Consider the following 144,179-nt stretch of genomic DNA (forward strand, 5'->3'; position numbering starts at 1 on the left):
GTATTATGTTTTATCGACACCTTCGTCCCCAAACATGTGGACATATTTGTGGAACTTGGTTTTCGCTTGAGGACAAGCAAGGTCTAAGCTTGGGGGAGTTGATACGTCCATTTTGCATCATCCTTTCATGTTGATATTTATTGCTTTTTGGGTTGTTATATTACTTGTGGTACCATATTTATGCCTTTTCTCTCTTATTTTGCATGGTTTATTTGAAGAGGGAGAATTCAGGCAGCTGGATTCTAGACGGGAAAAGGAGCAAATCCTAGTCCACTATTCTGCACATCTCCAAATGCCGTGAAAAGTTACGTGGATTTTTTTGGGATTATATAAAAAATACTCGGTGAAAGAACTACCAGAGGGGGCTGCTAGGGCGCCACAAGCCCTGACACCGCCACCCCCCTGGTGGCGGAGTGTGGGCTTGTGGGCTCCCTGACGGCCCACTAGCCCCCCTCTTTTGCTATATGAAGCGTCTTGGTCCAGAAAAATTCAGACGGGAGCTTTTTCGTTGTTTCGCCGCCGCCACGAGGCGGAACTTGAGCAGATCCAATCTAGAGCTCCGGCAGGACGATCCTGCCGGGGAAACTTCCCTCCCGGAGGGGGAAATCGTCGCCGTCGTCATCACCAACACTCCTCTCGTCGGAGGGGAGGCATCTTCATCAACATCTTCATCAGCACCATCTCCTCTCCAATCCCTAGTTCATCTCTTGTAATCAATCTCCGTTTCCAGCTCGAAAGTGGGTCCCTCCTGTGAGCGTCTCCTTCGATCCCCTCTGTTCCACCGAAGCGAGAGCACGCGCACATGGCCTCCCGCGCGTCCCTCGCTTCTCCCCTCACCCTATAAAGGACCCCTTGGCGTCCGTGCCTCGTTAGGGTTCCTCCCCGCCGCCGCTCCATCCAGATTTTCTCCCCCCTCTCTCTCTGTCGTCGTTGCAAGGTAAGAAATCGATCAGCTCCGCCATGGCCGACCGATGAAGCTCGACGTCGCCGTCGTCGTGGGGCATCTTCTTCCTCGCCGAAGGTTCCCGCAGCTCGAGGGCATCTCGAGGAGTCCATTCCCGCCGCTGGATCTTCTTCCTCGACCCTGCTTCGTCTTCTTCCCGGAGGCGCTTCTTCTCCGACGAGTTCCGCCGCTCCGCGCGTCTGCTTCCACTACTTACTCTACAGGTGCTCCTTCCTCGACCCGTACCTGAGGTAGTGATCCTCCTCCCTCCTCCGTGTCCCAGATCAAGCGCAGTAGGAGAAGAATCGACGCGTGCTTCGCCTCTGTCGCCGGAGCCGCCGCTCGCGTGGATCCGTCGTCGTAGGGCCCCTCGTGCCATAGTAACGCTAGAAATGGAACCCTGGTTGCCCCAGCAACCTTCCATCTAGGACCCACAGTTTGATTTGTAGCACAACGCCGGCGAGCACCTCCCCTATTTCGGCTGTTCGACGGGCAGCAGAGATGTAGAAGGGGATACTCTTCAGAGTTACTCCCTCTTACCTGTCAAGTGTCGATCCGTAGCGTAGTGGTAGTAGAGCATTGTTGCCTGTCAAGAGGGCATGGGTTCGATCCCCCCTCGGCACATCTTTTGTTTTTCGTTTATTGTACACAGTAGTCAACAGGAACATGTTCTCCTATATGTGCCCTCTTCCCTGTCGATAAGATGCCAGTGGCAGAGTGGCATGACTCTGTTGGTGCTATATAGTGGGTTCTGGGTTCGAATCCCAGGTGCCCCTGTTGTATTTTTGTCATTTATTTTTATTTCTATTTCTTTTGCTTGTCCTACCATATTTGTGCCTAAGCCATAGGCATTAAAGTGGACCATTTTGATTTCTTCTCCTGCTATGCATAGATAGAGGTAGGATCTTTGGTTGTGTGTGTGTGTGTGTGTGCACACACTTGTGATAGTGCAAGTGATGTGTGTATGTGTGTATGTGGCTTAAGTGATAAGTGGCTCATGTGATCTTGCTAGTGTGTGTGGGTGTGTATTTCTTGCAAAGTATGTGCATTGTGGAGTAGGTGAGATGTGTGTGTGTGTTGAGGTGATGTGTGTGTAAGTAGTGCACACATATGTGGTACCTAGTAGGAGTGTATGTAGGTGATGCTCAATGTTTACTTGCATAGTAGTTTTCCCTTCATGTTGTTCTTGGGATTAAGTGCTTGTGATGAGGTTTTTGTAATGATATGTGTGTGGTGAAAACAGCCCCATTTGCAACACTTGTGCACCTCCTCATGTTCATACGAGAGAGGGCATGATGTGTGTGTGTGGGGGTGATCTAGTGAAAGTAGTGCTTGTGATGTTGTTGTGCATGACACAAACATGGGGTTCAAACCCTCATGTCACTATTGTCTTTGTGCACATGAGCATAACTATGTAGTAGTTGTTCTAGTGATAGTCACATGAAATGTTGTACTTTTTCACTATACATGATTTGGAGTAGCTTCTTCCTTCTTAATTTGTGGTCACTTGTTCCAAGTAAGTGCCCACATATTATATATGTTTTTGGGGTATAATCTCCCAAAGAATCCATTGGTGAACTCAGTTTTGCCATTGGAACATTTTCTGGAGATGACATATTTCATTTTTCTTCTATGTTTAGAGCTTGGTTCCATGTGATTTGTTGAGCACAAAGGTTTGCTTCTTGGTTGTGCTAGTACAGGGTTACCCCCTCTACCTCATGTTGGTTTCATCTCATGATTAGGATTCCATATGTGCAGGTTATGACCACTCAAAGTAGGCATGTGGCTGAAATTCCAGATTAGTGAAAATCTGAGAGATTTTCACTAAGTCTGAGAATCTGTTTATATTTTCTTCTCCTGTTGATGAGGTTGTGCAGGTCAATGTGTTGTGATCTAGCCTTTTCTTTCAACTAGAAAGTTGGACCTGATATGTTTGTATAGCTCCCTGTAAAAGTTCATGACATTTGGAGTCCTGTAGGTATTGTTTTGGCTGCTGTCAAAATGCTTCAGAGCATAGACAGAAAGTGAGAATCTGGAATTTTCACTAAGTCCCTGAAAACTGGTATTTTTGGGCAAGTTTAGAGCCTTGTATCTTTCTGTGTTTAAATACTTTTTGTGTGATTCTTGCTTGTGCTTGTAGTATTCTTGGATAGATACAGCCACACATATTATTTGTCATATTTGGGTGGCTGTAGGTGCTTTGCATGTACCTCACAAAGTGCTATGATGCAGTTTATGACAGATTGTGTAGTTTTATCTTTTTGATGTTTGTGAGTGCTTAGTTGATGATGTGGTGTTCTTCCTTGCTCCACCCCATCCATGATGGTTTGTTTTATGTCTTGGCAACCTGGAAATACCAGAGTTGTGCCATTTGAGTGTGTGGTGATGATTTTGACACGTAGGGCTTCATATCTTGTTTCGTTGGTTCCGTTGATCCATAGCTCCGATTGTAATGTTCTTTATATGGTTTTGCATCGTTTTCACGAGACGCATCTGATCATGTCATCCTCATGCATGTAAAAATAGCTTAGGATGCAGTTCTGTCCAGGAACATGTACTTACTCCTTATGCTTGTGTTAGTGATAGAAATAGTGAGGCATGCTCATATTCATCTCATGCATCATGTGCTTGTTGTTCATTGGATGTTATTCTTATGTTGGGTAGCACCGGGATCGGAGAACGAATACGTGGATTCAGGAGAGTATGTGCAGGACGAACAAGAACCATTCCAAGCTGAGGATATCACAAGCAAGATGATATGACCTTGATTCCATCTCTAGACTTGTTATGCTAGATTACGTTTCCTTGTCATATGCTCGCTGCCTACCACTGAAATATTTGCCTCTTGATATGCCATGAACCCAAACACTGATCCCTTCCTAGCAAACTTGAATGGCTAAGTAGGCTTTGCTCAGCTACTAATGTTAGCGTTGCTAGATGCAGGTGCTTTGCCTCATGTGATAACATGAGCTTGATATCATTATCTTAAATTATGTTATTTAATTAATGCACCTATCTACTTGGTAAATAACGGAAGGCCTAGCCTTTTTGCCGGGTGCTTTGTTCCGTTATTGCCGTCATAGTTACCGGCTACCGGTGTTTGATTCCATATTGATCGCTCCTAACACGTTCGGGGTTGTTATGGGGACCACCTCGATAAATCGCGTAGTGTTAAGGCTTGTCAGGCAGGACCCAACTTTGGTGTTAATTTGATAATCACTTAATAATAAACTGCATAGGGAATGGGCTGCCCGAGGAATTTAATCAACAACCCGGGCCAGTGCACCTCATGAGTGTTGGCCCCAGCTGAGCGATGTCCGGGGCCCCACTAGTCACCCAGAGGTTTAACCATCCCGACGTCTAGCTCATCCGTCGTGTCCTGAGACTGAGATACGCGACTCTTATCAGGGTCGTTGACACGACGAGAGGTCCTGCTAGTCTTGTCTTACCTTAGCGATATATCTTGCGTATAGGAATCCCGGTGAAGCTTTGGTTCCCCCAGAGTTGAGGTTTTTCTCTAAGGAATTCGACTAGATCACGAGATTCGTGATAGAGGATTACTTTGCGGCATGTGTACGTTTGTGATGGACTAGTTGGAGCACCCCTGCAGGGTTTAATCTTTCGGAAAGCCGTGCCCGCGGTTATGTGGCAACTTGGAATATTTTGTTAACATCCGGTAATAGATAACTTAAACATAAGCTAATAAAATTGCCAATGGTGTGCATAACCGTGACTGTCCCCTCGAAGATCTCTCTTCGATCGGGAACACGGTGGGGTTATGATTGACGTAGGTAGGTGTTCAGGATCACTTAGTGATCAAGTATTCTCGAGCGCTAGTATAGGCCACCTTCATAAATGTTCTACGTAAGTTAGCCACCATATCAAGCTTAGGATGCTGCAACCTTAAACACTCTACCCTATCCAACCTAATAACTTGACTAGTTCTGGCACCGAGGTCATAGATTGCTGAGTCCCCGTGGCTCACAGATTCCTTCACAACACCAACAGGTTCAGGTACCCCAGAGACAGGTGATCCCGACGGCACGCAGCTGGCGTGGCAGTATGATGAGGAGACCGACCGCCTGCACGTGAACTATCCACAAGATTGAGGCGTGGTCATGATCGTGGGCCAGCAGGCAGGGTAGCATAGCCATTTCCCTTGTTTTGTAGTTCATAGTGGAACTACTTTGATTGTATGCGTGATGTACTCTGATATATTAATGAGAAGGCAATTGAACCCCTGATTGTCTATCTGTTTTCATTATGTATGTGCTATGATACCTTGTTTGCGAGACGCTTAGATGTGCTCCTTTCCAATTCGGGGCCTCGATCCCCAGATCGGAAAGGACCGCATCTTAGTCGTTACAAGTTGGTAATTAGAGCCTTACGACCATAGGAGCCTTTGTGTGATCGTATTTGGTCGAGTCGAGTCTAGTAAAATGTTTTGAGTGTTAGTTATACCGGAGAGTAGGATTCTTTTTTCTCCTCCTCCATGTTCTGGTGAGGTTCCCGACCTAGGAAATCTTTAATTCTACTCCTCTTCTCGCTCAATTTTTTTAGTATCACGCGGGTATTTGTGAAATCTATATGATTTTGATGTGACGGAGTCCTGTCTTGGTGCCTCCTGTCTGCTTTGATTTCTTTCGGGGAGTTGAGCTCCAGGGGATTCTTGCGCACATCGCCATCATTCAGATTTCTGAGTATCTAAGAACGAAGGATGTTTGTAATTGCTTCAATACTGGTAGTGGCGAGATAACTCCGATGTCCCCAGTACTGGTGCAGATTGTTCGGGAGTACTGCCATACTTAGTATCGTTGTGATCCCGAGGGTCTGTTGTAGATGAAGGTCCGAGATGCTGGTGGTGTGTTGACGGATGTGATACACGTGACGGGTTAGTATAGGAGTTGTGTGATATTACTCCTTGTATCCGTGTACCAGATTGCATGACCAGTTATTTCGGGAATTCATAGGTGGGATATCAAGTAGTATCTTATAGGACTATCTTCCATAGATGCATGATTGAGGTTGGGGAAATCTCGATCATATGTTTGTCCCGAGCAGTTCTAGCTCATACTTGTTTGAAGTGGTCTTAATCAGAATTTTGTCGTCCGTCACTTTGAGGAAGCATTCTTACTATTTTGTTTGAGTGCAATTGCTTTATTCCTGTTCAGATATTCCTGTCTTTTGATTCAGCAATATCTTCAATCTATTATGTGGGCTAATATGATGTCCGTCTTCAGGATGGATCCACCAACTCATCAGAACCCAGGGCGTGAGGATATGCCGCCTCCACCTCCTCCTCCGGAGAATCCTCCTCCTCCTCCGCCTCTTCCTGCAGAGGCCTGGCAAGCGGTGATGGCTGCTACTAATGCAAACACTCAGATGGTGCTACAGTTGTTGCAAGAGAGAGCTAATCAGTAGCAAGGCAATTTCCAGCATGGTGGCAATCAATTTGCGAGTCTGAGTCAGTTCCTGTCGAACCAGCCAAAGACTTTCACTTCTTGCGACCAGCCATTTGATGCAGAGGACTGGATCTGTGATATGAACAAGCATTTCGAGTGTAGCAATGTGCGTCCTGGGGATTTCGTCAAATTTGCAACGTTCCAGTTGAAGGGGCAGGCTTCTATCTGGCGGCAGCAGCTGAAGGAGTCCAGAGGCGCTAGGGTGATTTCTTGGGATGAGTTCTGTCGTGACTTCAGGTCCCACTACATTCCTTCCAGCTTTGTGGAGGAGATGCGTGAGAAGTTCAGGCATTTGAAGCAGGGTGGCGATTCCGTGTACAAGTACAACGTTGAGTTCCACGAGCTGGCCCGTTACGCGCTGCAGGATATCCCAGATCAGAAGAGCAAGATTTATCAGTTCAGAGGTGGCTTGAAAAAAGATTTGCAGTTAGCTCTTGCCTTGCACGATCCTGAGGAGTTCGACAAGTTCTACAACCTAGCTCTCAGAGCAGAGGCAGCATTGCTCAGGGTGGAGAATTCTAAGAAGCGCTTCAGAGATTCCAGCTCTTCCTCGACTCAGGTGGTTCAGAAGCAACATATGTTCTGGGTGTCTCCTCCTCCTCGGCACTTGCAGCAGCTCAAGGACTTTGGTCGTCGTGGTTCTTCCCACCCACCCAACCCTGTCTTCCAGCAGAGATACCAGCATCATAAGCAAGGGCCTCCTCAGACTCAGTACCGGCAGCCAGCAGATGTCACTTGTCACAAGTGTGGGTAGAAGGGTCACTATGCCAACAAGTGTACTTCTCAGCTCTGACTGCCGCCTCCTCCTCCAGGCAAACCTCCAAGCAACGCTCTTGTCAAGTTCAACCCCAGATCAGCTCGAGTCAACATGGTGAATGCAGCTGAGGCAGAAAACTCGTCAGATGTGATCATGGGTAACCTCCTCGTCAATGATATTCCTGCTAAAGTGTTATTCGATTCTGGTGCTTCGCATTCGTTCCTCTCCATTCCATTTGCATCCAAGCATAATGTTCCTGTTGAAGAGCTTCCTAGTCCGTTGTCAGTAGTTTCTCCATGCAAGTTCATGCATGCTAGTACTCGTGCTCCCAATGTTTGTGTCAAGTTGGGCAGTTATTCCTTTCTGACGTCTCCGTATGTCTTGGGCAAGACCGACATAGACTTGATACTTGGTATGGACTGGCTGGCCATGAACAAGGCGTCAATTGATTGTGAAGCCAAAGAAGTGAAGCTTACCCACTCTTCGGAGGATGTGATTATATTCGCGGCGTGCGATGATACAATCTGACTGTTCTCTTTGAATGAAAAGGGTGAGATCAATCCTATTTCGCAAGTCCCAGTGGTCTGCGAATATGAAGATGTGTTTCCTGAAGAGCTGCCAGGCATGCCTCCACACAGAGAAGTTGAGTTTGTGATTGAGCTAGAGCCAGGCACAAAGCCCGTGTGCAAGCGGCCGTACAAGCTGGGTCCTGAAGAATTGAAGGAACTTAAGAGGCAACTCGATGAGCAGGAGCTTTTGGGTTTGATCAGACCGAGCTCGTCTCCGTGGGGCTGTGGTGTTCTGTTTGTCAAGAAGGATGGCACGGACCGGCTGTGTGTCGATTACCGTCCATTGAACAAGAAGACAATTAGGAACAAATATCCACTTCCGAACATAACTGAGTTGTTCGAACAGTTGAAAGGTGCTATGGTCTTCTCGAAGCTTGATCTCAGAATGTGCTATCATCAAATTTGCATTCGCGAGGAAGATATTCCGAAGACTGCCTTCATGACTAGTTTTGGCTCGTATGAGTATACGGTCATGTATTTTGGTCTGGCAAATGCTCCTCCGACATTCTGTCGATTGATGAACTACATATTCTCTCCGTTCAAGAATGACTTTGTCTTGCTCTATCTCGACGACATTCTGGTCTTTTCTAAAACTGAGGAAGAACATGAAGAACATCTCAGATTGGTGCTTGATAAGCTGAGAGAGTACAAGGTGTATGCCAAGTTTTCCAAGTGCGAGTTCTCGCTGAAAGAAGTGGTTTATCTTGGGCACAATATCTCTGCCGAGGGCATTAAAGTTGATCCGTCCAAGGTTCAGGCCATTGTTGAATGGGAGCCTCCGCAGAATGTGAAGCAGCTTCGAAGCTTTCTCGGGCTTGGTGGCTATTGCAGAAGGTTCGTTGAGAACTTCTCCAAGATCGCCAAGCCGCTCTCAAGTCTTCTTCAGAAGGGTGTTAAGTATGCTTGGTCTCCAGAGTGTCAGTTGGCCTTCGACACACTCAAAGAGAAGCTTACCTCCACTCGAGTCTTGGTTCCTCCGGATGATTCCAAGTCTTACCAGGTCTTCTGCGACGCTTCTCTCCAGGGTCTTGGTGCAGTCCTGATGCAAGATAAGAAGGTGGTTGCTTATACCTCCAAGCAGTTGAAGCCAGCGGAGAAGAACTACCCTGTGCATGATCTTGAGCTAGCAGTTGTGGTACACGCTCTGATGACTTGGAGACACCTCTTGTTGGAACGTAAAGTTGAAGTCTTCACCAATCACAAGAGTCTCAAGTACATCTTCACTCAGCCTAACTTGAATCTTCGGCAAACACGTTGGGTGGAAATGCTTCAGGATTTTAATCCGAGTGTTGAGTACACGCCAGGCAAAGCTAATGTCGTGGCGGATGCTTTGATCAGGAAGGCATATTGCAACAGTCTGATTCTGCAACCTCTCCAGCCTGGTCTTTGTGAGTGTTTCAGGAAGCTCAACCTTCAGCTAGTACCTCAGGGATTTCTTGCAAACCTTCAGATCTCTCCTAACTTGGAAGATCAGGTCCGAGCAGCACAGCTTCTTGACGCTATGGTGAAGAAGGTCAAGATTGGCGTGGGAAAGAGTCTTCCCAAGTATAAGTGCTTCACTGTTGATGCCAGAGACACGTTGTTCTTCGAGGATCGCCTTGTCGTCCCGAAAGGTGATCTCAGGAAGGTAATCATGGAGGAAGCTCATAACTCTCTGCTCTCTATTCATCCTAGAAGCTCCAAAATGTACCACGACTTGAAGCAGACCTTCTGGTGGACTCGTATGAAGCGTGAGATTGCTCAGTTTGTAAATGAATGTGATGTATGTCGAAGGGTGAAAGCAGAACATCAATGTCCAGCAGGTCTTTTGCATCCATTGCCGATTCCCGAGTGGAAGTTCGATCACATTGAGATGGATTTCGTCATCGGGTTTCCGAAGTCCAAGAAGGGTAATGATGCCATCTTCGTCGTCATCGACATGTTGAGTAAAGTGGCTCATTTTCTTCCAGTCAAGGAGTCCATTTCAGCAGCTCAGCTGGCAGAGTTGTACACCTCCAGGATTGTCTCTTTGCACGGCGTGCCTATGATGATCTCTTCGGATCGCGGAAGTATCTTCACTTCCAAGTTCTGGGACTCCTTTCAGTCTGCTATGGGCACGAAGATATGCTTCAGAACAGCGTTCCATCCTCAGACTAGTGGTCAAGTGGAGAGAGTGAATCAAGTTCTTGAGGATATGCTGAGAGCCTGTGTTATCTCTTTTGGCATGAAGTGGGAAGATTGTGTGACTTTTGCGGAGTTCTCGTATAACAACAGTTATCAAGCTAGTTCTGGCAAGGCTCCGTTTGAAATTCTCTATGGCAGGAAGTGTCGTACCCCGCTCAACTGGTCCGAGACCGGCAAGCGTCAGATCCTTGGGAATGATTTGTTAGAAGAAGCTGAGGAGATGTGTCGGATCATTCGCGACAACCTCAGAGCAGCTCAGTCCCGTCAGAAGAGCTATTATGATAGCAAGCACCGTGACATGTCTTATGAGCTTGATGACTTCGTCTATCTCAAGGTGTCGCCTATGAAGGGTATGCAGCGCTTTGGCATCAAAGGAAAGCTTGCGCCTCGTTTCGTTGGTCCGTTCACGGTGGTTGACAGGAGAGGCGACCTTGCGTACCAGCTCGAGCTTCCGTCAACCTTTGCAAATGTCCATGATGTGTTCCATGTTTCTCAGCTTAGGAGGTGCTTCAAGACCCCCGAGCGCACTGTTCATCTTCAAGACATCGACCTCCAGCCTGACCTTTCTTATCGTGAGCATCCAGTTGCGGTTCTCGAGGTGACTGAGCGCAAGACCCGCAACAAGACCATCAAATTTCTCAAAGTGCAGTGGTCACACCATTCCGATAAAAAGGCTACTTGGGAACGCGAGGATCACCTCCGTTCCGAATTTCCCGATTTCTTTCAGTCTTAGATCTCGAGGACGAGATCTTCTTTGTAGTGTGGGAGAGTTTGTAATGCCCCAAGTGTGTAATTGCCATATTTGGAACCTATCTCATGTGGGTCCACCTTGACATTGTTATGAGAGAGTCCTATTGCTTCTATGATCTCATGTGTTGGCTCATCATTATTTCTTCCCTTGCTTGCATGCATATCATATCATGTCATGTGTTAGGTGTTGTTGCAATATGGTCATATCATCTCATGTGGTGGTTGTGGCCTTGTGATCACTTGTCATGATGGTGTGTGGAGTGTAGGAGTGGTTGCTATGTATTTTCAAAGCTCCTTGCAATTCAACCCTTTTCCTTTCCTTTTAATCTCATGTTCAAAATTCCATCTTCCCCAAAGCTGATTTAAAAATGTCTAGTGTTTAGAGTATATTGTGGAGATGATGATGTAATAGTTTAGAGTCTTGGTTTTGGATTTGAGGGTGCATATAAATCACAAAACAGGTTATTTAAATGTTGTTTTGGATTTATTAAAGTAGCCCCATAAATGCTGTTGTATTTTATTTAAATAGATAGTTCATTTTCAGGTCCAGGGCAAATTTTGTGTTGTTTTTATCTTCTTTAGTTTGCCTTGTACCTATTTTCTTTTCCCTGGTTCATTTTTAATAGGAAAAGAGCCAGAGGGCCTCTCTCTTCTATCCGACGCACTAAGTGGGCTCGCTCCCACTTAGCGACCCATCTATCTCTTTCCTCGCGAGCCCATCGCGCGTCCGTCGTCGTCGTCCTCCTTTCCAGCTCGATAGTGGGTCCCTCCTGTCAGCGTCTCCTTCAATCCCCTCTGTTCCACCGGAGAGAGAGCATGCACACATGGCCTCCCGCGCGTCCCTCGCTTCTCCCCTCGCCCTATAAAGGACCCCTTGGCGTCCGTGCCTCGTTAGGGTTCCTCCCCGCCGCCACTCCATCCAGATCTCGTCCCCCCTCTCTCTGTCGTCGTTGCAAGGTAAGAAATCGATCGGCTCCGCCATGGCCGACCGATGAAGCTCGACGTCGTCGTCGTCGTGGGGCATCTTCTTCCTCGCCGAAGGTTCCCGCAGCTCGAGGGCGTCTCCAGGAGTCCATTCCCGTCGTTGGATCTTCTTCCTCGACCCTGCTGATACGTCTCAAACGTATCTATAACTTTTGATGGTTTCATGATGTTATCTTGTCTTCTTTGGATGTTTTATGTATCTTTTATATCTTTTTTGGGACTAACTTATTAATTCAGTCCCAAGTGCCAGTTCCTGTTTTTTCTGTGTTTTTGACTCTTTTCAGATCTGATTTTGGAACGAAGTCCAAACGGAATAAAAACCCCGAAATAATTTTTTTCCCAAATGGAATAAGATCAGGGGGCCTCTGGGCCAAGCCAGGTGGGCTCCAGCGAGCCCACAAGACCCCACTCCGCCACCAGGGGGAGGCAGTGGTGGCAGGGCTTGTGGCCTCCCTGGCCGCCCGCTGACCTAGATCCTTGGCCTATATATTCCCAAAAATTCAGCAAAAAATCAGGGGAGCCTCGAAAATTCTTTTCCGCCGCCGCAAGCTTCCGTTTCCGCGAGATCTCATCTGGAGACCCTTCCCGACGCCGTGCCGGGGGGGATTTTGTAGTTGGAGGGCTTCTTCATCATCATCATCGCCCCTCCAATGAGTCATAAGTAGTTGACTTCAGACCTACGGGTCCCTAGTTAGTAGCTAGATGGCGTCTTCTCTCTCTTGGATCTTCAATACAAAGTTCTCCATGATCTTCATGGAGATCTATCCGATGTAATCTTATTTGGCGGTGTGTTTGTCGAGATCCGATGAATTGTGGATTTGTGATCAGATTATCTATGATATATATTTGAGTCTTTGCTGAATTCTTATATGCATGATTTGATATCCTTGTAAGTCTCTCCGAGTCTTGGGTTTTGTTTGGCCAACTAGATCTATGATTCTTGCAATGGGAGAAGTGCTTGGTTTTGGGTTCTACCATGTGGTGACCTTTCCCAATGATAGTAGGGGCAGCAAGGCACACATCAAGTAGTTGCCATCAAGGGTAAAAAGATGGGGTTTTATCATTGGTTTGAGAATATCCCTCTACATCATGTCATCTTGCTTAAGGCGTTACTCTGTTCTCATGGACTTAATACACTAGATGCATGCTGGATAGCGGTCGACGTGTGGAGTAATAGTAGTAGATGCAGAAAGTATCGGTCTACTTGTTTTGGACGTGATGCCTATAGATATAATCATTGCATAGATATCGTCACGACTTTGTGCGGTTCTATCAATTGCTCGACAGTAATTTGTTCACCCACCGTCTACTTGCTTTCATGAGAGAAGCCACTAGTAAACACTACGGCCCCCGGGTCTATTCACATCCATCGTTTACACCTCCGCTTTTACTTTGCTTTGTTACTTTGTTGCTTTTAGTTCTCGCTTGGCAAACAATCTATAAGGGATTGACAACCCCTTCATAGCGTTGGGAGCAAGCTTTTGTGTTTGTGCAGGATCTTGAGATACTCCTCCATTGGATTGATACCTTGGTTCTCAAACTGAGGGAAATACTTACCACCGCTATGCTACATCACCCTTTCCACTTCGAGGGAACACCAACGCAAGGCTCCAAGGCCACGGGGGAAATCCTTTCCATACTTGCCTAGGAAGTCCCTTAAGGCGTAGCCGCAGCAGAAGGATCAAGGCAAGTATTCTCCTGTCGACGTGCCTATTCCTGGCGCCATTGGAAGGTGTTTTATTGCAGTAGCAGAAGTATTTCTGGTGCAGTTGCCGGGGAGGAGAGATCAAGATCTATCCAAGTAGGTCTCACAAACTCATATCCTGCATTTACCTTTTTTGCCAGTTGCCTCTCGTTTTCCTCTCCCCCACTTTACTTTTGCCGTTTTCATTTGCCTTTTTTCGTTCGCCCTTTTCTCTCGCTTGCTTTCTGTTCTCTTGTGTGCCATGTGCCTTCAATATGCTTGCATCTTCGTTTGTTAATCTCTTTAAGAGACCCACTTGTGTGGAACGAATTGGTAGTGAGTTGAGGACACTTGACTATCTTTATGGAGTTTTGGTTGAGATGCGTGAATCTGAAAATTGTGTAGAAGAAACTTATGAAGTGATTCACGAGGGCTCCTTGGATGAAAAGCATGATTGCAATGGTTTCACTATAAATTCTATTAGTGACAATCATGCTAAAAATATGCAAAACCCTAAGCTTGGGGATGCTAGTTTTGCTTTGTCCCCTACTTGTTGCAATAATCATGATTGGGGTGATGATCTTTCCTATGATCTTGAAAATTTGTTCAAGCCTCGTGATGATTATGATATTTGCAATAATATTGAAAGTGGGATTGGAGAAGTCATGACTTTAGTTGATGACAATCCCACTATTTTTGAAGAGCATCAACTTTGCATGCATGTGGATCATGAAAAGAATATCCTATGGGATAGCTATATTATTGAATTTGAATATGATCCCATATGTAATTGCTATGAGAGAGGAAAATATTTTGGTAGAAACTTTAATGTTACCAAATCACCTCTCGTGATGTTGAGATTGCTCTTGTCTTTTTCTTCTTCCTTGCATATGGCAGCTATTGGTTGTCTTGACAATTTGTTTTCCTATAAAATGCCTATGCATAGGAAGTATGTTAGACTTAGATGTGATTTTCACATGCGTTATGATGCTCTCGTTGTTCTTCAACTCTTGTCTTTTGTGTGAGCATCATTGATGCCTAGCTAAGGGAGTTAAACAAAAGCGCTTGTTGGGAGGCAACCCAACGAATCTATCCTTTTTCTTTATGTTTTGTGTTTTCCACACTTTCATAATTCTGTTATGATTGTGTTTTTTGTGTTTATTTTTGTTGGGGAACGTCGCATGGGAAACAAAAAATTTCCTACGCGCACGAAGACCTATCATGGTGATGTCCATCTACGAGAGGGGATGAGTGATCTACGTACCCTTGTAGATCGTACAGCAGAAGCGTTAGAGAACGCGGTTGATGTAGTGGAACGTCCTCACGTCCCTCGATCCGCCCCGCGAACAATCCCGCGATCAGTCCCACGATCTAGTACCGAACGGACGGCACCTCCGCGTTCAGCACACGTACAGCTCGACGATGATCTCGGCCTTCTTGATCCAGCAAGAGAGACGGAGAGGTAGAAGAGTTCTCCGGCAGCGTGACGGCGCTCCGGAGGTTGGTGATGATCTCGTCTCAGCAGGGCTCCGCCCGAGCTCCGCAGAAACACGATCTAGAGGAAAAACTATGGAGGTATGTGGTCGGGCAGCCGTGAGAAAAGTCGTCTCAAATCAGCCCTAATACCTCCGTATATATAGGTGGGAGGGGGAGGGAAGAGGCAGCCTCAAACCCTCAAGGTTTGGCCGAAATTGGAGGTGGAGGAGTCCTACTCCAATCCTAGTTGGAGTAGGATTCCACCTTCCCACTTGGAAACTCTTTCCACCTTGTGTTTTTTTCCTTCTCAAACCTTATGGGCCTTAGTGGGAACTTATTCCAGCCCACTAGGGGCTGGTTTATCTCTTCCCATAGCCCATGAGACCCCTTGGGGCGTGACACCCCTCCCGATGGTCCCCGGCACCCCTCCCGGCACTCCCGGTACACTACCGATGAGCCCGAAACTTTTCCGGTGACCAAAACAGGACTTCCTATATATCAATCTTTATCTCCGGACCATTCCGGAGCTCCTCGTGACGTCCTGGATCTCATCCGGGACTCCGAACAACATTCGGTAACCAACCATATAACTCAAATACACATAAAACAACGTCGAACCTTAAGTGTGCAGACCCTGCGGGTTCGAGAACTATGTAGACATGACCCGAGAGACTCCTCGGTCAATATCCAATAGCGGGACCTGGATGCCCATATTGGATCCTACATATTCTACGAAGATCTTATCGTTTGAACCTCAGTGCCAAGGATTCATATAATCCCGTATGTCATTCCCTTTGTCCTTCGGTATGTTACTTGCCCGAGATTCGATCGTTAGTATCCGCATACCTATTTCAATCTCGTTTACCGGCAAGTCTCTTTACTCGTTCCGTAATACAAGATCCCGCAACTTACACTAAGTCACATTGCTTGCAAGGCTTGTGTGTGATGTTGTATTACCGAGTGGGCCCCGAGATACCTCTCCGTCACACGGAGTGACAAATCCCAGTCTTGATCCATACTAACTCAACTAACACCTTCGGAGATACCTGTAGAGCATCTTTATAGTCACCCAGTTACGTTGCGACGTTTGATACACACAAAGCATTCCTCCGGTGTCAGTGATTTATATGATCTCATGGTCATAGGAATAAATACTTGACACGCAGAAAACAGTAGCAACAAAATGACACGATCAACATGCTACGTCTATTAGTTTGGGTCTAGTCCATCACATGATTCTCCTAATGATGTGATCCCGTTATCAAGTGACAACACTTGCCTATGGCCAGGAAACCTTGACCATCTTTGATCAACGAGCTAGTCAACTAGAGGCTTACTAGGGACAGTGTTTTGTCTATGTATCCACACAAGTATTGTGTTTCCAATCAATACAATTATAGCATGGATAATAAACGATTATCATGAACTAAGAAATATAATAATAACTAATTTATTATTGCCTCTAGGGCATATTTCCAACAGTCTCCCACTTGCACTAGAGTCAATAATCTAGTTCACATCACCATGTGATTCCAACGAATCCAACACCCATATAGTTATGGGGTCTGATCACGTCTTGCTCGTGAGAGAGGTTTTAGTCAACGGTTCTGAAACTTTCAGATCCGTGCGTTCTTTACAAATCTTTATGTCATCTTATAGATGCTGCTACTACGTGCTATTCGGAAATGCTCCAAATATCTACTCTACTATACGAATCCGTTTCACTACTCATAGTTATTCGGATTAGTGTCAAAGTTTGCATTGACGTAACCCTTTACGGCAAACTCTTTAACCACCTCTAATCGAGAAAAATTCCTTAGTCCATTAGTTACTAAGGATAAATTTTGACCGCTGCTAGTGATTCAATCATGGATCACTCTCTGTACCTCTCAACATACTTTGAGTCAAGGCACACATCAGGTGCGGTACACAGCATGGCATACTTTAGATTCTACGGCTAAGGCATAGAAGACGACCTTCGTCTATTCTCTTTATTCTGCCGTGGTCGGGTTTTGAGTCTTACTCAAATTCACACCTCACAACGCAACCAAGAACTCCTTCTTTGCTGATCTATTTTGAACTCTTTCAAAAACTTGTCAAGGCATGCATCTTGTTGAAACTTCTATTAAGCGCTTTCGATCTATCTCCATAGATCATTGATGCTCAACGTTCAAGTAGCGTAATCCAGGTACTCCTTTGAAAAACCTTTCAAACAACCTTGTATGCTTTACAGAAATTCTACATTACTTCTGATCCACAATATGTCAACCACATATACTTATCAGAAATTCTATAGTGCTCCCACTCACTTCTTTGGAAATACAAGTTTCTCATAAACCTTGTAAACACCCAAAATCTTTGATCATCTCATCAAAGTGCTTATTCCAACTCTGAGATGCTCGCACCAGTCCATTGAAGGATTGCTGGAGTTTGCATACTTGTTAGTATCCTTAGGATCGACAAAACCTCCTGGTTGTATCACATACAATGTTTGCTCAAGGAAACCGTCGAGGAAACAATGTTTTGACATCCTACGTGCAATATTTCATAAATAATGCAGCAACTACTAACATAATTCTAACAGACTTTTAGCATCGCTACGAGTGAGAAAGTCTCATCATAGTCAACTGTTTGATCTTGTCGGAAACATCTTTGCGACAAATCGAGCTTTTCTTAATAGTGACTAATCACCATCATCGTCTGTCTTCCTTTTAAAGATCCATCTCTACTCAATAGTCTTATGACTGTCAAGTAGTTCTTCCAAAGTCTACACTCTGTTTTCATACATGGATCCTCTCTCGGATTTCATGGCTTCTAGCCATTTGTCGGAATCTGGGCCCACCATCGCTTTCTCCATAACTCGTAGGTTCACTGTTGCTCAACAACATGACCTCCAAGACAGGGTTACCGTACTACTCTGCAGCAGTACGCGACCTTGTCGACCTACGAGGTTTGTAGTAACTTGATTCGAAGCTCAATGATCACCATCATCAGCTTCCACTTCAATTGGTGTAGGCGCCACAGGAACAACTTCCTACGCCCTGCTACACACTGGTTGAAGTGATGGTTCAATAACCTCATCAAGTTCTACTACCCTCCCACTCAATTCTTTCGAGAGAAACCTTTCCTCGAGAAAGGATCCGTTTCTAGAAACAAACACTTTGCTTTCGGATCTGAGATAGGAGATGTACCCAACTGTTTTGGATATCCTATGAAGATGCATTTATCCGCTTTGGGTTCGAGCTTATCAGACAGAAACTTTTTCACATAAGTGTCGAAGCCCCAAACTTTCAAGAAACGACAGTTTAGATTTCTCTAAACCTCAGTCTATACTGTGTCATCTCAACGGAAATACGCGGTGCCCTATTTAAAGTGAATGCGGTTTGTCTTTAATGCATAACCCATAAACGATAGTGGTAATTCGATAAGAGACATCACAGCATGCACCATACTAAATAGTGCGTGGCTATGACGTTCAGACACATCATCACACTATGATGTTCCAGGTGGCATGAACTGTGAAACAATTTCCACATTGTCTTAACTGTGTACCAAAAACTCGTAACTCAGATATTCATTTCTATGATCATATCGTAGACAGTTTATCCTCTTGTTACGACGAACTTCACTCTGAAACAGAATTGAACTTTTCAATATTCCAGACTTGTGATTCATTAAGTAAATACTCTAGTATCTACTCAAATCGTCAGTGAAGTAAGAACATAATGATATCCACTGCGTGCCTCAGCACCCATTGGACTGCATACATCAAAATGTATCACTTCCAACAAGTTACTATCTTATTTCATCTCAATGAAAAACAAGGCCTTGCTCATGTGGTATGATTTGCATGTCACTAGTGATTCGAAATCAGGTGAGCACAAAGATCCATCAGCATGGAGCCTCTTCATGCAATTTATACTAACATGACTCAAGCGGCAGTGCCACAAGTAAGTGGTACTATCATTATTAACTTGTATCTTTTGGCACCAATGTGTAACACTACAATCGAGATTCAATAAACCATTGAAGGTGATTATTCAAACAAATAGAGTAACCATTATTCTCTTTGAATGAATAATCGTATTGCAATAAACACGATCCAATCATGTTCACGCTTAACGCAAACACCAAATAACAATTATTTAGGTTCAACACCAATCCCGATGGTAGAGGGAGCGTGCGACGTTTGATTATATCAACCTTGGAAACACTTCCAACACGTATCGTCACCTCGCCTTTAGCTAGTCTCCGTTTATGCCGTAGCTTTCATTTCGCGTTACTAATCACTTAGCAACCGAACCGGTATCCAATACCCTCGTGCTACTAGGAGTACTAGTAAAGTACACATCAACATTATGTATATCACATATATACTTCTCTCGACTTTTGCCAGCCTTCTCATCCACCAAGTGTCTAGAGTTGCTCCGCCTCAGTGACTGTTCCCCTTTGTACAGAAGCACTTAGTCTCGGGTTTGGGTTTAATCTTGGGTCTCTTCATTAGTGCAGCAACTGTTTTGCCGTTTCACGAAGTATCCCTTCTAGCCCTTGCCTTTCTTGAAACTTAGTGGTTTTACTAACCATCAACTATTGATGCTCCTTCTTGATTTCTACTTTCGCAGTGTCAAACATCGTGAATCACTCAAAAGATCATAGTATCTATCCTTGATATGTTATAGTTCATCACGAAGCTCTCATAGCTTGGTGGCAGTGACTTTGGAGAACCATCACTATCTCATCTGGAAGATTAACTCCCACTTGATTCAAGCGATTGTCGTACTCAGACAATCTGAGCACACGCTCAACGATTGAGCTTTTCTCCTTTACTTTGTGGACAAAGAATCTTGTTTGGAGGTCTCGTACCTCTTAACAAGGGCACAAGCATGAAATCACAATTTCATCTCTTCGGGACATCACTTATGTTCCGTGACGTTTTACAACGTTTTCGGCGCCTTGCTTCTAAGCCATCAAGTATCTTGCACTGAACTATCGTGTAGTCATCAGTAACGTGTATGTCGGATGTTCATAGCATCCACAGACGACGCTCGAGGTGCAGCACATCGAGTGGTGCATTAAGGACATGAGCCTTCTGCATAGCAACGAAGACAATCCTCGGTTTTACAGACTCAGTCTGCAAAGGTTGCTACTATCAATTTTCAACTAAATTTTCTCTAGGAACATATAAAAACAGTAGAGCTATAGCGCAAGCTACATCGTAATTCGCAAAGACCATTAGACTATGTTCATGACAATTAGTTCAATTAATCATATTACTTAAGAACTCCCACTCAAAAAGTACATCTCTCTAGTCATTTGAGTGGTACATGATCCAAATCCGCTATCTCAAGTCCGATCATCACGTGAGTCGAGAATAGTTTCAGTGGTAAGCATCCCTATGCTAATCATATCAACTATACGATTCATGCTCGACCTTTCGGTCTCATGTGTTCTGAGGCCATGTCTGCACATGCTAGGCTCGTCAAGCTTAACCCGAGTGTTCCGCGTGTGCAACTGTTTTGCACCCGTTGTATGTGAACGTTGAGTCTATCACACCCGATCATCACGTGGTGTCTCGAAACGAAGAACTGTCGCAACGGTGCACAGTCGGGGAGAACACAATTTCGTCTTGAAATTTTAGTGAGAGATCACCTCATAATGCTACCGTCGTTCTAAGCAAAATAAGGTGCATAAAAGGATTAACATCACATGCAATTCATAAGTGACATGATATGGCCATCATCACGTGCTTCTTGATCTCCATCACCAAAGCACCGGCACGATCTTCTTGTCACCGGCGCCACACCATGATCATCCATCAACGTGTTGCCATCGTGGTTGTCGTGCTACTTATGCTATCACTACTAAAGCTACAGCCTAGCAAAATAGTAAACGCATCTGCAAGCACATATGTTAGTATAAAGACAACCCTATGGCTCCTGCCGGTTGCCGTACCATCGACGTGCAAGTCGATATTTCTATTACAACATGATCATCTCATACATCCAATATATCACATCACATCGTTGGCCACATCATATCACAATCATACCCTGCAAAAACAAGTTAGACGTCCTCTAATTTTGTTGTTGCATGTTTTACGTGGTGACCAAGGGTATCTAGTAGGATCGCATCTTACTTACGCAAACACCACAACGGAGATATATGAGTTGCTATTTAACCTCATCCAAGGACCTCCTCGGTCAAATCCGATTCAACTAAAGTTGGAGAAACCGACACTTGCCAGTCATCTTTGAGCAAAGGGGGTTACTCGTAACGATGAAACCAGTCTCTCGTAAGCGTACGAGTAATGTCGGTCCAAGCCGCTTCAATCCAACAATACCGTGGAATCAAGAAAAGACTAAGGAGGGCAGCAAAACGCACATCACCGCCCACAAAACCTTTTGTGTTCTACTCGAGAAGACATCTACGCATGAACCTAGCTCATGATGCCACTGTTGGGGAACGTCGCATGGGAAACAAAAATTTTCCTACGCGCACGAAGACCTATCATGGTGATGTCCATCTACGAGAGGGGATGAGTGATCTACGTACCCTTGTAGATCGTACAGCAGAAGCGTTAGAGAACGCGGTTGATGTAGTGGAACGTCCTCACGTCCCTCGATCCGCCCCGCGAACAATCCCGCGATCAGTCCCACGATCTAGTACCGAACGGACGGCACCTCCGCGTTCAGCACACGTACAGCTCGACGATGATCTCGGCCTTCTTGATCCAGCAAGAGAGACGGAGAGGTAGAAGAGTTCTCCGGCAGCGTGACGGCGCTCCGGAGGTTGGTGATGATCTCGTCTCAGCAGGGCTCCGCCCGAGCTCCGCAGAAACACGATCTAGAGGAAAAACTATGGAGGTATGTGGTCGGGCAGCCGTGAGAAAAGTCGTCTCAAATCAGCCCTAATACCTCCGTATATATAGGTGGGAGGGGGAGGGAAGAGGCAGCCTCAAACCCTCAAGGTTTGGCCGAAATTGGAGGTGGAGGAGTCCTACTCCAATCCTAGTTGGAGTAGGATTCCACCTTCCCACTTGGAAACTCTTTCCACCTTGTGTTTTTTTCCTTCTCAAACCTTATGGGCCTTAGTGGGAACTTATTCCAGCCCACTAGGGGCTGGTTTATCTCTTCCCATAGCCCATGAGACCCCTTGGGGCGTGACACCCCTCCCGATGGTCCCCGGCACCCCTCCCGGCACTCCCGGTACACTACCGATGAGCCCGAAACTTTTCCGGTGACCAAAACAGGACTTCCTATATATCAATCTTTATCTCCGGACCATTCCGGAGCTCCTCGTGACGTCCTGGATCTCATCCGGGACTCCGAACAACATTCGGTAACCAACCATATAACTCAAATACACATAAAACAACGTCGAACCTTAAGTGTGCAGACCCTGCGGGTTCGAGAACTATGTAGACATGACCCGAGAGACTCCTCGGTCAATATCCAATAGCGGGACCTGGATGCCCATATTGGATCCTACATATTCTACGAAGATCTTATCGTTTGAACCTCAGTGCCAAGGATTCATATAATCCCGTATGTCATTCCCTTTGTCCTTCGGTATGTTACTTGCCCGAGATTCGATCGTTAGTATCCGCATACCTATTTCAATCTCGTTTACCGGCAAGTCTCTTTACTCGTTCCGTAATACAAGATCCCGCAACTTACACTAAGTCACATTGCTTGCAAGGCTTGTGTGTGATGTTGTATTACCGAGTGGGCCCCGAGATACCTCTCCGTCACACGGAGTGACAAATCCCAGTCTTGATCCATACTAACTCAACTAACACCTTCGGAGATACCTGTAGAGCATCTTTATAGTCACCCAGTTACGTTGCGACGTTTGATACACACAAAGCATTCCTCCGGTGTCAGTGATTTATATGATCTCATGGTCATAGGAATAAATACTTGACACGCAGAAAACAGTAGCAACAAAATGACACGATCAACATGCTACGTCTATTAGTTTGGGTCTAGTCCATCACATGATTCTCCTAATGATGTGATCCCGTTATCAAGTGACAACACTTGCCTATGGCCAGGAAACCTTGACCATCTTTGATCAACGAGCTAGTCAACTAGAGGCTTACTAGGGACAGTGTTTTGTCTATGTATCCACACAAGTATTGTGTTTCCAATCAATACAATTATAGCATGGATAATAAACGATTATCATGAACTAAGAAATATAATAATAACTAATTTATTATTGCCTCTAGGGCATATTTCCAACAATTTTTGCGTTTGTGCCAAGCAAAACCGTTATGATTAGTCTTGGGGATGATCGTTTGGTCATGCTGGAAAAGACAGAAACTTTCTGCTCACGAATAGAATTTTCTTTTTTTTCTGTAAGAGCTTTTGAGTTTATTCTTTTTGCTGCTGATTGCTATGCAAATTCTTCAGAATGTCGTAAGTTTTCAGAATTTTTGAAGTACCAGAGGTATACGAAATATACAGATTGCTACAGACTGGTCTGCTGTTAACATATTCTGTTTTTGTTGTGTTGGTTGCTTATTTTGATGAAACTATGGATAGTATCGGGGGGTATTAGACATGGAAGATTGAAAATACAGTAACTCAACATCAGCATAAGTAGAATTTAAGTTTTCTACAGTACCTAAGGAAGTGGTGGTTTGCTTTCTCATACTAATGTTATCACGAGTTTCTGTTTAAGTTTCGTGTTGTGAAGTTTTCAAGTTTTGGGTGAAGTTCTTATGGATAAAGAGATAAAGAGTGGCAAGAGCTCAAGCTTGGGGATGCCCAAGGCAACCCAAGAGATTCAATGATGCCGTAAAAGCCTAAGCTTGGGGATGCCCCGGGAAGGCATCCCCTCTCTCGTCTTCAATCCATCGGTAACGTTACTTGGGGCTATATTTTTATTCACCACATGTTATGTGTTTTTTCTTGGAGCGTCTTGTATCGTAGGAGTCTTTTATTTTTGTTGTGTCACAATCATCCTTGCTGCACACCTAGAGAGAGAGACATGCACGCACCGTGATTTTGTCGAGCTTCACTTATATCTTTTGGTAGACAATTCAGCTCACATGTGCTTCACTTATATCTTTTGAGCTAGATACTTTTGCTCTGTGTGCTTCACTTATATCTTTTAGAGCACAGTGGTGCGTGGCTTGGTAGTTGATCTATGCTTTGAAAGTAGTCTCAAAAGGGGTAGTTATCCAAAGGGATACGAAAACTTCCACCTTCATGTGCATTGAATAGTTAGAGAAGTTTGATTCATCTCAATTAGTTTTGAGTTGTGGTTATGGTAATATTGAAGTCATGCTAGTAAGGTGTTGTGGATCTAGAAATACTTGTGTTGAAGTTAGTGATTCCCGTAGCATGCACGTATGGTGAACCGCTATGTGATGAAATCTAAGCATGATTAGTATATTGATTGCCATCCTTTGCGTGGCGGTCGGGATCACGCGATGGTTTATACCTACCAACCCTTCCCCTAGGAGTATGCGTTGAATGCTTTGTTTCGATTACTAATAAAACTTTTGCAACAAGTATGAGTTCTTCATGACTAATCTTGAGTCCATGGTTTAGATGCACTTTCACCTTCCACCATCACTATCTTCTTAGTGCCGCGCAACTTTCGTCGGTGCACAAAACCCACCATTAGCCTCCCTCAAAACAGCCATCATACCTACCTACTATGGCTTTTTCAATGTCATTTCGAGATATATTGCCATGCAACTACCACCATGACATGTGCCATCACGTCTACATTGCCATTGCATGATCGTAAGATAGCTAGCATGATGTTTCCATTGATGTCTATGCCATGCTAGATCATTGCCACGGTACACTACCGAAGGCATTCCATATAGAGTCATCGTTGCTCTAAGTTTGGGATGAAAGTGTGATGATCATCATTATTAGAGCACTTTCCCATGTGAGGAAATAAAAGAGGCCAAAGAATCCCACCAATATAAAAAAGAGGCCAAAGAGCCCACCAAATAAAAAAATGAGAGAAAAAGAGAGAAGGGACAATGCTACCATTTTTTTTCCACACTTGTGCATATTAAGCACCATGATCTTCATGATTGAGAGTCTCTCGTTTTGTCACCACCATATAGTTAGTGGGAAATTTTCATTATATAACTTGGCTTGTATATTCCAATGATAGGCTTCCTCAAAATTGCCTTAGGTCTTCGTGAGCAAGCAAGTTAGATGCACACCCACTAGTTTTCTTTAAGAGCTTTCACATACTCGTAGCTCTAGTGCATCATTTGTATGTAAATCCTTACTCATTCACATTGATATCTATTGATGAGCATCTCCACAGCTCACTGATATGCCTTGTTAATGTGACTATCTTCTCCTTTTTGTCTTGCAACCTCCACCACACTCCACACCATATATAGTGCTATAACCATGGCTCACGCTCATGTATTGCGTGAGAGTTGAAAAGGTTTGAGAAAGTAAAGGTGTGAAACAATTACTTGGCCAATATCGGGGTTGTGCATGATTTAAATTCGTTGTGCAATGATGATAGAGCATAGCCAGACTATATGCTTTTGTAGGGATAACTTTCTTTTCGCCTTGTTATTTTGAAATTTCATGATTACCTTGCTAGTTTGCTTGAATTATTATTGTTTCCACGTCAATAGCAACCTATTGTTTTGAATCTAATGGATCTGAACATTCACGTCACATAAGAGGAACTACAAAGGACACCTATCCTAGGTAGCATGAAAGCATCAAAAATTCATTCTTTATCACTTCCCTACTCGAGGACGAGCAGGAGTTAAGCTTGGGGATGCTTGATACGTCTCAAACGTATCTATAATTTTTGATGGTTTCATGATGTTATCTTGTCTTCTTTGGATGTTTTATGTATCTTTTATATCTTTTTTGGGACTAACTTATTAATTCAGTGCCAAGTGCCAGTTCCTGTTTTTTCTGTGTTTTTGACTCTTTTCACATCTGATTTTGGAACGGAGTCCAAGCGGAATAAAAACCCCGAAATTATTTTTTCCCGAACGGAAGAAGATCAGGGGGCCTCTGGGCCAAGCTAGGTGGGCTCCAGGGAGCCCACAAGCCCCCACTTCGCCACCAGGGGGAGGCGGCCGTGGCAGGGCTTGTGGCCTCCCTGGCCGCCCCTGACCTAAATCCTTGGCCTATATATTCCCAAAAATTCAGCAAAAAATCAGGGGAGCCTCGAAAATACTTTTCCGCCGCCGCAAGTTTCCGTTTCCGCGAGATCTCATATGGAGACCCTTCTCGGCGCCCTGCCGGAGGGGACTTTGGAGTTGGAGGGCTTCTTCATCATCATCATCGCCCCTTCAATGACTCGTGAGTAGTTCACTTCAGACCTACGAGTCCGTAGTTAGTAGCTAGATGAGTTCTTCTCTCTCTTGGATCTTCAATAGAAAGTTCTCCATGATCTTCATGGAGATCTATCCGATGTAATCTTCTTTGGCGGTGTGTTTGTCGAGATCCGATGAATTGTGGATTTGTGATCAGATTATCTATGATATATATTTGAGTCTTTGCTGATTTCTTATATGCATGATTTGATATCCTTGTAAGTCTCTCCGAGTCTTGGGTTTTGTTTGGCCAACTAGATCTATGATTCTTGCAATGGGAGAACTGCTTGGTTTTGGGTTCTACCATGTGGTGACCTTTCCCAGTGACAGTAGGGGCAGCAAGGCACACATCATGTAGTTGCCATCAAGGGTAAAAGATGGGGTTTTTATCATTGGTTTGAGATTATCCCTCTACATCATGTCATCTTGCTTAAGGCGTTACTATGTTCTTATGGACTTAATACACTAGATGCATGCTGGATAGCGGTCGACGTGTGGAGTAATAGTAGTAGATGCAGAAAGTATCGGTCTACTTGTTTTGGATGTGATGCCTATAGATATAATCATTGCATAGATATCGTCACGATTTTGCGCGGTTCTATCAATTGCTCGACAATAATTTGTTCACCCACCGTCTACTTGCTTTCATGAGAGAAGCCACTAGTAAACACTACGACCCCCGGGTCTATTCACATCCATCGTTTACACCTCCGCTTTTACTTTGCTTTGTTACTTTGTTGCTTTCAGTTTTCACTTGGCAAACAATCTATAAGGGATTGACAACCCCTTCATAGCGTTGGGAGCAAGCTTTTGTGTTTGTGCAGGATCTTGAGATACTCCTCCACTGGATTGATACCTTGGTTCTCAAACTGAGGGAAATACTTACCACCGCTATGCTACATCAGCCTTTCCGCTTCGAGGGAACACCAACGCAAGGCTCCAAGGCCACGGGGGAAATCCTTTTCATACTTGCCTAGGAAGTCCCTTAAGGCGTAGCCGCAGAAGAAGGATCAAGCAAAGTATTCTCCCGTCGACGTGCCTATTGCTGGCGCCATTGGAAGGTCTTTTGTTGCAGTAGCACCTGCTTCGTCTTCTTCCCGGAGGCGCTTCTTCTCCGATGAGTTCCGCCGCTCCACGCGTCTCTTTCCACTACTCCCTCTATGTGTTCTCCTTCCTCGACCCGTACCTGCGGTAGTGATCCGCCTCTGTCGTCGGAGCCATCTCTCGCGTGGATCCGTAGTCGTAGGGCCCCTCGTGCCGTAGTAACGCTAGAAATGGAACCCTGGTTGCCCCAGCAACCTTTCATCTAGGACCCGTAGTTTGATTTGTAGCACGACGCCGGCGAGCACCTCCCCTGTTCCGGCTGTTCGACGGGCAGCAGAGATGCAGAAGGGGATACTCTTCAGAGTTACTCCCTCTTACCTGTCAAGTGTCGATCCGTAGCGTAGTGGTAGTAGAGCATTGTTGCCTGTCAGGAGGGCGTGGGTTCGATCTCCCCTCGGCACATCTTTTGTTTTTCGTTTATTCTGCACAGTAGTCAACAGGAACATGTTCTCCTGTATGTGCCCTCTTCCCTATCGATAAGATGCCACTGGCAGAGTGGCATGACTCTGTTGGTGCTATACAGTGGGTTATGGGTTCGAATCCCACGTGCCCCTGTTGTATTTTTGTCATTTATTTTTATTTTTATTTCTTTTGCTTGTCCTACCATATTTGTGCCTAAGCCATAGGCATTAAAGTGGACCATTTTGATTTCTTCTCCTGCTATGCATAGATAGAGGCAGGATCTTTGGTTGTGCGTGTGTGTGTGTGTGCACACACTTGTGATAGTGCAAGTGATGTGTGTATGTGTGTATGTGGCTTAAGTGATAAGTGGCTCATGTGATCTTGCTAGTGTGTGTGGGTGTGTAGTTCTTGCAAAGTATGTGCATTGTGGAGTAGGTGAGATGTGTGTGTTGAGGTGATGTGTGTGTAAGTAGTGCACACATATGTGGGACCTAGTAGGAGTGTATGTAGGTGATGCTCCATGTTTACTTGCATAGTAGTTTTCCCTTCATGTTGTTCTTGGGATTAAGTGCTTGTGATGAGGTTGTTGTGTTGATATGTGTGTGGTGAAAACAGCCCCATTTGCAACACTTGTGCACCTCCTCATGTTCATATGAGAGAGGGCATGATGTGTGTGTGGGTGGGTGATCTAGTGAAAGTAGTGCTTTTGATGTTGTTGTGCATGACACAAACATGGGGTCCAAACCCTCATGTCACTATTGTCTTTGTGCACATGAGCATAACTATGTAGTAGTTGTTCTAGTGATAGTCACATGAAATGTTGCACTATTCACTGTACATGATTTGGAGTAGCTTCTTCCTTCTTAATTTGTGGCCACTTGTTCCAAGTAAGTGCCCACATATTATATATGTTTTTGGGGTAGAATCTCCCAAGGAATCCATTGGTGAACTCAGTATTTCCATTGGAACAGTTTCTGGAGATGATATATTTCATTTTTCTTCTATGGTTAGAGCTTGGTTCCATGTGATTTGTTGAGCACAAAGGTTTTCTTCTTGGTTGTACTAGTAGAGGGTGACCCCCTCTACCTCATGTTGGTTTCAGCTCATGATTAGGATTCCATATGTGCAGGTTATGCCCACTCAAAGTAGGCATGTGGCTGAAATTCCAGATTAGTGAAAATCTGAGATTTTCACTAAGTGTGAGAATCTGTTTATATTTTCTTCTCCTGTTGATGAGGTTCTGCAGGTCAATGTGTTGTGATCTAGCCTTTGCTTTCAACTAGAAAGTTGGACCTGATATGTTTTTCTAGCTCCCTGTAAAATTTCAGGACATTTGGAGTCATGTAGGTATTGTTTCGGCTGCTGTCAAAATACTTCAGAGCATAGACAGAAAGTGAGAATCTGGAATTTTCACAAAGTCCCCGAAAACTGGTATTTTTGGGCAAGTTTACAGCCTTGTATCTTTCTGTGTTTAAATCCTTTTTGTGTGATTCTTGATTGTGCTTGTAGTATTCTTGGATAGATACAGCCACACATATTATTTGTCATATTTGGGTGGCTGTAGGTGCTTTGCATGTAGCTCACAAAGTGCTATGATGGAGTTTATGACATATTGTGTAGTTTTGTCTTTTTGATGTTTGTGAGTGCTTAGTTAATGATGTGGTGTTCTTCCTTGCTCCACCCCATCCATGATGGTTTGTTTTATGTCTTGGCAACCTGGAAATACCAGAGTTGTGCCATTTGAGTGTTTGGTGATGATTTTGACACGTAGGGCTTCATATCTTGTTTCGTTGGTTCCCGTTGATCCGTAGCTCCGATTGTAATGTTCTTTATATGGTTTTGCATCGTTTTCACGAGACGCATCTGATCATGTCATCCTCATGCATTTAAAATAGCTTAGGATGCAGTTCTGTCCAGGAACATGTATTTACTCCTTATGCTTGTGTTAGTGATAGAAATAGTGATGCATGCCCATATTCATCTCATGCATCATGTGCTTGTTGCATCTTGAAGTGTTGTTGTTCATTGGATGTTATTCTTATGTTGGGTAGCACCAGGATCGGAGAACGAATACGTGGATTCAGGAGAGTACGTGCAGGACGAACAAGAACCATTCCAAGCTGAGGATATGACACGCAAGATGATATGACCTTGATTCCATCTCTAGACTTGTTATGCTAGATTAAGTTTCCTTGTCATATGCTCGTTGCCTACCACTGAAATATTTGCCTCTTGATATGCCATGAACCCAAACACTGATCCCTTCCTAGCAAACTTGAATGGCTAAGTAGGCTTTGCTCAGCTACTAATGTTAGCGTTGCTAGATGCAGGTGCTTTGCCTCATGTGATAACATGAGATTGATATCATTATCTTAAATTTTGTTATTTAATTAATGCACCTATATATATATACTTGGTAAATAACGGAAGGCCTAGCCTTTTTTGCCGGGTGCTTTGTTCCGTTATTGCCGCCATAGTTACCGGCTACCGGTGTTTGATTCCATATTGATCGCTCCTAACACGTTCAGGGTTGTTATGGGGACCCCCTCGATAAATCACGTAGTGTTAAGGCTTGTCCGGCAGGACCCAACTTTGGTGTTAATTTGCTAATCACTTAATAATAAATTGCATAGGGAATGGGCTACCCGAGGAATTTAATCAACAACCCGGGTCAGTGCTCCTCATGAGTGTTGGCCCCACCTGAGCGATGTCCGGGGCCCCACTGGTCACCCAGAGGTTTAGCCATCCCGACGTCTAGCTCATCCGTCGTGTCCTGAGACTGAGATACGCGGCTCTTATCAGGGTCATCGACACGACGGGAGGTCCTGCTAGTCTTGCCTTACCTTAGCGATATATCTTGCGTATAGGAATCCCGGTGAAGCTTTGGTTCCCCCAGAGTTGAGGTTTTCCTCTAAGGAATCCGACGAGATCACGAGATTCGTGATAGAGGATTACTTTGCGGCCTGTGTACGTTTGTGATGGACTAGTTGGAGCACCCCTACAGGGTTTAATCTTTTGGAAAGCCGTGCCCGTGGTTATGTGGCAACTTGGAATATTTTGTTAACATCCGGTAATAGATAACTTAAATATAAGCTAATAAAATTGCCAACTTTGTGCGTAACCGTGACTGTCCCCTCGAAGATCTCCCTTCGATCGGGAACATGGTGGGGTTATGATTGACGTAGGTAGGTGTTCAGGATCACTTAGTGATCAAGTATTCTCGAGCGCTAGTATAGGCCACCTTCATAAATGTTCTACGTATGTTAGCCACCATATGAAGCTTAGGATGCTGCAACCTTAAACACTCTACCATATCCAACCTAATAACTTGACTAGTTCTGGCACCGAGGTCATAGATTGCTGAGTCCCGTGGCTCACAGATTCCTTCACAACACTAACAGGTTCAGGTACCCCAGAGATAGGTGATCCCGACGGCACGCAGCTGGCGTGGTAGTACGATGAGGAGACCAACCGCCTGTACGTGAACTATCCAGAAGATTGAGGCGTGGTCGTGATCGTGGTCCAGCAGGCAGGGAAGCATAGCCATTTCCCTTGTTTTGTAGTCCGTAGCGGAACTACTTTGATTGTATGCGTGATGTACTCTGATATTATTAATGAGAAGGCAATTGAACCCCTGATTGTCTATCTGTTATTATTATGTATGTGCTATGATACCTTGTTTGTGAGACGCTTAGATGCGCTCCTTTCCAATTCGGGGCCTCGATCCCCTGATCGGAAAGGACCGCATCTTAGTCGTTACAAAAACAAAGGGCAATGAAAGAATTATATGGTGACTGGGCAAATATATTTAGGATGCTTTATAATTTCAAAGCAGAGGTGGAGAAGAGGTCACCTGGCAGTGTTGTGGAGATAGATACTGAGGTAACAGAGGAAGGAAGAGTCCTGTTCTCAAAGTTTTTTATGGCTTTAAAGCCTTGCATCGATGGCTTCAAGGCAGGTTGTCGTCCATATTTGAGCATAGACTCATCGTTTTTGACCGGCAAGTGGAATGGTCAATTGGCAGCTTGCAATGCTTTAGATGGACACAACTGGATGTTCCCTGTTGCTATTGGCTTGTTTCAGTCAGAAACAGAGGTCTCATGGACATGGTTCATGATGCAGTTGAAGAGATGCATAGGTCCAGTGTCACCTTTGGCAGTCCACACAGATGCATGCAAAGTGCTAGAAAATGCAGTCAAGAATGTGTTCCCCCATTGTGAGCAGAGAAAGTGCTTCGGCCATATGTGGATGAATTTGATCAAAAAGTTCAGAGGGGAAGAATTTGGTCGCATGTGGCTAGTAGTAAGATCTTACACTAAACAGACATATTCATATCATCTTGGTAAGATAATGACAGCATGCCCTGAATTTGGTCCATGGGTGAACACCTACCATTCTCTATTATGGTATAGGTCAGGATTTAACACTACCATCAAGTGTGATCATATCAACAACAAGTTGGCAGAAAGTTTTAACAACAAGGTGAAGCAGTTGAAAAACCTGCCTATGCATGACATGGTTGACCAAATCAGGATCATGATCATGCGCTTGTGGGAATTGAGAAGAAGGATTGGTGATTGTCTGCAAGGGGACAAGCTTCCTGCAGTGGTACAACAGGTGGTCAACAGGAGCAGAAATTTTACACATTTATCTGTTGAAAAATCTTCTGTGTGGGGTGCTGAAGTTAGAGATACCAAAAGTGGTAGAAGGCATGTTGTTAACACTGAAATGCATGAGTGCACTTGTTTGGAGTGGCAACACACTGGGAAACCATGTGATCATGCCATACTTTTCTTGGCCTCCCGACCAAAGATAAACATGCACCCTTATTTGCACGAATATTACTCAGTAGCAAAATTCAAGGCTGCATATGCAACTCCAATTCCAGCACTTACAGATCAGTCTCAGTGGCCTGAAGTGGACATAGAATTTTCCATGTGTCCTCCCCTAACAAAAAGAAAGGCTGGTAGGCCTAAAGAGAGCAGATTCAAGGCATGGTTTGAGACAGGTGGGAGTAGTAAAAAAGGGAAGGGAAAGAAGGATGGAAAACCAAAAAGGTCCCAAAAAGGTAACAAAAATAGATGCAAGTTGTGCCAGGAACTTGGGCACCGAGCTGGATCTTCCAAGTGTTGTTACACTCCTAAAAGGCCAAAGTAGGTGTGCTAATGTTTTTTATGTTTACTATTTGGCTGCATTTTTCAATTACAAACCAATTGACATGCTTAAATTTTTTAGGAGGAAGTGTGCAGCCGAGCCCCTTGTTGTTGAAGATTGCTGGCCAAAGAAAAAGAAAAGAGGCAATGGTTGTAGAAAAAAGAGAAGTTATGGTGAAACAATGCAAACTGAGAAAAATGAGCAAGACTTGGATGTGCTGCAAAATGAGCAACAAGACTTGGATGTGTTCCAAAATGAAGATGTGGTCCAAAATGAGCAAGACTTGGATGTGCTGCAAAATCAAGATGTGGTGCAAAATGAGCAAGATATGGATCTGATGCCAAATAATTATCTTCCAACTGATGTTGTGCAAGCTCAGCCTATATTAGAAGTTGTGTTGCCTAACCCTGTTTTTCCAAAAGATGTGGTGCAAAATGAGCAAGATACGGATCTGGTGCCAAATGATTATCTTCCAGCTGATGTTGTGCAAGTTGAGCCTATATTAGAAGTCGTGTTGCCTAACCCTGTTTTTTCAGAAGATGTGGTGCCAACTAAGCCTATATTGGAAGTTCTGTTGCCAAGTGAGCTTGATGATATTCCAGCTGATGCAGTGATGAAAACCAAGAGCTTGAGTGAACTGGGTATAGTGGCAAAGAGAAGCACTGATAAGAAGAAGAAGAAGAAGAAGAAGCTGAAGTGAAGTGAACTGGGTGTTGTACTATGCTATAGAATAAAACTTTGCGTGAAATTGTATTTTTCGTATGAAATTGTATTTGTGTGATACTATTCAAGGTTGAGACAAATTTCCAGTTTGAGACAAAATTCAAATTTGAGCCAAAATTCAAATTTGAAGTTATTTGGTATGTGGTATGGTGTTGTATTTTTCATATGAAATGTATTTATGTAATACTATTCAAGTTTGAGACAAATTTCAAGTTTGAGACAAAATTCAAATTTGAACCGAAATTTAAATTTGAGCCAAAATTTAAATTTGAAGTTATTTGTTATGTCATATGGTGTTACAATGATTTATGTACTATTACACATGTTAGGTGATTAATGGGAGAACTTTTATTATGTGAAACTTTGGATATGAAAAATGTGCTCCAAATGAGCTCCAAAACCCCCTCCAAGCCCCCGTGCAAAGCCCCATTTGTAAGCAAGTTTTTTTTTGACCTTCTCCAAATCAGCCAAAAAATGAAACTTGACATATTAGTCATATAGAAAGATGATTGGCACAAGTTTTATATTATTTTTATTTTTTATAAATTAGTTATAGCCAACCCTAACTTTTGAAAACCGTACAAAACCTCGTACGTGATAGCCACTTTTGTGAAGGGTTTTTCATGAAAAACTTCATAGTCCAAGTTTATTATTTTTCCTAGCAACCTAGTCATATAGAAAGATGATTGGCACAAGTTTTATATTTGTTTTGATTTTTTTGAATTAGTTATAGCCAACCCTAACTTTTAAAACCCGTACAACCACGTACATGATAGCCACTTTTGTGAAGGGTTTTTCATGAAAAATTTCATAGTCCAAGTTTGTTATTTTTCCTAGCAACCTAGTCATATAGAAAGATTATTGGCACAAGTTTTATATTTTTTTGATTTTTTTGAATTAGTTATAATCAACCCTAACTTTTGAAAATCATACAAGCTCGTACGTGATAGCCACTTTTGTGAAGGGTTTTTCATAAAAAACTTGATAGTTCAAGTTTATTATTTTTCCTAGCAACCTAGTCATATAGAAAGATGATTGGCACAAGTTTTATATTTTTTTGATTTTTTTGAATTAGTTATAGCCAACCCTAACTTTTGAAAACCGTACAACCTCGTACGTACGTGATAGCCACTTTTGTGAAGGTTTTTTCATGAAAAACTTCATAGTCCAAGTTTATTATTTTTCCTAGCAACCTATTCACATATAATGATGACCGGCACAAGTTTTATATTTTTTTGAATTAGTTATGCTCTACCCTAGCCCTTGAAAACCTCTCAAAAGCCCATCAAAACCCCGTCCAAACCTCTCAAAACCCAGCACCCCATCGGACCATTGGATCGCCGTGAATGGACGGTCTGGATCGCGCATTAGGGCTACGTCAGCAGCGATCCATGGCCTTCACTCTGATTGGCTGGCCTTTTTAGCCCTCTTTTTTATTGCGGGACGAGAAGACGCGTGCATGCGTTGTTGGGCTTAATTAAAGGCGGCCCACCCTTTTATCCGTTAGACCCCACAGCGTACCAACCTTGCATGCATGCGCGTAGCCCTGCCTCCCCTAGCTCGCCCGTAGCCCTGCCTCCCCTCGCTCGCCCGTTGGACCGACACTGCATGCATGCGCATCGATCGAGCGGGAGCACGCCCGACGCCATAGAGAGCAGCAACCCGACCGACGCAGCAGATGCACGCAGCGGCTCAGCCATGCAGAAGCTCGTCGCCCAACCCGACCGACGCAGCAGAGGCACGCAGCGGCTCAGCCATGCAGAAGCTCGTCGCCCAACCCGACCGACGCAGCAATCATCTTTCGGCTCGTTTTAATTGCTCATGTGCGACGTGTACCCTGTTTTAATTGATCCTGTGCTACGTGGGGTGTGTACACACTTGATGCCCCCTCGATGCCATGCGGTAGCCGTTTCACACTCGATGCACACCATGGCTAGCACCCCTATTTAAGCACGGGTTTTAAGCACCCCCTAACATCATCGTCTCCCACCCGACCTTCTTCTTCATCTCCTAGTCCATCTTCTCCACCTCTCACGCCGGAAGATGAACTACACCGGGATGACCTACCGTGTGCCTCCCACCGTCCCCGAGATGCTCTACTCTCCCCAAATCCAGGTGGAGAACACCCTACGGGTGTGGGCGATCTCGAGGTGGAGGGGTGCAAGGGTGCTCACCGAGTTCTTCATCTCCGCCGGCTACCGCCACCTCCCGAGGGGTTCTCCGGTGATGTTCCACGTGGAGGAGCTGACCAACAATGGCTATCCTATCGGCCTTATTGTGAGGTTCACCAACAACATCGATGCTTACAACCTCCTCGGTCGTGTTTTTGGTGTGGATGCGAGTTTATCGCATTCACAACATACAACATCTTCACGGATCTGGACAACATCTTCCCCAACGGCATCATGAACACTCTCCCGTACCGCACCGACGGCGACGACGAGTGAAGGAGGAGGAGTTTGCCTTGGAGCTTGGAGCTTGGAGCACCCGGTGGTGCCATGGAGGAGGAGGAGTTTATCTAGTTAGGGTTTAGGGTCTTATCTATCTATGTAATCGTACTATATATCTATGTCGTGCTTATTTATCTATGTAATGGTACTATATATGTCGTGTTTATGTAATGCCCTGCTACTATTTATGTTATATATATATTAATGTTCTATCTAGTTCATATATGTTCTATCTATTTCTATCTAGTGCATGCAACAAATATGTAAAGGCAATAGGAACTGGGTAACTTGTCATGTTACTGAATGCCCGTGTTCCCGTCAAAAAAAATACTATTTCTGTATTTGGGTACCCTCTGTATTTAGTGTTAGCGTGTTTTGCAAGCGGTGGCCGTTTCGGTTTCCGAGGCAGGTTGGTGTAAATGATGAAAAGAACACACACACACCCACTGTCTCTTCGCACCACTCCCCCATCTCCTCCTACACAAAAACCGCCGCCCTCCGTCTCTTCGCTCTCCCCCATCTCCTCTCTCCCACACGACGCAACCGCCGGCGCCATGGACCAGAGCATTGCCTGGCAGAAGGCCGTGCAAGATCTCGCCGGCGACAACCAAGAGATCCGTGAGCAGCTTCGTGAAATCACGGGCTGGTTCCCAAGCATCGAGATGATGCGGAACCACGCCCGTGGCCTGATCAAGGTGATGCGAGAGGATGAGAAGCTCCGTGCCTTCCCCCCCCCCCCCGGCTACTGCGTCGCACCTTCCTCTGTCATCCTTTGGGCGATGAGGGAGGTGCAGCGTACCACCGACCTGACGCAGCGCGCAAGGTGGTGGATGTACCGCTCATCCAGGATGACGGCACCGCAACCGGATCCTACCCGTCTTGCCTCGAGGACGGAGAGGGTGACCGATGCTGTCCTCGCGCTGCCGGCCTCCGTCCTCGACCCTGAAGTGCAGATCATTCCGCCAGTCTTCACTGGCGGAAACAAGAAGAAGAAGCCGGTGGTGGGTGTGGTGCGCCGCTCAGAGCGCCTGAAGAATCTCAAGAACAACTGAAGTGCGTCGTCAGGGGCTGTTACTGGTTAGGTATGCTGCTATATGTCAGCATATAAGTTAGAACTACTTTTGGTATGGATGTAATCTAAATTTCTGGTGCTGTTGGATGAACTGTTGCTGGTGTTGGCTGTATGAATGACCCCTGTATGAACTGATGCTGCAGCTATTTGTTGGTGCTATCTGTGCTATCTGTTATCTGTTGCTATCTGTTGTTGGATGAACTATTTTTTATCTATTTGCTGCAGATATGGATGTAAGCTAAGCTATATTTCTGGTGCTATCTGTTGCTATCTGTTATCTGTTGCTATCTGTTGTTGGATGAACTGTTTTTTATCGAAGCAACAATCGATTTACATCTGTGTCTCAAAACATGATCCATCACAAAATGGGCACGACTATTTTTTATAGAAGCAACATGGTTGCACCAAGCGGATAGGCCTGTTTCTATTTGGGCCTGCTTTTTCTTCTCACAGTCCTCATCAGCCCATGACCCAATAACGTTTTTTGTTTGACCATGAACTCTGCACCTCCACTCGTTTTTTTTGAACGAGATGCACCTCCACTCTGTTAAATGAAGAATTGCTGCACATTATGAATTGCTGCATTTTTTCATCAATTGCTGCATTTTAAAATAATCCATTACAAACACAGGCAGGTTTTGCTTCACATAAATTCAAATTCAGCTAACAAATGAAACTAGATTGACACACTGACTGAAACTCTAACAATTTCTAGCGATTGATGAACATCAAGTAAAAGAAACCCATAGCAATGACACAACAATAAAATGCTCCAGCCATCATATTTGTTTGCTGCTTCAAATCGATCAGTTGCTTTAGTTGCTTGCCCATTTTCTTCAATTCACACCCTAGTTTAGCTTGCCCATAACAATGACCTGATCTGTCTGCCAAATGGGGGGCGTGTTCCACAGCAAGCGGTGCCCCAAAATTGAGCCCTTCGGTTGATCCCTCCAATTTCAACCTCTCAACGTACTCATCGAGCCACTCGAAATACCCGTATTTCCGCAGAACCTGAAAAACAGGGGTCGGCAACTCATGAACTCTAGATCCAACCCTAGCTCCATCGCCCAAATTTGACGAAAAAAGAAAAAATTGGAAGAAATAGACCATACGATTGGTGAAGTAGACAGATCTAACCTGCCCCGGCTGTGGCCTGCTCAAGCATTTCACGAAGTCGCGCCCACGGTTGCCATTTTCTTCCCTCATACAAGTCAGACGCTTCAGAGGAGGCTCCATGCGTGGGCAATCGGGGCATCTTGTTAGTGGCACTCGACCGTACTTCCTCCATTGGCGGGAGGCCGAGCTCGAGCTAGACATCACTCGCCGGCAACGCGCTTCCTCGCCGGAGAAGAGGAAGAAGAAGATGGGGGAAAGGAGGAAGGGCAAGCAATGAGGGGAGGATGGGCTGGCTCGGGTCCGGGCACGCTGATGAGCACGACCATGCTTATGTGGATAAGTTGTGGGTCCCGCACACATGCGAGTAAGTGGTGGGTCTCATGTTGACGTGGATAACTGGTGGGTCCCGCGTGTCATAACTTAACCCCTTGACTTTTGCATTTCATGGTTAAACAGAGCCATATGTCGCATTGCAGCTATTGTTTGCTTCAAAGATGTCGCATCAGAGCAATTTTGATCAACAACGTCGCACTGCTTCCATTCCACGTCAAATATGTCGCACATGAGCTATTGACCCGATATATACATACATACTAGTAAATGTATACTCCCTCCGTTCTTAAATATAAGTCTTTTAAAGGTTTCATTAATAGAGTACATACGGATGTATATAGACATACTTTAGACTGTACATTCAATCATTTTGCTTTGTATGTAGACCCCTGGTAAAATTGCTTAAAAGACTTATATTTAGAAACGGAGTGAGTACTTGATAACATATACTCCCTCCGTTCCTCAATATAAGTCTTTTAAGCGATTTCACTAAGGGTCTACATACGGAGCAAAATGATTGAATCTATACTCTAAAGTATGTCTATATACATCCGTATGTAGTCCACTAGTGAAATCTCTACACAGACTTATATTTAGGAACGGAGGGAGTACAAATCATTCTATTTTTTGGGAAAGTGCTGTATGTACGTAGAGTACTCACCAGGATGAGATCGAAGAGGGCCTCGTGGTTGAAACCAGCGATGAACTCTGCATCCCAGTCATTCAGGTCGTGGGATCCGGAGGCGTGCATCTTGGAGTAGTCCATCACCTTGGAGAGTGTGTCGCCTCGGACGGGGAGGCGGATGAGGCAGTAGCTGATTTCGCCGCCGCCGTCGTCGGAAGGGGTGATGTGCTTCTCTGAGTCGTACTTCATCATTATTTTGATTTTGCTGCCGCACTGGGCATCTGCCTGTGCCTCCGACAGCACAAAGTCCACGCCGTCCTCGCTCCGCAACATCACCATCTTTTCCTTTTCCTCCCCCTCCCCCGCCATGGCTCCTCTGCTCGAGCTCGAGCTCGATTTGATGTTAATTGGGCTATTTGTTTTTTGAGACAAGTTACTTGGGCTAGCTAACCATAGAGGATCGACTTTATTGTGCGGCAGGCGGTCCAGTCCTTTTATCGAAGGGGGAGAGCGCCACCCCTATGGGCCTGCAATTAGTAAAAGATGCACGAATCTTTACCTAATAATAAAGAGGATACCGCTTTTGTCGGAAAACCCGTCGTGGCCATTTTGCAAAAACAACCTACTGTTTTGTGGTAATCAACCTGCACTCCTATTTTCATATGAGATACCGTTTCACTTTTGCAAAAACACCCCTATCCAATCTAATCCATGGTCATCCCCTTCCTCTTATCCACTCCCAGACGACCCGATGCGCCGCCGGCAGCTCTCCTGGGTGGCCACCTTGTGCTTGGCCGCCTCCCATCTCATCTCCACCTCAAGTGCGCCGCCACCCCCTGCCACGCTGATGCGCGCCGTCGGACCCCGCCTCGCCATCGCGCCGCCAGAACGCGCCCCACTATCGCGTCGCTCGTTCCGATGACTGCCTTCCTCGAATGGGATCTGCTCCTCTTGAGGGTGTTGGTGAGGTCGTGGGATTTGACAGGATCAGTGTGAAGAGGAAGCTACTGGAGGGAACATGGGGCCGAGGTGCCGATGCGGGCACAACTGGATGCGGGGCGTGCTAGCTCGGCGTCAAGTGAGCTCTAGCACGATGATGAAAACAAAGGCTAGCTGGATCCACCTCTGGCTCCTTCACGACCACGCACCGGAAGAGGAGGGCCTTCCTCTGTGCGCTTCTTCTCTCCCGCGACGCCGTCGTGGAGATCCGAACCCACAGCAGCCGCATCCATGGAAGGTCTCCTCACCGTTGGAGCTCGTCAAGGTCCCTCTTTTCCTCCTCGCCTCTCTCTCCCCTCTCTTCGTTTCGATTCGGCCTCTCCCTGATGTGTTTTCCTCACGCGCGCAGACCACCGTGCGGACCTTCACGGCACGCGCTGCGCTAACACCATGGAGCTCGTCGAGGTAGCGCCCCCTCCATCTATCTCATGCTCTGGCTGTACCATCGAGGCGTGTGAGTTTTATTCCTCATGAAATTGATGCCCAGTTTGCTGCTTATTGTACTACTTTGTTCAGAGATGTCCTAACTAGAGTGCATGTCACAGGGATTCGATCAATTATCTCTGTCGTTCACATGCAGTGTCAGAGACTGTCAAATGTGATGTTCCTTAATTAAACTAATTCCTACTAGAGTAATGCTAGACATACGGGCGTTTTACGCGTGATTTACGGGCTCATTAGGGATGATTGGTTGGGATGAGAACGGCCTCACCAGTGAAATTCAGGGGGCCAAATTAGATGATGCCACGTTTGTCATTGCGTAAAAGTCCGTTGAAGCTGTCTGTATATTTAGCATTATTGTTCCTACTATGTTACTAGGGCGGCACTACTGTGAAAGTCTTCATTGATACGCTGCCCATGTTTTGTACACTCTGACCAGAACAATCTATATCGTTTAGTGCCCGTGTAGCTCTCTTTGCTCACCTCATGTGGATAACAAATACTCCCTCCGTCCCAAAATTCTTGTCTTAGGTTTCTCTAGAAATGGTTGTATCTAAATACTAAAACGTGACTAGATACATTCATATCTAGACAAATGTAAGACAAGAATTTTGGGACGGAGGGAGTAATTAGTAGTGGTAGTACAAATTCCAATTTTCCAAGGAAGCCTCTAGCTTAGGTTCACAAGATGAAGCGATGTGATCTGATCTACTTTCCTCCGCGGGGTAAAAGACCAGGCTGGATCGTCAGCTTCCTCCAACGACAAGCTAATTACCATGAATTCTGGGTACTTATTTCTGATGCTGCTCATAGGTAATTTGAAGGGGTACTGTTATCCTCAGGTTTGTTTCTTCCAACCTTAATCGTATGTGTTTCTTCCACCCTGAAGTTGCATGCATGGATGCAATTAGTAGATGCAATATATTTGAAGCGTGAGGTAACATAATGTTTAGATTCAGATTAGGTGAGAAACTGATGACACGAGCACACATCAGATTATAAACTTTGGAGCCAATTGCTTCATGTAATTATATTAAGAACGGGGAAATCATAGCATGCAACGTCTAACTGCATACCAGCCACCTGCTAATAAGCTCATGTCTGATATCCTAAGAATGGCTACTGTCGGCACATGTCCACACTTTTTTGGGACAGTCTGATTATAGTTTGTTGTTCTGGGATAATTGAACACTTAATACTATAGTGAATAAATTTAATATTACAGTCACTGTTCAATGCAAAATCTTACCTGAAGTAATAGAATAAACTGTAATATTGCGATCGTCAAATAGTGCTGCAAGAGAACTGACCTACAACAATGTCCTAGAAACCTAATTTTTTGTATTTGTGTTCGCAATTTTACATCATAATTTCTATGCTAAGTGGTACTATGATCTTGATCCAGGGCCAACAATACCGCCTGTAGTGCTCAAATAGGTTAAGTATGCAAGCACAATTCCATCATTTGTTTTTGAAGTTACCAATTCTTTTTTGCTTCATAGTAGGCTATTATTGTTGAATGTGGTATAATTATATGCCGACAGATTCTGACAGGTGTATAATGTTATATATATTTCTACTTCCTCCAATCTCTTAATTGTATGAAGAAAGTAGCACTTCAGGTCCTCATCAAGTAAGTTTTTCTTTTAAGCATGGTGTCCATGCATGCTATTGGCAACTTTGCTAACAAAGGCAGCTCAGTGATTACCGTGTTTGTTAAATTTAATTTTCACGTCCGTGTAATGTATCATAGTATTATGCACAAAGATAATTGAACACTGAAGCTCACACCTAACTTACTCGGGTGCCGGCTCAGGATTCTTTCAACTTTCATGTAGTGTTGTTGAAATATACTAGATCATGAAAGGCGCGCGTTGCTGTGCCCGTCTATTATGAATTTAGGATGAAATTATTATTGATATATTTGTATAATAGTAATTATTTTTTTGTGGTTTACTATATTTATTTTGTTGCATTTTTAAAAAAAAATGTGGTGTTATGGGCCACATAATAGTAAATTTCTTATGTGTGTGTAATATTTAAATTAGGCTGATAGGGGCCTGTATAGGTATTAATACTTTTGCAGCAGCAGTATTTGCGCGTACACAGATGAGCTATCATACCAGCCCATCCTATTATGAATTTAGGATGAAATTATTATTGATATATTTGTATAATAGTAATTATTTTCTTGTGGTTTGCGATGTTTATTTTGCATACCAGCCCATCCAAAGCCCAACCAACCACAGGCCTTCGAAAAAATCGCCAGAGTAGCAGCCCCTTAGGACATGCGGCCCAAGTCGCGGTAATCAACTGCTGAAACGATCATCTCACGGCCAGAATTGATTAAAAGCAAACTCTGACGGTCGTTAGTGTTGGGAGCGTGAGAGAGCTCGCTTTAGGTGCAGTTTTACTGTCCTAAATATTATGTAATACTCAAATTTGGTGATATTTTGAATGGGCATAATTGTGTCGATAGAGGTTGATAGTTAATGAATTTTGTGATAATCTTAAGTTATATTGTTATATTAGCAGTTTCTTGGTTATATGAATCGCATTCTCTCAGCCAATTCACAATGACCATTCCAGATTTAGGCCTTACATTTTTAAATTATTTTGTAACATTTTGGTTAATTTTTTATGCTGCTCTTTAAATTTCTACATTGAACGGTGTAGAACTAAATGAGTGTTGCCATTCACGGGAAGCCACAAGCTTTAAAACAGTATATGAATATTGTTAGCTCGGTCCTTCACAAATAAGTCCCTTGACGTGTGTCATCTATCATTGCGTATAACATTTGGTCTTTCTATTTTTCATTGATTTTTCTTTCCCCGATGCAACGCACGGGCACATTTACTAGTTCGAATAAAAGTTCATGGATTTTGGGAGGAAATAATCGATCTAAAAAATCACAAATTTTGAAAAAAGTTCATTGGTTATTTTATAGAAAGTTCATGAATTTGAAAATAATCCACGCATTTAAGGAAAAAAGAAAAAACAAATAAAAACCTCATAAGTGTGGCCGCCCTATCGTGCCACACCGTCGCGTCGTCCCTCCAGCGGCAGAAGGGTGTCGGAGAGTGCGGCATCCTTATCCGGCGTATGCCTACCGCTCACAGCGTAGCCACTCCGCCTCCTGCTACGCGGTTCGGAGTACCATCGCGGCCACTGCCGACGGTATCGACGAAGCCATCACGGCGACCTTGCCCTTGCCAGCATCGATGGAGGTCTCACTATGAGACCGCTCCTTGCCATACTTAGCGACCTCACTATTGAGGCAGCAGTGGTGCTAGGTGTCCGTCTCACTGGTTGTGAAAGAGCGATAGAGGGGCCATGCGATGGCGAGGTCGGTGTCGGATCCATTCCGGTCCCGCGTCGGTCTTAGTGATCTAGGAGTGGCGGGTGGTGTTGCCCTGTCATACTGCGCCCGTTGTCGATCCGGACACTCCTCCTCGGTGAAGACGACCCTCGAGCCCGACAGACTGTCGGCACTGTTGCCTCCGGGATAATGGAGGATGCGGCCGTCCGACTTCTTTATCGCCGGCGGCAGCTCCTCCTTGATGACTTGGCGGCTATTACGATGGGGCGGCGAGGTGGTGCCTTCAATGTGTGCGTACCGGTTATGCGCTGGTGGCGATGCGGGCTCGTCCTTAACACGACGTCCAATTTGGACACCACGGCATGGCAACGCGGGGAAGCGGGCTGCTCCTTGACCTCCTGGGAGGGGGGGGGGGGTCCGGCTTGACACGGTGGCGCGGCGGGGACGATGGCTGACCCTCATCGGCGATGATGACGTTGGGCCTATCTCACGGAGCAAGTGCTTCGTGAGAACCTCTTCATCTGTGAGAGCCGCCTCCGTGAGGAGGCGCGCCCACTGCTCTTGTTGCTACTGTAGAGACTTCTCATCCTCCTCATCACTGGAGGAGAGCATGATTTCCTCCTTGTCGGAGAACCTGACCGCCATGGACGCCGAGGGCTCCGAAGAGCATGGACGGTAGTGCCAAGATCCACGAGAGGATGAACTCAATTGACTAAGCAAATAGTTTGGTGCATTCATGAGGGGAAAGAAGAACATAACAAACACAACCAAACAAACAAAGCATCGATTAATAAGGAGAACAATCAAAAATATGCTTGAAAGGAACGCCACCCTGCAAAGAAGTGGACGGCTGAAGGTTGATGAGATAGGTGGAAGTGGAGACAGCCTCAGCCCAAAAGTGAGGCGGCGATCATCATCGCACGAGCCGTCTCAAGAAGGTGATGATGCTTGCGCTCAGCCACGCCATTCTAAGCATGAGCACCAGGAAAATAGAACTGAGCAAGAGTACCCTGCTCAGCAAGAGATCCACGCAACACCTTGGAGAAATACTCTCGAGCAGAATTAGCACAAAGCACACGAATAGGCGTAGATAACTGAGTGTGAACCATGACAACAAAACGCTTATAGATTGATAAGACCTCACCACATGTGTTGAGAGAAATCATCTATAAAGATAATATAGTAGCGCTGGCCTCCCTTTGAAGGAAAGGGAGATGGGACCCAGACATCAAAGTGAACAAGGTCAAAAGGACGCTGAGACACACTCTCGCTATGAGGATAAGGTAACTGAACATGTTTACCAAGCGGGCAACCCTAACAGTCTAAAGAAACACCGCTAGAGAGGGATCCAAGAAGACAACGCCGAACTAAGGTCGAGAGATGAGAGCCACATAAGTGACCAAGGCGATGATGCCACTTCTAAAAAGAGCTGGTAGACAAGGCAACATAGGTGAAGAGACTGGGTGTGATGGCATGGATGGAAGGTGAAGCCATTCAAACTCCCAAAGACACTGAGAGTCGCGGCACCGGGGCCAATACCAAGAAGAGCACGAGTGTGACGATCCAGAACTGAACATGAGTTAAAGTCGAGAATGACCCTGCAACCATAGTCAACAATTTGACCACCAGAAATGAGTTGCATGGTAAGACGAGGAACATGAGCAACATGGGGAACAAGAAAAAATGAAGTGCTAAGAGTTCCTCGCCCAGTAACCAGGAGAAAAATACCATAAATAGTAAGAACATGAACAGGAGAATCGAGAGGTTGAGTAGATGACAAAGTTGATGAATCATGAGTCATATAAAAAGATTCTCTAGTATCAAGAATCCATGGAGATGTACCTGTTTGTGTAGAAGGTGGTCGCACAATGCCAGAAGAGTCCGTCGCAGAACCAACAGAACCTATCGATGAAGAACGAGAAGATGGAGCTATCACGCATCGAAATCGCATAATCTTCTGCTCAGTCAGGGGCACAACTGAAGATGCCGATGTAAGTGCACTCGACAACACAGAGTCGGAGGCAATCAGCAGGGCGCGAAGTCACGCAATCTCCTCCTCGGTGAAGTACACAGCTGAAGTAGGTGACGTAGTCGCACCGGGAGAGAAGCGGCCACCACCACATGTGGAAGCCACTAAGTGTGGCGATGTAGCATGACTAGTATCATCTGCAAAGGCCGCTGGAGAAGAAGAGGCTATATGCAGACAAGCACCAAGCACCAAGGGAAGATGCATGTATAAAGCATAGTCGATAGAGTCATATGCACCAGTAGAACTGGTGAAAGTCGCGAGAGGTGTCGAGGAAGAGCAACATTCACCGATGAAAGTCGCGAGAGGGGTCGGTGTAGAGCGACAATCATCATATGTGGTGCTCGTAGGAGGAGTAGCAGTAGAGCTACTAGCACAACCTGCGGAAGACGCCGAAGGGAAGATGGTATGGACGAACGAGCATCAAGCGCCGAGGAACGACCCAGATGCCAGACATGAGTAGTCAAGTGTAACGACCAAGATGTGGTCCTTTCCGATCTGGGGGTCGAGGCCCCCGAATAGGAAAGAAGCGCATCTAAGCGTTTCGCAAGCAAGTAACATAGCACAAACAATAATACACGTAGACAATTCGGGATTCAACTGTCTTCTTATTAATAACTCAGAGTACATCACAGATACAATCAAGGTAGTTCCGCTATGGACTACAAAACATGGAAATGCTATGCTACACTGCCTGCAGGCCCACGATCACGACCACGCCTCAGTCCTCTGGATAGTTCACGTAGAGGCGGTCTGTCTCCTCGTCGTACTGCCACGTTAGCTGGGTGCCGGCGGGATCATCTGTCTGGGGTATCTGTACCTGCTTGGAGTTTCGGAGGAATCCGTGAGCCACGGGGACTCAGCAATCTAAGACCTTGGTGCCAGAACTAGTCATGTTATTAGGTAGGGTAAGGGTGAAGTGTATCAGGCTGCAGCATCCTATGCTTGATTAAGTGGCTAACTTACGCAAAGTAGAAGTGAAGGTGGTCTACGCTAGCGGTCGGGATCACTTGATCACTAAGTGATCCTGAACACCTACCTACGACATTCATAACCCCACCATGTTCCCGATCGAAGAGAGATCCTCGAAGGGACAGTCACGGCTACGCACACGCTTGGCAATTTTGTTAGCTTATGTTTAAGTTCTCTAATACCGGATGTTAACAAAATATTCCAAGTTGTCACATAACCGCGGGCACGACTTTCCGAAAGATTAAACCCTGCAGGGGTGCTCCAACTAGTCCATCACAAACGAACACAGGCCGCAAAGGCATCCTCTATCGCGAATCTCGTGATCTCGTCGGATTCCTTAGAGGAAAACCTCAACTCTGGGGGGAAACCAAAGCTTCACTGGGATTCCTATACGCAAGATATACCGCTAAGGTAAGACTAGGCTAGCAGGACCTCCCGACGTGTCGACGACCCCGATAAGAGCCGCGTATCTCAGTCTCAGGACACGACGGATGGAAAAGCCTACAGGAGCCAAACCTCAGGTTTCCCTGTGGTGGCCCCCGCAGTCTGTCCAGGTTGGACCAACACTCATGAGGAGCACTGGCCCGGGTTGTTGATTAAAATCCTCGGGGTAGCTATTCCCTATGTAGTTTATTATTAAGTGATTAGCAAATTAACACCAATGTTGGGTCCTGCCGGACAAGCCTTAGCACTACGTGATTTATCGAGGGGGTCCCCATAACAACCCCGAACGTGTTAGGAGCGATCATTATGGAATCAAACACCGGTAACCGGTAACTAAGGCGGCAATAACGGAACAAGGCACCCGACAAAAGGCTAGGTCTCCCGTCATTTACCAAGTATATAGGTGCATTAATTAAATAACAGAATTTAAGATAATGATATCAAGCTCATGTTATCACATGAGGCAAAGCACCTGCAACTAGCAATGCTAACATTAGTAGCTGAGCAAGCCTACTTAGCCATACAAGTTTGCTAGGAAGGAGAACAGTGTTTGGGCTCATGGCACAACAAGAGGCAATTTAATTCAGTGGTAGGCAACGATCAATATGACATGGAAACGAAAACTAGCATAACAAGTCTAGAGATGGAATCAACGTCATATCATCTTGCCTGTGATATCCTCAGCGTGGAATGGTTCTGGTTCGTCCTGCACGTACTCTCCTGACTCCACGTATTCGTTCTCCGACCCCGGTGCTACCCAACATAAGAATAACAGCCAATGAACAGCAGCACCACAAGATGCAACAATCACATGATGCATGAGATGAAAAATGGGCATGCATCACTATTTCTACTCTAGCATAGGCAAAAGAAACTACTACAAGTTTCTGGACAGAACTGTACACTAAGCTATTTTGACATGCATTAGAATGACATGAACAGATGCGGCTCGTGAAAATGATGCAAAACCATATAAAGAACATTGCAAACGGAGCTACGGATCAACGGGAACCAACGAAACAAGATATGAAGCTCTACGTGGAAGAATCGACACCACACTCACAATTGGCACAAATCTGATATTCCCAGGTTGCCAAGACATGTAACAACCCAACATGAATGGATTGGAGCAAGGAAGAACACCACAACACCAACTAAGCACACACAAAGATCAAAATGACAACACTACATAATCTGCCATAATCTGCATCTTAGCACTTTGGGAGCTACATGCAACATAGTACAAGCCTCCAAACATGACAAATAATATATGTGGCTGTTTCCAATCAAGAAAACTACAAGAACCAGCAAGAATCACAGCAAAAGGAATTAAACTCTAGAAGATACAAGGCCACAAACTTTTCCAAAACCATCAGATCTCAGGGACTTGGTGAAAATTCTTGCACCTGAGTTTCTGTCTGTTCTGAAGCTTTTTTTACAGCAACCAAAACACAACCTACTGGACTCCAAATGGTTTGAAATTTGACAGGGAGCTTCACAAACATATCAGGTTCAAAATCCGAGCACTGAACTAAGGCTAGTTCTCAACACAATGACCAGCACATCCTCATCTATAAGAGAAGAAAATGTTTCCAGAATCCCAGACTTAGTGAAATTACAGATTTCACTAATTTGGAATTTTTCAGCCACATGCCCACTTTGTCTAGGCATAGTTTGCACACACATAACACCAAGTGATAAATGACACCACTATGGTGTAGAGCAAAACCCCTACTACTATCACACAAAAACTCATGCCCTTGGGCTCCACATATTCCATGGAATCAAGGAACAAACTTGCAACAAATCTGAATATGTCAACTCCATAAAGTATCCTAATGGAAAAACAAACTTCACCACTGGATTCCTTGGGAGATTCTACCCCAAAAACATATATAATTTCTGGGCACTTACTTGGAGCAAGTGAACACAAACTAGAAAAGAAAATCTACATACTCCATTGCACACTATCACAAGGCCAATGGTGGCATGAGTCCAACACCAAGCTCATGGACACACCCACTCACACCACAATTGAGCAAGAACAAGCACACACACTCACTCACCTACACATACACACTCACATGGGTGTGTATGCATAAGTGTGTGGGGAGACACACACACATGCACAAAACTACTAACACACAAGGCTTAAACTCAAGGGCTTGTGCAATTGCACAAGCATGTGTGTAGAGTCACACACACACTTGCACACACACTCACCCTCAAGCATTCACACACACACATAAACACACAACACACTACATACATGCTCTCTGCCAATAATTCTATAGCATACAAAAAGGAACATAAACTGCCCCTTTAATACCTATTGGATTAGGCATAAAGGATAGATTCAACATAAAGGGAAAACATAAAAAGAAAGAAAGAAGAAAATAAAAATAAAATGACAACAGGGTTGCTGGGATCGAACTCAGCACCTCCTGGGTCAACCCCAAGGCCCATTCCACCCTGCTACTTGCCAACTTATCGACAGAACAAGGGAAACTGCTTGGTATGGTGGCTTCCTGTAGCTACTGTGCTATGGTGCAAACAACATGAAATAAAAAGGGGGTATATGTGGCGCCGCGGGGGATCGATCCCACGACCACCTGATCCAGGTCTGGGCACCGCACCACTACACTACGCTACGAAGACTGGACAGAGAAGGAACTTATGCCAGGAGTACTAACTCTACTGCGTGGCTTGCTCTGCACAGCACAGGGAAGCGCCGGCGACAGGGAGGCCGCCGTGGCTCCTCTGCTGCTGCTGCTGCGCTATGACGGGGGAACATATCGCTATACTCCAGCCTGATGAACGCCTCTACCTGCTACATAGCACTACGCGAGCACAAAAACGACACACTGGGCACACAAGCTATACCACGCAGGCCATCAGCATACACGCACAGGCACCATGGCTGCTGCTCGGGACAGGGGCGCGCCGCTACTGCTCTACACCGGTTCTACTCGCGGGAGAGGGGAGGAAGGTCGGCTCACCTTGGGGAAGGAAGGGAAGGTACCGATCGGAGGAGAGGGCGATGGAGAGGAAGAAGATCGGCGACGAAGACGCTCCTGGATGGAGAACCGAAGCAGAACGAAGGGGCTCCAGGTCCGCGGCAAAGACGGGCTCCTAGTCGATGGTGAGGGCGCTCCTCGGCCTCATCGAGGACAAAAATGGGGCGCGGGCACCATCCCCGTGCCCCTGGACATGACCGCCGGCGCTGCTCGACGGAGACGGCGGGGTAGACGGTGGCGGGGCTGCTGCTCTCTCTCTCTCTGCTAACTCCTACAGAGGCTTACCAGGGGGAAAGAGAGAAGGAGGACGGTGGCGGCGCACTGGAGGAAGGAGAGGGAAACCTAGGGAAGGAGGAGGGTTCCCTGCGTCTTATATTACCAAGGGGGAGGCGCTTGAGCCACAGGATCGAGGCCATGGAGAATCGGTGGAGGAGGTGGAGTCGTACACAGTGACGTCGACGGAGGAGGAAGAGGGACGCGGGATGGGCTGCGCTACGCGCTAGAGGGGGAGAGATGGGCCTCTCTGGTGGGAGTAAGCCCACCAGAGCGCATCATAAGAGAAGAAAATAACTCTGGCTATTTCCTATTTAACTAAAGCACAGAGAAAAGAAAAGTCCCACAGGTCAAACTACTTAATATTAAATCAAAACAAAAATGCCCCTGGATCTGAAAATACATGAGCTATTTTTAAAAAAATGCAAAAGGAATTTTATGGGGCAATTAAATAAATACAAAACAGCAATATTGGTGGCTGTTTTTGTGTTTATTCTAGCACCTTTAGCACCCAAGACAAATCACCAAACTAGCACATATTTATTCCCACAATATTTCCTAAACCCTGAACATTTTAAATTCAGGTTAGGAACAAGTTGGAATTACACTTGTGGAATAAAAGAGAGAGGGGGGTCTTGCACATAACTAGAGGGGGTTTGGAAATAATGCCAAGCACCACACCCCACTACTTCACACCACATCATCACATGTGCATCAACACATGAAATCACAAGATCACAAAATCACACCTAGCAAGATCACATGCAATCATGACATAGAATCATAAGGTATGGCAAGGATGGTATGGCATGGATGCATGCATGCAAAAGAAGAATACAAGGTGACACATGAAATCATACATGCATAGATAGCTCTCATGACAATGTCAAGGTGGTCCCACATGGAAGGTTACAAAAAGGGAAGGCTTTACACTTGGGGCACTACATAAAGAAAACACCGCCAGGAGTCACCGCGCAGCAAGGGACATGCAGCCCCGACGGAAACATCTCTCTCTCTCTTTATCTCTTGTCTTTTTTATGGTCGACAAACCATAGGCGTCTCAACCAGAAGTGTGCAACGATCCAACAGCAATCGGGTCATCCGTATCAAGCAGCAGACAGAGACAAGCGCAAAAGGATCCGTCGAGGGCGGTAGAATCCGGCGGGGGTGACGGCTGCGGTGGAGGTCCTGCGAAGGCGCGGGGGCGGCAAAGAGGAGTAGCTGGCATGAGGGCGGCGGAGAGGAGCAACTAGCATGGGGGCGACAGAGAGGAGTAGCCTGGCACGGGCTCCGACGACGAGGCGACGTAGAGGAGACCAGCAGCGGACGATGAGAGACGCAGACGACAAGAGACGCAGACGACGAGGAGACCAGAAGCGGGAAGAGCGCGAGATCCGATGAAGGATGATGACTGGCAGGTGGCTGTGAGGGCGGCGGCTAGCGGCTTTGATCCAGATGCAGAGGAGGTCCGGCGGTGGGCACTAGCAGACATCGGGAGCGGCTCGATGAAATCCACCCGGCTCGATCCGATCGGGAGAAGAGGCCAGCGGATGGATTCAGACAACGGGGGAAAGCTGGATCCGATCCTAGCGGACAGTACCAGCGGGGCAGCGGAAGCGGCTTGATGGAAACCGCTAGGTTCGATCTCGATGCAGACGGCGTGGCAGGGTAGGAGCAGTCGTGGGATCGACCGACAACATGAGCGAACGTGGGGACTGGAGGCTACGATGGGGGAGAAAAGCAACGGGGGCGCCACAGAGGATCAATAGCACGAGTTGCGACTGACCTAGCTCTGGTACCATATTAGAAAATATGCAACTTGTATTTCCATAAGGCCATAAGCGAGTATATATATATATACACAGACACACAGAGAGGAGCGGTCGTGGGATCGACCGACAGCAGGAGCGGACGTGGGGACTGGAGGCTACGATGGGGGAGAAAAGCAGCGGGGGCGTCACAGAGGATCAATAGCACGAGTTGCGACTGACCTAGCTCTGGTACCATATTAGGAAATATGCAACTTGTATTTTCATAAGGCCATAAGCGAGTATATATATATATATACACACACAGAGAGAGAGATGTAGAATATGTAGGAAACCCCCTCTTGTAATGCAGTGTCCGCATGTCGCGTACTTGTCATCCACCATGATTGATCATGCTTTATTGATTCTATCTTATTTATTATCGTTGGCATCAGAGTTTGCAGATGGGGTTTTTTTGGTGCTTAGTCATGTTTTGGTTTTGATATATCATCCAATATTTGTCATTATTTTTTATTTAGATGTATCATTTGTTGCTATGCTTTTGTGTGTGTGGTACACACGTGATAGGATTTATATCTAGAGCTTTAATTTTCTTTTGACGACATTTCAAAGTTTTTTTTTCCTTTGCAAACACCCAACTAAAACTTTGTTTTAGCAAAGGTGGCGTCAGATAATTGATAATAATACCTTACCATAGATTTCATAATTGTTTGGCAAATAATTGTGCAAATACCGTTTGGGTTTTCCTATGTGAACCACTGAATGCCAACCATTATTTTTGCCTATATTTTAGACAAGTACTTCCTGTTGTTGAAGGAGGCAGTGTAGGTCCGAAATACTGTACTTGATTCCATATTTTTGGATATAGCATTTTAGTTTGATGTCACCATATTTTTGTCTCAGTTAAGCAATGTTTTTTTTACTTAACTTTACACTACTATCCGAATTTAAGTTATTCCTAGTATAATAATAATGTGTGAAAAGTACTAATTCCAGATGTTGTTTTCCATGCATTAAAAAAGAGAAGACGCTCTTTGACAGGACATAACAGAGTAGTAAATCAAACACCTTTATTCCAAAATATAAAGATATACAAGTAGATGGAATCTACAGCCATCTGCTAGAAAAATAAAAATACAGAGTATCTGGAATGCAGAATAATTTTCCAGGTGTTGATTTCCATCCATCAAACAGACGCTCTGCATCACATCAACAGGCTCTCATCTCCCACAACCTTGATCATATCTTGTATCTCACGTCTGGGGACAGCTGTCCAGACAAGTTTCACCTCCACAAGTGCGGAGCCTAATTTATAATGGGTCAACTCAGTGGATCGTCCGAAAGATGTGATGATGTTTTGATCAAAAACATCACCAATGCTACGACCGGTGACAATGAGCACCAACTTTCTACCAAGTGGGACAGCTACAACATGACGGCTCAAGGGAACAGTCCCTGTCTCAACCTCTGCTGCTGCTTCACCACCGTTGTAAAGCTCTATACCATACTCATAATTCTTGGTAGTAGCGGCGACAACTCTTGAGACACTACACGGTCCCTTCAAGATATTGACTTCAATGGTAGCTTCAATGGGACATACAATATACGCACATCTCACTTCCACCCTACTCAGATAGCTATTTAGACTCACACCCATGGTCAGCTTATCATTAGGGAGGCGGGCCCTGTTAAAAACGATCACACCTTTGCTGAAATCTTTAACATCACCTCCATCACAGACTATCATTAAATTGATCTCAAAATATATTCTATCCGCCGGAACAAGCGCTCGGCATGGATCCATCAAAGTTAACTTGTCATCCTGCAAAATGAAAATTCAACCAAAATAATCTTTCCATGTGTTTTTGAGCCACACCTAAGCATAGGAAAAGATTGGAGGCACATACATACCGCTGAGGTGATGAGTTGGGGATCATCCCTTTCACGCCTGAAGAGATAAACACATCTATAATCGACCTGGTCTCTTGCTACAACAGTACCAAAAACTTTTATCGGGAAGCCAACTTCCGATTCCTTTACCTTCAAGGTAATGACATTTACACATGATCCTACGATCGAGTTACGTATTGGTGAAGGTATCATGTTAAGCCGCGGACCACGACAAAAATCAGCTGTGGATAGAGGCCACAATCACAAATCAAAACCAACATGTATGACCATAAATGGGTATGTAAAGAAGATTAACGAATGAAACAATATTGAAACTACTCACACTGTTTGTCAAGGTCAAAGAAGGCTAGGTTGAATATGTCGAATCGGGTACGGATGTAAGCATTGACCTTAGGGTCGTATCCTGTAAACTCTTGGCATCGAACTATGTCAAGAGCCTGCAAAGCCTTTTCCTCCCATTCGAGCTCTTGCATTAAACATGGGGTTTCACTGCATGGCAGCTCCTGCTTGTCAACAACATGAGGGTAAGATTTTGTTTTTAATCCGCCAGAGCAACAATGGAATAAGTGTAGAAGATGACCATAGGATTTTGTTATTGATGTCACAATGGAACAAGTCGTAAGATAAATGACTCCATAGTGGTAAAATTGCAATGCGTCAAAAGAGTGGATCGATCAAGGAACATACCTTGTCGCTCGAACATGTTGTGGAATCTTGCAATCGCTTTGCTATCGTGTCTCCATCTAATTCTGGAGCAAAGACACTTTTTATGTTAAAGATATTACAAATTTCGCGTGGAGATTTTCCCTTTATCTTACTAGCAACAGTCTGGCAGGCTAGGTCAATCAGTCCTCTTATTTGAAGATATTCCGAAGCCTGCAACGTAGTAATTCAAAGCTTAAATAAATGAAAGAGATATGGCATTTTTTTGCTAAGGAGTTGATTGAGCTCTAAGATAATTCTCATTCGAATGAGCAAAACCATTATGTTGCTATATGGGCATGACTCGTATATCATAGATAACACCAGTGGCGGAGCCAGGAACCAATGATGCCTTTGACCAAAATCTTACATATCCTTGGTTTCATACCGGGGAGTGTGTAGCAAATTGATTCATAATCTTAAACATAAGTTGCTCTCTATTATTTTTGGATTAAAAGTTTAGAATTCTCACGAATAAGCTCGATGTGAATTAGGTGTAAATCCAACTTCAGCAAAAATCTCGTAAAACAAAAAAGACAATCAATTGATATAATATCAACTAATAATAGAAAATTGAGGGCTTACTTAAGTTGATGAATTTGTTTGGTTTCAATCAATATGTAGTTATTATGGTTAAAGAAGACGGTCCATTATTAAATCATGGATTTGATTATTATTATTTTTCGGGCGCAAATGATGGATTTGATTCAGCCAAATTATACCGAAGCCGGTTCTATCAATTGATTGAGGCATAACTTTTCATAGATACATACATACATACTAATAAATGTATACTTGATAATATATATAAATTATTCTATTTTTTGGGAAAGTGCTGTAGCGTGGATGAAAGTGATTGTACGCAGAGTACTCACCAGGATGAGATCGAAGAGGGCCTCGTGGTTGAAACCAGCGATGAAATCTGCATCCCAGTCGCTCAAGTCGTGGGATCCGGAGGCGTGCGTCCTGGAGTAGTCCATCACCTTGGAGAGTGTGTCGCCTCGGACGGAGAGGCGGATGAGGCAGTACCTGATTTCGCCGCCGTCGTCGGAAGGGATGACGTGCTTCTCCGACTCGTACTTCATCATTATTCTGATTTTCCTGCCAAACAGGGCCTCTGCCTCTGCTTCTGCCTCTGATAACACGAAGTCCACGCCGTCCTCGCTCCGCAACATCACCATCTTCTCCTTTTCCTCCCCCTCCGCCGCCATGGCTCCTCTGCTCGCTCGAGCTCGACCTCGGTTTGATGTTACTTGGGCTAGCCTTTTATTTTTCCTGAGACGAGTTACTTGGGCTATCTAACCCTAGAGGATCGACTTTATTGCGCGGCAGGCGATGCAGACTTTATGGGAGCGCCGGTTAGGAGCGCCCTACGTGGGCCCGCCCCTTCACATATCGGGGAACGGGGGAGGCTGGCGGAAAGAAATAGATCTCCCGGCGGCGTCAGACGCGAACTCCTTGCCCTTGTTTGGTTCCAACCGAAACTGAGGTCGAGAGTCCTCACAGAGCTCGGGATCAACCAAGAAACAGAGGATTCCCCCCGTCGAAGCATCGTTCGTGGGTCTACTAGCACCCAACTGTCTCATGGCGTCCCTGGAGCAGGATCCTCGTCACCGGCAAATCCAAGGCCACCGTAAGCCACCGGTCCTCCGTCTTTCTGTTAGCCTTGCCCTCACTAATATTACTGCAATAGATTAGCCTAGGCTGTCTATGTTTGTTTCTATTTGATTGACCAGTCTGGATCCCTTTCTGTTCCAGTTGTTGAATCTGTTCATATACAAAAATATATGGAATCTAGTTGTTGAACATGACACTATAGCGCATGATTCAGTAATTTGGTAGGGGGCAGCCCAAAGGCAGTTTGCAGAGATGCCCATCCCACTGAATCATGCGCTCTAGTGTCATGTTCTATTGGATTGAACAAGATTCGACGGGGCCTGGGCAAGGCTGCAAAATGTTTTGCAAGAATATCTATGGTCGATTGAATCCCTTTTATTCTTTTTAAAACACTAAACATGTTTTATTTCTGTAATGCAATTGGCGGGCTCGCATAAAAGCTGCACGACGGTCATAACTAGATCTGTATCGGTGTACTTGTTCTTACTGTTTCCTTCGTTGCCGTCTCTATATCATGGCCGTGTCGTGTTGCAGATGTATCAGTCGGTTCAGACGACGCTTCTCAGACTGGCAAAAGAATAAAGGAATGTCTTCCAGAGGTACGTCATGTAATGCTGATAGCATAATATAGAATACTACTTCCTCTGTAAAGAAATATAAAAGCCTTTAGATCACTCTTACGCTCTTATATTTCTTTACAGTGGAGTACTATTTTTTAGAAATCAGAGACGGGGTTGGGGTGGGACGGTGGGTCCTCAATATATTACTTGGCTGATTGAGTTCTTAAGGAAACCCAGATGGAAAAGCTAAACAAGTTGACCCCGTTTGTGAGGGAAACTGGGCCGAAAACCATACAGTATAACAGACTAACAGTAGTAGAAAGAAAGAGAACAATATGGGCGCCGAAGAGAAGGCGAAGACCAGCCAGCATACACAGAAGTACCATCACCAAGAGAAACGCAAGCAGATGTTGGGTGTTGATGAGGGGTCACAACACCAAGACATTGTCAGCCGCCAATCCCAACGGCGTGATACATGAGGATCCATGATCATCCAGTTCCGATCCCCACGGTGCAATACAGGAGCACCACAATCAACGAGTTCCCATCCCCATGGTGCGATACAGGAGCATTCACAATCAACGAGTTGTGATCCCCACGGCACGATAAAGGAGCATCCACAATCAACGACTGTCATAGCATGACTGCAGGCCCGTGAGAGGGGGGGGGGGATATTGGAGGAATGCAAGCCTAGAGAGTGCATGTGTACATTACTCCACAAAGACCTGTTGTCTAGTTCATTTACTGCCACTTGTTAAAGCAATAAGCGGAGCAATTTCAGGGACAGCATACGGCTGGGCCAAGCAGCTTGCTTTGTCCAGTGTCTCCTCTTTCTCCCCATGTCTGGAAGATCTAGAGGAAGGTAAGGATATGAGGAACAGAGGACAAGGGTTTCGTGACATGGACTAGTGTCTCTTGCGGTTTTCTTGTGTAATCTTTCACATCATGATTGGAAATTTGGAAGCTGACTCGTTGTATTTTATCAAACAATTCATGACATTCATATCTCGCGTGTTTATCTTACACTTAATATTTGAGCTTTTTTACAGTACCCTATACTGCTTACAGGGGAGGCAACGGTATAACACAATCAAACCGTCAATTTTCTAAGGGTACGATGGGCAGAAAAATTAAGAACGTTGTCTTTTCTTTTTATCACGGGCCTAAGTTGTTGGCCCACTTACACTAGTGGGACAGGGCCTATAGCCCCGGCCCGTAAGGGGCTTTAGTCCCGGTTCACCAACCGGGACTAAAGGGGCGGGACTAAAGGCCTAACCTTTTCGTCCCGGTCCTCTTACACGTCGGGACTAAAGGTGCTCCACGTGGGCGCCTCGTAGCGCCCCAGGGGCAGGCCCTTTAGTCCCGGTTCGTTACACGGTCCGGGACTAAAGATTTTCAGATTTTGTTGGTTTTTGGGTTTTTTTTTGAATGAAAATTATTTTTGGGTTTTAGGGTTTTAGGGTTTAGGTGTTCGGGAGATTAACGTGATGCCTCGTTTGGTGTTCGGGAATTAGTTTTCATATAATTTAAATAGAAATAATTATGCGTATATATATAAGATTAACTTATCTTACAAGCGAGCATATATATACAATTATATGCAGATCTGAATTATCGGGACTAGAGCCCGTCTATTCGATTACATGGACGAACATCACTAATGGCCCCTATTTTACACTAAATCGTCCTTTGTCATCTATAGCTTCCGTTCTCAGAAATCCCGCAAGCTCCTCTACAACAGCAATCGCGCGTTGCTCTGGTAGGACCTTCTTCCTCATGGCCGTGTGCTATATAAGAAGAGGAGATGAATATGAGTATCAATCATGATAACAAAGAATGACGGGTAAAAATAGAGGTGTGAATGTTCATTGCTTACGTCGAATCTGTGCTCCTTGAGCTCAGAGGTAAACGTGTGAATGGTCTCGCAAACATAGTATCCGCATAGATGTGTTCCCCGTGGCTGCTGGTCGCACTTTACGAGAATAGAATATATATAATCAAAATAATAATCTAGCATCATAAATGTATTGAAAATTAATAGAAGTATATCATACTACTACTTACCTGAGCCGCTCTAAAGGTCAGCTTCTCAGGAAATTTACCGGGAGTCACGTACTTGAACCGCTTCCAAACCCTGCCCAACAAGGATAATGATTTGCTAAGTTTTCATTAATTGATATATCAGAAAATCATCGAAAGAGACCGATAGAGCGCAAGAATGATTAAAATTACCCTTGGAGCATGTCCTGCAGGCTTTGGAACTGTTCCAAGGGTCTCGATAATGGGTCGAAGGCATCAATTCTTCCCTTATCAATTTGAATGTCCAACAGAATCCAATGGAAGCTGCACATGTATATATATATATATATATATATATATATATATATATATATATATATATATATATATATATATATATATATCAGTAACTTATCAATTACACTTATAAGTGAATGGATACAACAGAGTAAAGACCCTCACTTGAAGTTGTATGGAAACAGTATGTGGTCACAGAAATTTTGATCTGTTAGAAACCTTAGAAGGTTTTCCTCCGTATACTTAGGATAATTAGTTAGCGTCGCTATATGTATTTTATCTGGGTCAATAAACCCAATATTTATGATGCTCTTACTTTTACAATCCAGAATCTTCATTCTGCATAATAGAGTATAAGTTATATATAGACAATGAATTGAAATAACTAAACAAGTTATATGTAGATAACGAATTGAAAAACTTACAGACAATAGCAACTCATAAGCGATTTGTCGAGGGCGTCGCCATTGTACATCTGGAAGAGTTCATCAAAGTCGATATGGATTTCTTCGGGGCGGCCGTAGTACTCCCGTGGCACACTCAGCACGATCATCGTTCTCCCCTTCTTTGATTCACTTAAGTACCATGTATGCAAGTAACGCATATTTGTTGGGAGATCATCTTTGCTGACCAAAGGCTCACCCATGACAAACTTTGGCTTAGGGGCTACCACAGCCTTGGGTATCTTGTCGTCTTGGGAAGACAACAATTCTTCAACCGAGATACCACATTGAGCCGCCAACTCCTTTGATCTTTCTAAAGCTAGCCCCTGCACCGGAGGGGGAACATTCTCGGTTAACACCTTGAGGGGTGGGATCGACTGTTTGGCCTGTTGTCCAAGCTGAGGAATGTCTGATTTTTTCTTGCTTGTAGTTGAACTGCTCTTTTTCACTTCCTTCTGCAATGTGCGTGTATAGTCATCACGCTTATGGTGTAAGTCATAAGGTCTGATAGGAAGATTAGCAGACGTACCTTTGGGAGGGGCGACCGTTTGCGCTTTGGGGTGCTCCGTGGCTTAGGAATCGTCGGCGGAGCGTTCTTCGTGGCACGCTCCCGCTTAGTATCCGGAGCGGGCGGCGGCGGAGACGGACGACCCAAGTCCGGCGGCGGTGATCGAGATCTTCTCTTTTTCACTTCCTTCTGCAATGTGCGTGTATAGTCATCAGGCTTATGGTATAAGTCATACTGTGATGGAAGGGTCGTGAAGTATTTTGCAAATGCTATTTGCTTCTAGGTGTATTCCGGGCGGGGCTCGGGTTCCTTCTTTTTCATCTGCGCATCATGATGTTCCTTTGCTATCCTGGCGTTTTCCTCGGGGGTACGATCATAAGGTCCGATAGGAAGATTAGCATGACGTACCTTTGGGAGGGGCGACCGTTTGCGCTTTGGGGTGCTCTGTGGCTTAGGAATCGTCGGCGGAGTGTTCTTGGTGGCACGCTCCCGCTTTGTATCCGTGGCAGGCTCAGGCTTTGTATCCGGAGCGGGCGGCGACGTTGCATTCTTGGTGGCACGCTCCCGCTTTGTATCCGTGGCAGGCTCAGGCTTTGTATCCGGAGCGGGCGGCGGCGGAGCGTTCTTGGTGGCACGCTCCTGCTTTGTATCCGTGGCAGGCTCAGGCTTTGTATCCAGAGCGGGCGGCGGCGTTGCGTTCTTGGTGGCACGCTCCCGCTTTTTATCCGTGGCAGGCTCAGGCTTTGTATCCGGAGCGGGCGGCGGCGGAGCGTTCTTGGTGGCACGCTCCCGCTTTGTATCCGTGGCAGGCTCAGGGTTTGTATCCGGAGCGGGCAGCGGCGGAGCGTTCTTGGTGGCACGCTCCCGCTTTGTATCCGTGGCAGGCTCAGGGTTTGTATCCGGAGCGGGCAGCGGCGGAGCGTTCTTGGTGGCACGCTCCCGCTTTGTATCCGTTTCAGGCTCAGGGTTTGTATCCGGAGCGGTCAGCGGCGGAGACGGACGACCCAAGTCCGGCGGCGGTGATCGAGATGGACTCGTGTTGTGCTGGCCGACGTCATGTGGAGGGCTTGGCGGTAATGGAGGTGTAGGTGACCTGCGACGACTCGGAGGCGGTGTTGTCCTTGGGGCCGAGCCTGGAAGCTTGATGTAGTTCTTGTCCCATAGGATGACTTCACCCAGTACTTCTCCGAGTGTCCTCTCATCTTCGGGTCCAGCTATGTTGAGCTCCATATCATTAAACCCCGTCATGATTTCATCCACCCCGACTTTAGCAAAGCCAGCTGGAATCTCACGGCCATGCCAGCGTGCATTAGGGCCAGAAGGTAAAGCTTGTCCGACGGCCACCTTCATGGATATGTTCTTGAATTTCTGATGAAGTTCACATGATGTTGAATCCTTGATTCCATCCACGGGGTAGCCGGGACCGCCCTCTATCATTCTTCGTTCATCGGCGGGCGGGGCCTCAGATTCAGCCACGCTGCTTTTCCGCTTAGATGGGGCGCCGGTAATATCAAGTGCAGGATCTTCTTGACGCGGTACTGCTCTAAGCTCATCAATCTGCTTTTGTTGCTCGTTAATCCTGGCAAGCAACTGGTTGAACTTGTCATTCTCCTCATCCTGCTGCCGCTTCTTTGCTCTCTCTCGGCTTCTGTAAGTGTCTTGGTCTCTGGCAAACCCAAGCCACCACGGGTAAGATGGACCGAAGCCTCGCGTTCGTCCTCCATGTCCGTCATTGCCGAGGACCAGTGTGAGCAAATCTTTATCTCTATCTGCAGTGAACTTTCTTTGTCCCTCCTTAATTTCTTTCACTATCCTTTTCCAATTCTCCCTGGGTATCCTAAGATTGTCATTGCAGATGAGGTCCCCTGTTTTTTCGTCGTACGACCCACCATGCGCAAGGAACCAATTTCTTGCTCTCAATTCCCACTCATCACGGAGTGGTTCAGGTACGATGCCTTTATCTATCAGATCTTGCTCTTTCTTTTCCCACTTTAGGATGGCAGTCTCATAGCCCCCTGGCCCCAGCTTGTGGTGATATTTCTTCTTGTCGGAATTTATCTTGTTCTTTTCTAATAATGCCTGGGCATCTTCTGACTCCTTGTACTCTTGAAATTCCTTCCAGTGATTCGCCTCCTTGGCTAGATACCCCTCGAATACTGGCACTTTCTTTGTCTTCAGATAGTTTTTCCATAGCTTCTTCTTCCAGCTACGGAACAGTTCGGCCATCTTCTTTAGAGTCCATTGCTTGACTTTGGCCCTCAGTTTGTCTGCGGCGTCTTCATTCTCACATTCTGGCAGGTTGAAATGTGACATGAGATCATTCCAAAGATTATCTTTGTACCTTTCCGCGACATAGTCACTATCGGCTGCCCCTTTGCGCTTGTTCCACTCCCGAACGCTGATCGGGACGTGATCCCTAACGAGAACTCCCCATTGCTTCTTGAATGTGTCAGCAGCATTCTTAGGAAGCTTGGGTTCGCCCGTAGGCATTATCACCTCAAAGGTGTAATGCGTCCGTGCATCCAACTTTCTAGTCGGGCCTCGTTTCGTAGATTTGCTCGATGTGGAGGCCTAAGAGGGAGAAACATTCGTCAAATGAATGTATATGTATACAATATAGAGCCATCTCCAATATTTTTCACATATTACAAGTGATTGTCGAACTTCATATGTATACCTCGCCGGACTTTATTATTTCTTCACCGGCTTCTCCACCGGCTTCTCCATCAGTGGAGCTATCACCTTCTCCGTCATTGGACCTATCTCCTGCCCCATCGGCGGCTTCATCTTCGTGTCGCTCGACCTCCATTCCATATCCGGAGGGGTTTAGATATGACGACGGAGATTCGGCTGGTTCAACGCCGGGGCCGTCTTTGATTATATCTTCGAGAAGTTCTTCCTCTTCGAGGTTCCTGATATGTGGATCCATAGTTCTGCAAAAAACGGACATTTGATTAACTAATAAACTAACAAACTATATAAGAGGGGTTGGAAACTTCGAAGGCTCGTTTTATATAGGAGGACCTTTAGTCCCGGGTCTTGGTTAGAACCTAAACTCTAAAATACCAGGCGGGCGGAGCCCAGTCCCGGACACTTAAGCATATACAATAGCAAAATTAAACTAGTTCTATTAATTTTCTTGCTAAAAATAAACTATTAACACTTAAGCATATACAATATAAAAATTAAACTATTAACACTTAAGCATATACAATAGCAAAACTAAGCAATAATCTAAGAAACACTATTAACACTTAAGCATATACACTATACAATAGCAAAATTAAATGACAAAAAAAATAGTTCTTCTTCTACTTCTTCTACTTCTACTTCTCCTCTTCTTCTATTTTTCCTCTTCTTCTATTTCTCCTCTTCTTCTACTTCTTCTTCTACTTCTACTTCTCCTCTTCTTGTATTTTTCCTCTTCTTCTCCTCTCCTCCTCTTCTTATTCTCCTTTTTGTTCTTTTCTTCTCCTCCTCTTCTTATTCTCCTTTTTCTTCCTTTCTTCTCCTTTTTCTTCCTTTCTTCCTTTTTTCTTCCTTTCTTCTCCTTTTTCTTCCTTTCTTCTCCTTTTTCTTCCTTTCTTCCTTTCTTCTCCTTTTTCTTCCTTTCTTCTCCTTTTTCTTCCTTTCTTCTCTTTTTTCTTCCTTTCTTCTCCTTTTTCTTCTTTGCTTGTGCTGGCCGGAGTGTTGGGGAGGAGGGGGCGTGGGGCTTACCGGCCGGAGGTGTCGACGGCGCGGCGAGGAGGGCGGCCCGCGGCGAGGAGGACGGCGGCGGCGAGCAGGACGACGGCGACGGCGAGGAGGACGGGGCGGCGCACGGCGAGGAAGACGGCGCGCGGCGAGGAGGACGACGGCGACGGCGAGGAGCACGGCAGGCGGCGGCGAGCAGGACGGCGGGCAGCCTGACGGCGTCGTTGAGTTCGTCGCTTGCCGCGCCGGGCAGGAGAACGAGAGGAAGAAGAAGAGAAAATGGACGATTTGGGTTCGAAATTTTCTAACTCCCGCTTATACAGGTGAATCTTTAGTCCCGGTTCGTGGCTCGATCCGAGACTAAAGCCCCTTTAGTCCCGGGTGGAGCCACGATCCGGGACTAAAGACCTTTTTTCGGCTGACCAGAAGGCGGGAAGCAGGGGCCTTTAGTCCTGGGGCGTGGCTCCATCCGGGACTAAAGACCCCCTTTAGTCCCGGTTCTTTCCACGACCCGGGACTAAAGGCCCTTTTTCGGCTGACCAGAAGGCGGGAAGCAGGGGCCTTTAGTCCCGGGGCGTGGAAAGAACCGGGACTAAAGTTTTGCCTATACAAACCCTCGCCCCTGCCCACCATATCCCCTGTTTTTTGGTTGTTGAAGTGTGACCATGTCATGCTCTTGCCACTCTAGTTCATGCACATGACGTGTTCGATGAAATGCCCGAGCCACTCTACTTAAGCTTTCTCCTCTCCAATCTCGACCTCCAAGCTCCATTTTCCTTAATATTTGTCTAGGTTTAGCCGTGCACCAACTGCGAGCACCACCGTGGTGAGCCTCTTGTTCTTATCTTCTTTTTAAAATCAAAAAAATCTTACTTGTATGATTTAGATACAAACTTGTATAAATTACTCACTTTCATTATTTTTTGTTATTATATAGTGCGATGGTTTTGGTATCCGCCTCCGTCGGCCCTCGTCCTGTCTATGATTCGGATGTGGTATATATTATCTTTTATAACTATTTGTTTTATTTAGTGTTTATGACAATTATGACGACCAATGTGACATATATTTTTTTAATCTAGGAGGTATGTGAACCGGAAATTCCAACCCACATAAAAATTCTTGTCGAGAAGTTAAATTTGGTTGAAAAAGAAAACAAATACTTGAAGAAAAAATTGAAAATAATTGTGGATAAGAATATGGAACTGGAGTTGCATGTCGCCGATGTCATCGATGATCGCAAGATGAAGATCGATGCGATGCGGTTGAAGATAGATGCAATGCGCTTGAAGATGGATGAAATGCGCTTGAAGATTAGGAATATTAGAAAATATGCCATTGATAAAGAGGCTTGGTATCATTATGCTGTTGGGTCAATTGTTACCTTAGTTACGATTTTGATCGCGTTTGTTGTTGCATTTAAATGTTTTACATAGTTGTATGTTGTTTTATGAGAGAACTTTATGTATTTATTTTTTGCAATAATAACATTTGATCACTACTGTTCTTTGGCTTTAATGTGATGATGAACTTGTATTAATTTGGTCATATGTTCTGCAATGGTTTTTTGATATATTTGATTTCATAATAGAGATGAATCGCCAATGATAATATTTAATTTCATGATATGGTTTTTTGAACTCCATACTTTTTGACTTCATTTGGTATATTTCGTGGATTTACTTATTTTTTTTGAGCTAGTTGACCCTGAAATCGAAAAGCACTACAAATGAACTCTGAAAATGTTGAAAGTTGGCATGCTATCCTCATTTCACCCACATAGCATGTGCTAAAAAGTTGAGAGGGCTACGACAAAAACTGGATGCACTTCGTGTACAAAACAGACAATCTCTCTCGAAGTATCAGGGTTTCGAACGAGAAAGGGATTTCATTTTTGTGAACTTATTTGAACTCCATACTTTTTGTGTGTTCAAAATGCACCATTCAAAGGCACATCACAAAATTTCAACAATTTCTGACTTCATTTGGTATATTTCGTGGATTTACTTATTTTTTTTGAGCTAGTTGACCCTGAAATCGAAAAGCACTACAAATGAACTCTGAAAATGTTGAAAGTTGGCATGCTATCATCATTTCACCCACATAGCATGTGTTAAAAAGTTGAGAGGGCTACGACAAAAACTGGATGCACTTCGTGCAAATCTTGGGAACTCTCTCTCGATTTTTCTCCACTCCCGACCATCAGCGGTGTGCCTCAACTTATCGTCTTTCATACGATCTTCCATGTGCCATCGCAACAACTTCGCATGATCTTTATTTCTGAACAGACGTTTCAACCGTGGTATTATAGGAGCATACCACATCACCTTGGTAGGAACCCTCTTCCTGGGTGGCTCGCTCTCAATATCACCAGGGTCATCTTTTCTGATCTTATACCGCAATGCAGTGCATACCGGGCATTTATCCATATTCTCGTACTTCTCACCGCGGTAGAGGATGCAGACATTAGGGCATGCATGTATCTTCTACACGTCTAATCCTAGAGGGCAGACAAGCTTCTTTGCTTCGTACGTGCTCGCGGGCAATTCGTTCTTTCTTGGAAGCATCTTCTTCATCAGTACCAGCAACTTTTCAAATGACGAGTCAGTCACACCGGTCTCTGCCTTCCACTTCAGCAATTCCAGTGTGCTACCCAGCTTCTTCTGGCCATCTTTACAAGTTGGGTACAACAATTTGTTGTGGTCCTGTAACATCTGCTCGAACTGCAACCTCTCCTTTTCTGTGTCGCAACCTCGCCGTGCATCAGAAATGACCCGGCCAAGATCATCAGCGGGCTCGTCTGGTTCCCGTTCTTCATCCTGATCTTCTTCTTCATTGTCTTCCATTGCGGTATCAGCATACTCAGGGAACATAGATCAGTAGTTGTCATCATCGTTCTCTTCTTCTTCATCATCGTCTTCCATCATAACCCCTCTTTCTCCGTGCTTGGTCCAAACATTATAGCCCGACATAAAACCGGACCGAAGCAGGTGGCTCTGAATGACTCTTGAGAAAGTGTAATCCTTCTCATTCCGACATTCAACACATGGACAAAACATATAGCCACCACCATGCTTGTTCGCATCGGCTGCATCTCGAAAAGAATGCACGCCTTCTCTGTAAGCGGCTGTGCGTCGATCACCGTACATCCATGGATGGCTCATCTGTGTTATACGACAGTATATCAAATACAATCACGATCCTAAAAATTAGTACCGCACAGTCTAAACGAGGAAATATAGTTGCTAACCTTTTAGAATAAGTAGAAATAAAGAGGAAGAGGTTTAAGCGTGGCTCAGGCATCTCATATCGTAGTTGTGTTCGGTGAACTGAAGCGGCATCGCTCTAACACACATTTCAACAAACACCTCTAGTGCATAAAAAAAAGTGGAGAGCAAGCACCCAGCCACAATCCTCCATCCAAGAAAAATGCAAGGAAGAGGGGAGAGGGGGGTTGTGCTATATATAGGCAGAGGACTTTACTCCCGGTTTGAGACAGAAACCGGGACTAAAGGTGACGCACATGCGCAAACCGGGACTAAATGTGGCGCACATGCGGGCTGCCAACCGCTTAGCCCTTTAGTCCCGGTTTGGGACACGAACCGGGACTAAAGGTTCCTTACGGGCCGGGACTAAAGCCTCGAGGGAGGCATTGGGAATTGGGACGACGTGGCCGGGCCTTTAGTCCCGGCCCAAAGGCAGGCCGGGACTAAAGGGTCCAGGCCAAAGGCCCGTTTTCCACTAGTGTTAGACTAGATTGATTTCTCCGTGCCGCGGCTCTTGCTCCTTCTCCGCCCTCGCCTCTCGTCGCCATCGCCGCCGCCGCTCTCCCACCCTCAAGCCCTGCCCACGTGGACCTCTGCGGCCGCTGCTCCTTGACTAGATTGATTTCTCCCTGTCGCCGCTCCCTGCTCCTTCTCCGCCCTCGCCGCCCGTCGCCATCGCCGCCGCCGCTCTCCCACCCTCAAGCCCTGCCCTCATGGACCTCTGCGGCCGCTGCTCCTTCTCCCTGCCGCCGCCGCCGCTCTCCCGCAGTAGTCGCATCGTTCTCCCTGTCGCCGCCGCCGCCCCCGCCGCCGCTGCCGCCACCACTCGACGTAGCTGGCCCCGACCTCGTGGACCTCCGTGGCGAGTCCGATATCTCAACCTGGTAAGGACTTCTCTTGTGGCGGCCGCTCTCCCACTCTCTAGCCCTCCATAGACAAGCGCCCGCCGAGGTGCGTACGACGGGCGCCGCCGTCTACTCCCCTGTCCCTCCTCCGCAATGCTATTTTTGCCTGGTCCAGTGTATGAATTTTCTTGGTATTTGAAGTTTATTAGGACCTGGAGTAGTTTGACAGGGAATTGCTTCCGTTACCATTCATAATTTCGTGACAACACCTACTGAATTCTACTACTACTGCTCTGAAAGAAAGTCTGAACAAAAGGAAAAAAAATAATAGTATTGGTTTTGTTCTATCCTGGCTCCTTCCGAGCAGAAATGGAAGATGGTTAAAAGTAACTACGAGCTGAGGCTTGCAGTGTTATGATCGTTGTCTGCTTTTCAGGCGTCAATGCGCCGACGTCGCAGTCCATGCTGAATTACATCCTCCTGACGCTTGTCTATGGAGGGATTATGATCAGAAAAAAAGGCATAGAGCGTTGATTGATCCAGAAATTACCTGATGGTTGACCAATCAAATCCTGCAGTACAATCTGTACTTTTCCATGTGCGAACAATGCTGGGTACCACTCCAAGCATTTTCACCTTAGCATCCTGCAAGCAGAAATAGTGCAGATCAATATGGCCAGTACAATAGAAAATAACTGGGATAATAAAATACACATATTTCTTTTTGACACTCTTTTACTTAAGAGAATTATCTGCTACTCCCTCTGTTCAGAAATAGGTGACATGGTTTTAGTTCAAATTTGAACTTTGAACTCAAACCATGTCATCTATTTTCGACCGGAGCGAGTATGAAACTATCTTTACCTGTACAAATGTTGCAAAACCTGAACTATTCGGGGAACCATTATACAGCGCCATGGATGCTCCATTCAATAGTGAGGCGTGTAGTTGGCGATCTTTTCTTTTATGCATATTCCTACTAGTTTGACCTTTGGACAAATCTGCGGATAGTAGTAAATTGTTTCTGCTTAAATCACTCTTCTATGGTGCTGCTTCTGTTGGTGCAAACCAGGAAGTGCTTACTGGAGTATATGTAATGTTTCAGTTTGATTATGTACACAAGCACTGTTACTGATACGTGTTTATGTTTCACGAGTGGAATTCAAATAACTCAGGTTTGGTTCTTTTTTAATTGCAGGGATTGACATGGAATATGGGAGTGCCACCCTCGAGAACATTGCAGAATATGGCATGGTGATCAGTCAAATTTTTGGCAGCGAAGAAGAAGGTTACAATTACTATAATGCATATGCTCGGTCAAAGGGTTTTGGTGTTAGGAAGGAAGAACTGACCAGGAAGGTGGACACGAACATAGCATTTCGTCGCCTCTATGTCTGTTGTAAAGAATGATATCGGGCGAGGAAGCACTTCGAAAAAACTGAACGAGTGCGAACTCCTAGGCCGCTGTCACGTTGTGGATGTGGCGCTCGGATGGAGATCGAGCTTCGTATGGATAATGGTGAATGGTTTGTAAAAGATTTTGTGGACGAACATAACCATCCACTCGCTAAGCCTGACCAAACATCTTTCATAAGATCACATCGCGGACTGAGTGATGTGCAAAAGGCTGATGTCATTGAGTATGGAATTGGTGGCCTTCGGACACATCAAATAATGGAAGTAATGGAGAAGGATAGTGGTGGTTACAGCAAGGTAGGCTTTATTTCTCGGGACCTGTATAGTTTTGTTGCCAAGTACAAGAAGGAAAGGATAGAAGGCCGTGATGCCGAATTTGTACTCCGTTATATGGCAGCCCGAAAAGACACAGATGGCGAATTTTTTTCCAAGTACACCACTCATAGTGAAGGGCATCTGCTGAACATCTTTTGGGCAGACGCACAGTCTCGGATTGACTATGATGCCTTTGGTGGCGTCGTGATCTTTGATAGCACTTACCGTGTGAACAAATACAACCTGCCATTTGTCCCCTTCATAGGAGTGAATCACCATCGCAGCACAACCGTGTTTGGCTTCGGTATTGTCTCGGATGAGACCGAGGCATCTTTTGTGTGGTTGCTTGAAGCATTTTTGGAGTCAACGAAGCAGAAACATCCTAGATTAGTAATCACCGATGGTGACCATGCGATGGCGAAGGCAATAGAGGCGGTTTTGCCAAACACAGATCATTGGTTGTGCAGTTGGCACATCGAGCAAAACATGATACGAAACCTACGGAAGAAAAAGCTCAAGGACTTTAGGAAATTTGTTTATCACATATGGGATGTCGATGGGTTTGAGAAACGTTGGTTGAGTTTATGGTGGATTATGATATCTCTGAAAAAAATGCTTGGATTATGAGGATGTACGAGCTGAGGAAGAAGTGGTCTAGGGCCTATACGAAAGGTAGATATTTCCTTGGCATGCAGAGCAATCAGCGTAGCGAAAGCCTAAACTCTAGGCTTCATAAGAATCTGAATAGGAGAATGTCACTTGTTGATTTGCTAGAGCACTCGGATCACTGTTTATCGCGTATCCGCAAGAATGAGGCTGAGTTGGATGCTACAGCTTCGGACACAGTACCATTTACTGAATTAGCAGCTGAACCGCTTGAGAAAAGTGCTGCTCTCATTTATACTCCAGTGATGTTCAAGAAGGTAAAACAGCAAATCGAGCAGTTGTCAAAATGGGAAGTAGCAGAAGTGACTAAGAATGACGATGTTGTTCTGTATACAGTCGCTCGCAAAGAGAGCAGGCATGTGACGTATGATGTGAGGTTTGACATGGCAGGCCCGTTGCTTCAGAGTGTGAATTGCCGTTGTCTGAAGATGTACTCGGAGGAGATCCCGTGTGCACACACTTTTTCTGTTCTAAAATACCTTGGCTTAGTCAACATTCCTAGGTGTTGTGTCTCGACAAGATGGACGATGGTCGGCAAGTCCGCATTTGACTCAGAGAGGAATGGTAATGTGCACGATTGGTCTGAGCGGATGGATCGATACCATGAACTCCGCAACATTTGTAGTATGTATTTATTCAAAGCTTCAAATAGCCTGGAGATGTCACAGAAGGTGGTGGCTTTTCTCAAGGGTATTATAACTGAAGGCGAGGAAGACAGTGGGAAAAATGAGGCGGCATCACTGGGCCCTCTTCCAGCATATTTTTCAGGGTCAAACCAAGCATGTCCAGGAAATGTCCGGAATCCAAAAAAAATTAAATCAAAAGGAGCTCCATCCAAGACATCCAACAAGAGGTGGAAGCCCTTTAACGAGATTTGGAAAGAAAAAAATGTTTAGCACAAGCGATGCATCTCCTGGAACTTTTTTTTAGTTGCATTGTGTGACAGAACATTTAGTGTGCTTAACAGGTATGACTTTTCAGTACTCCTGTTCTCTCTCTCCATTGTCTATTTTTCATCTTTTTCTAAACGTGATGTCCACTTCTGCATTAGCATAAAGGTGTTTCTAATGGTTTTCGAGGATTACATGTAACTCTAAATGCAAGTAAAGTTGCCCAACATTATGTACTTCCCATAGGGCTGGATATACCGCACTTACGTTAGTGAGGTTTCTCTTGTACCTTCATAATGTCTTATAGTTATAACAGAGGTTAGTCATATATAGATGTAAACAGCCGTTTGTCAGCTAAAACGTTAACTCGCAGAATAAGATTTCACTGTACTAGATATTTTTTTTTCTGATATTATCATGTATTGCAGGTTGACTATGCGTGTACGCCAGAGGAAGTGCAGAGGGTGCGATGCAGCTGTTTCACGAGAGTATTCTTGAAGACAATCGTCGAACAGAGGAAAGCAAGCTCTGAACTATTCCAAAGGACCTTCTGTTGCTGTTGCACTGCTGCCCAGATGTTCAATTTTCTGAAGAGTTGAAACGAGTTTCGTAAGCAAGGTCGTAAATGCATGCACTACTGATTTTGATGTCTGGTAGAATCAACTAGACGAGTTATTCTGAAGGATGTAGTTATAAATCCTTTGATATTAAGATTTTCCTATGTTGTCACACTTTTGTTTGCCATGAACTGTTGTATGCATCTGTATGCAGTTTATAGGGAAACCTCTAGAATGACTTATATTTAGGAACGGAGGGAATAGTATGAATGGCAATAATAGTATCTTTCTTCCTTGTGTTACTTTACTTGAGCCTCTCGGCACTTGCTTGTATTGGCAGTATTGCTATCTATGTTGATTTGATCCATTGTGATAATTGCTACACTCGGTGCAGATGTCACTAGACATTCTACTTTTGCTAGTTATAAGTTTGGAAACAATCTAATACTTCATCATACTGACAATGTGATAATCATGCATAGTTAAGAATTAATATGCATTATTACATACTTGATGAAACATCTCATCTCCTTTTGTTTTCATATCAAGGAGCATTTACCCATATATTTCTTTTTTATTTCTTTTGGGTGTTTTGGCAGACAGGAAATGGTCAGCAAATGCACTCAAATATGCCCAACTGAAGGGCCTGATACATAAAAAAAAAACCATTCGAGGACTCGAACCTATGATCTTGAGCATATTACTGCACCAACCAAACCAGCTGAACATATACTTGTGATGTGAATTTTTAGCTATATAATTATTTACTTCACTTCAGGGAGCTTGTAATAAAAAATTACTAAAATTTATTAACTAGGGTCACAAAAAATAATTCTTTTGTATAGATAAGTCGAGTCATAAACATTTAGAGCATATGCAGACGAAACCTACGGTGAATTTCATTGTTTTATGAAATTTTATGTATTTTACACTTTTTTTATGACAAACTACTAAAATACAAGCCGAACGTGACGCAACGTACATACGGTGTTGAAATTTGTTCAAATTTTGCAAAGACGACTAGCATGGGCAAGCACATGTATTGGCCCAAATTTGTGTGATTTTATGCATGGACAAAAATAGACCAAGTTCATAATAGGCAATTCGGGTACAAGCCGAAAGGTTCAGTCTCTTACCACATTTTTGTTTTCACTTTCTTCAATTGCTCCAAAAATAATTCTAATACATTGTATCATACTGGAAAGAATGAACGCCAAATTTCATTGATTTATGGCATTCTATATATTTTTTATGTATTTTTGAAGTAAAAACACTAAAATACAAGTCGAACGTGACGCAACGTGCATAGACGACTAGCATGGGCATGCACGCACGTTGCGTCACGTCCGGCATCTGTTTTTGACTGTTTTTGCATACAAATTCACAGAAAAAACACGGATCGTCAGATAATAGAAAATTTTGACGTGCCTTATTGTGAAGTTCATTAGGAAGCGTGACAAATTTTTAGGTCCGTTTGACAATTGGGAGTAGCAAGATCGCATTGTAACACCCCTTCCGTCCATACCGACACCGATGGGTTACACATGATGTACATGCATGCATGCATGAAATGTACCCAACTTTTGCCGGCACTTGAGAATGCACATCCAATTGTGTCACGCAAAATTTCAACGAAATCGAAGAACAAACGCACGTTGCGTCACGTCCGGCATCTGTTCTTGGCTGTTTTTACATACAAATTCACAGAAAAAACACGGATCGTCAGAAAATAGAAAAATTTGACGTGCCTTATTGTGAAGTTCATTAGGAAGCATGAAAAAAAATTAGGTCCGTTTGACGAATGGGAGTAGCAAGATCGCATTGGCCAAATTTTGTGTGATTTCATGCATGGTCAAAATTTGACCATGTTCATGGTAGGGGTTCGGGTACAAGCCGAAAGGGTGACTCTCCTAGCACGTTTCTTTTCACTTTCTTCAATTGGTCCAAAAACAAATGTAATACATTGTATCATAGTGGAAAGAATGGATGCCAAATTTCATTGTTTTATGGCATTGTATGTATTTTTTATGTATTTTGGGAGTAAAAACACTAAAATACAAGCCGAACGTGACGCAACGTGCATACGGTGTCGAAATTCTTTTAAATTTTGCATATACGACCAGCATGGGCATGCACATTTATTGGCCAAATTTTGTGTGATTTCATGCATGGTCAAAAATTAACCATGTTCATGGTAGGGGTTCGGGTACAAGCCGAAAGGGTGACTCTCCTAGCACGTTTCTTTTCACTTTCTTCAATTGGTCCAAAAACAAATATAATACATTGTATCATAGTGGAAAGAATGGATGCCAAATTTCATTGTTTTATGGCATTGTATGTATTTTTGAAGTAAAAACACTAAAATACAAGCCGAACGTGACGCAACGTGTGCATACGGTGTCGAAATTCGTTTAAATTTTGCATATACGACCAGCATGGGCATGCACATTTATTGGCCAAATTTTATGTGGTTTTATTCATCCCCAAAATTAGACCGTATTCATAGTAGGTCATTCGGGTACAAGCCAAGTGGCAGTCTCCTAGTATGTTTCTTTTCTCTTTCTTCTATTGGTCCCAAAAAATTTAAAGTACATCATATCATAATGAAAAAAATGGATGCCAAATTTCATTGTTGTATGGCATTATATATATTTTCTATGCATTTTTGATGGGGAAAAACCCTAAAATAGAACTCTCATGAAAAAAGAGAGTCACGTACAGTTTTAAGAAAAAACCTGATACTATGTATGGAACTGATTGTGCTACACGGGAGTTACATACAACTCTGTGGAAAAAAAAGTTAGGTATAGCTGTCATTATTCTCAGGATAAAATAATAACAGAAACCACGCTGACGTCCTTATCTAACCCACCCTACTATTAATTAGGGACGTCCATCAATCTAATCTGCCTCCAATTGCCGCCGCCACCATTTTCACGTTGTCCTCCAGAAACAGCCATGGAGCATCGTTGTTATCATCCGCCACCAAGGAAAACGCCATCAGGCAATCCGCCGCCACCAGGGAATCCGTCGCCACCAGGGAATCAGTCGCCACCAGGGAATCCGCCGCCACCAGGGAATCCGTCGCCATGCAGTCCGTCGCTCAACCCGCCAGCAACCAATCCGTCGCTTCCAGAGAACACACCAGCAGCCAATCCGTCGCTCAATCCGCCACTGCCAGAGAACTCGCCACCAGACACTCTGCAAGCGAAATCTCAGGCAAAAAGAAACAAAGTAAGGAAATTCAGTACCTGGTTAATAGTACAACAGACTATTTTGTTCCATAGATATGCATAGTACATCAGAGTATTTTTTTATTAGATTTGTATATTAGATCTATGTATTTTCATACGCTAGATGCATATTGGAGCATTATTATTTTCATTGTCGGCCTGCTTCAGTGTCACTGCTAAAAGAGTTCATCAAAATTAGCCCCACCACAAAAATTCAGATATGTTACCAGAAAAGCAGAAAATTAGCCCCACCACAACTAACCCAACGCTCGACTTGACGTCTGGTTGCATCCATCAACCAGCCACCCAGCAGTACACTATAATGCATATACCCTCTGGCAGCTGGACCGCCGGGATATAGGGAGCATATACACCCCAAATCCAAAACGCCACTCCTGACTATTTAGTCCTTATTTCATAGTTGTCACATGTGCAATCGAAATTTGGTTGAAGGAACTCTACAACAAAGACATATGGTTTACTGCTATCATCTTTATTATGTATATAATGCTAATTGATATCTTTTTGATCCAATGATTAGGAAACACAAGCATGTTCCCTTATAGCATATCACAGAGTAATTAAAGAATTCACCGATGACCAAAGAAAAATCATAGCAGATGTGGAGCTAAATGGCTTACTGAGGATCCTACCTGTCACAATTCGAAGGAACATGTGCAGATCTATAGCAGAGCTATACGACCCCACTTGTGACGCCTTCATCATTGATGGGGAACCACTAACCATGACCACTCGGGACGTGGAGCAAATATTGGGTATTCCTGCACGGGGATTCATATGGCTTGAACCTGGAGGAAAAGATGTCAGCCGGATATACAGAGAGTTAGAAGCACACGGAGAGCACAGGATAACTTTTGCACAGCTGCAGAAAACCTTAAAAACACATATAAAGACAAACGAACATGGGATATATTTTCTCTGACCCTTCATTTTCTATTCAATTGGGGTCCTACTGTGTCCAACAACTCAAAGATACGTTAGCTCAACTTATCTACCGAAAGTGGCGACAATGGAAAGTATTAAGACCACAGACTTTGCAAAGCTCTCGCGTGATCATCTAATGAAGTGCATTATGAAGTATAATGCAGCGCGAAAAGATCCAGAAAGAACAGCACTCCAGGGTACAGTTAACCTTGAGGGGAACCTTCCGTTGCTCCAGGTTAACCCTCATAGTAATCATGTAGATGTACGATTGTATCACAATATGATACAGTGACTAACATCAAAATTTTGCAGTTTTGGTTCTGGGAGAAGCGTCGTCTAGATAGATTAGACAGAACAATTGATTACAGCAAACGAGATACACCACTCGTCCAATACTGGGATGAGCCGAAAGCGCGCAAAGTCTGTGCTATTTTTGATAAGCACGGCCTTGAGGCCGGAGAGGTACATAAATTACGTAACGTTCAACATTTGTATTTATTCTTCCATATTTTTATTATTAAAATTATAACCAACTGTATCAATTTATTTCGGACCGTACATGACCTGAAGGAGCCTTGAGACGTACCAAGGTCACCGACAGCTGAGATGTTTGATGAATTGCCACCAAAAAATTCGAAGGTAATTTTTTTATTCTTAAGTTATGTACTCCCTCCGTCCCAAAATAAATGTCGTTGTTCTAGTACAAAATTTGTACTAACTTAGTGTTAAATGTGCGACACTTATTTTGGGACGGAGGGAGTACTTCTTTGTGACCCAATGAGTTCCTAATTTTCTTTATTTTTGGTCTACAACTGGTGCTGGCGCTTCATGACGCCGTTTTAAGAATGAGAAAAGACTTGATGGAACAACACCTTCAGACACGTGTACAAATGTTGCGCAAATTCAGACAACTAGAGAAGGAGAATTCGGATATGAGGAACTTGCTATACACGAACCTGAACGCTAATGTAAGTACCCTACCACTGAAACACACATTTAATCATTCTTTTATTCTTATGTATAAAATAATGACAAGCAGACCCCTATGCAGGACTATTGGGGCCGACCAGAATATGATTACAAGGCCGACGACAAATCTGTTCCCTCGCCCCTTCGTGGCGTGACTTGGCTTCAGACTTTGATGTAATTTACTAACTATGTTAATTATGTTAGTTAATTTTCACATTTTACAAGCTCCTTCCTGTGACTTGCAGGGTGCTCAGGATGACACCACTATGAAGCACAAGGAGTTTGAAAGAGACTTGCAGGGTGGTCAGGATGACACCACTAGTGAGCACAAAGAGTTTGACAAAGACTATGTCCTAAAATCAGACGTATGTATGTACATTAATTACGTGACTAGCTATTTTTAACGAACTCCTCCCTCTAACACGCAGGCAACAGGACGTTCTACGGGACAAAAGAAGAGACAAAGGAAATCCACTTATGCAAATAACAAGGATTTTGTTTATTCTGTTGAACCCAAGAGAACTAAAAGATGTAAGATAAATCCTAAAGATGTGAGTGCTCCCAGAATGGGAACGGATGAGGCTCCGGATGAGAAGATAATTGAAGAGGTCATTGACTATGTCAATGCATCCCCGTCTTCGAAAGTGTTGGTACAAATTGACGAAATTCATCTCTATCGAGCTGATCTTAGATGCTTGACAGCTCCATGCTTTAAAAGTTTTACAGATGGATGGCTAAAATGCAAGGTATGTGGTAACTTCTTAAATAATAAACAAATTGTTCTTTTATTTTTCAAATCCTTACTACTTTGTGATTCAGATTTTGGATGCAGCCATAACATGGGTACGTCACATGCGCCCCAAACCAGATATTCGGACCGACGGAAAGATCTACCTAGAGAGGGCATCAGTTAGCGGTGTGCTAGTCAGAGACGGAAGCGTTGCAAGTTATGCCCGTGATCTAGAGAACAAAACATGTGCTAGCAATCTTGGCAAAATGTACATTTCCCATGATATGGTACGTCGCACTACCCTAAGTCATTTTCTAAATGGTACAAAACTAATTATGTGTAAATTGCAGGTTGCTCTTCCTGTGAATGTTAAGGATACACATTGGTACGTGTCGGTTGTCAATGCCAAAAGAAGGACAGTGCAAATTCTGGATTCAAAGCTATCAAGAACAAATCAGTTTAAGAAAGCCCACCCGAAACTAGAAAACATGGTACATTTTCTCAATGCTTACATACATACCAAGAGATAATTTCCATATTATGTCTTATATTTCTTAACTTAATGTAACTCAAAGGCATGCAACTCCATATGGAAGCGGCATTTCGGAATGGTTGGGAAAACTTGATACTTGGAAGGATTTTGACATCAACACTTGGACAGTTAAAGTTATCAAAAATATACCACAACAGCAAGACAGGTACTGTACACAACATTTAAAACCACACATTTAGTTTTGGTACTAAAAAATAGTTATAACAATCCATATGATTGTAGCATGTCATGCGGGCTTTTTTCGATAAAGAACATGGAAAAGTTTACACGCAATGATCTAGATGGAGCCTACACAGCAGTACGATGTCCACACTTATTTTAACCATATCATTCGCAATTTTACAGCTGTCAAACTAACTCAACCTATTATGCAGGATGACATCCCCAGGTTCAGGAAACAACTCAGCGCCCTCCTAGTGGAGTCTACATTCAACTCAAAAGGACGGCGAAACGGCGAGGAGTAGAAGATAGTCAAAGTCATTAATGAAGGATGAAGAGAGTTGAAAGTTGTTAGAATTTGCTAGTTTTTCTACAATAAAATTAGGATTAATATTTGTTTAAACTTTATGCTCGTATTTTTTATGTTGGGATTGAACTTTAAAAAGTTTTACAATGAATTTTGTGTTTGTTATGTGAATCAGTTCAAACGAATACACGTGTAATTGCATGGACGCATATAGATAGTATTTATGCTTGTGTTTCTTACAGTTGTCGTTAGAAGATGAAAATCTATGCTTCTAGGGGAAATTTATGAGGGGAACAGAAATGGATTTCAGTTCTGAGCAGCTTGGTGGTCCAATACCTAAGCTTCCCATCAATATAAGGCTCAATTTAACCGGCCTGGATCTCAGTCAGAACAATTTAGTTGGCCAACTACCATTAGGCTTTGGAGCACCAAGATTTAAACACTTCTAAACTTAATGGGTCAATTACTGATTGCCTAGTCAACGAGTCCAGCACAAGCATGGCAGGTCTTAGTATCACTAATCTAAGCTTAAGAAACAACAACCTCTCGGGTGCATTTCCTTTGCTGCTGCAGAAATGTACACGACTTAAACAATAATCAGTTCTCTAGGACTTTACCAGCATGGATTAGGGAGAAGCTACTTACATGGAAATCAAGACGCCATGAATGTTGGCGTTGACTGGAATCCTACAGGGTAGGCAGGGCGGCCAGCCATCGTGGCCTCCTCTGCCAAAAACGACCAACCTACGTAGTGGACGAGCAGTAGACGTCGGTTCCAAGGCCGAGCAGTAGACACCAGCGTTAATCCTTCATGTTAATCTAGAAATAAAATTCATGTCAGTAACAATCCTCCAGTGTAATTGCATGGACGCATATAGATAGTGTTTATGCTTGTGTTTCTTACAATTCTCGTTATACGATGAAAATATATGCTTCTAGGGGAAATTTTCAGTTGCCACTTCCAACCATCAACTTTCGGATTGCAGCTTACTTTGGAGATGGCCTAAATTTAACTTTGAACTATTGCAAGCTTCTTACTTAATTTTGCAAGCTATTGTTGACCACATATTATTACGGGTTCTGTATGCCAAACAATTTTCTCTGTTTAATGCAAAATTTAATATATAACCATCTTTGTGTGCGTGAGTGGGTAAAGACTTCAGCGAGTTACGAATAACCTGAACATCCATACATGTACCAAATTGGTTCAAGCATAGAACACAAGAGAGTAAAATAAGACCTGTCATAGAAGGTATCTTTCCTTGTGACTAGAAAAGACGAGGTCAAAAAGTCTTGCGTGGAAGCAACCAGTATTTCCCCATTCTTAGGGGTACATAGATTATTCTGAACCAGCAAAAATAAATATTTGTTACCAAACTAGTTTTGTGCATCAAAAAGCATAACAAAAATGTTAAACTGTAGCAGAGAAGAGTTAGCAAGTACTACCCCCATAAGCATAAATGCTTCAGTACGAGCTTCCTCTGTCTGTGGGACGTGCAAATTCATCTCATCTCCATCAAAATCAGCATTATAAGGGTTACAATCAGACTCATTAAATCTTAATGTTCTCCAGGGCATTATCCTTGCCTGTATTTAAATACAAAAGTAATGAAAGGTTAGACAAATTATTTAGTTTAGCAAGTAATGGTATGGTATGGAGCAATTTGTACCCTGTGTGACATAATTGACATTCTATGCAAGCTTGGTTGTCTGCTGAAGAGGACAATGTCTCCATCTTCTAAATGCCTTCCGACTATACAACCATAATTCAAATCCCGTGCGGCGATCGTTCCATCAGCGTACTTCAAGTGCCTAAATGTAGTCCAGGGCAAAATATGAAAACTGCTTGTTGAAAAGAATCAGAATTTAAAAAAACAAATATATTTTTTTGCGAGAAAAAAAAACAAATACAACTTGCAGCTTTGTTCCATCAGGTTGTATTATAAAATTTGCCCCTCGATGTTTATTTGGTCCATTTCGTATACATTGACGCAGCTTCTCTATGTTATAATATGAAACTCGTTCTGGATAAGTCAAGACTCGAGCCATCAAAACAGCAATTTGCTCGAGTATCTCAACAGAAATGCCACTTTGATTAATCGAATATAAGTACTACCAGATTGAAAATGATCACAATGCAAATTGTGCTGCATAAATACAACATCAAATTACTTCTGAGTTTATATAATCTAATTAAGACTGTGTAGAATAACTTATCAATTGAATATCATAACTACAGAACCCTTAGAATCGTGATATTGATAATGCACAAGCCACCAGCCAATACAGGAAGAACAATAGGAAGTCATAAGTCGAACTTATTACTTCAAAATATACAATTTGTTGCCACAATTTATCTATTTTTAACTCATACCTTGTTAAATCATTATATCCTGAACTGCACTTCATGAAATTGCTCATAAGAGAATGTTCAGAAAAACAAATGAAGAGCTCTGAGTTATCTTACAAAGCAATTCACGGGTGATTCACCTTTATTAAGGGCCTCTTTAATGATTTGATTTGCAGCAACAATATTCTTCAATATGCAAGTAATACTATCTCCATTGCTGCAAGAAGCAAAGACATTACTGGCATTTAAGTGGCACATGGCTATGCTGAAACACTATTATAGAGAACAAACCTCACTACTCAGTACTCAATTAACAGAGCCTAGCAAAATGAGAATTAACCCATGCTCCGAATTCGCCAATCTAACTACTTTGGTACTCCCCAGGAACCAAACAGAATGGATCCACGGCAAGAACATTCTCGCTGATTGTGGGGAGGTGGAGAGGGGGAGCCGGTCGGTACCTGTGGAGAGGACCCCCGGGAGGCGGCGGAGGTGGGGCATGTCGGTGGGGATGGACTGCAGCAGCCACGCCTTGCACAACTCCGCGGTGTCCGCGGACGGCGCCGCTCCCCACAGCGCATCGACGAGGAGGAGGAGCGGGAGCAGGCTCTCTCTGTGCGGCGGAGGGAGGGCGACGCACGCCGGCGACGGCCGGAACCGTACTGACCGCGATGGGGAATGAACTGGGAGGGCCGGATGGGGTGAGATGCGATGGGCTAGTTTGACTGACCGTTGCGGGCGGGCTCTTTTTTTTCTCCTTCCCACACGACTGTGATGTTTTTTTCCCAAAATGCCCTTAGCACGTTTATACTGGAGGACTCCACCTGCGCGGTGCATGGTCTACTGTCACCCTCGAGCTGGACAGTACAACTCAATTGTTACCGTTCTTTAATTACGCATTGACGGCTCATATTTCACCCAGGGTACCATAAAAGAGCTCTAATATTTTTTGCCTCTGCAATTCAAATCTTGAACTTCTCTACTTGTGCATGCAGGATATCTGGCTTCATATATGCTCCTTTCTGCCAATGAAAGATGCTGCGCGTTCTGCATGTGTTTCTCGCGCGTTTCGAAGTTCATGGAAGTACCGTCCCAACCTCAGTTTTTGTACGGAAACAATGGGCTACAATGATTACAACAGCAAAGTTGGCCGTATTCTGAGAAGCCACTCGGGGGCGTCGGTGTGAAGACACTCCACCTTGTATTCTATGGTCCTTATGATGGCGATACCAATGCTTTTCTCGATAGTTGGCTCCAGACTGCCATTGCACCGGGAATAGAAGGACTCTCCCTCGTACTGTTGTCTTCAGAGAGCGTTCCATTTTACAAAGAGCCTAAATGCGAAATCCCGTTCTCACTTTTATCTGATGGATGTCGAAACTCCATTCGTGATCTAAAATTCGTAGGTTGTGCCTTCCACCCTACTGTAGGCGGTTGCATGAGAAGCCTGACGAATCTGTCTCTGAGTTTTGTGCATATCACCGGAGATGAGTTGGGATTCCTTCTTTCCAGTTCTTTTAGTTTGGAGCAATTGGATCTCAGCTGCTGCAGCGAGATAATTTCATTGAAGATACCTTGCCTGCAGCATCTCATGTGCCTGAAGGTGTCCAAATGTGACATACTGCAAGTGATCGAAAGCAAAGCTCCAAATATCTCCAGTTTTCACTTTAATGGTGATCAACAAGTACAACTATTACTCGGAGAATCATTGCAACTGAAGAAGATAACCATATCACATTCATGTGTTCTCCGTTATGCACGGGTCATGCTCCCATCAACTATACCAAACCTTGAAACTCTTACTATATATTCGGTGCTTGATGAGGTATATACTCTAAAACTTTTAGGTGTAATATGCATATGGCTGGTAACTATTATTATAGGGCAATGGGGGCTAATAATCTTGACATTTCTATGCAAGATGGATAGTCCGCCAATGCTGCCAAGCAAATTCGTCCACCTCAAATATTTGAATATTAAGATACCGAGATGGACCTTTCCTCCGGCCTGTGATATTCTCTTGTTCATTTCTTTCCTTGACGCTTGTCCTTGCTTGGAGACCTTCCACCTACATGTAAGTAACTGTCCTTGCTGCAATATTTATTAGTGACTATCATTAGCTATCAATTCAAGTATGTTGGCTTTTCATCTACAGGCACCACTACCAGAATAAGGCTAGTTGCCGACGGCCTAACCCCGTCGGCGTAGGCCCACAGGCCGTCGGCATACCTCCGTCGGCAACTCAGACGTCGGCGTATCCAGTGGAGGCCGTCGGCATAGAAAGGCCGTCGGCGTATATGACTATGCCGACGGTGGCCGTACAACCCTCGGCTTAGATACACCGTCGGCATAGTTTTTTCACTTGACGGTCGTTAACGGCGACGTCGTTAGGCCAGCACCAATACTATGGCAGCACGTGGCACCACCTGGCAGCTCCTGGCGCGGTGCTACGCCGACGGTTAGGCCGTCGGCATACCTCCATCTATGCCGACGGCCTAGTGCTGCGCCAGGAGCTGCCAGATGGTGCCATGTGTCCATCATTGCCGACGGCCAAGTCGTCGGCGTACTGCTGCGCCAGGAGCTCTCAGATGGTGCCACGTGTCCATCTATGCCGACCGCCTAACCGTCGGCGTAGTGCTGCGCCAGGAGCTACCAGATGGTGCCACGTGTCCATCTATGCCGACGGCCTAACTGTCGGCGTAGTTACAAAAAAAAATTTAATTTTTTTTTTGCATTTCCATTTAAATAGACAGGATATACAACATATAAAACACAGGATATAGTTCAGCATAACATTTAGTTCAACATATAGAACACATAATATAGTTCAACATAGGGCATCGCTACCGCCAAGTTCAACGCAACAACATAATGACAAGTTCAGGACAACTACATAATAACAAGTTCAACAAAATATAAAGGCGGACACCACCACTAGCATAGTTCAACATAGACCACCGCTAACGCTACCACCACAGCCACCTCCTTGCGAGATAGGAGTGATTGGGCTTTGTGGCTCGTGAGCGGAACCATCAGTAGGACCACCACCGGCGAATGATCCATCAGTTCCCTGCATTTTTGAAAAGAGATGGGAAAGCAATATATTATTGTATTGAATAAATGCTAAGTTGTGGTTGAATAGTTTGGTGATGTACTAACCGGAGTGCCATAGTATTCTGCCAAGAATTGTTCGAATGTAGGCGGCACTGGTTGAGGTCCAGGAGATGGTGGTGCTGGTGGCAGTGTAGGAACCTCCCCTCTTGAACATAGAAGCAACCAGAAGCTCTGTTGTGCGTCTGTTGTGCTCAGTGACTGCTGCAACTCTCTCGTTCCAATCGAACTGTTGCCCACGTATGAAGTTCATGTAGGCCTAAAAATATGACATGATGGTACTCATAAAACATAGGAATGCGGAAAATAAAGGTTGAATGAAAGAAGATAAGAGGGAAAATACTTACAGAGTTCTACTGGGCTAGCAGGGACAGCGCAGAGGACGTGCTGGAGCGGGGGCACGGGCGATTGCTCGTCCTCGGGTCGGTAGCGCGGATCTGCCTGTAGGAGACAGAAGGGGTGATCACAGAATCCAGAATCTTATGCCGACCATGACTCCTCGGCCCTATGCCGATGGCGGCCCTCTCGTCGGTATCCTCAGACATGGGGTCTGATGTCTCAGGATTCCGCTTCTGAAACTCCTGAGTGTATGCCATCAGGTTCTCCCCAGTATGGCCGTAGTACTCACTCTCGTCGGCCTTGCGATTAGGCCGCACACGGGCAAGCGTCCACGACTCGATGTCTGAGAGCGACCGCTTCAGTTTCTCCTCCTGCAACACCAAACAGAGGTTAGTGATACATAATAATACGGTAAAGAGAAGATTAAGAATGTTTCATGTACATAGATATACCTGAAGTTTCTTGTGGCGCCAGTGGTTTCGGTTTCCCTGACGGTGTGTTCCGTCGGTTCCGCGATTAGCCTTGTTTATCATGCTCATGGCAGCAAACTTTGCGTCCTCGCCGACCCACAAATCCACCAATCCCTCCAATCCATCACTTCCATAGCACCAATTAGGACGCACCTACATAAGAAGCATAATGGCATGTGACCACGAAACAATGAAATTTACCACAAACGTCGTAATGAAAAGTCTGTTATACTTACCGACATGTATTGCTCCTTAGTCAAGGTAAGGTCACGCTTCTTCACGTCATCCTTGGTCACCTTCTCGCTACATGCCACGTGATAATATTGCGAGACGGCCAGAAAGCGAACCTCATGACGCCACTGACGGGCCTGCTTCCTCGCAGCCCGCAGCAAGACCTCATCGGCCTCGGCCTTGTGCTCCTCGAGAACTCTATAGAATTTCTACAGTTATTCATGAAACCAGAATGGAACAAGCCATGAGTTAAACGATGTGATGCTAAACTATGAAAGTAACTCAAGAATTGTGCTTCACAAGAGAACTTACCCAAAACCTTGATATCACGGCCTTAGCGGTCGTCTTATGGGTTGGGTGGTAGGCCGCTTTGTAGTGCTCCCAGCACGTGGCCAAAATCTTGTGCTCCTCCTTCTTTCGGTCCGGAGCAAAGATCCCCGGCCAAAACTTCTTCAACAGGATAGTGAGGATGCTGTTTGGAATACGACCACCTTCAGGATATTTCCAGCTACTGCAAAAGAATGAAAATATTAGCATGTGTACAATAAAAATGATGTTATGTGTTAAAAATATTATTAAGGGCCACTTACTATTTCCCCTTGGGCTTAATGAGCCACTTCATCTCCTCGCTAGCAGGAGGATTTGGGAGTCGTGCACCACCACGCAGCCAACCCTTCTGCTTGCCACCCCCACCCCACCAGCACCCCCTTCCTCGCCACCATCCTCCTCCTCGCCACCATCCTCATCCTCCTCCCTAACCTCCCGGTCCTCCTCCTCCTCCTCCTCCTCCTCCTCCCCCTCCCCCCTAACCTCCTGCTCCTCCTCCTCCTCCTCCCTAACCTCCTCCTCCTCAGAGGTTACCTCACTAGCGAAGGGTCGCGAAGACGACCCACCTATGTCGGTCACAGAGCGCAGTTTCTGGCCCCGAGACCGTCCCCCTGGGCCTCTCCCCCCCACCACGTCCTCCTCGGGCACCTCTCCCTCGACCTCCCTGTGAGAACTCATCGTCAAGTAGTCGGGAGGGGACATTACGGGGTCGACCACTCCGACTAACCTTCGCGATGAGTTTTTTTTAGCAAACCAGTACCATCGGCCTTGCCTTTTCCCATACTTAGCGAACCTGCATTAAAAGAGAATAAAAAGTTAGTGTAATAATAGAAAATACATATTAATAAACCATATAAAAAAGACATATTAATAAAACATATAAAAAAGACATATTAATAAACCATATAAAAATACATATTAATAAAACATACAAATAAGACATGGAACATACATGTGTTAAAACCCATACGAATCATCACTGTTGTAACCGTTTCCTCGACCGGTCTCATCGTCACTATCACGCATATCATCTTCATTGTCTGACGTAGGTGCAGGCTCTTCCTCGTCTTCAGCGTATTCATTTAATTTCTCTAGCATTAATATGTCTTGGTTGTTCACAATGGTCTCGCCATCATCTCGTGCATCGTCATCATTTGGATCCACATCAACATCAGCATCATTGTATCGAACCACATCAACATCATCAAGTTGCTCTTGATAGAACACTCCCTCGTATGTCATGGGGTTAATGTAGAATTAGTCGTCATCGTCCGGGTCCGGTAGCTTACCATGTGGCGCCACCTTGAACACAACTTCCCAACCCTTTAGGTACTCTTTCTGGCATGGGTAGGGCAGATAATAAACTTGTGTGGCTTGGGTAGCCGCAATAAAAAGATCGGCTCCTGCATAAACGGTGGATGGTTTTACTTCGACCAAACCAAGGGAAGGCGTATGTCTCAACCCCTCATATGGGTCAAACCATCGACATTTGAACACAACTAGATTTAGGTCCTCGCCACCAAGATCGAATGACAGCTCGTATATTTTTCCTACCCTTCCGTAGTACTGAACTTCATTTTCTCCTGGGGTGTACACTCCTGTGTTTATAGTTTTGGGATCAGGCCGGCTATTCTGGTGATCCTCTGTATGGAAGCGATAACCATTCACATCATACTTTTCACATTTCATGACATGAGCGTTAAAACCCATGGAAACCCATCTCAATTCATCATCCATAGAGGTGTTCGGATCTTTGCCCTACAAGTGTAATTGAAATTGATGGGTGCATTAGTTCCAATAAGTCATAAATGTTGAACTAGGAATTAAGTTGAACTAGGGGAATGTGAAAAAAATACTTTATCCATGAACCAAGCAACAAAATTTTTCGTGCCAGAGGCACCGTTCCGTAAAAGAGTAAGTGCCTCTGCTTTAGTAGGAGGAATCATTCCCGTCCACTCCTCATGTAGGAATTGACTGAAAGAAGATAATCGATGTTAGAACAGGACTCATCCTCGAAGAATTTCATAAAGGAATGGTGTAGCGGTATTACCTCATCCACTCTTCCTCGACTTCCGTGATGTTGTGCAAGACATAGAACATGATGTCCTCCCACTCTTGTTCTGGCAAGTTATAAGGTTTCGAACCCCCAGCCCTGCCACATTGCCCGTTGAATAGATCGAGCTTGGGTTTATACTTGGGCTCTTCTATATTGTATCGAGACACCTTATTATGCAGAGTGGGAATGTGGTCGGGGTAGTATGATGTCCTAAGGTCTGACACCTCCTCTAGGATAACTGCCTCAGCTATGGAAGCTTCAATCTTAGCTTTGTTTCCACATTTCTTTCTAAGATGCTTGTTCTGTCTCTCAGGGCCGTACTGCTAACGATTCTGCACAGGCCCCCCCCCCAACAATACCTCCTTCGCAAGGTGCAAAATGAGATGTGTCATCGGAGTAAAGAAGCCTGGCGGAAAGATCTTCTCTAGCTTGCATATCAAGTCTGGTGCCTTCTTATGCAATTGTTCAATCACCTCAGGACATACTTCTTTAGCACATATCGTGCGAAAGAAATGGCTTAGCTCTGCAAGCACTAGCCAGACACGCTCACGGACATAGCCACGAACCATCACCGACATTATCCGCTCAATCCATACATGATAGTCATGACTCTTGAGCCCGGTCACTTTGCCCGTTGAAAGATTGACTCCCTTACTAATATTTGACGCATAACCATCAGTGAACTTCACAATGTGTTTGAGCCACATAAGTGCTTCCTTCTTTTCTGGCGGTTTAAGGACGAAGTCAGCATCTGGTTTGAACCAATTTGTTCGACCGTCTGTTGGAGGTCGCATGTTTAGACGTGGTCTATCACAAATTTTTTGTTGATCGGCTCTAGCTTTAACGTTATCCTTTGTCTTATCAGGAATGTTGAGGATCGTGGAAAAAAGGGATTCTGCAACATTCTTTTCGGTGTGCATCACATCAATGTTATAAGGAAGTTTGAGGTCCTTGAAATAGGGAAGCTTCGTGAACGGGGTAATGTGAGTCCAGTTGTGCGTCTCACCATATCCCTCAAAGCGTTTCGCTTTGCCTTTTCCTTTGCCTTTGCATTTATCTAGGCCTTCTCCTTCACTTTCCCCTTTTCCTTTTCCTTTTCCTTTGCCTTTGCCTTTGCCTTTGCCTTCGCCTTTAGGCTTGAGAGCTTTTAGCTGAGCAAGAACATCTGCCCCAGAAAATGTTGGAATCTCGTTTACTTCATGGACAACCCGGCCTTTCGTGAAGTTCTTCTTGTCTTCCCTGTCTGGATGGTCTGGAGGGAGGAACTGTCGATGCATGTCAAAGGCTGCATACTTGCCACCCTTCTGCAGCCAAATAAAAAGTAGAGCCTGCATGCACACTGGGCATGGCATCTTCCCACTTGTACACCATCCGCAAAATAGGTGATAACCGGGAAAGTCATGCATGCAATACATCAACCAAGCTTTCATTAAGAAGTTTTTCTGCAGATGTCGGTCATATGTCAACCTTGGGAAGTAACAACAATGGAGCAAATCATCCACCAGCGGCTGCATAAACACTCCCAAATTCTTTCCCGGGTAGTCAGGCCCCGGAATGATCAGCGACAAGAACATGGTCTTGCGTTGCATTATGACACCGGGAGGGAGATTGAGCGGAATAACAAACACGGGCCAGCAACTGTATGGGTTGGATGACATACCATAGGGATTCAACCCGTCACCTATTATCGCAAGCCTGACATTCCCGGCCTCGGCTGCTTCCTGGGGATATTCTTTATCGAATGACTTCCATGCTTCAGCTTGCGATGGATGTATGATGTTTCTTTTATCGTCCCTTTCCCCTTTGTGCCACTTCGTCATTTTGGCAGACTCCTCCGTAATGAAAAGGCGCTGCAGTCTTTCTATGAAATGGAGATACCGAAGAATCTTCAGTGGGATGTCTAGTTGCTTCTTGTCACCGTGCTCATCGACCACCTCAAGGTACCGAGAGGAACCACACTCCCTACAGTACTTGTCATCCGCATACTCGTGCCTAAACAAAAGGCAATTCTTCGGACAAGCATCTATTTTCTCATATTTCATAGACAGTGCGTTCATGATTTTCTTCGTAGCATACATGCTTTTCGGCAGTTCATGACCCTCAGGAAGGCTGTTAGCCCATACTCCCAGAAATGCTTCAAAGCAAGCTTGGGTACAGCCGTACTCAGCCTTGACTGCCATCAGTTGTGAGATGGCATCCAACTGAGAAATTTTGGCACCCGCATAAAGATGTTTCTTTGATGAGGCCAAGACCTCCAAGAAGGCCTTTGCAATTGCCTCTGGCTCCTCTGGTTCATTCTCTGAAGGTGTTGTATGTGTCGTCTCGGCAGCAAATACATCATCTAGCATGTCTCTAACCCCATCATCCTCGTAACCACCGATGCGTTGTCGCATCACCTCCTCTCTACCACGGTCCCGCTCGGCAAAGTTTATGGGCATATTAAAGTCTTCCATATATCCAAACGTGCGAAGGTGCACCATCATTTCTCCCTTATCTCTACGGTGACGTCTTTCACATTTTGCACAGGGGCATTCTGGGTTAACTATCATTGGACAACAAAATATCTCCTTCAAGAACACATCGGTTTTCTCGACCCACTCTGTTGTCACTTGATTCCGACGGATAAAACCGTTGTACATCCACTTATTATCTGTCATCCTTTACTGTATCACGAGCCACACAACAAAAATATGGATTCATTAAATTATCTGTCATCCTTTACTGTCGGGTGCTTGCGCGTGCGACCACGCTTTCACAAGTATAGGAGGGCGCCCACCGCAACACTTGGCGGCATTGCTACCCCTCATGTACCACGTCCTATCTGACCCTGACACAGTCAACCGCCGGATCTAGCCCTTTGACTTCCGCCGAACGGGGTTTGACCGGTGGAAATTTTCACCGGTTTGCCATGCACAGCCCATAGCTACACCCCGAACACGGTCCCCGCCCAACCCACCCCAAGATTCCCTCCATGTCGGCCCGACGTGGTCGTTCCCTCCCTCCGTGACACAGCGGCAGCGATGCCCGGGAGGCGGCACACCCCGGAGTCGAGTGTCGGGTGCTTGCCCTTGCGACCACGCATCAACAAGCCTAGGAGGGCCCACCTCTACACCTGGCGGCATTGCTACCCCCCCCCCATGTACCCGTCCCGTCTAACCCTGACAAAGTCGACCGTCGGATCTAGCCCTTTGACTTTCGCCGGACGGGGTTTGACCGATGGATCTTTTCACCGGTTTGCCATAGCCCAGCCCATAGCTACACCCCCGAACACGGTCCCCGCCCAACCCACCACAAGATTCCCTCCATGTCGGCCCGACGTGACCGTTTCCTCCCTCCGTGACACGGCGGCAGCGACGCCCGTGAGGGGGGCACACCCCGGAGCCGAGTGTCGGGTGCTTGCGCCTGCGACCACACTTCCACAAGTGTAGGAGGGGCCCACTGCAACACCTGGTGGCATTGCTACCCCCCCATGTACCCCGTCCCGTCTAACCCTGACATAGTCGACCATCGGATCTAGCCCTTTGACTTTCATCGGACGGGGTTTGACCGGTGGATCTTTTCATCGGTTTGCCATAGCCCAGCCCATAGCTACACCCCCGAACACGGTCCCCGCCCAACCCACCCAAGATTCCCTCCATGTTGGCCCGCGTGGCCGTTTCCTCCCTCCGTGACACGGCGGGAGCGACGCCCGTGAGGGGGGCACACCCCGGAGCCGAGTTTCAGGTGCTTGCGTCTGCGACCACACTTCCACGAGCGTAGGAGGGCCCACCGCAAAACCTGGCGGCATTGCTACCCCCCCTCCCCATGTACCCCGTCTCGTCTAATCCTTATATAGTCGACCGCCGGATCTAACCCTTTCACTTCCGCGGGACGGGTTTTGATCGGGTTTTCATAGCATGGACTATATATAACCTGGACATAGGGACAAGTTTTTTTAAAAACTGAACGTACGCGATGGTTAATCAAAATAAAGAAATATAGGGAAAAGATTTAAAAAAAGGACCTACGCCGACGGTTACACCGTCGGCATACCAAAATAAAAAATATATATATAGGTATGCCGATAGTTATACCGTCGGCATATCGAAATAAAAATATATATAGGTATGCCGACGTTTAAACCGTCGACGTAGTCAAAATTGGTATGCCCGAGGCCTGTTGCTTCCTTGGATTGATGACGTGGTATGAACCGCGGATCGATGACGTGGAGCATCAGAGCTATGCCGACGGTGTCCGTTAGGGCCGTCGGCATATCTTTCACGACGTCAAACGGTCGTTGGCCGTCGAGTAGTCGGGCCCGTGGATACACCGACGGGTCTGCTATGCCTACGGCCACCGCCGGCATAAAGAGATCTATGCCGACGGCCTTTATACGCCGATGGTGGCCGTCGGCGTAGGTGGAGGTACACCGACGGTGTTTTGGACGCCGACGGTTGTCGCAGGCCGTCGGCATAGGGTCACATATGCCTACGGGGGCCGTCGGCATAGATTAGGCCGTCGGCAACTGGCTTTATTCTGGTAGTGCACCATCGAGACGACGGGTGCCCGGTGATTCGATCTTTGAAGTTCCCTCACATTTGGGGCGAATTCCAGGACACTGCTATGACAATCTGAGGCATGTGAGGATCACTAGTTTCAGCTCCACAAAGCTCTTGGTTCAGCTCACATGTCATATTCTGGAGCATACACCATCACTTGAGTGCCTCACACTGGACATAACTCATGGTTCGTCAAATTGTTCCGACAGAAAAATTGGCAAATGCTATGTGAGCAAGGACACTCTTGTGGAAGCCCCTAAAACGCTCGAGGCTATACGGACTTACATCGAGGGAAAAGTTCCCTCCACAGTCAAGTTAAATGTCCTGAAGCCTTGCAAGCGATGCCATGATGTTGACTATAACTTCCTCCGTTGCTAAATATAAGTCTTTTTAAAGATTCCACTATGAAACTACATACGGATATATATAGACATATTTTAGAGTGTATATTTACTCATTTTGTTTAGTATGTAGTCTCCTATTGAAATATCTAAAAAGACTTATATTTAGGAACAGATGGAGTAGGTGTCATGCTATCGTGATTATGGAATGAACAGTTATAGTATAATTTTTAGATGGATTGTCCTTTGTAAAAATGTTGTGCAGAACCATGGTCTGAAAAACGTCTCTCTTGTGCTTTGTTCAGTCTGTCCAGTCTGTTAGCCCTACAGTATCAAACCTCTCGGTCTTGTTTCTTCCTTCTCCGGCAGAGTTCTAGGCTTTTATTTGAGCCCAAACATATATAGTGGCTAAATAGAGTTAGTAGTATCCCTAGATAGTGTCCGGCAATGAGATTACTACCCTCTGAAAATGAAAAGCTGGCCCAGATGGCTACAGAGGCCTGTTTCTTGGCTCTGCTTGCCTCGATTCAGAGCAGCAATTCAGAAACTACTCTTATGTATAGCCAGGCTTATGATTAATTCCCTGGTTGCTTTTCGGTGTCTTTCTGGTTTAGTTGATGGTCGTTTCTTGTTCGGGGTTACGGATCAGGAACATAGGATTGAATCCAAGCATGAGCATCATGTTTGCATTGTCATTTGTGAATCTTCTATGGAGGAAGGTTTGCACTTGAGACTTACTGGAGTCAATTCATTTGAGACTTACTGTGGTTGAGCTGGTGGAGTCGATGCACTTGATACTTAGTGTGGTTCTGGACTTGTGGTGATCTTGTGCTTGATGTATTTGCTGCGAAGAAAATTTTAGTTCGATTGGATCCTAATCATCATAGAGCAGAAGTGCACAAAATACAGTAACTGAACTGATGCTCCGTAGGTGAGTGAGATACCGTTGATACGCCATCTGGGATAGGGTAAGTTAACCTGCAAAAAGAAAAGGATAGGGGAGCTAAGAATCTGCTCGAATGGCGTGGAAATCGGTTTGATGTACTCTTCCCCAGATGTTGGTAGCAGCAGGGTAGCGAATGGGAAGGTGAAGGTGGTCTTCATCATCGTATGCACAATGCATTGGTTAGTCTATATTACGCAATGGTTATCACCAGCCACGGCATTGGTTAGTCTATTGCGCAATGCAAGCTCGATATTGGCTAGGGTTTTGGGAGGATCCATATGTCTGACCAAAAGAAGGTGGCGCAGCCATTACCCACCGAGCATTGAGTCATCTCAGAGAGGTAGTGTAGGTGTTTGTAGACTACTTTTGCTAAAGAAGAAGCATTGCTTTCCTAGGAGAGTGGCAGTGGTGAGTACCGTAGGAACCAATCCTTCCAAGACAAATTCTGGGAGTGGGGAATCTCACTAATATGAGCAAAGAGAGTGGATTTTCAGCACTTGGGTGCCTAGACACCCTCTATGAAAGGTAAAACCAAAACAAATAGAAAAAATATCAAAAAAATCTGAAACTTTGTAAGATCAAAGATGATCAAACTTTCTAGGTGCTTGCAAGTTTTCATGCCAAAAAAACATCCGAGGAGCTCTACACAGGAAAAAAAAATTATTTTAGTACTTCAAATTTTGACCACTTTTAGCACTAAAATCTGAAACTTCTTTGTACACCTTTCTCTACATGATATTTTGGCATGAAAACTTGTCAGAACCTAGAAAGTTTGATCATCTTATATGTTGTAAAGTTTCAGATTTTTTAAAACCTTTTATTTTACTGTTCATAAAGGATGACTACGCACCCGGATGTTGTTACATCTTTCTCTATGGGCAAAGTACCTTGACTATGTTTTATTCACACCTTCAGATTACATTGTTGTTATTATGTACTCCCACCGTTCCATAAATGCAAAAACAATTGTATGGGACAAAGGGAGTACATGGGCAAAGTAACCTTTTTAAAACCTCTTGTTGGATTTAATGCATGCGCTTGATATAGGCAGATTGTGTATGTCATAGTCATACATATAAGAAACACTGAAATAGCCGATTTGTTCTTGAATTTCGCTAATAAAATAACGGATTTTCTAATTCTCATGTATTCCTCTGTAAACTTTTATAAGACATTTTAGGTTAGTGATCTAAAACATCTTATAAAAGTTTATAGAGGGTGTAGATGATAATTAACAAAGTCTCATCTAACTCCTTCCTATTTGATTTACTAAAGGAAAAATATCCTATATATTTAGTCTATTACATAATTACATGTTGCGAACAACATATATGTAAATTTCAATCTGCAGCTAATACTCCTAGCTATTTTGCAAGTCCTGATATCCTAGCTTATCATGGCTCCAATTCCCATCTTCAGGCCACAGCCGCCATCATGCCGGCAGCAACGGTGAAGAGCACGAGGGCCATCTGTGCCGACGATCGAGCACTGCCGGAGGTTGTTGTTGGTGGTGGTGGCGGGAAAGTCGACGACGGCGCCGCAGGAGACGACCGTGGTGGATCTACCGAACCTGCTGCATTAATATAGTGAAACCAAAGCTCTGATCAGACATCGACCGAAAGTTTCGCCTAGCGATCTACTGCAAAGTGTAGAACAACCAGTATACCTGAAGGTGGCTGCGCCGCCGGCGACGAGGCCATGGGTTCAGACTCCGGCTCGTAGGGAGGAAGCACCACTCCTTGCACTGCAAAATTCGTTGCTCAATCAGCCGATCGGATCAGAGTTCGATCGATCATGCATGCGAGGCTTGGTATGGTGGCTACTTACTGTCGCAGAGCTGGATGGGCGGCTGGACCTGGCCGCAGCTGGTGGGGATCTCGAGGGCGTGGGTGACGTTGACGTCGTAGCCGGTGGAGCGGCCGTAGACGCCGTTGGCGATGTAGCAGAGGCAGAAGGGGTCGGCGTTGAAGGCGGCGCTGTAGGCGTCGCAGCACGCGGGCGAGGCCGCCGGCGCGCCCTCGTACATGAACGCGTGGCACGCCAGCAGGCCGCCCAGCGTGTCCCGGCAGTTCTCCGTCCCGGCCGCCGACGCCGAGGGGGCGAGCGCCGCCGCGGCGAGGACGGCGATCAAGAGGACGAGGGGAGCAAGCCTGGTACTAGACGCCATGATGCAGCTGCGAGATTGATCGGCGTGTTGATCGATCGTTTGTGGGTTGATGAGGCGTGCGTGTGCATGGGAGGGCCGGCAGCTCGTCTATTTATATATGGCGCGTAGAGGTAGAGGTCAACGTAGGGTTTGTGTTTGAACGGAGATTGACATTGCGTCGTGCAAGGAACAGACAAGTTAAGTACACTCCCGTTCCAGTACGCCTCGCCCCTTCTACGTATTGTGGCGCACTACAGGGCCGGCCCATAGGCCGGGCAAACAGGGCAACTGCCTCGGGCCCCGAGAGAATGAGGGCTGATCGTCCGTCGTGGCATTTTTACGAAAAGGCCCCTGTCTTTCATGTAATTAACCCGCCGTCCCTCTTTAAGTGACTAATCAGGAAAACGTTTCGTTCTTATAAAAAGAACCTCGCGTTTTGGAGTATTCCACCTGAGATCCTTCTCTTAAGATAAGGTTCATCACCGGATTCAGCGTCCTGAGCTCGCCGGCGAGCGCGGCCACATCAGCGAGGGAGCCGCGCAGCGCAGCATTCCCGGAGAGGTCGAGCTCCTCGAGCCTGCCGCCGTACCTGAGGCCGCGAGCGTGCCGCTGACGTTGGCCACGCGGAGGCTGAGCCGCTCGACGAAGCTGAGCTGCAGCAGGGTGTTGGCAACGGCGCGGAAGTCGTCATTGAGCGTGACGGCGGCGAGCGAGAGCGACGTGAACCGCCCGCCCCGGCACACCGCACCGGGGAACCTGCACGCGCCCTCCCATGCGGTGCAGCCTTCGAGCGGCGGTGATGGAGCGTGTGATGCTATCCCCGTGCTATAACCAAGGCATCTCAGTCTTTGTAAACAGCAGTGTATATTTCATTATATTCTTTAGTTTAGCAATTAGCACAGCTAGCACCATGATACATGTCAGCACAAAAGCATGCCGAGCGAGCCTCAGTTGAAGAGAAAAAGCATGACAGGACAAAAGCATGTGCCTTTCTTTAAGTTTATGAAGTCAACTTCAGATGATAAATTCTCTCAACAATATTTAAAATGACAAACTACTGTACTGTACTCTTGTTAAGTTCTGAAATACACTACGTTGGCCATTATGAGAACTTTCTTATTAGCGAAGGAGAGAATGTGTTATATCATAACAAAGTTTAAGGGAACACCAATAATTTGCAGTTCTGGACACTTACAAGATAAACAAATCCTTCTGAAGCCTTTGTAATTCTCCCCATTCTTTTTGTTGGTGTAGTTGGTCTTGTTAGTAACACCTGCAGGCATAACAAAAGAGGCATCTTCAATATTAACAAAAGAGGCATCTTCAATATTGAAATAACTTGTAAGACATAACAAAATTGATGTAAACAGCTGAACAAACAAAAGAGGCATCTTCAATATTGAAATAACTTGTAAGACATAACAAAATTGATGTAAACAGCTGAACAAACAAAAGAGGCATCTTCAAAATTCCAGGTTAATCAGCGCGTGATGCTAAGTATTACGAGGTTTAAAATTACAGCAAAACAATGAGCTAATAAACATAACTCATCATTTTGCATCAGCGATTAATAAGAAATATCAAACAGGGTCTTTCTTCAAAGATAGGGAGTTAATGAGAATATTCAACCGTATTTGATTTAGACACAAAAAATGGAAAAAAGAAACAGTTATAAAGGTAGGATACATGATAGATGATAATGCCAAAGAGAGCCTACTAGCTCAAGGTTGTTCTTGGCAGCCTCGCTTCTCAAAATATCTGTCTCTTCCAGAGGAACATCAGGTACCACAAGAGCTGCAGCATGGTAATACATATGTAACTTGATTGTTACAATGAGAACAGAAGTTTACAACAGCAAGAAAGTGCCACATTGCTAATACCACTGTACGTCGTGTAAAACATAGTTGTGCGTATCTCTGTATGTTGTTATCAACTTTTTAATCCTCAATCGTCTACCTGAAACCTTATCCCCAATGTGTCCTAGGAGAGGAATCCAAATCGATCCTGCACTGAGGAGCCGGTTGCCGGTGAAGAAAACAGAAAAGGAATAAATAAAGATTAAGCACAAATCAGGGCATAACAAGGATCCAAATCGACAAACTACCAGAGATAACACTAAGATGAAGACCATGGCAGTGCGAAGCCACCCCCACCCTTTGCTTTGCCTGTAAAAAGCAGCTGTTGGCAACTGGCATGGCTGCAGCCCCTACTCCTTGACCCAACAGTGTACATCAAAAATAGAAACCGCAGGTGCCAATAAGTTTCATGCAGGCTTTTTACCGGCCCTTTTGGGTGAATTTATTGAACACTCATTCAACCAATCATGCTTCCCTATTCACACCCCCCAAAAAAAATGATTAGCGAAAGTGAGATTGTTAACGCTCACAAATCATAAAGCTGCAAAGTCTGCATGCCGAACGATGTAAAAAAGATAATGCGGTGATGAGTCCCATAAGAAAGAATAATCACTCTAGCACTGCCATGAGCCTTGCTGGTTAAGAAGAGCACATGAATTGTACCTGTTTCTGTATTTAAATGGCTTTCTCTGAGGCTTCAAGGTGCTCCTAAAAGAGGGGGAAAATGTTTGGATCTCATGTTCCCATGAGGCAGGTGTGCTTGAACATTGCAATCTTTTTTGCACTGTTTGATTGGAGAAAATGGGATAAACAAAGCCACCAAGAAAAAAAAACAGACAAGGACATGGAAATGGCATGATTCCACCATTCGTTTATGAGCTAAACACACACTTGATTACCATATTTAACATACCACTAATGGAAAATTTGGGAGTACAGTTTGGGGACCCCATCTGTTTGTCCCCTACCCTCTCATCCATCTCACAAAAAACAGTTTGTTTTATATGTGGAAAGTCATACCAGCATTTTTACATGTATGCGCCTGGTGCAAACTAGAAAGGAGGAGGGAGAGGGACAAGCGAGGGGCCAACACAGGAAGAGAAAAAGAGCAAGCTTTGGAGAGACAGACGGAGAGCACGAGGAAGGAGGTCGGGGCAAAACACTACTCCGAGCACTTGGTTCACGCTAGCTCCTACCTCTGTTATTTCTTCGTATGTAATTATGCTGGCTGCTCGTGGGATATTCAGACTGAAATGTCCCATAAATATATTCCGTTTGCCCACGGGCGTCCACGTATAAATTTATGCAGCCTAAATTAATGGGTGTGGTCTTGAATCATGGTTATTGGGTTAAGAACGTGTTTTCTTTTTCTCCCGTTGCAACGCATGGGCTCTTTTGCTAGTATATATTAAAGGAGGATCTGTCGTCGTGGTGATGGTTTGACCTACCGATCCTAGCGATACATCATCCCGCTCCCGATCGTTCTGTCCTCATGATAAAAAAAACTGCGAAATCTCTCTCTATATATATATACTATATTAAAGGAGGATCTGTCGTCGTGGTGATGGTTCGACCTACCGATCCTAGCGATACATCATCCCGCTCCCGATCGTTTTGTCCTCATGATAAAAAAAACTGCGAAACAAAATAGAAACAACCGCTGTCACATCGCCATGATGCCCGCGACCCACCCACGATCTCCCCTTCCCATCTACACGTAGCTCCTTTGCCCCTCCCTTCTCTCCCTCTTCCATCCTCCTGGCAGCCCATGCCTCCCACATGGTTCTCTTATCCGCCACCACTGAACACCGCAACTGTGACACGGCCAAGATTTCCTTCGTCACTTTGTCCCCGCCTCCAACAATGGCTCCCGCGGTGAAGACGTTCGAGCCCACCCGGCTTCTCTTTCCCGACGTTCAGCTAGGCTGCACACCACCTCCTCCTCTTACCACTTCCCACCTCGTGCTAGGCTTCGTTTCCCCATCCGCCTTGGTCGCCTCCATATGTCGCAACCTGATGTCTCCCAACCGCACCGTCGTCGCACGGGCTTGCCACAGCAGCAAGCTGTTGGGGAACGTCGCATGGGAAACAAAAAATTTCCTACGCGCACGAAGACCTATCATGGTGATGTCCATCTACGAGAGGGGATGTGTGATCTACGTACCCTTGTAGACCGTACAGCAGAAGCGTTAGTGAACGCGGTTGATGTAGTGGAACATCCTCAGGTCCCTCGATCCGCCCCGCGAACCGTCCCGCGATCAGTCCCACGATCTAGTGCCGAACGGACGGCACCTCCGCGTTCAGCACACGTACAGCTTGACGATGATCTCGGCCTTCTTGATCCAGCAAGAGAGACGGAGAGGTAGAAGAGTTCTCCGGCAGCGTGACGGCGCTCCGGAGGTTGGTGGTGATCTTATCTCAGCAGGGCTCCGCCCGAGCTCCGCAGAAACACGATCTAGAGGAAAAACCGTGGAGGTATGTGGTCGGGCTGCCGTGGAAAAAAGTCGTCTCAAATCAGCCCTAAAACCTCCGTATATATAGGGGGAAGAGGGGGAGCCTTGCCTTGGGGTCCAAGGACCCTCAAGGGCTTCGGCCGAGCCAAGGGGGGCAACCCTCCCCTTCCAAACCGAGTCCAACTAGGTTTGGAAGGAGGAGTCCTTCCCCCTTTTTCCCACCTCCTCTTTTTTTTCTTTTCTCTTTGATTTTCTTCCTATGGCGCATAGGGCCTTCTTGGGCTGTCCCACCAGCCCACTAAGGGCTGGTGCGCCACCCCCAAAGCCTATGGGCTTCCCCGGGGTGGGTTGCCCCCCCCCCCCCCCGGGTGAACTCCCGGAACCCATTCGTCATTCCCGGTAACTCCGAAAACCTTCCGGTAATCAAATGAGGTCATCCTATATATCAATCTTTGTTTCCGGACCATTCCGGAAACCCTCGTGACGTCCGTGATCTCATCCGGAACTCCGAACAACATTCGGTAACCAACCATATAACTCAAATACGCATAAAACAACATCAAACCTTAAGTGTGCAGACCCTGCGGGTTCGAGAACTATGTAGACATGACCCCAGAGACTCCTCGATCAATATCCAATAGCGGGACCTGGATGCCCATATTGGATCCTACATATTCTATGAAGATCTTATCGTTTGAACCTCAGTGCCAAGGATTCATATAATCCCGTATGTCATTCCCTTTGTCCTTCGGTATGTTACTTGCCCGAGATTCGATCGTCAGTATCCGTATACCTATTTCAATCTCGTTTACCGGCAAGTCTCTTTACTAGTTCCGTAATACAAGATCCCGCAACTTACATTAAGTCACATTGCTTGCAAGGCTTGTGTGTGATGTTGTATTACCGAGTGGGCCCCGAGATACCTCTCCGTCACACGGAGTGACAAATCCCAGTCTCGATCCATACTAACTCAACGAACACTTTCGGAGATACCTGTAGAGCATCTTTATAGTCACCCAGTTACGTTGCGGTGTTTGATACACACAAAGTATTCCTCCGGTGTCAGTGAGTTATATGATCTCATGGTCATAGGAACAAATACTTGACACGCAGAAAACAGTAGCAACAAAATGACACGATCAACATGCTACGTCTATTAGTTTGGGTCTAGTCCATCACGTGATTCTCCTAATGACGTGATCCAGTTATCAAGCAACAACACCTTGTTCATAATCAGAAGACACTGACTATCTTTGATCAACTGGCTAGCCAATTAGAGGCTTGCTAGGGACAGTGTTTTGTCTATGTATCCACACATGTATTTAAGTCTTCATTCAATACAATTATAGCATGGATAATAAACGATTATCTTGACACAGGAATTATAATAATAACTATATTTATTATTGCCTCTAGGGCATAATTCCAACACAACCACAGCACCACGGCGCCATCGCAGATGTCGGGTAAGCCGCCACCCCAGTCAACCGCGTATGGGCACGCGCGGTCGATGTCCCTCGCCCAGCCTCGACTTTCCCCGCGTGCTTGCTTCCATACCCCAAATCCATGAGAGACAGCGGGTGCACAATCCAAGATCGATGGCAGGGTGACAAGCGGACGTTGGACAACCGAGATCGACATGTTGACAACAGAAGCCGCCAACGCCAGGAAGAAATTGCAAGAAGTGCACTTGGTAATTCACTCGCGTGTTATCTCTCTCCCTCCCTCTATTCGTCTCTAGGATTTGGTACTGAGGTTTTTTTTCTGATTTTAGTTGGTGTTGCCTTGGAAAGAAGGCAAATGTGAGCAGGAAGATGAGGCGGGAGGCGTCCTATGTAGAGTTCCTTCTCGTTGGGAATTGGAAGCTCATCGGCGAGAGTCCCTCATTTTTTGGTCATGATATTATAGATCCGGCCTTCTCTTCATCCATATCCAACCACTAGCATGATTTAGGTTTGTGCCTTGCTTTATTTGTTGATGCATAATTACACAGTGTACTTTATTTTCCCATGGTGATGTAGTTGATTTGTTCTTAGTTTTGTAGTACCCTGTAAGAATAGCTTCACTCACATCATCAGTAGATGTGACCATCCTCTGTACACAAGTCCCATTTCCCCCAAAAGATGTCGAAAGGTCATTATATGTACTCTTCTCATAGTGCAAAACGACATGACATGCAAGAACAATTGTTTGTTAGAATAGTTACTATTGTATTTGGTTGCTACCAATGAAAAATTGAAAACCAAAAGGAAGTGCTTTGATGAGGAGATAGCACTGATTATAATTGAAAAGAAAAAAACAACACGTGGATAATGGGCAGAGTTACGTGTAAATGAATACACCTGGTAATCATAAATATTCTAGCATACCTGTACTCAAAATAGTTCAGAGGCACTTGTTTTTTTTATATGGAAGTACAACAAGTGATACTGCTTACTAAGTAATCTTTCATGCTCTTTTAAATTTGGGGCTCTACTAAAACAACCTCGTTGGAATTGTACCCGGTTTTTCATAATGTTAGTGTGCTCTATCTCCCACTAATTTTTTTCTCCCATGATTTTAGTATGGTGTCCCTCTAATGCTTGTTTGTTTTCTGTTCAGTTGACTATAATCCATCATATACAATTCTATTGGCATTATTTTTGGAAATTAATATATTCATGATGTACCTTCTGGAATAAGAACTTGGAACTCAACACATTTATTTGATTTGGTCAATTTCCTTTTTGCCAAGTAGTTCGCTAGATGATAAATTTATTTTATGTTTGTTCACGTCCTTCTGGAGACTGTAGTTGTTATTACGCATGGCAAGAGAAACGATTCATAGAAGGAAAAGAATGGCCTAGAATACGAATATGATCAGTTGTTAAAGTTGTTCGTCTATAGAATCCTACTATGATGATTTCTAATATGAATAGGACCAGTTCTCGTGCAGTTCCTCAAGACCTTGTCAGATAGGTTACATGTTTGGTGCTCAGAACGAAAATTCTAATCACACAGATAATGTGATACCACAAGAATACTGTGATAGAAAATATTAACCAGGATGCTTCTTGTTCCCGTTGATTAATTTATGTGATTAGTTAGGTTATCTCTAAATTAACTTTGTGCAGGATAATGTTTATTATTTATGTGATTTCAAATCATAGAACAAAGTATCCAACACTTCAGTCATATTTAAGGTGAGTTTTCTTTTATACTCGAGCTGTATGTGGATTGTGGATATGTAATCGTCTGGTTGCACATAATCACTAATATAAATGCTTACAACTGCAGATTAATTAAATGTCTAGATGATTTGCTGCACTATCACGTCCTATAGTTGCACGCGAGTGCACCACTAGATTTCTAATGTTGTGATCAACTTATTTCCAGTTATATTGATCTTTAAATATGAGGTCCCTTAATTATGCATGTATATTATTGTGCCTCCATTCTGTTTCCTATGTGCCTTATCTTTAAAAACATGTCTTTAGTTTGTATGTCGAAGAAAATATTACCCCCCCCCCTTTGTAGGTATGATTGTGTTGCTAGGAAGCTCTTATCATAATCTGATTTTTTTGCTCCTTCGTCCTATCATTTTTTGTTTTTTGTTTCAGGATCCCAATATTTTGATCCTAAAACATGCTAATTTGTGCTAAACCAAAGCAAGCAGGCGCTCAAGGCAAGGAGTTGTGCTCCTATTTCCTCATGGTTGAGGTTTGTTCAAGTTAAACTATACTTCATCCGTTTCTAAATATAAGACCTTGTAGAGATTTTACTATAGACCATATACGAAGCAAAATGAGTGAATCTATACTCTATTATATGTCTATATACATCCGTATATAGTTTATAGTGGAATCTTTAAAATGTCTTATATTTAGGAACGGAGGGAGTATATGTTGATTCCCATCTCTTGCGCATGTATCATTGAGTGCACCATCTTTTGATCTGCTATCACGCACAAACAATTCATGCCACACCGGTCAGTTATTAGGATTTCACCCCATAATGTCTGATTGGTCGATTTAGTTCCTGATTTTGTTGCTTCGTGGGTATGCTGGTTAATTCACATTGTACTGTTTGATAACGTATTGATGCTTGACAAAGTGGACTAAGTGCTCCAAAATGGAGATATATTGCTCTTCTTGCCTTTATTGCTCAACTAGCTGTTGGAGGTGAGGGAATAGATGTTCTACCTCGCTAGTTGTTACTTGTTCCATGGCAACTTCCATGCGAGAATGGGCAAAGTAAGTTGCACCGGACTTGGATGTTGTAGGCATTGAAAAATAATAATAACGTAATGAACATGTAGCCATCTAGAATGATTCAAAGCATTCTAGAATGGTATGCCTACTTCCGTTATTCATCTAAGATTGTCGGTTGTGCTTATATACAGAAAAGGACCCAAGGATTCACAGACGTTGATGCTATCTCAAATGGATTTAGAGTTCCAAAGTTTGAGATTCTAGGATGGAAAAGGATATAGTGAGTGAAGTTAACCACTCAGTCCAATATGGTGCCACATTTATATTTGACTATGGTTTGTTCTACTGGAATTAGAGACTTAGCATGAACCTATCAGATTTGATTTCCGTTTTCAAGAGAAGGAGATGTTATCTATGACATATTTGTGGGTATTGGCTGAATTTCTATCGCAGTTGTACAAAAAGTATCTGTTGTATATGCAAATGAACAAACATTGTTTATTATCTAAGGACAAATGCAAAAATCGAATGTGCGCAAGTGTTGTTTTGGATTATAAGCACATGTTCATATCTGATTTTGTATAAGATTTGAGAACACTATATGTAGAACACAACACATTTTCCTTCGGAAAGAAATGGGTAAATTTTGCATTTAAAGTTTGTGAATCGTTATGGAGGGCGCTCAATACGTGTTATAGAAGATGCCGATGCGATGACTCTCACAGAGTTGCTCTAAGTTTGTTGCCCCGTGGCAACGCACGAGCGTTCAACTAGTACTACTAACAACCATAATATTGCATATTAGGTTGAAATATCATAAAATATGTTGGAAAAACAAAATTCTCAATTTGGATGAGCAAAGTCCACACTGCAAACAAATAGCATGTATAAGGTATAAATAGATCACTGGTGATATTAAATTAAGTTAGACTCTTTGTAATAAACACCATCATAGGTAGATTTATATGTGCAATTTCGTGCAGAAGTTTTTGATTTGAAAGACTGATATCTGCACTAGATAAATCCAAACACATCACATAAGTGCATATGAAATAATAAAATCAGTATATAAAAATTGAACTAACGTTATTTTTATCTTTGCATAGGTGATTCTTATAAAGATGCTACTTCAGAATCAACTATCTAGTACGCACATAGTGTCAGTTTATTAATTAACTTAGTTTGCAAGATTCAGTTGGCAACTACTCAATTTATACTCTATAAATTTCTATAGATATACTTACCCAATAATACACTAGAAACCACTGTTAACTTCTTTTAAACAATATGCTTTAGGAAGCTTTATCATGATATTTGACGATATTAAAATAAACATGGACGCGCACACTCACCCCCCCTCCCTATATATATAATTTATGCAAACCATGAAATTAATTTTTGTTAGGATAAATAATTTAAATTTAGTATAATTGTTTTCTTAATGTACGTTACAATCGTAGGACAAATAAAACAATAATTAATATTTAGCAATGTTGCTGTGTGACTAATTATGGCAACCAAGTGGAAAACATCATACTCGTTTAGGTTTTAGTCTGATTAAACAATATGTTTACAAGAATATAAAAGTTGGGTATAAAATTTATTTATTTTTGACTTCGCCCCGGGGCCCAACATTTGCTTGGACCGGCCCTGGTGCACTAGTGTACGGGCATGACCATCATGTATTGTCTTCCATGGCCTCTCATTTTTTTTGCGGGAAAGAAACTATCATTTAGGATCTTGATAACGTCCAAACGTTTAATATTTCATTTTGACAAATCAAATATTTTCAATGATAATTTTAATGACGTAAGAATGACAAATTTTAAAAACACTTGATTTATCATGACCAAATCCCAAACATTTGGAATTTATCAAATATCTGGGTAGGGGAGACCCCTTTTAAAAAAACAAATAATAATAAAAAATAAGAGTTATAATAAGATGTATGGCCAGTATAGTTGCATCTAAGTAAGTCTTCGGCATATACACACTAGAAGGCTGCAATATTCATAAAGATAAAGTCTAAGACACAATCATGACGTGCATGAAAGGTTAAAAAAAAAGATAAGACCACCTCCATTTGCTACAAGACACGGAGTCTGCAATTCTATCGAGCCTGCACTTAGTATGCTAGAAAGAAGGAGCATAAATGGCTATAGAGCCTATAAAAACTTAAGAGGACCTAAAGACTAGATGCATGATGGACAACAAGAAAGAAGAAGGAAATAATGAAGGAAGATTCCGGTTCCATACGCCTCGTCCCTTGTACAATATACTGGTTCACCAGTGTCTAGCATGTACGGGCGTGACTATCATATATTGTCTTCCATACCTTCTCATGTTTTCTTGTGTAGGAAAGAAACTTTCATTTACATCCTCGAACATTCAACTTTGACTATGGAAAATCAAATGTTTTTGTTGGCAATTTAAGTGACGCGAGAATGACAAGTTGCTGGTACACATGAAAGATATGTGCTCAGTGTATTTTTTACCAGAAAATTACTGTGCGTGTCAACTAAAATTGCCATTCTCGTGTTACCAAAATTTTCATGAAAAACGTTTTGTTTGCCATGAACAAATCCCAAACGTTTGGGGTTTCTCATTTCCATTCATTTATTGTATATATAGGATAATTACAATCAGAAGTAACTACACTGCCAATTTTCTCAGGGAAATTTCAAAGCCACCAAGTTGTGAGCGCTACATGTTTTCAAGAGTGTGGCTAATCGCATTTAAATGGCGACTAATTTGAGCAAGCCTATGTTCCTTTCTAGAATCAATAGCAACATCTCATTTACCCTATGTGTGTACCTCTATCTGTAAACCGTTTGGATTGCACCATCTTGATTGTCTCGGCACAGTTCGAGTTCGACTTCACTAGCAAGGACATGTTTGACCAATGGAGGGACAACCATAGTCCTTCCACAAGGGCCACAAGTTCTACCACCAAGGCATGCACAATCGAAAAGATCACTTGTCACGGCCAAAATCACTTTACCCTCATGGTCTCTCACTACTATCCCATCGCCGGCCGGCCATTCTCCACCATGAAGACACCATCTACATTTAGCTTGGTGTGCTCAATAGAATCCCAGGTTCTTTCCCATCAGGGGCGGAGCCAGGCTGACATTAAGCCCCGGGCCTGCTTCATAGCTATAACATTCAACAGTGTAAAACAGTGTAAAAATGCTGCAGTTAATGAAGGGAAAAATCATCACGCCCCGGGCCCAGGCCCCCCAGGCCTGGGTCTATCTCCGCCACTGTTTCCCATTCTGATTCATATCGACCTCTCACTAAGACGGAGTGCAAACATGTAGAGGAACACTAAGAGAAACGGTTGAGTAGTTGGAAAGGCAAGTTTCTCTTTGTTGGAGGACGACTGATCTTGATTAATTCTCATCTCACAAATATGGTTCTTTATATGTTGTATTTTTTTGACTCTCGAAAGGGGTCTTGCAAACACTGGATTATTTCATATTCAGATTCTTTTGGCAAGTAGATAATACTAGCCAAAAAGAGTGTGCTTTGTAGGCCAAAGTTCCAAGGTGGCCTTGGCATTCATGAACTTCATGTCAAGAAGGATGTCTTACTTAGTTAATGGTTATTCAAACTACTTAGTGTGGATAGTGTATGTCAAGCTATACAATAAGTATATATCTTGGCCAAAATGTTGTGCTCAGGGCTATTGGATACCTGATTACCTAGTGATTCACATTTTTGGGCAAGACTAATGGCGACAAAGAAATGTCTTTTCCTCTTTTGATCATTTGATTAGTAAAAGATGAGTCAAAGATTCGTTTCTCGGAGGAAAAGTGGCTAGGCAATGCTAGCCACCGAGAACAATATTGTGCTTTATACCACATTGTTCGCAATAAGAATGATATTATTGTGCATGTGCCCTATTCATCCCTGTCAGATATTTCTTTCATACAGGATTTGATTGGTCCTCGTCTTATGTCATGGTAAAATCTTCTATCCTATTCGACTCGATTAACCTCACATTTGTACAATATGTATTTCGCTGGAATCTATTTAAATCCGATTACTTCACAATTGACTCTATGTACCGGGTGCTTATGCATTCTGTGTACCAATGGGTAATAATAAGAAAAATTGGAAGTCAAAGCTTTCACTAAAAGTTAGAATCTTCATGTGTTATCTTCAAAGGGAAGTTGTGGTCGACAAATACATATAACCTCGCCCCGTCGTAATTGCCAAGGAAGTAAGAAGTGTAGCTTCCATACCAACGAGGAGATAATCAAACACCTTTTCTCAGTGCAAAGTCCGCTTATTCTAAATGTTTAATCATCCAAATAGAGTCTTATTTGTATCCGCCAACAAGTGTTGCCAATATTTTTGGTCATTGGTTAGACGGTATTCCAAATAGGTTCAAAACGCTAATAAGGGTGGCAGCATATGCCTTGTTATGCTCTCTTTGCCTATGTAGAAATAATTTAGTTTTTAATGAAAATAGTGTTCTCCTTTGCAGTTTATTCTCTCTATTCACTCGCTTCCTACATAGTCTATGCTACATCGAACAGAGTGAGAACCACTGTTCAAGGCATGTGTGCGGTTGGAGCGGGCGGCCATGGAGGTTTTTGCCCAACATGGGTTGCAGCATAATCTCCGGATCATCCCACCACTTCCTCTCATTTGACATAGGCATAATGTCGGTCATATGACTCTTCTGTTTCCGACATGCCGGTTTTATTTTATTTTTGTCATACTGTTGGTATTGGTTGTATGCTATAAGATATGCAGAGACCTAGTGTTGCTCATCATGATTTCGATATGTTTGATGCCACATTTTGAGTCAATAAAAGCGTCCTTTTACTAAAGTATACGATGTTGGAAATTTTCCTAATAGCATGTTAGGGCATCTCCAACATGGATCTTCAAACCTTCTCCATCAGTTTCGACCGAACGGTCTGGACCCCAGAAGCCATCCAAAGATGTCCCACATCAGTCCGCGGACCAGTCCGGGCGTCCATTTTCTCCCATGTTGGAAGAAAACCGGGGAGCTTTATGGGAGTCCGAACATGAGCCACATCGGACCACGACACACTCGGCCACCCAAAACTGAGGTGAAGCCCACGCATTTGAAGCTAGCCGCACTATTCCGCGGCAAAACCCGTCTTCCTCAACCCTCTCCTCTAACAACCCGCCGCTCTGCATTATGATTCCCACCCTTTTTCCTCGTCGTTGCTGCATGGACCTGCATGAAAAGATGTAGGTTACAATAGTGGTGGAGGATCTAGCGAAGCGGTCGCCCAAAATATCAACTTAGTGACACTAAGACCTCCGCCTTAGACATAAGGCAAAGAAGGCGGCACCCACACAAAGAAGGATGGCAGGGGCTTTCGTCAGAGCGGCGGATGTTTACGGGGCGAGCTGTCGGCGGTGGGCGTGGTGCAAGGTAGGGCTAGAGACGCGGGTCACTGCTTCCATCACTATCTAAGCAGACGCCATCTTGGCCGGATCAATACAAACTTCCCTAGTTCTACGCCAACCAACAGGTTGGCGGGCAGTACCCGACATCCTCCATTGGGCATATACCTTACCGTGTCGACGTCAATGAGGTGTCACTCCTTTGCCCCAAGCCTACATCGCCGAACCCTGTCTTGATGCAGACACCGGGTAAGGAGTGGCTTGGTGCCCGCTCTCTAGTCGCCGATATGTCTGAACTGGGCTAGCTGACGTATGATGACGCGGACAAGCAGATGTTTGAGATGATCCATGGCGGAGGTTGATACGTCTCCAATGTATTGATAATTTTTTATTGTTCCATGCTATTATGTTATTAATCTTGGATACTTTATATGAAATAATGTGTTGTTTTATATTATTTTTAGGACTAACCTATTAACCAATGCTAGTTCCTGTTTTTGCTTGTTTTTGACTTATGCGGAAAATCAATATCTTCAAACATGATGAAACTTTTTGGTGATTTTTTCTGAAAGATTTTGGTCCCACGAAGCTTTGGGAGAAGGCCAAAAGATGCACATGGGAGCGACAAGCTCGTGGGGCGTGCCCTGGGGGTAGGACACGCCCCTAGGCTTGTGCCCCCCTCGTGGCTCCCCCTGGCCTAATTTCACTTCTATAAATTCTGAAATATTCTGAAAACCCTAAATATAGAGAAGAAACAAATTTTTCGCCGTCATAAGTCCCCGTTCCGTGCAAATCCCATTTATAAACATTTTTTGGTACCCCGTGATACATCTCAAACGTATCTATAATTTTTGATGGTTTCACGTTGTTATCTTGTCAACTTTGGATGTTTTGTTTACCTTTTATATCTTTTTTGGGACTAACTTATTAACTCAGTGCCAAGTGCCAGATCCTGTTTTTTCTGTGTTTTTGACTCTTTTGAGATCTGATTTTGGAACGGAGTCCAAACGGAATAAAATCCCCAAAATGATTTTTTTCAGAACGGAAGAAGATCAGGAGGCTTGAGGGCCAAGCAAGTGGGCCCATAGGGAGCCCACAAGCCCTGTTGCCGCGGCCAGGGGGGAGGCCGCGGCAACCAAGCTTGTGGCCTCCCTGGCACTCCCCTGCCCTACGTCTTTGGCTTATATATTCCCTAAAAATTCAGAAAAAATCAGGGCGTCCACGAAAACACTTTTCCGCCGTCGCAAGCTTCCGTTTCCGCGAGATCTCATTTGGAGACCCTTTCCGGTGCCCTGCCTCAGGGGACTTTGGAGTTGGAGGGCTTCTTCATCAACATCATCGCCCCTCCAATGACTCGTGAGTAGTTCACTTCAGACCTACGGGTCCGTAGTTAGTAGCTAGATGGCTTCTTCTCTCTCTTGGATCTTCAATACAAAGTTCTCCATGATCTTCATGGAGATCTATCCGGTGTAATCCTCTTTGGCGGTGTGTTTGTCGAGATCCGATGAATTGTGGATTTGTGATCAGATTATCTATGATATATATTTGAGTCTTTGTTGATTTCTTATTTGCATTATTTGATATCCTTGTAAGTCTCTTCGAGTCTTGGGTTTTGTTTGGCCAACTAGATCTATGATTCTTTCAATGGGAGAAGTGCTTGGTTTTGGGTTCTTACCGTGTGGTGACCTTTCCCAGTGACAGTAGGGGCAGCAAGGCACACATCGTGTAGTTGCCATAAAGGGTAACAAGGTGGGCTCCGTCGTAGACATGAGATTGTCCATCTACATCATGTCATCTTGCTTAAGGCGTTACTCTGTTCTTTTGGACTTAATACACTAGATGCATGCTGGATAGCGGTCGACGTGTGGAGTAATAGTAGTAGATGCAGAAAGTATCGGTCTACTTGTTTTGGACGTGATGCCTATAGATATAATCATTGCCGTAGATGACGTCAGGTTCTATCAATCGCTCGACAGTAATTCGTTCACCCACCGTCTACTTGCTTTCATGAGAGAAGCCACTAGTAAACACTACGGCCCCCGGGTCTATTTGCACCTATCGTTTACACCTCCGCTTTTACTTTGCTTTGTTACTTTGTTGCTTTCAGTTCTCACTTGCCAAACAATCTATAAGGGATTGACAACCCCTTCATGGCATTGGGAGCAAGCTTTTTGTGTTTGTGCACGCACTTGGGATACTCCTTCACTGGATCGATACCTTGGTTCTCGAAACTGAGGGAAATACTTACCACCGCTGCGCTACATCACCCTTTCCGCTTCGAGGGAACACCAACGCAAGGCTCCAAGGCCACAGGGAAATCCTTTGCATATTTGACTAGGAAGTCCCTAAAGGCGTAGCCGTAGCAGAAGGATTCCTGGTGCCGTTGCTGAGGAGTATCAAGAACAGTCTCCCATAAGCACGTGTTTCTGGCGCCGTTGGAAGGTCTTTTGTTGCATCAGCACCCCGTCGGAGGGGGAATCGATCACGGAGGCCATCTATATCAACCTTGCTACCTCCATGATGATTTGTGAGCAGTACACCATAGATCTACGAATCCATAGCTATGACTTTCTCTCTCTTTGATCTTCAATACCATGTTCACCGCGATTCTCGAGGTGATCTATCCGATGTAATCCTCTTTTGCATTGTGTTTATTTGGATCCAATGAATTGTGAGTTTATGATTAGATTATTCATTAAAATTAATTGAGGCTTTTTTTAATTCTATTATGCATGATTAATATAGCTTCTTATTTCTCTCCAATCTATCGATTTGGTTTGACCAACTAGATTGATTTATCTTTGGTGGGATGGGCTTAATTTTGTGGTGCCCTATATCCCAGTGACAAAAGGGGACATGACACGTATTTGTATTGTTTCCATTAAGGATAAAACGACGGGGTCTAAACATATTACTTGTTTTACTTTGTCTACGTCATCTCACCTTGCTCCAAGCATTACATTGTTTGTCATGAACTTAATACCTAGAGAGACAAGGATAGAAGCGCTCTTAAAGTGGAGTAATGGTATTAGATGCAGGATCGTTTCAGTCTACTTATTTATGGACGTGATACCTATATACACATAATCATTATCCTGAATAACATGTCATAACTATGCGCTATTATGTCAATTGCCCAATAATAATTTATTTACACACTGTATGTTATGTTCAAGACAAAAGCCTCTAGCGAAAACTATGACCCCCGAGTCTACCTAAGCATAAATGCTGAAACAACAAAAATACCATGCTGCCTTTTATTATTTACACTTATTTTTATACTTATATTATCCATCTATCAAGTTTTAATCCTTGCAAGTAACGAGTTCAAGGGTCTTGACAACCCTCTTTCCTACGTTGGGTGAAAGTGTTTGATTCTGTGTGTGCAGGTGCTGCAAAAAAGTAGTTTGCGTGAGTATTCTATTGGTTCGATAACCACAGTTCTCACTAAAAGAAATACTTATCTCTACTATACTGCATCACCCCTCCTCTGTGGGAAAAATCCAATGCAGTTTACAAGTAGCAAAAGCAGAGGCTTCTACGGGGATGGTCACGTGGATGAATCGAAGTCCACGTGGCCGGGCACGTACACCCAATTCAGCATGTATACCCAGCCGAGCACGCAACAGGTCACATACACACAGCCCGACTCGTACACCCAACCGGGCACGTACATCCAACAACTGGATTCGTACACACTACAAGAAATAAGCTCGTTTATGACAAAAAATAATGACGACGGTTTTATTGGTCATAGATCTATGACTAAAATTTACAAGAAGGTCATGAGGTGTCTAAGAGGGTCCAAACCTTTGAAATTTTTGACCATCTCTATCAGGAAGGTCATAATCCGAATGCACAAAATGGTCACTGACATGTGTAGCTCTATTTATGCCCGCATTGTAGGTCCTCCATGACAAAATTAAGAAGGTCATTGGCTTAAATAGAGGTGACTGGGCAGAAAACTCGGCAATTTTGCTTATGTGTCTTGTATAGGTGTCGACAAGGCCACAAAGTATAAGTACATTGACATGTCGGAATTTATATCGCCCTCCATATTTTTGTGCTCTCTTTCCTACCCAAACTATCACGCAACTGCAGTTAAAATTTGACAAGGTTCCAGCTGAATCGATGGAAATTTGTCTTTTTCACGAGAGGTGGATCAAAGATTTTAACACCCAACCATTTTGTCAATTGGACATGAAATATGATCTAGTATTTTAGAAAAGTAATATGGTCTAATTTTACAAAAATATATGGTAGGCCCTTCACGACAATGAAAACTCCCTTTAACAATATTGTTTGCCATTTCAATATGCACCCTTGTGCAACATTGTTTGACCACTTTCCTTTCGATTCCTTCCGATTTCCCTCTGATTCGGCAGAAAACCATTTACATGGCAAAAATAGCTTTAAAGATCAAATTCAAATAAGTTGGTTATCGTCCATTAAATATGGTATTCTTGAGTGAAACATTTAGTGGTGTCATTTGACAAAATATTTTTGCTTGATGTTTCACAAACCCCCTCTATTTTTAGCACTTAGAAATTACTCCCTCCGTCTGAAAATACTTGTCCTAAAAATTGATATAATAAATGTATCTATAATTAAAATAAGTCTAGATACATTCATCTTTAAGACAAGTATTTCCAGACGGAGGGAGTATTTTAGATAACACCTTTCTCCAACCAATCAGGACGCAGAATCCCTCTCCCACGGATCACACCACTGCACGCGATCTGAGCCGTTCACGCTATACATATCCGACGCCTTCCACGCCTCTCACCCCTAAAAAACCAACCTCTCCCTCTTTCCCCTTCGTTTCCATGAACGCACGCCCCGCCGCCTCCCTCCCTCTCCCTCTCCTTGATCCAGATCCATGATGCCGCCTCTCGCATCTCGCCAGAAGTTCCCTCCGCCGCCGCCCCCTCTACCAACCCCGGTCATCCTCCCTTCCGCCACCTGCTACTATCCCAGTCGGCCCTCTTCGTCCTCCCCCAGCAGAACAAGCATGGTCCTCAAAACTCACCGGTGACAGATGCAGAGAACTCACATATGCACCACTGCCTACCAGCAACGGTGTCGCGACCTGCTTGCTTGTCGGCATGCGTGTGATTCAATGCTTGTCGCTACGTCGAGCTTGTCGGACCCCTCCCTTCGTACCCTAGCCACCCTACCCTTCCCTCCCATTCCAACACAGCCGCCCCTCCCCTTAAGCGCCGTCCACCGGCAGGAACCCGCCACAACCGGCGATGGCGAGGCCAGAGCTCGCCGGATCCGCAACCACCATTGCCCAGGTAGGCACTTCCCATTCTTAATCGCCCCGGGTCCACCCTCTCCTTCTCACCTCACCCTCTCCTCTGATCTGCCCCTTTGTTATAGGTCACCATGGCGTGGAGACGACGATGACGACGGAAGGAGTGTGCCGGCCTTTCCCTGCTTGAGGAGGAGGAGGAGCAGGAGATTCGGACCTAGCCATCGGCCCTGCTGTGCTCAAGGAGGAGGGGCATGAGGGTTCTACTCCTAGGGCGACCAAGAGACCTTGCCCGGGCTGAAGCACGGCCACGACAACCCATTGCAGCAGGTATCATTTCCCTCTCCCTCTTCCTCCGCTCTCTAATGATGTTAAGTTAAGGAATATTCGATGCAAGTCCTGGTTATGTCATGGAATTCAAGAGGAATTTGTATGAGCAAGCCCAGTTTTTTTTTATTTAGTTAGTTAGTACCACAAACACAGAGAGAAGATGAGGTCCAGATTGGTCATTTTTTCTGCCACCACATGGATTTGTATCTACGCAACCATCTCCCTGTTGTTTGTACCGTTTGGATTGCAAGAAATTCATTTTGGATGACCTGCACTTAGTTTAACTTATCTGAATAATGAACCATCTTGTTAAAGTCCACTTGGGTGAACTGTCTATAGCACCCAAGCTAGCAAGCTCATGAGTTGACTTGTTAAAGTTACACTTATAATGCATTTCGGCATGAGATAGGAGAGCTGGAGAAGACATCGAACATCACGGAATAAGACCCCTAGTGCAGCATCATCGAACACAGTACTAGTAGTCGCATGTTGGATATTCAGGCAATCTGTGAATAACATGGCCCATGCCCATATGTTCAACCACTCTAATTCCCTGAAAGAAGCCAAACATTCAGCATGCAAAGGACCTTGAACTTGGGTGCTATAGATAGTTCACCCAAGTTAGCATTATGTGCTTAATAAGACAGTCCTACACAAGCTCGATGTTTGTTATATGAATTTTGTTGATGTAGCGGCATGCACTTTAGTGACCTATAATCTTAAGTTGATAACTATGCTACAAATTTTACCTTTCCTATCTGTTCATTAGTGTGGATTTAAAACTGTTAGTTCCTAACTACTAAACCTGCAATTTATTTGGTCCCAGCATTTTTGTTCAGATCTAGCCGGCAGCAATGGCAAGTGAGAGAAGTGGTGACAGAGATCAAGTTTTGTGCCGCGTACTGCTATGTAGCTTTTCTCTTCTATTCCTCTTATTTGTATCATAATAACAAAGGAGATATGTTGTCATTGGTTTTCATGTTTTCTGTGCAGCAATCACTATGTGTTTTGTTGGAGTTTGTATGTAAGAGGGAAAGGCAAATACAGTTGGACTGAGTTGGTTTTAACTTCTTGATGTCTGCAGTTTGTGACATACTTCTGCTACTGATGGACTGGTCTGAAGTCTGAACCTCATGGGGACCGCTTCGACGAATGAGGACACCGGCAAGGGGGCGATGTGGGAGCTGGAGAAAAGCCTTGATCAGCCCATGGACGCAGAGGCCGGGAGACTGAGGAACATGTACACAGAAAAGGTGATTGATGTTATCAGCATCCAAGTATTTGTCAGTTATATCTATGTTTTGTCTTTTCATCCCTTGCTAGCTATATCATATATAAAAATTTATAGTTAATTTTTTTATCTTTATAAAAGATGATTAAACCATGCTGCTTGTATTTCCTACAAACCAATATGTGCGACCATGCCAAACCAAGTACTTGGTACTAATCTCTAGCTTTCATTGCTCCACCTTTCCTCGTCCATTTTCATTATCTTTGCACCAAATATAATTTTGAGTTTGTTTACCAAGAAAATATAAGCATAGATGGCTTGAAAGCATAAAATGCTATATGTGCCATCGCTTGCCTCATTAGTTGAATCTAACATGTGTTTTCCATTAGTCCAACATCGTATATCGACATACCCGTATATATGCTTCCATGTCTTATCATCGTAAGATTGATTCAGTGTTAATTTATGAATTTGATGAATGATGGGGAAATTGCATAAGTATTCTCTCACTTGGGCTTGGCGGAACTGGTCAGTTATGACAATGTCCAATTATTTTGCATTTAACTATCTTTATTTCCGAAAAATAAAATGGTCCACTACATATTTGACATGAATTAACTAATCTATTTTTGTTAAAAAATTCTCTATCGTTCACTCATGTCTATTTGATTCATCTCATATATTTATCTCCAACAATATTTGTATTATATAAAAAGATAATACCAAACCATAACATTTTAAGTGAGACGCCATATTATTATTTCAGTGGGAATAGTTCTGCGTCGATTTGTATTTTATTCGGACTAGAACTGGATAATAAGTTATTTGAGTTTTGTTAGATGTTCTACTTTATAGGTTTTGTTGCTTTTCGCATCCACGTGGGACTGGGCCTTTACGGTGCAGCATCCAGATTTTGTTGCTTTTCGCATGGCCGCTATGTCAGAAACTTCTCAAGGAAATTTGATTTCGCTCTAGCACTTAAGAAGTATAATGGGCAAGAGATTCATTTGAACCTGTGTGGGACTGGGCCTTTACGTTTTGCTTTCCTTACAAGCTCATCAATAGTGGGAGAGTGTGGAAATGATTGTCGGGAATAATTCACTAGTTTCCATTTTAGACATCACTTCTATTTTAAATGAATTTTTGGAGACTATTATGGAGAGTAATTAGGTCGCCAGTGGACCTGGTAGAAGTAACCAATGGACTTATGTGTGTATTTAATTTGTTTGCACAACAAGCGAACGTCAACTAGGTCCATCTAAAGTGTTTATCATAATGAAGTACACCCATTTTAATAGAGTTTACATTTAGTTAGTTGGTTCGATCTCTTTATAGCTGATACTATCATAAAGAATTTTTTAGCTAATACTATCATAACGAATTTGTGTTCCAATGCAATAAAAATTTACTCTACTACAAATTAAGAACAATCGTACATGGTTCTACATTAGGAGCTCACTCACAAACCAGAATACTATCTATTGATTATCGTGTATTATTATAACTCTTCTTTGTGTCTTCCACCGTTTTGCAGATCAGATTTATTGTTACCGATGATTAATTCTGCACTAAATTAAATAACTCATTTGATTGATTCCCACAGTTGAATTACATGTCATTTTCACATTCTTATATTCATGTGCAGTACCCATGAAGTCGTAGTTGATTGTTTTTTAGTTAAAATGGCTTCGTAGTAATGCATGAATTTTCATTGTCTTACTCTGGAAGCCGGGTATGCCCTTTTGTATGGTAGATTAGTCCTTATTGTTTTCATTTATTCCTTCTAATTTGTGTATCACATATATCTATTATTCGATGCTCTCTACCGATCACTATGATAATCCATATCTTCCCAGTTTTGGCACATCATAGTTTTATGATTAGGTTTATTGTAAACAATTCGTAGAGCCTATTTTATTCGTAACATTCTGAAAAGTTCATAGAGAAAAAAACATAGGACTATGATCTCATTATCATCTTGGATCCTACGGTAATGAGCTATGTTTGTTTGAACCGTAGGAAAATGATGGTATTATTCTGCATTGATTTGTATTTTATTCGGACTCGAACTGGGTAATAAGTTATTTGAGTTTCGTTAGATGTCCTACTTTACATGTCAAATTTTATATTTTAGCCATACAGGTAAAAATTTATTTAAAGAAAACTGATTTAATGGTGGCGAGTAGGTAATGCTGCTATCTTATTGTCATTCATACATATGCTTGTTTCTATAACGTTTTGTCCATGTCTAATTAAATCTTGATCATGTAGTACTTGTTGTTTGAGAAATAGACATTGAGGATCACTTTTACATATATTTTATAAACACTGTTGGGATGCTTTGCAGGAGATACTGGACATAATTACTAGGTTCTAGGGCTGGAGATGCTTTGCAGGAGATACTGGACATAATTACTGTTGGGATGCTTTGCAGGAGATACTTCACTATGTAATGTAGGACCCGTTAACTGTTAGTCATTGTAACATGTTTGACTGAGATGAAGCTTCATTGCACCTTTCATTCTTTTTATGTGCTCATTTTAGTAATAGTTACTAGGTTCTAGGGCTGGAGTTGTAACTGGATGAAGCGTCTTTGTAACTGGATTTGTAGTGGAGTTGAAGGCCGAACTATTTTATATGGCGCATGTTTGTAAAGTTTCTGCAATGATGCTTATTGCTTAAATGGCCGGGACTATTTAACATAATGTTTTTCGTCGTAATTATCTACGATGCCTAGTGTATGAAAACTGTGCAAAAATAAGGCATGCTCCTAGATAAAAATAGTGATGGGCTGAAATATCAAATATTGATATGAATTGTTGGGCCTGGCCCATTTAGGTGTCTGATTTGGATTGGGCTAGTAAAATTATGACCTTATTTTTCAGTCATTGGTGATCCGCCACATCATCAGCTTAGCCATGTGGCTGATGCCATGTCAGCTCCTACGTGGTTCAGGTACACATGTAATGACCAAAAAAATTGGTCAAAGATTTTATGACCTAAGTTTTTTGGTCAAAGAATACTTGACCAAATATTGAAAAGGTCATGGTTGTTCGTTCCTGACGGCCAACTGTTGACCCTCTGAATTTGGTCAAAAAAAGGTCGTAACATGATACCAATGACGATTCTTTGACCAAAATGGTGGGTCAATATCGATCATATTTCTTGTAGTGACCAGCCAGCAGGAGCAGGAGGAGGATCGCAATGATGACCTTGATCTGGATAATTTTGTTGTCAATCCAAACAAGAAGGGTAGACGAGGAAGCTTCGACATGAGGGAGGCCAATTTTTTGTGCTATTCATGGTTGGCCACGAGCAACGATCGATCCATGTCACATAGCAAAAGGGTAGAACATTTGGGACCAACATTCATACTTGATTCCATAAGCACAAGCATTTTGAGCCCTACACCAACAAACTAATACGAAACCATGGTGTAACGTTGCTCAACCATCGATGATGCATCATCCAAGAGGGTGTGTCCAAGTGTAGCGGCCATTTGGTTGTTTTATGTGTTGGTCATTTGGCTGGATATGTGATACGTCTCAAACGTATCTATAATTTTTGATGGGTTCATGTTGTCATCTTGTCATCTTTGGATGTTTTATGTACCTTTTTTATCTTTTTTGGGACTAACTTATTAATTCAGTGCCAAGTGCGAGTTCCTGTTTTTTCTGTGTTTTTGGCTCTTTTCAGATCTGATTTTGGAACGGAGTCCAAACGGAATAAAATCCCCGACATGATTTTTTCCCGAACGGAAGAAGATTAGGGGGCTTGTGGGCCAAGCCAGGAAAGCTACAGGGAGCCCACAAGCTCCCTCTCCACCACCAGGGGCGGTGGTGGGCAGGCTTGTGGCCTCCCTCGCGCCCCCCTGACCTAGATCTTTCGCCTATAAACTCCCTAAAATACAGAAAAAAATCAAGGGATCCACGAAAATACTTTTTCGCTGCTGCAAGCTTCCGTTTCCGCGAGATCTCATGTGGAGACCCTTCCCGGTGCCCTGCCGGAGGGGACTTTGGAGTTGGAGGGCTTCTACATCAACATCATCGCCCCTCCAATGACTCGTGAGTAGTTCACTTCAGACCTACGGGTCCGTAGTTAGTAGCTAGATGGCTTCTTCTCTCTCTTGGATCTTCAATACAAAGTTCTCCATGATCTTCATGGAGATCTATTCGATGTAATCTTCTTTGGCGGTGTGTTTGTCGAGATCCGATGAATTGTGGATTTGTAATCAGATTATCTATGATATATATTTGAGTCTTTGCTGATTTCTTATATGCATGATTTGATATCCTTGTAAGTCTCTCCGAGTCTTGGGTTTTCTTTGGCCAACTAGATCTATGATTCTTGCAATGGGAGAAGTGCTTGGTTTTGGGTTCTTACCGTGTGGTGACCTTTCCCAGTGACAGTAGGGGAAGCAAGGCACACATCGTGTAGTTGCCATCAAGGGTAACAAGGTGGGCTCTGTCATAGATATGAGATTGTCCATCTACGTCATGTCATCTTGCTTAAGGCGTTACTCTGTTATTTTGGACTTAATACACTAGATGCATGCTGGATAGCGGTCGACGTGTGGAGTAATAGTAGTAGATGCAGAAAGTATCGGTCTACTTGTTTTGGACGTGATGCCTATAGATATAATCATTGCCATAGATGATGTCACGACTTTGCGCGGTTCTATCAATTGCTCGACAGTAATTTGTTCACCCACCGTCTACTTGCTTTCATGAGAGAAGCCACTAGTAAACACTACGGCCCCCGGGTCTATTCACACCTATCGTTTCCACTTTCGTTTTACTTTGCTTTGTTTCGATTACATATCCAAGATGCTTACATATCCAAGTATTTTCCGCCGGCTAAGATCATCTCCTTACGTAACGATATCATGAATTTCAAGCAACTTGATCATGAACACGTTGCACAATCTTGGGAGAGGATGAAGCTTATGATTAGAAATTGTCCCACTCATGGCTTGAGTTTGTGGATGATTATACAAATCTTCTACGCTGGTTTGAATTTCGCTTCTCGCAATATCTTGGACTCCGCCTCAGGTGGAACGTTCATGGAAATCACGTTAGGAGACGCTACAAAACTCCTAGACAATATCATGAGCAACTACTCTCAGTGGCACACTGAAAGGTCGCCTGCTAGCAAAAAGTTACACGCTATAGAAGAAATTAACTCGCTTAGTGCTAAGATGGACGAGTTGATGAATTTGGTTGCTAGTAGAAACGCTCCTTTAGATCCTAATGACATGCCACTATCTTCCTTGATTGATAGTAGCAACGCTAGTTTGGACGTGAATTTTGTTGGTAGGAACAATTTTGGCAACAACAATGTTTTTAGAGGAAACTATGTTCCTAGGCCTTTTCCTAGTAACTCCTCTAACAATTATGGAAATTCCTACAACAACACTTATGGAAATCACAATAAATTACTCTCTGATTTAGAGAGTAATATCAAAGAGTTCATCAACTCTCAAAAGATTTTCAATGCGTCCATAGAGGAAAAACTACTCAAAATTGATGATTTGGCTAAGAGCGTTGATATGATGTCTTGTGATATTGATGCTTTGAAAGTTAGATGCGCTCCTCCCAAGGTCAACTTGGATGAAACTTTGAAAGCTATGTGTGTCTCCATGAATGAGAGCAAAGAAAGAACCGCCCAAATTCGCGCTAGGCATGAATGGTTTAAAAGGGTGCGTTCTAGTGATGCAAATCACGAAGAACTTAAAGTGCTTGGTGTGTCTCCTCTTGAATCTTTGTTTTCACATGTCAAACCTATTTATGGAGGGGCTGGATATGAATCCACTTTGGTTGAAAAACGCCCCAATGATTCTGAGTCCACCCATCTTGATGATAAAGGTGTGGAGAGTGGAGTAGAAGAAATCAAATTTTTGGGTAGTAAAGAAAATCCCACTTTGGATTTCAAGGAATTCAATTATGATAATTTCTCCTTGTTTGAATGCATTTCTTTGATGCAATCCATTACAAACTCTCCACACGCTTATAGCCAAAGCAAAGCCTTTACCGCGCATATCGTAGATGCTATGATGAAATCTCTTGAAGAGAAGCTCGAACTAGAAGTCTCTATACCTAGAAAACTTCATGATGAGTGGGAACCTACTATCAAAATCAAGATCAAAAACTATGAGAGCAATGCTTTGTGTGATTTGGGTGCTAGTGTTTCCGCGATTCCAAAGTCTTTATGTGATATTCTTGGTTTTCATGAGATTGAAGAGTGTTCTCTTAATTTGCATCTTGCGGATTCTACTGTCAAGAAACCCATGGGAAGGATCTATGATGTTCTTATTGTTGCAAATAAGAACTATGTACCCGTGGATTTCATTGTACTTGACATAGATTGCAATCCTTCATGTCCCATTATTCTTGGTAGACCTTTCCTAAGGACTATTGGTGCTATCATCGATATGAAGGAAGGGAATATTAGATTTCAATTTCCTTTAAAGAAGGGCATGGAGCACTTTCTTAGAAAGAAAATAAGATTGCCTTATGAATCTATGATGAGGGCTACTTATGGTTTGAGAACCAAAGATGACTATACGTGATTCCATCACCTTTTGCCTAGCTAAGGGCGTTAAACAAAAGCGCTAGTTGGGAGGCAACCCAACGAATCTATCCTTTTTCTTTCTGTTTTGTGTTTTCCACACCTTCATAATTCTGTTATGATTGTGTGTTTTGTGTTTCTTTTTGCGTTTGTGCCAAGCAAAACCGTAATGATTAGTCTTGGGGATGATCGTTTGGTCATGCTGGAAAAGACAGAAACTTTCTACTCACGAAAATAATTTTCATTTTTTCTGTAAGATATTTTGAGTTGGTTCTTCTTTATGCTGATTGCTACGCAAATATTTCAGACTGTCGTAATTTTTCAAAAAATTTGAAGCACCAGAAGTATACGAAATATACAGATTGCTACAGACTAGTCTACTGTTAACAGATTCTGTTTTTGTTGTGTTGGTTGCTTATTTTGATGAAACTATGGATAGTATCGGGGGGTATTAGCCATGGGAGACTGAAAATACAGTAACCCAACATCAGCATAAGTAGAATTTAAGTTTGCTACAGTACCTAAGGAAGTGGTGGTTTGCTTTCTCATACTAATGTTATCACGAGTTTCTGTTTAAGTTTCGTGTTGTGAAGTTTTTAAGTTTTGGGTGAAATTCTTATGGAAAAAGAGATAAAGAGTGGCAAGAGCTCAAGCTTGGGGATGCCCAAGGCACCCCAAGATATTAAAGGATGCCGTAAAATCCTAAGCTTGGGGATGCCCCGGGAAGGCATCCCCTCTCTCGTCTTCAATCCATCGGTAACGTTACTTGGGGCTATATTTTTATTCACCACATGTTATGTTTTTTTGCTTGGAGCGTCTTGTATCGTAGGAGTCTTTTATTTTTGTTGTGTCACAATCATCCTTTCAGCACACCTAGATATAGAGACATGCACTCACCGTGATTTTGTCGAGCTTCATTTATATCTTTTGGTAGACAATTCAGCTCACATGTGCTTCACTTATATCTTTTGAGCTAGATATTTTTGATCTATTGCTTCACTTATATCTTTCAGAGCACAGCGGTGCGTGTCTTGGTAGTTGATCTATGCTTTGAAAGTAGTCTCAAAAGGGGTAGTTATCCAAAGGGATACGAAAACTTCCACCTTCATGTTCATTGAATAGTTAGAGAAGTTTGATTCATCTCAATTAGTTTTGAGTTGTGGTTTTGGTAATATTGAAGTTATGCTAGTAAGGTGTTGTGGATCTAGAAATACTTGTGTTGAAGTTAGTGATTCCCGTAGCATGCACGTATGGTGAACCGCTATGTGATGAAATCTGAGCATGATTAGTCTATTGATTGTCATCCTTTGTGTGGCGGTCGGGATCGCGCGATGGTTTATACCTACCAACCCTTCCCCTAGGAGTATGCGTTGAATGCTTTGTTTTGATTACTAATAAAACTTTTGCAACAAGTATATGAGTTCTTCATGACTAATGTTGAGTCCATGGTTTAGGTGCACTTTCACCTTCCACCATCACTATCTTCTTAGTGCCGTGCAACTTTCGCCGGTGCACAAAACCCACCATTAGCCTCCCTCAAAACAGCCACCATACCTACCTACTATGGCTTTTTCAAAGTCATTCCGAGATATATTGACATGCAACTACAACCATGACATGTGCCATCACGTCCACATTGCTATTGCATGATCATAAGATAGCTAGCATGATGTTTCCATTAATGTCTATGCCATGCTAGATCAACTGATTGTCACGGTACACTACCGAAGGCATTCCATATAGAGTCATCGTTGCTTTGAGTTTTGAGTTGAAAGTGTGATGATCATCATTAATGGAGCATTGTCCCATGTAAGGAAATAAAAGAGGCCAAAGAAGGCCACCAAAATAAATAAATAAATAAAAGGCCAAAGAGCCCACCAAAAAAATAAAAAAATGAGGGAAAAAGAGAGAAGGGACAATGTTACCACTTTTCCACACTTGTGCATATTAAGCACCATGATCTTCATGATTGAGAGTCTCTCGTTTTGTCACCACCATATAGCTAGTGGGAAATTTTTATTATATAACTTGGCTTGTATATTCCAATGATAGGCTTCCTCAAAATTGCCTTAGGTATTCGTGAGCAAGCAAGTTGGATGCACACCCACTAGTTTTCTTTAAGAGCTTTCACATACTCTTAGCTCTAGTGGATCATTTGTATGGCAATCCCTACTCATTCACATTGATATCTATTGATGAGAATCTCCACAGCTCATTGATATGCCTAGTTAATGTGACCATCTTCTCCTTGTTTTGTCTTGAAACCTCCACCACACTCCACGCCATCTATAGTGCTAAAACCATGGCTCACGCTCATGTATTGCGTGAGAGTTGAAAAAGTTTGAGAAAGTAAAGGTGTGAAAACAATTACTTGGCCAATACCGACATTGTGCATGCTTTAAATTCGTTGAGCAAGGATGATAGAGCATAGCCAGACTATATGACTTTGTAGGGATAACTTTCTTTTGGCCTTGTTATTTTGAAAGTTCATGATTTCCTTGCTAGTTTGCTTGAATTATTATTGTTTCCACGTCAATAGCAAACTATTGTTTTGAATCTAATGGATCTGAACATTCACGTCACATAAGAGGAGTTACAAAGGACATCTATGCTAGGTAGCATGAAAGCATAAAAAATTCATTCTTTATCACTTCCCTACTCGAGGACGAGCAGGAGTTAAGCTTGGGGATGCTTGATACGTCTCAAACGTATCTATAATTTTTGATGGTTTCATGCTGTTATCTGGTCATCTTTCGATGTTTTATGTACCTTTTTTTTATCTTTTTTGGGACTAACTTATTAATTCAGTGCCAAGTGCGAGTTCCTGTTTTTTCTGTGTTTTTAGCTCTTTTCAGATCTGATTTTGGAACGGAGTCCAAACGGAATAAAATCCCCGAAATGATTTTTTCCCGAACGGAAGAAGATCAGGGGGCTTGTGGTCCAAGCCAGGAGGGCTACAGGGAGCCCACAAGCTCCCTCTCCGCCACCAGGGGGCGGTGGTGGGCAGGCTTGTGGCCTCCCTGGCGCCCCCCTGACCTAGATCTTTCGCCTATAAATTCCCTAAAATACAGAAAAAATCAAGGGATCCACGAAAATACTTTTCCGCCGCCGCAAGCTTCCGTTTCCGCGAGATCTCATCTGGAGACCCTTCTCGGTGCCCTGCCGGAGGGGACTTTGGAGTTGGAGGGCTTCTACATCAACATCATCTCCCCTCCAATGACTCGTGAGTAGTTCACTTCAGACCTACGGGTCCGTAGTTAGTAGCTAGATGGCTTCTTCTCTCTCTTGGATCTTCAATACAAAGTTCTCCATGATCTTCATGGAGATCTATCCGATGTAATCTTCTTTGGCGGTGTGTTTGTCGAGATTCGATGAATTGTGGATTTGTGATCGGATTATCTACGATATATATTTGAGTCTTTGGTGATTTCTTAAATGCATGATTTGATATCCTTGTAAGTCTCTCCGAGTCTTGGGTTTTGTTTGCCAACTAGATCTATGATTCTTGAAATGGGAGAAGTGCTTGGTTTTGGGTTCTTACCGTGTGGTGACCTTTCCCAGTGACGGTAGGGGCATCAAGGCACACATCGTAAAGTTGCCATCAAGGGTAACAAGGTGGGCTATGTCGTAGATATGAGATTGTCCATCTACATCATGTCATCTTGCTTAAGGCGTTACTCTGTTCTTTTGGACTTAATACACTAGATGCATGCTGGATAGCGGTCGACGTTGGAGTAGTAGTAGTAGATGCAGAAAGTATCGGACTACTTGTTTTGGACGTGATGCCTATAGATATAATCATTGCCATAGATGACGTCACGACTTTGCGCGGTTCTATCAATTGCTCGACAGTAATTTGCTCACCCACCATCTACTTGCTTTCATGAGAGAAGCCACTAGTAAACACTACGGCCCCCGGGTCTATTCACACCTATCGTTTCCACTTTCGCTTTTACTTTGCCTTGTTACTTTGTTGCTTTCAGTTCTCACTTGGCGAACAATCTATAAGGGATTTACAACCCCTTCATAGCGTTGGGAGCAAGCTTTTTGTGTTTGTGCAGGCTCTTGTGATACTCCTTCACTGGATCGATACCTTGGTTCTCAAACTGAGGGAAATACTTACCACCGCTGCGCTAAATCACCCTTTCCGCTTCGAGGGAACACCAACGCAAGGCTCCAAGGCCACGGGGGAAATCCTTTGCATATTTGCCTAGGAAGTACCTTAAGGCGTAGCCGTAGCAGAAGGATTCCTGGTGCCGTCAACACACCTATTTCTGGCATCGTTGGAAGGTCTTTTGTTGCAGTAGCAATATGCAACTTGTTGGACGGATATGCAAATTCATGACAATGTTTTCCTTTGTAGTCTTCCCGTGCATGCAACTTATTGTTGAAGATGAAGAAGAAGAACTTCGTCATCATGCATTGTTGGTTGAAGTTTAGTGAGCAAACCAAGTGAAACTTATTCATTGCAACCACCATCAAGACCGTCTGCATTGGCAACGAGGAAGCAGCGGGTGATCCAACCGATCCAACAAAAAAGCCGCCCTTAGAGGGTAACGAGGTAATAAGAGGGAGGAGGAGAAGGAGAAGGAGAAGAGAGAAAGAGTGGCAACCAAGATGAGCAGGAGGTTCAAGGACATCTTGACAAAGCAGGAGGCATATTTCAAGCGCTCCGACATCAAGGAGACAAAAAGGATGAGAGGTTTAACATGTCGATGGCAACGACCGAGAAGAAGCTCAAACTCAAAGAGAAGAAGGTTGAGACCGAGACTGCGACCGCTTTAGAGGACACAACGATGTTAAGCTTGAAGATGGAGGAGTTGGATGACGATGCAAAGATGATCATGCAAGTCTTTCATGTTAGGATGTTGAAGTGCATGATAGTCGAGAAGGAGGCAAAAGACGCGACCGTGGATGAGCGTTCGAGAAGGAGGCGGATGGTGAGGAGGAGACAATGGTAGAGTGAGTGGGAAGTCTTGGATTGCGCCGGACTGCCGGACTAAGATTCTTTTGTGATTGAGCATGTAAAATTATTGATATTGGCTTCTTTTTGGTTGTGATCGGACGCTATGCATTCAAAATTCAAATTGGTCGACCCTAGGCAGATGTTTAAGGGAGGCGATTGGCCTGAACTAGTACGCGGAAGGATACCTTGTCAGAATTTGGGGGGGCGTTGGAGATGCACTTCCGTTTAAGCTTTGATTTGTAACTTGTCATTGACGAAAAAAGGTTCCCCCGTTTTATATTATAAAGCAACCGCACCATACATCCAACAGAATCACAAGTTACGACAAACGAAAACACAAAGTCAAGTCAACAAGAAAACAAGTTTGTCTGGGGCACATCACAACAAACCCCAATGATAAAGCTACATGGCTAATCCGACTCGGGAGGCGGTGGCGGAGGCGGTGGTGCAATGGAGGTCGCGTAGGAGCGAAGGCCGGTGCGGATGATGTCGCCCTGTTGCCTTCATTTGCTAAGCGACCGCCATAGCTGTAAGAAGCCACACAGCTTGTATATGGCATTAGTCGCACGTTACGGGATCACATGTTCGATTACTAATTTGTTTCGCGCATTCCAAAGCATCCAATCTAGGGCACCTATAGCCACCCACATGACCACATGGATGGACTGGTTTCACAAGGGACTGAAGGACCGCGTTGAATAAGTCCGGAAAGTTATCATGAGACCAGTTACCACCCACTACATCCCGGAGGCATCCCCAACGGAAGACCGAGGATGGACAGCGAAAAAAGTTGTGGTTGATGCCTTGCGGGTGTCGCAAAGTGAGCATTGTACATCACTAGGGCCGTTGCGTTTAAGCACCTCTGTCCCTGAGGGAAAACGGACGCGAACCAATTGCGAGAGAAATATGGGAACCCATTATAACTTGTCATCTTCCATGTCTCTTTCATGTTGAAAGTTTGTTATGTTGGTGTTTATTTAATGGACATTGACAAGTAGAACGTTGTTTTACAAAATTAGCAAATTCGAAGTGCCATTTTTTATTTGAAAAAGAGGGGGTAGCATACAAACAAAAATTAAGTGTACGTTCCTAGTCAATAGCGCTATGAACACATACGTCTTGCAAATTCTAAAACTTCAAAAGATTATTATCAAAAATTTAAATAGTCGGCTATAGCGGGGCTATAGATGTTTGAGCAGGTGCCGCTATGTGGCATAGCCCGTTAAATTTGCGAAATAGCAGGCTATAGCCAAATTTAATGGGCCGTCGCTATTTGGCATAGTCCGTTATTTTAAACACTGATTATTTATAACTAAAAGGCATTAAAAGGTTGATTGATAATGCTAGGATAATAATGAATACAATACCACATTATCCTAGCATGCAAACACGTTGCACCCGCGCGTACGCACGCAGTCGATGGATCAAAAGTTCAAAACTCATCGAGATCAAGAAACTCGTCCGGGTCAACCGACGGCGCATCCAGCTGTGGCCCCTGTCTCTGCAAGTGCACGCCGGCGACGCGGTCGCCGCCTGCTGACTGCGGCGAATGCGGCGGAGGAAGCAGCGGGGCGGAAGGAGGAGCCTGCTGCGCGCCGTGCGCGAGGACGATGGCGAGCTGCGCCCTGGTCCTGGCGAGCTCGCACTGCGTGGCGAGGATCTCCTCCTGCAGCCGGTTGATGACCCCGGCGCACCCGTACACGGGGTCCCCCACCCGCCACTGCGCCTCCATCGCCATCGTCTCCGCCGCCTGCGCTCTCTCCTCCACCGGCAAGCTCTGCGCGCGAAATGGCAGCTCAATGTCAGTCTCCAACCATGCATGCAACCGGGAGCTCAAGTGCTCGACTCGCTAACCAGCCGATGGTTTTCAGTTACCTGGAGCAGCCTGGCGACGTTGCTGGCGCCGAAGACACGGTGGACGTTGGCGTAGCGGCGGGGGCGGGACGCCGGGAAGTAGGGGGCGAGCACGCACCCCTGGCCGCACCGCCGGCGCAGGTACTTGCACGCCGCGCAGCGCCTCGGGTTGCCGCCGCCGCCTTCCTCCTCCTCCTCCTCCTCCTCCTGCACCTCCGGCTCCACCTCGTTGCCGGTCGTCGACGACATGGTGAACGATCTAGCGATAGATCCTCGTGTGGGTTCGTGAGATCTCGTGGATCTTTCGGAAGATTTCGGGGAGATCTCGTGCGCGCATGCTTATATACACAACAAATGGACGCGTCGTGCTGCATGGAGGGGGAGCTGGAAATGGCAACGCCAACGGCTATGGTGCAAAGCATGGCAAGCTTAACGGCATTGTTGTTGCTAATTGTATCACGAGGCCCACTAATTAAGGAACGCGCCGGCCGCCGTTTGCTTGTACTTTTCTCTCCATCTCCCAGGGGGAGCTCCTACCTGCCGCTCTTTGCTGCAGAGAGTTCTCGCACGTACAGGGGTCGCATCGACTCGGCCGGCCAGCCTTTTATTTTGTCTCACAAAAATCTGATAATTAATAAAAAAAATCTGTTTTTTCCATTTCTTGTTTTTTTCCTTTTTGGCTCTTTTTTTTCTTTTTTTTTCTTTTCGTTTTGAATTTGAAGCAAAAACATTTTTGTATTTGAAGAAAAAATTTGAAAACCTAAAACATTTTTTGAAATTCCAGAATATTTTCTGAATTTATAAACAAAGTTTGAAAAATGACAACTTTTTGAAATTTGATTTTTTTAAATGAAGAACGTTTTTTGAAAATAAATAATAATTTTCAAACATGAAATTAGTTTAAAAATTGAATAAAATTTTGATATACCATACTTTTTTTAAAATACCAAACATTTTATTAAAATACCGATCATTTTTTTGAAATACCAAACATTTTTTGAAGTTATGAATAGTTTTTAAAAATGGCAACTATATGAACTTTAGAACATTTTTTGGAAAAGCAAAAAAACATTTTTAAAATTTGAAGAACAATTTTTAAAAATACAGAACATTTTTTGAATTTATGAACAAGTTTGAAAAATGACATTTCTTTTTATTTGAAACATTTTTTAAAGGGGGCTGCTACGCGTCTGCCAGGTAATGTTTAGAAAACATTCGCTGCCTTAATAGCCCTAGGATGGTGAGCTCACCAACCGTCCAACCTTCTTTCAGCGAGCGGCACTTTGCAACACGAGCCTTGTTGCGCTATTGTGGAACCATTTTTTTTCTGAGCAAGGCCTATGTTTCAGAAACAAAGATCGTGTTGCAAAAACATTTATAGAATTTTATTTACAAGAGAGTTTCTTATAGAATATTTTCTGCAACAAAGATCGCATTGCGAAAACATCTATCGATCGGACGTTTGCAACAGAGTTCATGTTTCAGAATTTTTGCAACATAGATATTATTGCAACTTTTTTTGCAACAAAGCTTATGTTGTAGTTTTTTTTCAGCAGAATAATTATGAAATATAACTACTGTTATAGGAAATATTCTTGCAGTAAGGAGGATGTTGCAAGAAAATAACAGTTGTCGTTTACCTAGAACTCCGTCAAACGATGCAGAGGGAGAAGGGGCACCACCCGTTCGCGTCACCGACGAGCGCTGGACCTCCAACCAGGTCGCCTCGTTAATCCTTCACTCCGACGAGGTGGACGCACAACGCGTGGACGAGACGTTGTGAAGGCTCTTCCCTCCGAGTACCTGGTTGGGATTGATGTACACCACTCAGACCCAACCACTCTGGTCGCTTCGCCATGATCATGGAGGCCACCATCAATGGAGTTACCTTCTAGTTCGGTCTGCAGCATACGATTTGTTATAATTTGCTTTCTGAAACAAGTGGCCAGTTGCAGGAATAGGACTAGGTACAGAACGCTTTAGTGGCCACTGTTCTAGAAAGATAAGGATTAAGGAGTTATGCCGTGTGTGGGGGCCTAATCAAGACACGTGGCGAGTGTAACATACAGCGGAAGTACGAGCAAAGATCAGTCGCTTGAACACGAGCTTTTCCTTTTTTAAAAGCAAGAACAATTTTTGAACACGAAGTTAGTTTAAAAATTGAATAAAATTTTGATATTTCAAAAAGTTTTTGAAAATACCAAACATTTTTTGAAAATACCAAACATTTTCTTAAAAAACCTAACATTTATTGAAAATTCCAAACATTTTTTGAAGTTATGAATGTTTTTAAAAGAACAACTATTTAAAATTTAGAACATTTAGAAAAAACATGTTTTGTATTTGAAAAAAAATGAATATCTATAATTTTTGAAAAATTCAGAACATTTTTTGAAACAAAAATAGAAAAAAAAAACAGAAAAGAATGAAGAAAAGAGAAAAAATGGTTCAGGAAACCTTCTAGAATTTTCCTAAAACCGGAAAAAGCCGACTGGAACCTCTAGAAGGTTCCCAAAACCGAAATCAGTGAAAGGCGCTAATGGGGCCAGCCCATTAAAATCCCTCGCGTCCCCTTTCCTATGTGTTTGCCGACTCCCTGCCGCAAAGAGCGGCAAATAAGAGATTCCCTCCCAGGGCCCACGCTTTGCTCTCTCTAAGGCCATGCAACGTCGCCGCATCCGTGACCTTGCTCTCTCCCTTGGGCGACGGCCCACTTAGGAGCGAGAGGCCGAAGTGAGAGTCGTTGAGGGTGTAGTCAAAGATGTCGGGGATGAAGTCGAAGGAGAGACGCGGGAAGGAAGCGGTGAGGGGCTGGAAGACCCGTGCGGCGACCGGCGGACGGCGGCAGCCGAAAGGCCTGGGGTCCTACGAGCACATGGGATGGTTAAAGAAAAATACTTCATAGGAGTTAGTTCTATTTTGCCTTTTTAGCTATTAGTCCAATTATTTCCATCCTGGCCTTTCTTCTGTTTCCATCGAAACAGAAATGCAACAACGTGAAGAAAAAAGATACTTCCATCATAAATAAATATAAAAGTGTATAGATCACTACTTTAGTGATTTAAGGCCGGTGCTACGAATCAGCCGGATGATTCCTCGAGAAATCATTCGCCTGCCCAGCCATCGCTATGGGGTCGTTCCATGCAGCAATCCCACGGAAGCAAACCAGCTTCAACGCAAACGGATGCTGCTCCACCGCAGCACGGTGTGACGCGACCATAGCTCCAACGCAGCGTCGACGACATCCGGTGAACTTCATTGCAGCCTCGGCGTAGCTTCATTGCAACTCTGGCGAGGCTCCATTGCAACCCCGACTATGCTTCCGGCTGCCCGGCGCTGCTCCATTGCAACACCGGAGGCATTCCAACAGCTTCAACGCAACATCACCTCATCACCTCCGTCGGCCACTCGTCGCAGTCACCATCGCAGCACCGACGAATCTCCATTACAGCTCTGGTGGTGCTCCCAAGAGCTTTAGGGAGAATCCCCTCGGACGCGACCTCTCCGCAACACCGGGTGCTCCTGTGGCGCCGACGACGCTACATCGGTATGCTCTGCAACACCAGGCGCTCACCGGCGGCACCGTCGCGTTTCTCAACACCGGCAGCAGCACGACCGTGCTGAGAACTGCAGGTTGACGCGGGTGCTGGAGCATGCAGATCGCAGTCGGGTGTTGCAGGCATCTTGCTTTGATGAGGGCTGATGGCAGAGATATGAACAACTTGCTCCGATAAGGGTAATGGCGAAGTGGTGGACGGGCGGTGCATCGAGACGAAGGTAGGAGATGATAGATAGAAAGGGGATCTTGCTCCATCGCTGGTAGGGAAGAGAAGGAACAAGCCACTCGCATTCACGTTGGAGATAAGAGACTACGCACCGTGGCCCATGAAGACGCGTGGCGCCCGGTCGACATGGCTGAATTCTGGAGGAATCAGACGGATGTTTTAGATCGTTCGTGATCTAAACGCTTTTATATTTATTTTATGGAGGGAGTACCAGGGAACTCTTGCTCTTATATTTATTTTATGTAGGGAGTACCAGGGAACTCTTGGATGGTTCCTCTAGTACCTGTACCTGACAGCAGTTCTAGTTGCCTTTACTGTAACCGTTTCTGAATCAATTAAATTAGGGATTCATATGTTGAGTAGTTTTCTCAGTTGGGCTGCCTTGCGGTTCCCCTACTTGATTACTTGCTACTCGTGGCATTTGGAGAAGTGTCTTCTTGTTCACCATTGCGAAAATCAGGCTATTATGTAGCATTACAAAAAGAAAAGGAAAAAAAGAGCTCCTTTGGGGTCACAGTCTGTGTAGTCTTCATGGACGGCCATGGTAGATAACTTGTGTGCTCGTTTAGAGAAGGGGAGGTCCCTAGTACATGGATGAGCGAGCGGCAACTGTACATGGAGTAGTAGTCAGACTGAAGTTGGAGACGGCCAGCAACGGCGCGCCGTTCCCGTTCACCCCTAGGTTGCTCGGCACAGACGGCGTCCGTCAACGGGCACCCCAAGAACTACCAAGAGCGATGAGCAATCAACAGAACTGAGGCCAGCCACATGCCGACGAATCAGAAACGCCTCTCAACCAAGTGCTGTGTTCCCTTCTTAATCCCAGGCAACAGGGAAGATATACCATGTTTCAAAAATCAAATTTAAATGTCTCAAAACAATATGATTTTTCTTTTGTGAATGCCTACAATACTCTAAAAATTGCAATTTAATTCCGAATTCGGAATTTGCAATTTTTAGGGATTGTAGGCATGTCTCTTGAACGTTCACAAAAGAGTATATCATGTGATACATTGTAAAATTTAGGGTAGTAAACAACATGTCATTTCTACCTCAACATGGAGCTACAACATGTTACAATATATGGTGTATATACGCCCCCATCACGCAAAATTTAGGGGCGCACTTGACATATATCAAAAACATGTACCAGTCTATGATCCACCAAACGACGACGACCTTGTGGAGCTCTGCATGAACCGTTTGCCGATTTCAAATAACAATTTTCACTCCCCTTCCAAAAGAAAACCCCCAAAGAATGATTGACTGTAGGCAGCATAAACAGATTGGCTGTCCAAGCCCGCTTGCAAAAAACCGTTTGCCGATTTCAAATAACAATTTTCACTCCCCTTCCAAAAGAAAACCCCCAAAGAATGATTGACTGTAGGCAGCATAAACAGATTGGCTGTCCAAGCCCGCTTGCAAAAAAGACTTTCATACTGAAACGGTCATAGCAGCATCCCAAAAAGATGTTTCTCACCTCTTGCTCGACACTGATCTTGTCCCTAACTACTCACTGGTCAATGAGTAGGTCACCAGACACATATTATCTTACCCAGCCACCCTCTCGTAGAAAAGGATGTAAGCCTCGCAGTTGAGAACCTCCTCCAGAGAGGTTTCTCTGACGTGTGAATCGCTCGCATAAAACCAAGACTTGGAGGCGCGGCTCTGCTGCTGCCGACCCCCAATCTTGCCGGATCTTACGTATGCGACATAATGCCCTCCTGTCATGCTTCCCATGTGCTCGACAACAGCTACCAGCCGATAAGCGGTGATGTCATTATCCTTGGATCTGCATATATTAAGGAAAACAGTTAATTTTCACAGTACAAGCCAATTTAAAGTCTGTAATTGACTCTCTGTCCATAAATCACAGACATGAAAGGCGCACAATAGGCCCCTAAACTTATGCAAGCATGTCACTTGGGTTCGAAACTTGAGAATAACACATTTAAGCATACTAAACTTGAGAATTGCACATCTAGGCACCTAAACTTGTACAAGTGTGTAAACAGGATAACAAATTAGATCAACTAGAACAATACTTGTTATATACTGTATATGCTAAAAAATATCATCCTAAAACCCAGTTTGAGCCCCTTAATGTAGACACAAACTGGTGAGCAGCCAACACAGCTTACTGCATATGCCTTCAAATCTAAATCAAATATGTAACCTGCAGATTCACGTTGATTATGAAAAGATTTCATGCATTCATCTTTCTTTAAGGATATGGACATGGCAGACTTGAACCAGAGAATAAGATTGCAAACAATTTGTAGGAAAAATATCTGCAGAGAATGTTGTAGGATTTTACAGCCCATGAATCGTCATTATATAATATTTAATTATTTATCATTTCAGTTCTCTATGCTGACAAGAAACATATCAACGATTAAAACAAGAGCACTCTGTTCTATTATTATTAAAGAAAGATCCACGAAAGTGAACAAGTGGGGAAAGGAATAGTGTCAAACTTTATCTTCTCATATCATTGTGGCGAAATCCTACATGCAATTACTACTTTAGCAAGCCATGGACAGTGGTGCTGGACAGGAACGTTTGGTTCCTGGGTGTATATACACCCTATATGGAAAAAAATAGTAATTAAATTAGAAGTTAAAAATTTATGAAAATGTTTTGAGATAAACTTTACCTTCCATTGTACTTGTATATAGCAATACATTTTGGTTTTTCGCACTGAAGTCAACGTTGTTTTTTATTCGTGAAAATTTACTTCTTTATTATTTTTTATTATTTTTTTGCATATCGGGTGTATACCCAGGAACAAAAGGGCATTTCCCTGCCCCCTTGTGGCTACTAGGAACTACAGCTGCAGGTAAGCAGAACTGTTGGGTTGATTTTATTTCTTGGCAAATTCCACTGAGTTAGAAAAATCAGTACCTTGGGTCCATGTACGGTCGTATATCGAGCGTCTCCTTAAAGCGCACATGCCCTTTCAGTTTCTTGAACCGACCATGAGAGTCGTGGCTGAATCTGTTCAAGGTAATCGTCAATACAGGTGGTGCCTTGCTGATAAGAATTCTTCTCATTGCAGCTCTGAAAACCTTTGTTTCATCCTCTTTCTGTTTATTTTGGTTATCTTGTCCTTTGTGTGCCTTGACAACCATCTTCATTCTCTTCCTCCTTCCGATATTCCTTGTGAAGCCATCTTCATCATCTTTGGCGCTCGGTAAGATGCTTTGCGTCTCAGGTGGAAGGCTACTAGTCACGACTTCTTCAGCATTGGCACCACCAGATTCAACCTTTTTGTTGCTAGTAGTACTGCAAGAGGCCGAGTCATTATCACCACAACTCACTGGCGCACTTGTTTCTTCAGCAGCTACATCCACATTATGACTATTGTTATGCTGCGCAAACTCATGTGATTGCTTACTGGAAGATGTAAATTCCACTGCTGAGCTGTTCAAATCCCTACACTCCTGGTGGTATGTTTTACTGCCTGGCTGTTCAGTAGTGTCAGCGTCTGGAGAATTACCAGAGGTATTTTCAGCATCAACTAAAGGAGGATTTGCACAAACCCCTTCGTTACAACACATGTCACGATTTACATTGACAGAGCAACCATCAGTTGTCATAATCTGATCAATGTCCTCCTCTTTGCTGCAGCTCGGGACCTTACCATCGTCTTGTTTTTCATCGCCACTTGCCATCATCTCCGCACTGTCCTTTCTGTCATTGGCACTAGCTGCCGTCTCCTCACCCTCTTTTAATTCATTGGTGTTTGGCTGTGCAACAGCGATAGAACAATGCTCGCAATGCCAAGATTCAGATAGCAGCTCTGGCTCAGTATACAACGACAAGCAGCCCTCGACTGATACGGGAGCATTACTATCGTCCACTTCATCATCAGCACTATTGCTACTCCAAGCCATCACATCAATATCTCCAGTTGTGCCAGTTTCTTTCTTAACATCAGAAGTTACTTCAGTCTCACCAAACATATCACCGATACCAAAACAGTCATCTTGCTCCCCATCTCCACCATATAACGGCTGTGCATTATTTTCTGCTGCTAGATAATCAGCTGGATGAGGACCAAAAACTATTGGATGCTGTGAGCTTTCTGCAGTTTCATATATTTCTTCAGCAGTGGTTTCAATTTCTTTGTAAGGAAGCAAGATCACAGTTGGTAAACAAGTTGCATCATCAACAATTTTCTCGCTTGAGTGCTCAGAAATCAAGGCCTGCTCTTTGGGCAAGGCATCATCTCCACTGTTAAACGAACCATGTATGGCATCATTGCTGTTCCAGATCTGCCCTGCTCCGGTCGAACATGCAGAATCAAGAATCTCAGACTTTGTTTCATCTGCGTCACCAAGATAATCTAACCAGGATATGTCAGCCTCCACATTACAAGCGGTCTTCAGTTCTTGGTTGGGAACAGAAGCACATGACTCACTGCACTCAGACGGCTCGGTTTCTTTCTCACTGACAACCTGTCCCAATTCTGAACCTGGAATCTGGGAATCATTGCCTTCAGCAACTGTTTGAATTTTTTCTTTGCTGCTCTCCGCTATTGCAGGAGACACCCGGGTAGGAATCTTTCCATATCTGCGATTTTTGTTCCTATCTCGTATGGACTGCTTGGTCCTCTTTGCTGGTGGTGATGAAACACTCTTGGCTGGAGGTCTCTTTGATGGAACTGGTAGCGAGAGATCAAGGAATTGGTCATGCTTAACAGATCCGTGCGCACATTCTGTGCTGGACACAGTACTAGACAGCTGACCCCCAAAGATGGAGTCAACAATTGTAGGAACCCCAGCACTGGAAGCATCCTCCTCTGCCTTGCGTGCTTCAGTTTCCTCGGTGCCTAAACCATCAAGAAAACAGCGGAGCAATTCATGACTGTCCTGCATCTGGTAGCCTTTGAACTGAGGGTATTTTGAGCAAATACTTGAGAAGAGGCTCTTTGGGCTCAGTGCACCTCCTGCATCATTTGAAGCACTTGTTTCCACAAACAGCTTCTTCAGTGACATAGCAATGGCTCCTGCTGGAACATCTGGTCCTAGCATCTTGCTGCGGAACCTATCAAGCGCTAGGAGGCTCTGCAGCACTGCATTGAAGAAACACGTATTTCCAAGATTCGGCAGCCCTTTAATGACATTACCATGGCTATTAGCCAAAACCAATGCATTGCTATCCACCGCACCAAGAACCACCTTCTCAACGGCTGGCGCTGCTACAACTGCCTCCACTACGGGCAACTCGATGGACACCTCATTTTCGCATGACAAGCAATACGCGACGGTTGGTTTATCATACCGTGCAGCCCACCAGTGCCGGTCCTGCTTGGCATGCCTTCTGGCATGGCCGTATGGCTTGGTATCCGACACGGCACCGCCGCAGAAGTGCCTGCCGCAGTCCAAGCAGACCCAGAAATCATCATTCTTGTCGGCCTTGGCCTGCGTCTTGGCGGCGGCGCCTTTCTTCTTCTGCTGCTTGCCGCCTTTGTCCTTGCCACCCCCGCCGCCTTTCTTCCGGGGGGCCTCCTCCCGGCAGTGCTCACACGACGCGAGATGCTTGGCAGAGACGATCTCCCGGAGGAGCTTGTCCAAGTGGCGGCTGTCACGGCTGTAGTGGCCGCACTGCTCCCAGTCGCCGGCCGGCGCAGCCGCTTCCTCGACGTCCTGCGACGCCTCGTCGCCGGATCCAGCGTCGGCCGGTGGCTCCCGCTGCTGCGCCTTCTTCGCCTTGGCCTTCACCTTCTTCCCCATCGCTCCTGAAACACACGGATGGATCCAATATCAAGCCCAGGGACGAGACCAGCCGACAGCTACACGGTCGCCAGGGGCGGATCCAGATGGGGAAATTTGTGGAGTTCGGTAACCGCTGGAGGACGGGATGGTCATACCTCAGAAACCAATGCTCGAAATCGCGGACGGAGTTGGGGCAGCAGGGAGGCGAGGAGGCGGGGCGGGGACGGGAGCGGCGGCGGGGGCGACGCGCGGGGGAGGCGGAGGGCGTGCTGGTTGGGGGCGGAGGCTTCGTCGGCAGTGGAGCTAAGCTACGGCGCGGCGGCAGCTCTGGCTAGGGCACGGAGATACTTGGGGGCCGGCGTCGCACTGGGTGGTGGGGATTGGGGGGCGCTGGTGCGCGACACCAAGAGGACAAAGGAAGGCGTGCCACGGGACTACGAATACGAGTTGGCCGGTTGGGTATGAACAATACTCGTAGTCTTTTCGACTGCTAATACAGTACTATGAAATTACTCCGTATATGGTCAGTATAATCTTTTCCATCACTGTTTTGTGAGGAACTTAATCCGTTTGACTTATATTAATCCACACACATACGCTACGGAGGCATGGAGCAATACTTAGGGCGATACCTAGGTCAATTTTATAGTTGTTGAACATATCTCTTACTCCCATTGGCGAATCTTGCAAAAAAATGTAGGGGGGCTCAATGTTAATAGTGTGAAGAAAAATGCATTAAGTAGTTTTTTATTTAAATAATGTTATTTTTTTAATTATGAATACTAGTAAATTTTGTTTTCCTATTTTTGAAGGGGGGCTCAAGCTTGTTGAAGCACCCCCTTAGATTCACCACTGCTTACTCCTACAAGAAAGGATGTTGGTGTTGGAATTATGCCCTAGAGGCAATAATAAATATAGTTATTATTATAATTCCTGTATCAAGATAATCGTTTATTATCCATGCTATAATTGTATTGAATGAAGACTTATATACATGTGTGGATACATAGACAAAACACTGTCCCTAGCAAGCCTCTAGTTGGCTAGCCAGTTGATCAAAGATAGTCAGGGTCTTCTGATTATGAACAAGGTGTTGTTGCTTGATAACTGGATCACGTCATTAGGAGAATCACGTGATGGACTAGACCCAAACTAATAGACGTAGCATATTGATCGTGTCATTTTGTTGCTACTGTTTTCTGCGTGTCAAGTATTTGTTCCTATGACCATGAGATCATATAACTCACTGACACCGGAGGAATGCTTTGTGTGTATCAAACGTCGCAACGTAACTGGGTGACTATAAAGATGCTCTACAGGTATCTCCAAAGGTGTTCGTTGAGTTAGTATGGATCGAGACTGGGATTTGTCACTCCGTGTGACGGAGAGGTATCTCGGGGCCCACTCGGTAATACAACATCACACACAAGCCTTGCAAGCAATGTGACTTAGTGTAAGTTGCGGGATCTTGTATTACGGAACGAGTAAAGAGACTTGCCGGTAAACGAGATTGAAATATGTATGCGGATACTGACGATCGAATCTCGGGCAAGTAACATACCGAAGGACAAAGGGAATGACATACGGGATTATATGAATCCTTGGCACTGAGGTTCAAACGATAAGATCTTCGTAGAATATGTAGGATCCAATATGGGCATCCAGGTCCCGCTATTGGATATTGACCGAGGAGTCTCTCGGGTCATGTCTACATAGTTCTCGAACCCGCAGGGTCTGCACACTTAAGGTTCGACGTTGTTTTATGCATATTTGAGTTATATGGTTGGTTACCGAATGTTGTTCGGAGTCCCGGATGAGATCACGGGCGTCACGAGGGTTTCCGGAATGGTCCGGAAACGAAGATTGATATATAGGATGACCTCATTTGATTACCGGAAGGTTTTCGGAGTTACCGAGAATGTACCGGGAATGACGAATGGGTTCCGGGTGTTCACCGGGGGGGGGGGGGGAGGGGGCAACCCACCCCGGGGAAGCCCATAGGCCTTGGGGGTGGCGCACTAGCCCTTAGTGGGCTGGTGGGACAGCCCAAGAAGGCCCAAGAAGGAAATTTTTTGTTTCCCATGCGACGTTCCCCAACAGCTGGTAGGGATCGGTCGACGTGTCGGGATTCGATCGGTGGGGTTCTTCACCGTCCGGTTGGGCTACCTCTGGCCGTCGGATTTGTGTGGTCTTCCTTCCACATCCCACTCTTGACTTCACGTATCCCGACTCATGCACGCGCACACGCATAGGCGTCATATGGTCGTCGCCTCGACGTTCTCCCGACCACCATCTTTGTCACTTGGATGTCCTCCCCTGTCCACCACCCTCGCCGACAGTCACAACTAGACATCCTCGCCATCGGTCGCAATTCTTCCCTCCCTCCACCCCACCCCACCCACCCAACCCCCCTCGCGGGGAGGGGCGACGTGGTGGCCACCGCCGATTCAAAATTGTTGATGAAGTCTCCGTTGACGACGGTTCGTAGCACCTGCAGGACAACCGCCCCCAACGTAAGAGAATCACCAATGAAAGTTGTAGCTACACGGCCCCATGGCTAAAGGGCTTAAAAAGCGCTTGTTGGAAGGTAGCCCAGTATTTATTCTTATTGTTTTTGTGTGTTCATATGATTAAGTTAATGTAATAACTAAGTGCTACCCCTGTTTGGGAACATCATATGGGAAACAAAAAAATTCCTGCGCGCACATAAGATCTATCCATGGTGACGACCATATACGAGAGGGGATAGTGCATCTCCATACCCTTGTAGACCGCTAAGCGGAAGCGTATATAACGCGGTTGATGTAGTGGAATATCTTCGCGATCCGAATCGCAGCCCGTCCCGCGATCTGACCACGATCCTTCCCGCGATCTCATCACGATCCTTCCCGATCTAGTGCCGAACGGACGGCACCTCCGCGTTCAGCACACGTACATCTCGATGACGATCTCCGCCTTCTTGATCCAGCAAGAGAGACGAAGAGGTAGCTGAATTCTCCGACAGCACGACAACGTGGTGGCGATGGTGGTGGCGCTACTCCGGAGGGCTTCGCCGTACCGTACCGATATAGCTACGGGGTGTCATGAAGTGGTGGAGGGAGGGAGGGTTGCGCCTTTGGCTTGAGGTGCCAAAAGCCTCTCTCACCTCCACTATATATAGGAGGGAGGGGAGGGGTGGCGCCCTAGGGCAAGGCCCTAGGGTTCGGCCGAACCAAGAGGAGAGGGAGTCCTCCTCCTCCAATACAACTTGGAAGGAGTCCTCCTTCACAATTCGGTTTTGGCCCTTCCTCCCTTTCTCCCTTGGCCGAAATAGCCTCTTTGGGCTGGCCACCAGCCCACAAAGGGCTGGTTCACCACCCTTGGGCCTCTTTCGTTTTATTCTGGTGGGTGGCTCCTCTCGGTAGAACTCCGGAACCCATTCGTCATTCCCGGTACTTTACCGGTAATGCCCGAAAACCTTCCAGAAGCCAAATGGATACTTCCTATATATCAATCTTCGTCTCCGGACCATTCCGGAAACCCTCGCGACGTTCAGGATCTCATCCGGGACTCCAAACAACCTTCTGTTACCAACATCAATAATTCAACTATACTGAAACGTTACCGAACCTTAAGTGTGCACACCTTGCGGGTTCGGTAACTATGCAAACATGACCTGAGACACTCTCCGGTCAATAACCAATAGTGGGACCTGGATGCCCATATTGGCTCCTACATATTCTATGAAGATCTTTATCGGTTGAACCTCTATGCCAAGGATTCAGTTAATCACGTATGTTGTTCCCTTTGTCCATCGATATGTTACTTGCCCGAGATTCGATCGTCGGTATCTCCATACCTAGTTCAATCTCGTTGCCTGCAAGTCTCTTTACTCGTTCGGTAATACAAGATCCCGTGACTAACTCCTTAGTCACATTGCTTGCAAGGCTTGTTGTGATGTTGTATTACCGAGTGGGCCCTGAGATACCTCTTCGTCACACTGAGTGACAAATCCCAGTCTTGATTCACACACCAACCCAACACACACCTTCGGAGATACCTGTAGAGCACCTTTATAGTCACCCAGTTACGTTGCGATGTTTGATACACACAAGGTATTCCTCCGGTGTCAGGGAGTTGCATGATCTCATGGTGATAGGAACAGATACATTGACATGCAGAAAATAGTAGCAATAAACTGTCACGATCATATGCTACGCTCACAGCTTGGGTCTTGTCCATCACATCATTCTCCTAATGATGTGATCCCGTTATCAAGTGACAACACTTGTCTATGGACAAGAAACCTTGACCATCTTTGATCAACGAGCTAGTCAACTAGAGGCTCACTAGGGACTGTGTGTTGTCTATGTATCCACACATGTATTTGAGTTTCTGTTAGAGCATATTTCTCCGTATGTGGTTTTGGTATTTGATGACAAACCCATGGACTAATAGTTGCCTTAAGTTATATTCGAAGGATTTGTCCATAGACACTTCTTGAAGTCCATCTGTTGGTTTCAAGGAGTTTATACGATGACCAAGGTGGTATTCAAGGTATTATCCAAAGAATGGTCATAAAGACACAAGGTTTGTCAAGACTAAGACAAAGAGTAAATCAAGATGATCAACACACAAAGCGTACAAGATGTACCAAGAAGGATCAAGTGATCCCATGGTATGGTAACCACTGTCCATAACGCTTTGGTGTACTAACCCATGGTCTTCGTGGGAGTTCTATGTGGGGTTAGGTGTGTTTCCATGGGTTTGCGTCAAGAGGAAGTTCTCGCTCA

The 144,179-nt window shown here is 44.4% G+C and overlaps 6 protein-coding genes across 8 annotated transcripts; 1 reads left to right on the top strand and 5 right to left on the bottom strand.

Moving 5' to 3' along the window:
- Positions 1-37,582: 37,582 nt before the first annotated feature.
- Positions 37,583-39,583, bottom strand: LOC123398105. The gene is made up of 2 exons (XM_045092605.1): positions 39,130-39,583; positions 37,583-38,030 (listed from the first exon to the last, which is right to left on the bottom strand). The coding sequence occupies exons 1-2, from the start codon at positions 39,460-39,462 to the stop codon at positions 37,731-37,733; spliced, it is 633 nt and encodes a 210-aa protein (XP_044948540.1). The 5' UTR covers positions 39,463-39,583; the 3' UTR covers positions 37,583-37,730.
- A 13,824-nt stretch (positions 39,584-53,407) lies between these two features.
- Positions 53,408-56,266, bottom strand: LOC123399740. Its single transcript, XM_045094126.1, has 5 exons — positions 55,843-56,266; positions 54,953-55,141; positions 54,588-54,768; positions 54,266-54,486; positions 53,408-54,176 (listed from the first exon to the last, which is right to left on the bottom strand). The coding sequence occupies exons 1-5, from the start codon at positions 56,176-56,178 to the stop codon at positions 53,559-53,561; spliced, it is 1,545 nt and encodes a 514-aa protein (XP_044950061.1). The 5' UTR covers positions 56,179-56,266; the 3' UTR covers positions 53,408-53,558.
- A 47-nt stretch (positions 56,267-56,313) lies between these two features.
- LOC123399742 lies at positions 56,314-93,206 on the top strand. Of its 3 annotated transcripts, XM_045094127.1 has the most exons (5): positions 56,357-56,600; positions 57,119-57,183; positions 82,301-83,130; positions 83,227-83,378; positions 92,362-93,206. In XM_045094127.1, exons 3-5 carry the CDS (start codon positions 82,744-82,746, stop codon positions 92,753-92,755), a joined length of 933 nt encoding a protein of 310 aa, XP_044950062.1. In that variant the 5' UTR covers positions 56,357-56,600; positions 57,119-57,183; positions 82,301-82,743; the 3' UTR covers positions 92,756-93,206. The 3 variants fall into 3 exon arrangements, 2 of the variants coding, with proteins under 2 accessions (XP_044950063.1, XP_044950062.1); XM_045094128.1 differs by lacking the exons at positions 82,301-83,130; positions 83,227-83,378; positions 92,362-93,206 and adding an exon at positions 57,926-58,195 and having other exon boundaries at positions 56,314-56,600; XR_006610423.1 differs by lacking the exons at positions 82,301-83,130; positions 83,227-83,378; positions 92,362-93,206 and adding an exon at positions 65,042-65,081 and having other exon boundaries at positions 56,356-56,600.
- A 1,729-nt stretch (positions 93,207-94,935) lies between these two features.
- Positions 94,936-95,891, bottom strand: LOC123452983 (non-specific lipid transfer protein GPI-anchored 19-like). Its single transcript, XM_045129734.1, has 3 exons — positions 95,492-95,891; positions 95,331-95,408; positions 94,936-95,237 (listed from the first exon to the last, which is right to left on the bottom strand). The coding sequence occupies exons 1-3, from the start codon at positions 95,829-95,831 to the stop codon at positions 95,080-95,082; spliced, it is 576 nt and encodes a 191-aa protein (XP_044985669.1). The 5' UTR covers positions 95,832-95,891; the 3' UTR covers positions 94,936-95,079.
- A 33,589-nt stretch (positions 95,892-129,480) lies between these two features.
- On the bottom strand, positions 129,481-130,151 carry LOC123396974 (LOB domain-containing protein 24-like). Its single transcript, XM_045091711.1, has 2 exons — positions 129,924-130,151; positions 129,481-129,825 (listed from the first exon to the last, which is right to left on the bottom strand). The coding sequence occupies exons 1-2, from the start codon at positions 130,149-130,151 to the stop codon at positions 129,481-129,483; spliced, it is 573 nt and encodes a 190-aa protein (XP_044947646.1).
- Positions 130,152-134,708: 4,557 nt separating this feature from the next.
- On the bottom strand, positions 134,709-139,794 carry LOC123399743 (ubiquitin carboxyl-terminal hydrolase 2-like). The gene is made up of 3 exons (XM_045094129.1): positions 139,563-139,794; positions 136,592-139,430; positions 134,709-135,479 (listed from the first exon to the last, which is right to left on the bottom strand). The coding sequence occupies exons 2-3, from the start codon at positions 139,423-139,425 to the stop codon at positions 135,239-135,241; spliced, it is 3,075 nt and encodes a 1,024-aa protein (XP_044950064.1). The 5' UTR covers positions 139,426-139,430; positions 139,563-139,794; the 3' UTR covers positions 134,709-135,238.
- Positions 139,795-144,179: the final 4,385 nt, after the last annotated feature.

This window comes from Hordeum vulgare, chromosome 5H (genome assembly GCF_904849725.1).
Source record: "Hordeum vulgare subsp. vulgare chromosome 5H, MorexV3_pseudomolecules_assembly, whole genome shotgun sequence".
NCBI classification, from domain to species: domain Eukaryota; kingdom Viridiplantae; phylum Streptophyta; class Magnoliopsida; order Poales; family Poaceae; genus Hordeum; species Hordeum vulgare.

Bases quoted from the DNA above. Each gene is read 5' to 3' on its own strand.
- LOC123452983 (XM_045129734.1), bottom strand. From the start codon at position 95,831: ATGGCGTCTAGTACCAGGCTTGCTCCCCTCGTCCTCTTGATCGCCGTC. The intron at 95,409-95,491 runs GTAAGTAGCCAC...CGAATTTTGCAG, and splicing joins GCCCATCCAGCTCTGCGACA to TGCAAGGAGTGGTGCTTCCT. The intron at 95,238-95,330 runs GTATACTGGTTG...ATATTAATGCAG, and splicing joins GGCGGCGCAGCCACCTTCAG to CAGGTTCGGTAGATCCACCA.
- LOC123396974 (XM_045091711.1), bottom strand. From the start codon at position 130,151: ATGTCGTCGACGACCGGCAACGAGGTGGAGCCGGAGGTGCAGGAGGAG. The intron at 129,826-129,923 runs GTAACTGAAAAC...TTTCGCGCGCAG, and splicing joins ACGTCGCCAGGCTGCTCCAG to AGCTTGCCGGTGGAGGAGAG.
- LOC123399740 (XM_045094126.1), bottom strand. From the start codon at position 56,178: ATGGCGGCGGAGGGGGAGGAAAAGGAGAAGATGGTGATGTTGCGGAGC. The intron at 54,769-54,952 runs GTATGTTCCTTG...GTTGACAAGCAG, and splicing joins CAACATGTTCGAGCGACAAG to GAGCTGCCATGCAGTGAAAC. The intron at 54,177-54,265 runs GTATGTATGTGC...TTCATTTTGCAG, and splicing joins CCCAACTCATCACCTCAGCG to GATGACAAGTTAACTTTGAT.
- LOC123399742 (XM_045094127.1), top strand. From the start codon at position 82,744: ATGAGAAGCCTGACGAATCTGTCTCTGAGTTTTGTGCATATCACCGGA. The intron at 83,131-83,226 runs GTATATACTCTA...TTTCTATGCAAG, and splicing joins TATATTCGGTGCTTGATGAG to ATGGATAGTCCGCCAATGCT. The intron at 83,379-92,361 runs TGTAAGTAACTG...TTATTCTGGTAG, and splicing joins TTGGAGACCTTCCACCTACA to TGCACCATCGAGACGACGGG.
- LOC123399743 (XM_045094129.1), bottom strand. From the start codon at position 139,425: ATGGGGAAGAAGGTGAAGGCCAAGGCGAAGAAGGCGCAGCAGCGGGAG. The intron at 135,480-136,591 runs GTACTGATTTTT...TAATATATGCAG, and splicing joins CGACCGTACATGGACCCAAG to ATCCAAGGATAATGACATCA.
- LOC123398105 (XM_045092605.1), bottom strand. From the start codon at position 39,462: ATGGCGGGGGAGGGGGAGGAAAAGGAAAAGATGGTGATGTTGCGGAGC. The intron at 38,031-39,129 runs GTGAGTACTCTA...CCTGTTTTTCAG, and splicing joins CCCTCTTCGATCTCATCCTG to GTTCTGCGGAAATACGGGTA.